Raw genomic sequence first — 144,179 nt, 5'->3', positions numbered from 1 at the left:
TAATGATGCACAAATCACCTTGGTGGACAGTGGAGGCCGAACGACCATTGGCGGCTCTGACCGGCACGGGCTGCAAGTGGACTTAACAGCAAGAAGTGCACACATTGGATAAGCGTATAACCCACACACCTGACACACATCCATAACCCCATAAAACACCCCCAGACATACCCCACAATCCTTTGCAACGAAACCAGGCCAAGAAGACGGAGAGCACCAGAGGCAGACATCGAACGCCAGCATAAAGGAGACGCACACCGACCCACAGAAGAGCACCCTCACCGCGTTCCCAGCCCCGACACCATTCACCACACTCACGATATCACCCCCCAAACATCCACGCTTCACCGAAAGCGAGATAAGGACCATGGTGGACGAGAACCTGAAAGTGGAGCCACAAATATTCAGGGCCGAGGTGCAGCACACACCCATCGCAAGGAAGATGGAGCTATGGCAGACCATTGTGAACAGGGTCAATGCAGTGGGACACCATCCATGCACCAGGGACGACATCCGGAAGAGATGGAACGACCTGCGGGGGAAGGTCAGGGGCATGGCATTAAGGCACCACATCGCAGTGCAGAAGGCTGGGGGAGGACCAACACCTCCAGAATACACAGACTGGGAGCAAAAGGTACTGGCCATCCGGCACCCTGAGGGACTCACTGGACTCACTGGAGGAATGGACTCGGGTAAGTCATCAGCATATACCCCATATACACCATACCTGTAAGGCATGCACCCCCCCACACCCACCAGAACCAAAACCCCACCCAGGCATCAGCCACTAAATCCACCCCCCCCTGCATGACCACAAACCCACTAACAGGCCCACATCCCTCCCCATGTGCACAGTCACCTACCCCTGCAAGTACCCACAATGGAACAACACACCCACCACAATGGAACCCCACAGTCGATGCTAAGTGCAGTGTCAACCTCACAAAGACACCCTGTAAGGCCACAGAAAGTAACCGCAGCACAAAATAGCCCAGTCCTGTTCACCTCAAACATTCATGCAGCTGTAACAGACATGTCTATGTCCCCCAACAGGCACCACTACCCATGCAACCCTAACAGACGGGACAAGGAGTGCCACTGCCCCCCAGGGAGACAGATGCACCTCACAGGACACTGGTGAAGGATACCTGGACACTGATGAGCAGACAGGCCCGACACACAGTCCTGGACTCTCACCATGCAGCAGCCCCACCCAGGAAACCACTGTCACCCCTACCACCCAGTCAAGACCAGCAGCCCAGGGCAAGCATCCCCACACCAGTGCATCAAGGCCACAGACTGGTGGAACACAGGTACAGAGGCCACAGTCTCCCCCTCCCAACATGCAGGAAGGCGAGAGCCCCAGTCCAAGTGGTACTGCCAGACCTTTGCAGGGTACACAGGCACAGGGGGCTAGGGCAAGGGCAAGGGTGGCAGTGGGTCAGGGGGGAGGCCACAGGATGGATGCAGCAGCCCAGGACGTGATATCTGCGGTATTGGGTGCCTACCAGCATACCCATGGCACGTTGGCACAGATTGTGCCCACCCTGGAGCACAGTCAGAGGATGCAGCAGGAACACCACCGCCATGCCATGGAGCAGTGGAAAGAGCACAACGCCACAATGGCCACCATAGCAGGAGCACTGCTGCAGCTGGTCCAAAACCAGTCTGACACACACACAGGACTAGAGGCCCCCACAACAGCACCGGACACCCACCATGAGATTACACCATCAGCAGAAACATCCCAGGAGCTACCCTAACAGGAAACCCAAGGGCCTACCATGTTCTCCCCTGAAGATCAACAGCAGGTGCCCAAGCGAACCCTCAGGCCAAGATATGGCACAGGAACCCCAGCAAAGAACAAGGCCCCCTTCAAGAAGTAACTCAGCAACAATCTGCACAGCAACCATCCCACTCAGTCAGCCACCACACATTGCTAATAGGCAATATGAACTAATGTAAGAAAAGATGGACCCATCATTAGTGCCAACAAGGCTGCCACCATGTTGGTCTTGAGGACACCCACCCCTTACGACTTGCCATCACTGTAAATAGCACTATTAACTCACTTCAACCAATAAAACACATATCACACCTGTAACACTGTCCCCTGTGTTAAATTGTGAACAAAGTGAAGTTTGGATGCAACTGGCTGATAACTACTTTATTGTCAAATCTGTGCATGAAGGGAATCCTGTGTGCCTAAATGTTGGCAATAAGTAAATGCAGAACATGTCAATCTGTACCATGCAGAAGTGGACCATGCTAAGTAAAAAGTAGAGAAGCTGTGAAGCTATAATTAGCCTGTATAACCAAACATCTATTTTCCAAGGGCAAAAAGGATATAATTTTCCTCCATACTTCCAAATGCAAAAAGCATGAGTTTAACTGTTTCAGTTGAGGAAAATAGCTTCTAATAAAAAAATGATCCTAGAATGTGCACGTTATCCACTGGTGTAGGACATTTTCCTAATGTGGCTTGCCACCATTTGCTTGAACAGTACTACACATGAATTTTGAAACATTTGATGTGCCCCCAGCAATTGGTGCCTCCACCTTATCTGAATTAATCTTAAAAAATGTGTGATGCATCTAGGGTACAGGGACCAGGTTCATCCTAGTGGAACGTTAACCTTTGAAAATGTATGGAGAATGAATGGTTGTAGATGAGTCATCGGAGGGGCAATATGCAAGCTGGATCTGACACAGGATTCACTGTGGGTTTCTGTATGTTGGGAAACTGGTGTGGTCATCTACGAAGATGGAAAAACTCAGAGTGGATGAAGTCCAAAGTCTGTGCCTAGAAAGGCCTCAATTTTGTAGTTTCCTTAGCATTTGACATATGGCCAAACATTACCTTACCTTATGGAGCATCTGAATCCACAGGTGTAACTTTGAGATAAATGGATAATTGACTAGATATTTATCCATCAATAACTTCACATGAAAAATAATTTTCCATCTGAAGAAAACCTTTCCCTTATGTCTCTTAAAAATGGGGTACGGTAATGCAATCATTGCACCACCTGTGCTGACTTGAAATAGGTATGTGCATAAAAGTGCCATTAGTGTGCAAAAGCACTCAAATATATGGGAATGTACAGAATGTTAATACTTTGTGGGCATTTACCACATCTGTATGGCAGCTCCCTTTAAAAATGTATGGGGCTATCCATTTTCTTGCCCTCGTCTTGCCATTCTGCCCATCAGTGGAATGTTTGAGTCCAAAGTGCAGCCTATCAATTGAACTATCTGCAATGCAGATTGTTCATCTCAGAAGCTCCTATTTCATTCACAAATGACTCTTTTTGTGCATGCTGGAGTGCATTACATGTGCACGTAGTTTGTGGATGAGATAGTTTAACACACAAGTATCTGTAATGTAAAATAAATAATAACTGAAAAAGGTGCAGGGTGGGTGTAAACTCTGATCTCTGCATAAACTTCACGTCAGACCCTATTAAATAGTGGAGCACTTATGCTAAGCACAAGGGTATTTGTGTTATGGTTAATGCTTGCAATAGAAATTGTGAATTGAGTAAATCAAGATTTAAGTGATTTGGAATGCTGCTTATAGGGTTGGAGGAATGAGCAGCACAGGAAAGAGATGAATCTTTGATGAAAAATGAAGGTGGGATGAACATGAATGTGAAAATGCAAAAAAGGAGTGAGGAGTGAATGTGTAAGAATAGTTTGAAACAGTAATCAGAGACACTAACTATGGTATACAGTAGGAACAAAAAGATGGCAAGAACATAATTAATCAAAGTTTAATATTTTAAAAAAAGGGTAAGCCTAAAGAGAACATATGAAATGTACAAGCCATTCAAAATATAACCAGATTATCAACAATAAAAATGATTTCCACCCAAAAAACTATAATGAGTTGTCTAGAGGAACACATTATTTGTTTGCTTTAAAAAATAAACAAAAAAAGCAGGCTACACTGAGCATCTTTATCCTAACTTACAAAACATAGAATTTACTACTGCTACTACTAATACTATTAATAATAATAATAATAAGAAGAAGAAGAATAAGAAGAATAGTAAGAATAAGTATAATAAGGATAACTTAGGAAAGCTTACAAAGCAAACTGCACACACTGAATTGTCTCTTGGGACTTATGCAGAAGGAGTTATTTAAATGTGGAGTGCTTCATAAAAGACAATCAAGAGGCCTATAAACACTGGCAGTTGACATTACCATTACAATTTCCTAATTCATAGCCACTCCTCTACTTCAAGGTGATGTTTTACAGTCAATCAATCAATAAGGTGTTATTTGTATAGCGATGCTTGTCACCCGAGAGGGTATCCAGGTACTTGCTGCAGGTTTTCAGTCCTTTCCTGAAGTGGGTCAACGAGGGTGCATTCCAGGCTTTGGTGGCGAGGTGGCAGAAGGAGCGTCCTCTGGCATGGCAGTAGTTTATGTGTGATACGAGGGCGATGTGTGCCGAGCGGAGGCTCCTGGTTGGTTGGTGGAGGTGAAGACGATGGTTCAGGTAGGTGGGTCCTTGGTTATGGAAGGCTTTGTAGGCATTGGTCAGGAGCTTAAAGGGGCATCTTTTCTGGATCGGGAGCCAATTGAGATCCTTCAAGTGCTAGGTGATATGGGTTCTCTTGGGCAGGTTGAGGATCAGTCTGCCGAAGGTCAGAACCTCAATTTTGTCGATGTTGGGCTTCAGGCAGTTGTCCTTTTTCCAGGCGGATGTGTTCCTCATACAGTTGTGGAAGTTGGTCTTCATCGTGGTGGGGTCTGTTGAGAGCAAGAGGATGAGCTGCTTGTCATCAGCATAGGAGATGATGTTAATGTTTTGCGATCTCGCAATGTCTGCGAGTGATGTCATGTAGATGTTGAAGAGTGGGGCTGAGGGAGGAGCCTTGGGGGACTCCGCAGATGGTGTGCTTAAACTGTGAGCTGAAGGGAGGAGGTGGACACTCTGGATGCGTCCTGTAAGAAGGATACCATCCATCTGAGTGCATCGTCTGTGATCCCAATCTGGCGTAGTCAGTTGATCAGTGTGTGGCGGGAGACGGTGTCAAAGGGGGCGGAGAGGTTGAGCAGGATCAAGGCAGCTGCCTCTTCTCTGTCGAGCAGGGTGCGGATGATATCTGTTGCGCTGATAAGAGCTGTCTTGGTGCTGTAATTGGCTCTGAAGCCTGATTGGGAGGGGTCTAGCAGGGTGGTTCTCTCCAGCTATTCAGTTAGTTGGAGGTCGATGGCCTTCTCAGGACTTTGGCAAGAATGGTAGCAGAAAGATCAGGCGGTAGTTTTAGAGCTTGCTGGGGTCTGCAGAGAGATTTTTGAGGAGGGGTCTGATCTCTGTGTTTCCAGGCTTCTGGAAATGTGGCCGTGGTTAACGTAGTGTTGAAGACGGTGGTGAGCTGGCGGCTGATCTCTTTTCTTCCACGGTTGAAGATCCTGTGGGGGCAGGAGTTGGTGCATGATCCCGAGTGGAAGGAACTAATGAGTATGATTGTATTTGGTTTTCTGAGCTGTCCCCAGACAGTGAGCAGGTGGTCGGCGTGGAGGTTGATGGGATATTGGAGAGGTCAGAGGGTTATGGATCTATGTTACTATAGATGGTTTTCTATCTTGTTGTGGAAATGTTTGGTGACGCCATCACAGAGTTCTTGTGAGGGGGTGGTAATTCCGATGGCTGATGGGCAGACATCTCTTTGATGATGGTTAAGAGGTCCTTGGTCTGGTTGGCGCTGTTCTCGAACCAGCAGGTCAGGGCTTCTTTTTTGCAGCTTTGATCTGGTGGTGGAAGTCTTTGAGGGCCATCTTCTCTCGACTTGTTTACACCAGTGTTTTGATTTGCTGAGTTTCCAGGTGTATCAGCTGTTTTTCTGTTCGTCTTGGCAGGTGTGGTTGGGCGACCATGTCAATAGCACTGATGATCCAGTTGTTAAAGTTCTGTACTGCCTGATCCAAGTTGGTGGGGACATTGGGCTGTGAGTTGCTGAGGGCATAGGTCCATTACTGCTGAGTGACCTTGGTCCAGCAGCAGGAGGGGGTGCTGTGGCAGATGGGGCGGTGCTGGGGGAATCTGGCGATGGTTGAAGTGTACGATGTAGTGGTCTGACCAGGTGAGTTCCCTGTAGCTGATTCTGTTGCTGGATGCAAACATGTGGTCTAGCGAGTGTCCTGCTTTGTGTGAGGGGCCCGTGACCAGTTGCTTGAGGCAAATATTGTCCAGTCTTTCCAGTAGGTCAGTGGGGTTTGTGAGATTTTGGGGTCGTCCAGGTGGTAGTTGAGGTCTCCCAGGGAGGCATAGTGTTTGGATTCAATGGCAAGCGGGGTGATACATTTCAGTGATGGCATTGCCTAGGGGGGCTTCTTGGTCCTGGTAGTCTGTATGCAAGTGTACTTGAGATGGTGGTGTTGTTGTATGTGTGAGCTGGATTTTCATGTGTTCCATGATGGGTGTGGTTTCGTCATTGGTGATGTGCAGGTGATTGATTCCTTGTGTATGATGGCGATGCTGCCTGCATGCCTCTTGATACTGTCACGGTGTTTCATTTTGTAGCCTGGGGGTGCTGCTATGGCATTGTCTGGGACGAGACAGTGGTGGGCCAGGTCTCTCTGATGAAGGTTAAGTCAGGGGTGATGGTGGAGATGGTATCTCAGACTTCAGTTGCATGTTTGCAGAGCAATCTGGCATTGAACAGGATGCACCTGAGTTGTTCCGAGGCCATCTCGGTCAGTGGGGATGGTGAGGCATTGGTGGCAGTGATGCCGGTCAGTCCTGGGGTGGAGGAGTATTGGCAGTGGGTGCAGATGAATGGTCCTGCTGTGTGGAGATGTAATGCGAGGTAGCAGTTGTTGTTGCATTGGGGTCAAGAGCATGGAGATCCGTAGAGGAGTACCTGTGGGAGTGAATATGTCCAGGGTTCACAGTGCTGGGTGCAGTCTAGGTGCGGACAGGCACAGATGGGCTTGCCTTTGGCACACTTTCAGCACACCAGTGTTGCGGTTGCACAGCGGCCTCCATAAGAAGTACTGGGAGGTCAGAGGGGCTGGTAGGAAGGTGAGAGGGCCTCAGTGGGGGAGGAAAAAACTGCAATAAAAAATGGTGGGAAAAAACAGACAAAGTACAAGTAACAACAGGAAGCAGCAAAGAGGCAAAACAGAACGGGTCCACCAAGGGTAGAGAAAAACAAGACTATAATTACACTTTACAAAGAACACTTCAAAAAAGACAATTATGGTGTCAGCAATTACACAAGGTGAATCAGTCCAGGCGGACTGCAGGATCGAACTGGCTGCCGCTTGTGCTGCAGCTGGACAGATATGAGGAGCAACGCTGAGGCAGCGGAGGAGAACGCTGAGACCGGGGTCAGAGAAGTGGAGTAACAATGATATAGGCTGTCAATAAGCAGAGGAAGGTCTCAGTCGCTTCTTTATTCCTGCAGCTCCTACTCTCACTGCTATGCAGTGATAGCTGCAACCGCAGGAGGAATGAGAGAGAAGTCTCCACAACACCGCCTCTTACCTGGCAAACTACAGAAGCAAAGGCTTTTGCTCTCCATTTGTCCATAGGTACCATTGCATATAATTGTGCATGATGATTTCAAAGGCCCCAACATTAACTGTCAGTTACTGACAGAGATAGCTGTGAAAGAATGAAGGGAGAAGATACCAAGAGTAGCAGGGCAGTACCATAACCCCAGCGTATACTGAGAGGTATTTTTTCAAACTGGATCAGCCTCCATCACATTTGGGTATACTCCAATAACCTTTTAGCCTGAAACATCTATTAATGTCCTAAGCCAATATCAGTGTACCTTGCCTTTGGCTTGGGCCAGTAATTCTGACTGAGGGCTTTATCGGCCACTGTTCTCCACACTTGAGGTTACAGTGCTATATTTAAAAACTGGAACTGTGATGCTCCATTGAAATCAGTGGAGTAGCAGAGGGTGAATAATGGTTGCAATAGGTCTTCTGCACCAACATTTCAATGTTTGTCTATTTGCTACTTGTTGTTTCTTATCTATTAAAGGTTTTGTGAACCAGTTACATAAATATTCCCTTATCAGTACATCTCTCTGGCGTGATGAGAGCATGTGAGTTTGCGAGAGTGCGTCCATGCGTGCGCATGCGCGCCTATGTGTCAGCATGTCTGTGTGTGTCTTTGCTCGTTTGTGTATATAGATGGAAATATGAAAGGTGTTGATAAACAGAGGTATCATGTGGAGGAGAGCATGCTGTTATTTTGTCATTTGCAGAAAGTTGTGTAGTCTGGAATCTTCTGACCTAGTTCCATGATATGCTTTAAACTGTTCATGCAGCAGGGCTGAGGAAGAGGCAACTCCTGGCACCGGCTGTCACTGACTACAGGAAAATGAAAATACAGCATCTCTGCACCTGTTCACCTGATGGTGAAGGAAGGAAAAGCCATTACCGAGTGACAGGAGACGGAAAACCAAAATCCACTGCAGCAACTCATCCCAGCGCCGGTGATTAATCTCACACTCCCACAGCCTGATGCACATTAACCAGATAATTAATAATTTCTTTAGGGACTCCAGCTCGGCAACTGCTTTATCAACCTGCACAGCATTAGGAAGGAAACGCTGCATTTGTGATTAAACTGCTGGAACCAGGAACATTTTCTAAAGGAACACGAAAGCTGTCATGCAATCTCTAAGCTGCTGCATTTACTAAACAAATGCAGAGAAGTCAGAACAATATCAAACTGGTGGCACAAATTTCAGGCCTGTCTTACATGGTCGCACACCCGCTTAATTTACTACAATTCGAAAGTATTTTAAAAAAGATACACATTATGAGCTGCTCATAGCTTAAATTGCCTGCATTCACTGTTGTTAATGCACAAGGGTTGCCATATAAACATAGACATTAAAAGAAAGCAGTAAGGGCCTGATGCACAGTGCTATTCTCCTCTTAAACATATTTTTGTGCCAAAAATGCTTAGATATGCACGTTTCAGAAATTAACAAACAGAACCATGGCAGGTCAAAATGGTCCTACTTCTGTGCATTTTTTCGCCACAAATATAGAGACATCTCTAGTAGTAAAGCACATGTATAGGGTGGGAGATATACATTTGTGAACGTCCACAAACGTACGTGTGTGTGTATTCACACAATCCCCTCTGACGTCTTCCACCGTGGAAGTGGTGGGAGTTTCACTCTTTCAAAGGGATAGAATAACTTCACTTCCCAAAGTGGAAAAGATAAACAGATCACTCCAAACCTGGTGGAGGTGTATGGAAGGGACTGTACTAGGGCCGAAATCATACTGGACTTCTCATTGAGTTAATACTGACAGCAAGCTTGAGGGAAAAATCATTACTTCACTTAAAAAGTCCATACACCTCTCCATCTGCCAACTCCTGCACTTACAATAAATCTAGTACTGTATTCATTGCATGAGATCCAGAGTAACCCATACCGAATGTACTTTCTTGCACTAATGAGCTTAAGGCAATCAGAAGAACATAGGCCCTCATTCCGACCCTGGCGGTCATAGACCGCCAGGGTCGCGAATGACGGAAGCACCGCCAACAGGCTGGCGGTGCTTCATTCGTCATTCTGACCGCGGCGTTAAAGCCGCGGTCGCCCAGCCGGGTCCGGCAGTTTCCCGCCGGATTTCCCCCGGCTGGGAGAATCCTCCAGGGCAGCGCTGCAAGCAGCGCTGCCCTGGGGATTCCGACCCCCTTCCCGCCAGCCTGTTTCTGGCGGTTTACACCGCCAGGAAGAGGCTGGCGGGAACGGGTGTCCTGGGGCCCCTGGGGGCCCCTGCACTGCCCATGCCACTGGCATGGGCAGTGCAGGGGCCCCCTAACAGGGCCCCAGCCTGCTTAAGCGCGACGGGTGCAACTGCACCCGTCACACACCTGCAACACCGCCGGCTCCATTCGGAGCCGGCTTCAGTGTTGCAGGCAGCCTTCCCGCTGGGCCGGCGGGCGCTAACAATGTTAGCGCCCGCCGGCCCGGCGGGAAGGTCGGAATGGCCCCAGCGGTCTTTTGACCGCGGGGCGGCCAAATGGCGGTTCCCGCCAGGCGGGCGGCGACCGCCGCCCGCCGGGGTCAGAATGACCCCCATAATATCTTAGTATCAAGGAGAACAATTTAATAGTAACAACAGTACGTGCCTGTGCAATTAAACAAAACTAAAAAGGCTATACTCTTGATCTTTCTGCAGTTTTTGATACAGTGGAGCACATTTCTACTCTTGTTTGCCTCTCTGTTTCTGGCTCAGGGATTCTTGGCTTTCATCCTATCTCTCTGGTTGCTACAACTCAGTAGCTTGGGGGTGGGCAATACCGTTTAAGGTTTCTCCTTGATCTAACCTGTGGTTCGGTCCTTAAGGCTATTATTTCTCCACTAGAACTATCCTGTCACTTCTATGCAGATGAATCTCATATGCATGTATCCTTCTAATATAAATTATATATCTCTTGCTAAATTTCTTTTATTTATTCAGGGATGTCAACTCACTCCCTAAATGTCAGAACAATTAAAACAGAAACAGTCTTTTTTCCTACACCCCTTCCTATTCTTTCCCCTCTCATCCATCTTCTTTCCCCATATCTCCCTCTATCAGTAATTATTGGAGTGCATTTTGATCCCTCTATTGCTCTAATCACATTTTCCTATGGCTCCTACTGCCACCTTCAACTTTATAGTCTTCAAAAATGTATCATACACTTAATTATCCTGCAACTAGGGATCTGTTTTCTACTCTCATTCTCCCGCCTTGACTTCTATTTTTCTATCCTACTTATCCTGCCCGCTCCAGTATAGTTTGTTTTATTTGTATTCATTTTCTTTTCTTTTCTGCTTGCCTCCTTCCTCTTCCATTGGCTCCTCTCTGATGTGCCTCCACTGGCCATATCCTTTGCGTCACCTGTAAATTTGCCCATATCTTGCCTCTCCTTATCTTGTTTATTGTTAAGTCCTAGTCAAAGCCACTATTCTTCATTCCACTATATTTTTGGTTCCCTTATCTCCATTTCATTTCTGCACTTTCTCACCACTCGCCACCTGGCACTGGCATAATGCTCTTTGTTCATTCAACCATTGGTTGAACAAAGGAGGGAAAGTCCTGAGTGAGTAAAGTCTGTGCCCAGGAAAGTCTCATAGTCGGCAGGTTGCTGCTCTGCATCAGTCCCAATATGCTGGGACTCTGAAAAGTTTCTGGAAGTTACACCTTCTTCAGTGTGACAAACCAGCAAGCTGAGGTCAACTGGTGATTCTGAGCGATAGCTCTGGCTTTGATGGTGATCCTGGTCTCTGTTGGTTTTCCAAGCAGAAAGTTTACAAAAAAATTCAAAATACTAGTGCAATGTAGACATGAGGAGTTCATTCTAACACCAGGCAAAGGTAGAGTACCTGGGAAGCACCACTTAGGGTTAGTTCTCTTCCAATAGAGGCCAGCAAAAGAGTCTAGTGGAGGTCCAATTTGAATTGGTCAGCTGGACAGTTGCTGGAATAAAGACCCCTTGGAAGCTTGTGGTATTCCTGTAGTTCAAACAGTAGGTCAGTCAACTGACCCTTGCAGTCACAGCTGGGGTCCTGGGTTCAAGGCAAAATGCCCAATGTTCCTTCATGTTCTTCGGACTTCAGGGCAATCCTTATTCTGATTCTTCACAGGTCCAGGAGTGTTCTATGGGGAGGCCTGTGGGGTCTACTTTGATGCCCAGTGCCAGTATGTGTGTGGAGGGGAAGTCTTTGTCCACCCCTAAAGCAGTTCCGGTCTGTTCCTCTACCCCTCATTGGGTTTGGTGCCAGCCTGACTAGAGAGACAATGAGGAGGCAGGCCTAGGTGTATGATTCATCTGGAAGGAAAGGCCAGGCCACAGTATCCCGGGTGATTCTGTCAAGGGAGAGTCTCCTTCCCTTCCTCCCAAGGCCCTTTGTCCACTGTCTAGTAGAAATATCCATCTCAGATGAGACCTTTCTAAAAGTGTAACTTCCAAACTAGTAATATAAAATTCAATATGCCCATTAAGTTAGATTTTAGATTACTATAAAAATTAATCCTGCAACCCTACTTCTGGCTCCTTCCAAATTGAATTTAGCACTTACTAAAAGAATTGTGTAAACCAATGTTAACCTATGGGAGGGTCAGCCTTGCACAGTGATAGCGACTCTGTAGGTGTTTCAGGGCCCAGACATGTAAAACTTAAATGATATATGTCCTACTTTTTAAACACCAGACACCCTGCTCTATGGACATTTAAGGTCTGCCATAAGGTAGACCTATTAGTATTAAAAAAGAAGGTTTAGGCTCAGCAAAAAGTTTGTTTAGCCAGGTCAAATTGACACTTTGAAAACTGCACACTCAGGCAACAAGGGCAGGAGTGGAGTTATGTTTACAGTATTACTTTAGTGGGTGGTGCAAAAACAGCTGCAGACCACCAGTAGCATTTATTTTACAGGATGTGGCTACAGGTACTATCATGTACTAAGATCTTATAAACAAATTGAATGTGCCTAGTTAATGTACTTTTTTACAATGTTTATAAGGCACTTTTGCACTGGCTAGTGGCAGGTGAGTGTGCAGAGTTCTAGGACTAGCAAAAATGTGGTCAGCAAAGGCATAAAACAAATCTGGAGTGACTATGCCAGAAGTGCAAATTTCCAACAATATTTATGTAGTTTCTTTATGACACTATCATCAGTACTACTGTTTGAGGCTTAGCCTCTAAGATTGATGTGTTCTAAGGGATGTGTGTGCTGTCGGGACCAGTGGGGTTGAAAGTATGTGCAAAAAAAGGTCTGTTCTAAAGATATAAATTTACAAAATATGAATTCATGCTCACAGATGTATTTCCTTATATTTGTGTAATTTAGTGTGTGAGAAAATAATCAAACAAAGCATGGAGTAGGTCTTCCAGGGCCATTTGACTGTATTTCTGCAAACATTTGTAAGGCACATTATGACCCCGGAAACTGTGGTAGATTTACTGCGGTTTGTATCAATTAAGGAACTTGGGAATGATTATAAACTCAAGGTTTTTATTTGTTGCAAAGGTAGATTAATTCACCAAAGCAAAATTCTACTTACTGTGATCCCTCTGCCTCATGAATTATTTGTGCCAATTTTTCACTTACCCAGGAATCCTTCAAAGGTGCAGGCAACCGACGTCTTGAATATGTCTCTGATCTATACTTCCGAGCCTCGCTCTACCTTCTCCCAGACTGCAGATCATCCAGACTGCAGCTGGCAGACAACCCCTATACAAACACAAACTGAACCACATATCACCAGCCCTCCAATAATTACGAAGGCCGCCTGTGCCAGATGTATCACCTTTAAAGCTATTTTCATCACACATCAAGCCCCTCATACGGTGACACTCTTCCTTTAAATAAATAAATTGCTCACCTACTGCAAATCTAGAACTACAATCTAGTTCGACCCCACCCTTCACAATCACTTCCATCAAAAAGGCTTGCATGAGTGGAAGCTTTTTCACAGTCTTAACAACCCTCTCGGGATGTCTGTTTCTACAAGAATAAACACCTTGAATTTCAGAGAGTTTTAAAAACCTGGCTTTCAACAATCACATATACTGTTAATGAAGATGTCAATTTTTCACCAATCATATATAGTGTTAATGAAGATGTCAAGTACTCACATGTACGACTGTGTCTAACTCTTAATTTCCTGCACCACTTCATGGTTAGATGTACCCCTAGGTTTGCCACACCATGATCTCCAGTTCTCACACACCACACCCAACTCTCCCCTGATAAGCCAAACTAAAACCACACACCCTTTCAGCCACAAACTCCTAATGGACTCCTAGGAACCAACCAAAAATCAGTCCAAATCTTTCTATTTTAGTAGATGTTTACAAGCTTTGCAAGTGTTCCCTTTGCTACAAAGGGTTCACACCATTTATTCGCGTAAAGATTAATCTGGGTATCACATATTGCTCAGGCTGGGCAAGACACTGGCCCAGATTTTCAGACAATGCTCAGAAGGCAGCACAGCAGCCAAAAAGACTGCGCTGCTTTGCGTGACAGGGCGGGAGCAGGAGAGCAACATATCTACAAATATATGGCTCTCTCCTCTCCCTTTTCAGCAGCCGTGCACCACCCACACACCTTTGCACCATTGTGCATGGGGGTGTGTGTGTGTCAAGCCTAGGTTTTGTACTGAAAGGATACGCATACAGTACAAAATACTATGCTTAGACACACTTTAAAACTTTTCCTACTTTGTATGCATGCTGCACAATACAGCATGCATGCAAAGTCAGGAAAGATAGGAGAAATGAAAACATTTCTCCTTTTAACGCCTACTTTAAGATGGTGTTAACTTTTGACGCAAAACCCTGTCTACCATTCTTTTTAGATGCAGTTTTGCATCAAAAGGCATGGGAGGTGCATAGGAATGGTCATGTGTCACCCATGTAATGCCCACTAGGTGGTAAGTAACGCAAAGCAGTGCAAAACAAGCTTTGTGCTAGTAAGTAAATGAGAAAAAAATCATTTTGTGCTGGTTAGCTTCACACGGTAACCCAGTGCAAATTGTTTATAAATCTTCCCCTCTCTCTCTTGTTCGTTGGTATTCATTTGTACCTTCATGATTAACTCATCTCATTTACAGTTTACAGATTCTGTTTTTCAGTTGGGTTCTCGGTATTAGCAAAGAATGTTCTACTATTTAACAATAAAAATAGATATAGTATTACAAACTTCTGGCTGTAAATGCAGCATGCTCTATTTTTTATTCAAAACTGGATTAAAAGGCATTCAATTACTATCGTACTAAAGCAAAATATATTTTCATTAATTTCTCTGCGAACATTGTGATTTGGTAACAAGATTCTGCCTTGTTTGAAGTCACTGTTTTAGTGTCAATTACAATCAAAACTTCAAAACAGTCATTAATAGAAAATATTACTTGTAATAAAATCATTTGATACTTCGGGATCTTGCCTTGTCATTAATGAATCAATACGTGGCATTTTGAAGAATGCCGATTGATGTATTTCGTGCGATCTATATTTCAGGAGGCATAAACTGCAAGGCAAGCATCAGAACGAAAAAAGAACCACAACACACGATGGATGTTCAGAATCATACAGTTGTCCTTTGACGTGTCTTAAACTGTTCATAAGTTATCCAAAACGCCGTTACTAATGAATTTAAGTAACAGCTGTCGAAATACATTACGTGACAATGTCAAATTTCTGCACACTTTGTTCTTCAATGTGACCTTTTTTCTGTCTCTATGGATAGCTGAAGGAATAAAAACATATGGGCCAAAGCTAACTTGCTTTTTACGGCCATGCTCTGAAAGTTATGAGTTTGTAGTTTCAAGTGCCAGATAGAAAAATGTGAGAATGTACAACACAACCTGGGGCTGCATAACGCACCATGTTCAGAATGGATTGCTTTAGCATTCTGGATTTTTCAATGCAATGCAGACCAAAGCTGAAAGGTCTCGGGTGTAAAGGTAAACACATCACACCAACCAGGCTACGTAATATCAAGCAAGTGTGAACCCCTGCTATTATAATTTAGATTAGTACCTCTTCTTTCCCTCTAATGGGTTTCAGTAAGAGATGCATTACCAACTATGTTGGTCCTTTTTCCCACAATGAAATGTGGACCTAGAAAAGGCCAGTTGGCCTGTTATATGAGATCCTTCCGAGGCTGGTGCCTTCATCACACTGGGACATTAAAGTTTCAAGTCTTGTTTGTCATGAACAGTATGATGAACCCACCATAAACCTACCATGTTTATGAGATCCACCAAGTGTAGGTACTCGGTCCGGAGGCGGTAGGGGTGCGAAGGAAGCAGAGTGCTTGTGAAGATGAACAGTTCAAGAAAACGTAGTTGGGTCAAAGCAAGATTGAGATATTCCTGCCTAGTGATGAGACAGGACCCTGCAAGAGTTCAAACTCTGTGTTAGTTTACGCACAAGACACATACCAATGTAATGAACTATAGTTTTATGCTAATAATAGAGTTTTACCATTTACATTGTTTAACTTCACCTCACAGACTACCTTTCCCTTGACAACATCATCTGTCATTGCTATTGACTTGAATGAAACAAGTAAAGGTAGCAGCCAGAGACAGGTTTCGGGATAGGGATGATGATAAACTGCCTGACCTACCTGGAGCAGGAGGGCTCTCTCCTCACGGACCTTAATCCCCTGAGCCTGTTGCAGCGTGCATTCAGAGTGCTCACTGCTTGAAAGTAGAAGGGACTCTCCTGACCTCCTCAGCCTGTTTTACATTCAGAGCACTCACAGCGCTCTGCGACCTCGCTTCCTGCCCACTGCTGATTCCCACCTCCTCAAGGCCTCACCCACCTGCCAGCCCATTTAATTTCGGTTGCAGCGTGATTTGGCAGAAAAGCTGCCTGACCTGCCTGGAGTAGGAGGGCACTCTCCTCACGGACCTTGATCCCGTGAGACTCTTTTGCTTTCAGAGCCCATTCAGAGTGCTCACTGCCTGACCTGCCTGGGAGTAGGAGACCTCTCCTGACCTCCTCTGCCTGTTTTAAATTCAGAGCGCTTGCAGTGATCTCTGGCCTCCCTTCCCACGCGCTGCCGATTCCCGCCTCCTCAAGGGCCCACCCACCCAGCAGCACATTTAGTGCCGGTCACAGCGTGACCAAAGGCAAGCCTGCCTGTGCCCTTCCGTTCCTGGACCGTGCCCAGCATCAGGACCCCTTGCCCCCATTCGATCCACTGCTGCTCCTCCAAAGAACTGCTAGACCTCAACACCAGACTCCACAACTATGTCTGTTTTTCAGCCTCCCCTCACTCTACGAAGGGACCAGTTGCATCCAGTGCTGTTTCTCCTTCATCTCACACCAGACACCGCGTACCAACACCCAAGAGAACCATTACAAAAGACCACAACCAATCCCCTACCTCTCAAATGCTTCTTGCTCAACACACGCGCCCTATGAAAGCATGCCATGGAAATCAGGGACACCATCACAGACATCACATTCAACACTGAAACCTGGATAAACCCCTCCTCGTCCCCCGACAATGCCACTGCCACCCCGGCCGGCTAAAAGATGCACAAGGTGAAGGACCCAACAAGCTCAGCATTGGCATCCCCATCATCTTCAAAGAATCCATCTGATGCTTCATCACGGATGATGACCAACCACCCTCATGTAGCACCTCAATTTCCAAATCCAGACCGACACTAACACCACCCTAGCATACAGACCCCTGGGCCCTTGAGCAGCATTCTGCATTGCCATCGCCAACCTAATCACTTCTCTCACCATCAACCCTCTAACACTATCTCCTTCTTAGCGACCTCAACTTCCACCTCAACAGCATCATTGACAACAACTCCTCCACCTTCCTCTAGGTCCTCAACAATATCGGTCTCACCCAACTGGTCAACAAGCCCACCCACAAAGCATGGCACGTGCTTGCTGCACTCTTCACTTCAAGCAAACAGATCTCTTTCACCCACGTATCGGACCCCATATGGTCAGACCACCACATTGTCCACTTCCTCATCCATGTCACTCATCCCCCCACCGCCAAATATCAACGCACTCCCAGCCACAGCTGGTGCAAGGTTACTGAAGATCTCTTGTCACAGACCCTACCCACTGCAAAGCCCACATCCACGACCAACCTTGACCAAGAACTTCTATACTGGATCACCAGCTGCATGGACAAAATCACCCCTCTAAAAATGGCCAAACCCAACAACGCCCCCAAGCAAGCCGGCAGGTAAACCTCTAAGCTCAAATTAATCAAACACAGCTGCCACCAACTCAAATACAAATGTTGATCAACCAAGGACCCCGCCAACAGCACAGCCTTCAAGATAGCCCTTAGCAACTACCACATTGAAGCCATCAAAAAAGCAGCAATTTCCACCTCCATCAACACCGCAACCAACCACTTCAAGAAACTCTTCAAAATCATCAATGAATTTGCCAACCCCACTGTCACTAATACCATCATCCACCTCTCCCAGGAACTTTGAGACTCCCTATCTAACTACTTTCACAGCACAATTGCCACCATCTACAACAACTAAGACCCCCAACCCAACCCCACCAACTTGGACCACAAAACGCAAGCAACAGCCCTTGTCTACTGACTGATCTCCTGGACACCAGTCACCACGCAAACCACAGCCAAGATCATGGCCTCCAAGCACGGATGGTCACCCATTGACCCTTGCCCCCGCTGACTCTTTAATGCCCACGCCAGCACCATCAGCCTAGTTGTAACCAACATCATTAACACCTCCATAATCTCTGCCTCCTTCATAGACACCTGGAAACATGTAGAGACCACACCACTCCCCAAGAAGCCCTTGCCAGATCCAATGATCTCAGAAACTACAGCAGACCCATCTCCCTACTACCGTACCGTACGTTTATCGAAAAAGTAGTCAACCAACAGCTCACAGAATACCTAGAACAAAACCAAATACTGGACTACTCACAATCAAGGTTCTGAGCCAACCACAGCACAGAAACTTCTCTGGTCGCAGCCATGGGCGACATCAGAACCCTTCTCGACCAGGGAGAAAACAGCAGCGCTTATCTTACTACACCTCTCTGCGACTTTCAACACGGTCTCCCGCCACACTCTCCTCAAAAGACTTCACAACATCAGCATTCAACACAACACCCTCAAATAGATCGCCTCCTTTCTCTTAGGCTGCACACAAAGCATCTGCCTCCCACCCTTCCCCTCTGCATCCAAAACCATCAGCTGTGGCATACCCCAGGGATCCGCCCGCAGCCCCACCCTCGTCAACATCTACATGAGCTGCCTCGCCAACCTCATCAGAACTCACAGCATCACCATACACTCCTACACAGTCTATACCCAACTGATCTTCCCCCTCACCAAGGAGCCTCACAACACCAAAACCACCTTCCACAATACCATGAGGGATGTAGCCGCATGGATGAGTGATAGCTGCCAACAAGCACAACACTGAAAAGACAGAATTCCTGATCTTCGGAAATAATTCCAACATATGGGATCACAGCTGGTGGCCTGCTCAACTTGGACCCACTCCATCAGACCATGCTTGCAATCTCGGTATCATCAGTGACTGCCAACTCTTGATGAAATGCTAAGTCGGCTCAGTGGCTTCTACCTGCTTCTGCATAATCCAGATGCTCCGCAAAACTTTCAAGTGGATCCCCCACTGCGAAACAAAAATAGTCATGTGAGCCCTGATCACCAGCTGTCTCGACTACTGCACCGCTCTCTACACCAGTCTCCCTACCCAGCTGCTTAAGGGACTGCAGTCCATACAGAACACAGCGGCCAGACTCACCCTGGACCTCCCCAGACACACCAGCATCACTCCCCACCTTGGAGCCCTTCATTGGCTCCCTGTCCAGAAGAGGTGCGAGTTCAAGATCCTCACACTGGCCTTCAAGGCACTATACAATCAAGGCCCGACTTACATCAACCACAGACTGAAATTCCACACCCCTGCTAGACACCTTTCCTCTACATCCCTCAACCTCGCTCACGTCCTCCTCACCCACCGCGCCCGCAGGAGCGGCCACTCCTTCTCCTACGTTGCTGCCAAATTCTTGAACAGCCTTCCCCTACACCTCAGGACTGCTCCCTCTCTGGCAGTCTTCAGAAAACAACTCAAGACAAGGCTCTACGATGGACACATGGTCCCCCAGTGCCCAGGGACCCTCAAGGGTGATAGTGCCACACTCTAGAAAAACTGCTATTGATTGATTGATTAATGGTTTGAGCAAGCGTAAGGGTTAGGTAAGTATAAAGGTAAAGGAAAGGATTAGGGTTTGGGTCAGATTAAGGCAAAGGTTTTGTGTAAGAGCCAGAGCCAGCCTCTTAGAAGACACTGGGCATGCAGGGGCTACTGAAAACAACCAAGATGTTTGAGGTTATTTAAGCCTGGTGTTGTCCTGCGATAAATACTGCTGTGGCTTTGCAAACTGAGATCATTACACCTTTTCTGCACTTGACTCTTGGTGCAGCATGCCCCCCCCTTTTTCTCTCTCCCAGCACCTTGAAACCCTCACGGGTTTGTAGTGCGCTTTATAAATATTCTGATTGATTGATTGATTGTAGTGAGGGCAATCAATCAACCGCTTTTCAGGGAGTGTGGCTGGCAGAGATTTAGAATCCAACAGTCAATCAACAGACACAGTAACATACTGTCCAGCCTTGTGCTTGTTTTAGTAAAAAGGAAACAATGTAATATCATAGTAAAACACAATTCTGCACACATTAATGGGGAATTCAGCTACAGGGCTCTACAGCACTATGGGCTCAATCCAGTTCTTATAGTTCTCACACCACCCACACTACGTGCAGTGGCCTAACCTAATGGATACAGATCCTGCCCCATTACCGCATTCAAGAATAGGGGCCGCAGTTCCCACACTATTACAGTGACCAAGCAGTGAAAGAAAAAAACCTTATGAGTGAGATTTGGCACACTTGTGAGTTCACTGCTTGGCTTTTATGAGTAACACTAAACGGGGGTACTCATATGTGATTTCAGTTTGTATCTTGCGAAAGCAATCACATTAGCAATCGCGGCCTCGTATTCGCATCTTCATATAAGACTCAGCATAATGGTTGTTGCAGTGCGACATAGTAAAACACAAGGTTAAGATTAGGGTAACGGCAAAGGCAATGAACAGGTTTAGGTGTAAGGTAAAAATATGGGATTTGACCCACTCACTACATATTCGACCCTCTGCTGAATAATTTTAACCACGTGATCTGACCCAGCAGCAGTTTTGCTTGGAAGCCTGGGTTGTCCCCATACCACAATCAATACTGTTTGACAGGCTGCAACTCTGTGCCTCTTTATTACCGAATCCTGGCCTAGAAATGCATTTGGGAGTTTATCACCATGATAAAACCTCTATTAAGCACTGCCTACGTCACCAGTTCAAGTAGGCCGTAGTCGGCAAGTTCAATCAGCTCCATGCTGAGACCACCTTTTTAATAGGCCAGACAAAATTTCCTTTAAGGTGGTGTCATTCTGCATAATGTCTCTTATTTTGTGTTGTGATTGTTCAGTGTGCCACATCACGTAATTGAGACTTCATTGAGGTAAAAATCTTATTGCATGAGAATGGAAAGAACATGAAAGAACCAGACACTGAATACCAGAGGTTGTTGTTCACCACATGCGCTATTTTGAACTACTGTTTTGTGCAAAATGAGTCCTTGCGCCAAAAATGCAAGGACGTATTTCATTTTAAAACAATTGCGCTGAATACTGCCACTGGCATAACGCACCAGAATGTGTAATTTTGCATACTTTTTTGAGCATTTTGCACAAAGGAAATGAAACATATTTCAGCCAGAGCCACTTTTTACCACACACAGTTCAATAGGTGGAAATCCTTCAACACTGACACTTCACACGACCTATCGCCCTCCATTACTAGATTTGTTTTTAGATATGATGCACTTGTTTGCCAATTCTTGAATCTGTTTGGGATATGTATTTTGATTGCCTTGGTTTTACTCTCTAAGGGGTCCGCCAATTGGCCGCTCCGCGGTCAGAAGACCGCTGGGGCCATTCAGACTTTCCCGCCGGGCTGGCGGGCGCCCGCCAAGGGAGCGCCCGCCGGCCCAGCGGGAAAGGGCCTGCAACACTGAAGCCGGCTCCGAATGGAGCCGGCGGTGTTGCAGGTGTGCGACGGGTGCAGTAGCACCCATCGCGCTTTTCACTGTCTGCTGTGCAGACATTGAAAAGCTTAATGGGGCCCTGTTAGGGGGCCCCAGGACACCCGTTCCCTCCATCCTGTTCCTGGCGGTGAAAACCGGCAAAAACAGGCTGGCGGGAAGGGGGTCGGAATCCCCATGGCGGCGCTGCTTGCAGCGTCGCCATGGAGGATTGGGCCAACCGGGGTTAATCCGGCGGGAAACCGCCGGACCCGGTTTTCTGACCGCGGCTTTACCGCCGCGGTCAGAATGGCCCAGGAAGCACCGCCAGCCTGTTGGCGGTGCTTTCCGTGGTCCGCGGCCCTGGCGGTTTTTACCGCCAGGGTCGGAATGAGGCCCTAAGTGTTCCACATTGTTATCTAGTTTAGAAATGAATGTAACATCAGAGTTCTCAAACCTATGATACCTTTTGGGTATATCTCCCTTGACCTCAAAGAAGCCTCAATCACCTGCATTCTTGTCACCCATATTCCTCTTGGTGAAAGGGATATAGCCTCTTATTTCATTCAGTGCTCCCTCCAAAGCAGAGATCTTGTTTGTAGTGTGTGGGAAGTAATAAATGTTATTCATCACCCGCATAAGCTGTGACTCTCCCTGTGACATGACAGTGCCTACACCTTCAGAATTCTCAGGATCATCATCATCGACCCAGGATCAGAGGTTTGATACTTCGTTGTAAAAATTCCCTTTTATCCCTTATGGAGTACTGTATGCATGTGGTGTTTCCAAAGTGCAAACCTAGTCCAAAGTCACTAAAGGGAAGCACAAAGTAGGGGTGGGTGAAAAATTCCGCGCCTCCAGCGGTGTTCACGTGTTTTGCTTACTTTAAGCTCTGCTTGGAGTGAAGAGTTCTGGCAAAACACACGGCTCACCAACTTTAAGTTGGGAAGCGTGAGTGAGAATTTTCGTCCCCTAGCGCGATTTCCAGGCGCTAGAACACTTCCTGACAAGAGTTCTTAACACAAGCAGTCCCAGCAGGTCTTCACAGTTCGCATAGAGAAAGCTGCCACTCCAGTACAAAACCTACTCAAGTGGTAGAAAGAAGTAGCATTCTTTAGGGCAACACGTGGTTCCATTCATGTGGATTTTACAGCATGGAAGAAGCTCCCAGTGCTATAAATTAGCATGAGTGGTGCGACTTGCATGATTCCGCCCGTTCATTGAACTCCACAGAATCTCGTAGAGTTTTTATGTAACTCAGTGGAATTCCGCTGAGTGAAACTCCGCGAGTTCTGATCACCACTAGCATAAAGTCAATGAGTGATAGGAGAGATACCTGATGTATGAACAGTTAAGACATTGTGATTTAATATCTTTTAAAGAGGTACATCTTCAACCCTTTGCTGAACTAGAGCAGCGCTAGGGTGGTCCTTTTGGATACAGGATTGGTTTTCCACATACGGGAGCATCGATGGAAAAGGCCTATTGAAGTGTCTTTTTCCTTTTTACACTTTTTAGTCTGCATTCTAATGGTATCTTGGATGTGGGTAGTGCTGAGAAACAGCAGAGATGGTGAGCTTGTCTGCAACATAAGAGGGCCTACTGGTCGTGATGGTTTTGTAAATGGTGTGGTTGGTTTGAAGATGGTGCAGTCCGGAGAGGGAAGCCAATGAAATCCATCAGGCTTGGGGTGACGTGATCAAATTTCTTCAAGCCCTGATTGAGACATGCCGCAGCGTATAGGATGTCCTTGACAGGTGCAGCCTTTAAGGTCATTGTTAGACCTGAAAGCCTTAGGGTGGTCACCCCTAACTTTTTGCCTGAATCCCTCCACTTTTTAGATACTGTTTTTGCTGGTTTTAAGACTCTGCGCACTTTACCACTGGTAACCAGTGCTAAAGTGCATATGCTCTCTCCCTTTAAACATGGTAGCGTTGGATCATACCCATTTGGATTATTTAATTTACTTATAAGTCCCTAGTAAAGTGCACTATGTATGCCCAGGGCCTGTAGATTAAATGCTGCTAGTGGACCTGCAACACTGATTGTGACACCCACTTACGTAGCACCTTAACCTTGTCTCAGGCCTGTGTGTGTAGTTTCACTGGCAATTCGACTTGGCATTTAAAAGTATTTGCGAAGCCTAAAACTCCCCTTTTTCTACATACAAGTCACCCCTAAGGTATGCCCTAGGTAACCCATAGGGCAGGGTGCTGTGTAAGCAAAAGGCAGGATATATATGTGTGTAGTTTACATGTCCTGGTAGTGTAAAACCCCTAAATTCGTTTTTACACTGCTGTGAGGCATGCTCCCTTCATAGGCTGATGTTGGGGCTGCCCTCATATATAGTTTGAGTGGAAGCTGCTGGTCTGAAAGGAGTAGGAAGGTTATATTTAGTATGGCCAGAATGGTAATACAAAATCCTGCTGACTGATGAAGTATTACTATTTTTTTAAGGCCACTTTTAGAAAGTGAGCAATTCTCTGCACCTAAATCCTTCTGTGCCTTACAATCCATGTCTGGCTGGGTTTAGTTTGACAGCTCCCTTGTGCATTCACTCAGACACACCCCAAACACAGGATACTCAGCCTCACTTGCATACAGCTGCATTATGAATGGGTCTTCCTGGGCTGGGAGGGTAGAGGGCCTGACACTTGCATGTCAAAGGACAGTAGCCTGTCCTCACACACAGGACTGCCACACCCCATACTGGGACCCTGACAGACAGGATTAAAAGGGGACCTAGTGCACTTCTAAGCCACTCTTTGAAGTCTCCCCCACTGCAAAGGCACATTTAGGTATTTAAACAAGGCCTCTGCTCCTAACCAACTCAGACACTTCCTGGAGAAGAGAACCTTAACCAGAACCTGCACACTGCCAAGAAGACCTGCCTGGCTGCCCAAAGGACTCACCTGACTGCTTTCTGTGAAGGACTGCTGCCTTGCTGTTGCCCTGCTGCGTTGCTGCTCTCTGGCTGTGGTGAGAAGTGCTCTCCAAGGGCTTGGATAGAGCTTGCCTCCTGTTCCCTGAAGTCTCAGGACCAAAAAGACTTCATCTTTACAAGAAGGACACCTTTTGCTGTGAAATTCTACGCACAGCCTGCCAGAAACGATGCACAGCCTGCACCGTGGTGAAAAAGTCACCACACGCCAAACTGGAATGACGCAGCCCGACTTCGCATCGAGAAGATCGATGCAGCGCCAGCGTAGCGACCGGAAATTCGACGCATGGCCCAGTGGACCGACGCATGACCAAGCCGGAACAACGCAGCCCGTCTTCCAGAAAGGAATCGACGCAGCGCCTGCCATGCGGTAGAAATTCCGATGCAACGCCCACCGAATCGACGCAGCTCCTGTGACTTCGTCTTGCCAGCGCAAGAAATCCACGCAACCCGAAGAGGATCCACTACCGAGGACCAGAAATTGACACACAGCCGTCCCTGCATGAAACCTAAATGACGCATCGCTGTGTGCGGCCCGAGAAATTGATACACCCCCTTTGTTTCCACACATCTCCTCCTCTGCGGTTCTTTGCAGAGATTTTGCACGCAAACCAGGTACTTTGTGCTTCAAAGAGACATTTATTGCCTTTAAAAGACTAAAGACACTTTATATCACTTTTACAGTCATATCTCAACATACTTATTGCATTTTAATAGTTTTGACCTGCATCTTTTCAGATAAATATTATATATTTTCCTAAACACTGTCTGTTGTATTTTCGTGGTGCTATACTGTGTTATCGCATGATTTATTGCACAAATACATTACACATTGCCTTCTAAGTTAAGCCTGACTGCTCAGTGCCAAGCTAACAGAGGGTGGGCACAGGATAATTTGGATTGTGTGTGACGTGCCCTGACTAGAGTGAGGGTCCTTGCTTGGACAGGGAGTAACCTGACTGCCAACCAAAGACCCCATTTCTAACAGCCATGAAGCAGGGTATTACCACCATTCAGATGCAAGAGAACAAGGGCTTGAACTGCAATTCTGAAGTAGCTTTTGGGGAGAAATGGTTTCACTTTCTTTAAAGAAAGACAGCTGGTACCAGGCCAGCATAGTTTTTTTTTTTTTTTGCAGTGTGCTCCTCTAGTGTACGGTAGCTGGGTGGGGGGAATCCAAGTGACTTGGCATTTAGTGTAAGTTGGAGTTTGAAGCCAGTAAGGTTCATGTCATTGAGCCAGGATTGCCCTGTTTCTTTGTTTGCTATTTTTGACAAATAACAGGAGTTCACTTTGGGTTGGTTTGAGATTTAGATAGAAGCTGAACACCCAGGTCTGGATTATATGCAGGCAGTGTTTGAGGCATTGACCACTAAAGCAGAGGAGAATTTCAAGTTAAGTTGTGTATCATTGCCATATTGGTGAATAACGAGGGTGTTATCTGTGAGTATAGCACCAAGCAGCTTCATTTAGAGGTTTAAGATGACAGAGAAAAGTATGAAACACTGAGGAACTCTGCAGGTGACACAAATCTTATTTGAGATGGGTGTGCCCATGTGAACAAACCAGTGTCAGTTGAAATAGAAGGAGAACATGTGAAGGACATTGTCAGAGAATCCCATGTGCGACGCAATGGTACATATGAAGGTGGGATGGTGGCTTGTGTCAAAGGCAGTTGAGTTGGTACAGCAGTATCATAAGCAGGGGTCTTCTTCATCAGTAGTCAGGAAGCTTGGTCTACGATGTGTAAGGCAGAGGTCTCTGTGCTGTAGCATGATCTGAAGCTAGACTGGTAGTCATGCAGAAGATGGTTAGAACGAATGGGATCTTGGAGTTGTTACTTTTTCTAAATCTTACTGATGATTGGCAGGCGAGTGATGGTCCAGTAGTTGACACTGCTTGTGGTCTTTAAGCAGGATGCTTACTCTCTCCCTCCCACACTTTCTCCATTTATTGTTCAGAATGACCCAGTGCTCTGCTTTCACTTGGAGCAGTGCAGAAAGCCCAGCTCTCAAGCAATTCTCCTCTTTGCTCCTACCCCTGTGGCTAAGGTCAAGGCTCTGAGGAAAACTGCCTTCCAAAAAGGCAATGCCACTTTAAATTGATCATGGGCTTCCGACATGGACTTTGGCATAGAGAAAAGAAACAGATCTGGTTGGGGCCAACGCTAAGCATATATTTCCACCATTGATGTGCCTCAACTCTTCCAATGAGACATAACAGAACCAAGACGAGGGCTGCACCAAAATATCACTTTATGTTAAAAAAAGACATTACCTGAAAAAAAAGGTTATAGAGATTTTGTACTTAGACATGGTTATATTATCTTACTTTGCATTAAAAACAAGGATTGGGAAAGCCAATATGTTTCCCTTATGTGAGATCTATTAGCTTTGTCAATATTTATTTAAATATGTTGCACAACATCACAGGCTTCTGTGCAACATAGCTTATAATAAAGAAAAAAGCGCCATGCCATGACCAGCATTGACCGTGTTGTGTCACTTTTTTTTCTTTAAGCCCTCTCTGATGATAATATAACTAAAAAAGCGCAGGTGGGTAAGCAAAAGAGCAGAGAAGGGGTGGAGGAGACATCAACAATGTACAGCGGGGAAAAGCAACACAAGGGAGATGCAGGGAGGAGGATGGGAGCAGTAACAACAGGCGACAGGAGAGAAGTAAGCAACAGGAGTAAGTAAGCAGGAGTGTGGGGAACGATGGAGGGAGCAGCAATAACAGACCGGTGAAGGAGAGTGTGGGGGAAGCAACAGAATAGAGGTGCAGGGGAGTCGGGAGGGAGCAGCAGCAATTTAGAGCAGGAGGAGGGCAGGGTGGACAAGTAACATGAGGGAGGATTGAAGAGGGAGGCGGAATGTGGAGTGCATGGCAAACATTTTTTAGAAAGTGCCTACAGAAGCATGCAGCCAGTGGAAGGACAGTAGTCACAAACAGAAAGATGGAATGGGGGAAAATGCTCCGCGGCATGGACAAACGCTGAAGCTCTTGGAGGAAGCAGGAAGCAATGATCACTAAGCAACAGGGAAACAAGAGTGATGTGGAAACCAACCAATGGTAAGAAATGGGTGGGCTCAAAGCCTGTTTTAAGCTTTTTCTTTGTTAGCAAAAAATGTTGCTGACACGACAAACATTCTCCCAGGTGAAATCTAAAATATGAGAAACTCACTGAATAAAAACAAAGGTTGAAGTACTGTTATAATTAGGTGAAAATGTCAGATAAAACATTACATTTTAAACTAAAAAAACACTGAAACTCACCAGTTATAGTTAATTGAAAAAATTACAACTCATACACTCTGCATGCATTACTCCACATATTACATCACTCCTGACATGTTCTATGATATAATTGATAACATCAGAAATTACTTAATAAATTACATCACTATGCATCGCAGGGGTAGCAGTTATAGTTACATGCATTGGAGTGATGTTCAGTGCAATAGCAAAGAGTGGAGAGGCGTAGAGTAGAGTGGCATATAGTGGAATAGCGTAGAATGGAGTGGCCTAGAGCGGAGTGGCATATAGGGGAATAGCACAGAGTGTATTGTCATACAATGGAGTAGCGTAGAGTGGAATAGCGTAGAATGCAGTAGCGTATAGTGGCATACATTAGAGTGGCTTAGACTGGAGTAACATGAATTGGAGTGGGTTAGAGTGAAATGGCATAGAGTGGAGTGTTATGGAGTGGAGTAGCATAGAGTGGAGTGACATACAGTGCAATACCATAGACTGGAGTGGAGTACAATGGAGTAGTGTACAGTGGAATAGCATAGGGTGGAGTAAAATACAGTGGAGTGGGATATAGTAGAGTGGCATACAGTAGAGTGGGGTAGAGTGGAATAGCACAGAGTGAAGTGGTGCAGAGTGAAGTTGCATACAGTAGAATAGCATAAAGTGGATTGGCGTAGAGTGGAGTAGTGTACAGTGGAGTGGTGTACAGTGAGTGGCATACAGTGAAGTGCTCTACAGTGGAATAGGGTAGAATGGATTGGTGTAGAATGGAGGGGTGTACAGTGGAGTGGCATACAGTGAGGTAGCGTGCAGTGGAGTGGCATATAGTGGAAAAGCAAAGAGTGAAGTGTTGTATAGTGGAGTGGCATACAATGGAATAGCATAGAGTGAAGTACTGTATAGTGGAGTGGCATACAATGGAATAGCGTAGAGTGAAGTACTGTATAGTGGAGTGACATACAATGGAAAAGCGTAGAGTGAAGTAGTGTATAGTGGAGTGCTGTTCAGAGGAATAGCATAGAGTGGAGTAGTGTACAGTATAGCTGTGTACAGTGGAGTGGTATAGACTGGAGTGTCAAACAGTGGAATAGGGTAGAATGGAGTTGCATAGAGTGGAGTGACGTAGAGTGGATTGGCGATGAGTGGAGTGTTGTTCAGTGGAACAGCATATAGTGGAGTGGCATACATTAGATTGGCGTACAGTGGAGTGGTGTAGAGTGGAACAGTATAGAGTGAAGTTGAGTACAATGGGACTGGGTACATTAGAATAGCGTAGAGTAGAATTGCATACGGTGGAATGGCGTAGAGTGTATAGTATAATAGGGTACAGTGTGGAGTGGCATAGAGTGGAATAGCATACTGTGGAGTGGTGTACAGTAGATTGGCGTACAGCGGAGTGGTGTGGAGTCAGTGGCATACAGTGGATTAGTGTAGAGTGGGTTATACTATAGTGAGGTAGAGGTAGAGTGGAGTGGTGTAGAGTGTAACAGCAGAGTGGAGTGCAAAAAGTGGAATGACAAAGATTTGAATAGTGTAGAGTGTAGTGTTGCAGAGAGAAGTTGCACAACGTGGACAAGCATGGAGTGGAGGGGTGTCCAGTGTAGTGGTGTATACAGGAATGTTGTAGAATGGAGTGGTGTAGAGAGTAATAGGGTAAAATGGAGTGGTGTAGAGAGGATTGAGGTACAGTGGAGTGGGATGATGTTGAGTGGCATACAGTGGATTAGTGTATACTGTAGTGTGTAGTGTATACTGTAGTGACAGAGTGGATTGGGGTAGAGTGTAACAGCTTAGAGTGGAGTGGTGTAGAGTGAAGTGGTATAGAGTGGAGTGGCATACAGTGGAGTATGGTTCTTGACATAGGTTATGTCAAAGTGGGTGAATGGATGTAGATGTAATGTACCAAGAATATAGATTAAAAAAGGTAAATGCTCATTTTTGATAGTAGATGTAAACAGTGTTAGTAGTGTTAAAGTTATAAGTGATAAAATACTTAGACACGGCTACAGCCCAGACCACTTAACGGAATTACACCAAATTCGTCAGAAAGCTAGATCTTGGTCTAGAAAGAGCCCTTTTCACAATTTGGCATAAATCTCTTCAGTAGTTTAGAAGAAATTAAAGGAAAGAAAATATAGATATCTAGGGATGCAGATCCTTCGTGGGTCCACCCGCAGAGGATCAGTGGATCCAAGCAAAAAGCAAGGCCATGATTGGCTGTCAGCAACCTGGAAGGAAAGTCGTGACCACCATTTTTTTTGTCACTTGGCTTGGAGAAGGGAAAAATAAAGTGGGAAAACAGATACAGAGTCAAAATACAGGCATCCTGATCTCATAGGAAACAGGGAGTGGTCCCTGATGGACCCCGCATGGGCATGGAAGTGGCCAAAAGAATGTTTGAGGGCAATCCAACGGTCTGTGAATCCACCACAAGGCTCAGTGTGGCCTCCAGTGTAAATTCGTAATGGATCCTCAGATCTGAAGCACAATGAAAAAAAATGCACCCATTCACACACCAAACCTACGCCATGGACAGCTAAAGGCTGTGCGCAGCATGGTATTGGGTGCATGTGGGAAAGGTTGGCCACCTGCAGCCAACACCCGTCACCCCCCCAAAGGCTGTGCGTGGTAGTGGTTGTATTAATGTATAGTAATTTTCTATTACTTTACATTAAAAAAATTGAAATTCAATGAAAAAAACAAAGGTTTCTGGGACATTATAGTTAAGTTCATGTTTTACCCACATAAAATCATAGATATTCAGCATGTAGTTATACTTATAATTATACTTATCTGAAGAAACTATAGCTCATGCCATTAAGTAACTTTGTGCCACACATTATAGTTTCTTAACATAAGTATAACTATAACTGGTGAACTTCTATTGTTTTGTGTGAGTAAAATGTGAATCTAATTATAACTTCCCTATAACCTTAGTTTTATCAGTGGATATCTCTCTCTCTATATATATATATGTGTTTGAATTGATTGAAAGAGAGAGAGAGAAAGTGAGAGGGAGAGAGATAGTGAGTTTATTAGGTTTTGATGTATGATATACTTAGAATGAGATATTACTGCACAATTTAACTAAAAAAAATAAATGTATCCGTCATTTTTAAATTTTTTAAATCAGTTGTACGTTAAAAAAAAAAAAGAGGGAAGCAAGTCCGACTGGACTCGAACCCTGAATGCTCAGTGTGAAGATCTGTGATCTATACACTGAGCTGTTGGTTTCCTTTTTTCCTTTTTTTGTTGACTTTTATGGGCTATCTGGGAATCCACAGGGTCCCTATATATTTATTTTTCAAGAAAATACCCTTTATGGGCTATCTGGCACCTTGGTGGAAGCCTTAAGGCTTCCCTTGAAGTGCCATTGCTTCAGCAAGCAGGGAGCTGCTTTAACAGCAGCTCCCTGCTTGCTGAGGCAGTTCATCTCTGCCCCCTGCATGCGTACAAGGAACAGAGATGAAAGATCCACAGTTTGACAGCAGAACTTGCTTAACACGCACCGTTGTCAAACAGTGGACTTTTTGCTCTGGCTTGGCTGCAGCTTCAAAGCTGCAGCAAAGTCAAAGCAAACAGCTATGTCCCGGGAGTGGGCACCCCAGGACATTGCAGGAGCCGGCCCTGGGAGGGTGGTCGTCCCCAGGGCCATCAGTGGCTCCTTGAGGGGCGGGGTCCCCCTCCAACAATCATAGCCCCGGGAGGTGGTGATCCCCAGGGTTAAAGGGGGTCCGAAATTGACTCCCTTTACAGTATTTAGTATGTGCCCCAGGGGGTGCTGATCCCTGGGGCATGGGGTGGGGGGTACATGGCCCGCACTCATAATTCATTGTAGTCCTGGGGATGGTGGTCCCTGGGGCTGTAGGGGAGGCCACCGGCCCTCCCTCACATTTCAAAACCGGTTTTGCACCAGGGGTGGTGGTCTCCGGGGTGTAGAAGGCCACATGGCCCCCTGCTCATAATTAATTGTAGCCCTAGGATGGTGATGGTGCCCGGGGCTGTGGGGGAGACCATGAGGCCTCCCCCACATATCAAAACCATTTTCGCCCCGGGGGTGGTGGTCCCCAGTGTAGCTCGCGGACCCCGCATATTATTCATAAGCCCCGGCGAGGTGGTGGTACCTGGGGCAGTGAGAGGGGGACAGGATCCCCGTATTATTCTAAAAATGCACCCAGGACAGGACTTGGCCCACCCGAGGGCTTTATACTATCGAAGCACGGGAGACCTCACTTCGTTTTTTAAACATTTTACGATGGGTCCACAGATCTACCTTGACTCTAAAAAAATGCTTTTTACCCCTGGGGGGGAGGGGTGGGTCCCTTTTGGACCCCAGCACCAAAGCTAAGGTGTCAGGGTGTTCATACCCTGGCCACTTTTGTATTTTCTCTGAGACTTGGCTCAAGCTGAGTCCCAAGATGGCTGCCAACACTTCTTGTTTGAAGCCAATCAGATCTCAGCATGAGATCCGGAGGGGTCGTGAATACTGTGCGACCCATACACAAATTTGGATTTCCTTAAATTTCTCAAAAACTACTGAACGGATTTACGCCAAATAACAAAAAGGTTGCTTTCTTGACCAAGAGCTACCTTTCTGCCAAATTTGGTGTAATTCCATCCAGTGTTAGAGTGCTATCGCTGTTCAAAATTCCTATGGATAAATGCTTGGGCAAAAAGTGCTTTGGGACCCCCCACCTTTTTCCCGGCTTCCGCTTGACGGATCGCCCTGAAACTTTCCAGACAGCAGTTTATGTGAGCGTTGGATTTTTTGGGAACATTTCGTAAAGATTCGCCAAGGATATAGGCAAGTAAAGAAACACTTTTTCCATCGAAACTAGATCTTAACTATCACTACCTAGTAGTGACCGCCAGTAGGTAACGTGTGCTTATATTCATATATATATATATATATATACTTGTAACAACAAAGTGCAGGGCAAAGAAGAAAGGTTGACATATTTTGGCATTATGCCTTCCACTGGACCATCATATACATATTACCTTCTGGCGGTCGCCACTAAGTACCCGAACGTACTGGAGTGCTTTTCATGAGCATCAGTTACATTACACAAGAACACATTCATTTTGGTTTTAGGCATGGGGAGATTAAGTGATTTTCCCAGAATCACAGGATGTCGATCTGATGCTCAAACTCGAGCCTGGTTCCCCAGTTGCAAAGTCTGCAGCTCTGGCCATAATGCAAAATCCTTTCCCCTAAGTATAAAATATAATCAAGTGATCACCTGGGTAAAAATTAACACTGATAAAGATAGCAAATAATTTACAAGTGCTTTGTCGCTATTTGTGAACTCAGAAAATATGTCTTCGTTTTAGTTTTTTAGAGCACTAACCATAATTTCTATGGGAATAAGATCCTCTCATTTTTATAATTTCTAAAGGAAATGCTTTAGGTATTACAGTTTTGATTATATCAAGATTACTTCAAGCGTACCACACTTTTGCAACAAATATAGAATGTTAGCAATTTAGTTGTTCATTAGAATACTGTGGAGAGACAGATGTCAGGGGTCCGGACTCAGATAATTGAGGGCAGGAAGGAGGATGCAGAGGCAACAAGTTGACCAAGTTGGGGAGGTGGAAAGGACAGTGGTAGCAGAACGGACCATGGAGGGCAGGGCAAAGGGGGGAGGGACACAAACCAACCATCAAGGACAGCCAAGAGAAACTGTGGCAATATAACAGACCATTGAGGCCAGAAGGAAGAGGTAGTAGCAGTAAAACCATGCATGCCAACAGACCTGATTCAAGCAGGAGACTTCCAATATTTTTCAGCCTAAAAATGCTTTATTTTATCAGTCTCCTGCCCAAAATCTCCTCGTTTTCAAAGAAAGTAAGAGCAGAAAATCAATTCCCCAGGCAAGTATGGTACATTGGACCACGGAGGGCATAAGGAATGGGGTAGGGACATGAACTCAGAAAACATAGGGCAGGAGCGAGATGGCAGGGGCACCAAACTGACCTGCATGGCAGGCATTAGGGGTTGCAGTGGCACAATACACCTCACAGGGCAAGAGGAACAGCAGTGCAGGACAACAGACCATGTATAGTAATAGGGAGGGGACAGGGCCGTCCATATAGACAACAGAGAGCACAGGGTAAGAGACAAGGGCGGCAAACTGACCATACCGAACAGACAGAAGGGACAGTTACTGTGTAACGGACGATCAAGGGCAGGAGGGAGGGTGCAGGGGCACGACAACGGACCAGACAAGACAGGTGGAAGGGGATAGGGACTTGCACATGGAAAATAAAGGGCAGGACACAAGGGGGCAAGGCATGAGCAGCAAGCTGACCATGGAAGGCAGACGGGATGTGCACTAGAAGCACAATAAACCATGGAGGGCAACAGTGAGATTATAATGGTGTACACACAGACAACGAAGGGAAGGTTGGTGGGGGCCTTTGGCAGCAAGGTGACCACACAGGGCAGGTGGGAGGGTCGATGACAGCACAGAAGACATTGCATGACAAGTGGGAGGCAGACACAGACAAAAGAACGCAGGGGAAGGGGCTTCAAAACAGACCACACAGAGCAGGCAGGAGGAGCAGTTGCAGTACAACAGAGCATGGAGAGCAGAAGGCAATAGCAGCAAAATGGACCATGGAGGACAGCAGGGAGAGTATAGGGGTATTGAACTCAGACAGGCAGGGTGGAGATGGCAGGGACAAGCAGCAGCCATCTGACCATTCCAGGCAGGTGGGAAGGGCAGTGGCAGCTCAAGGGAATACTCATATTAGATAGGGGGAGCATTGGCAGGTCCATGGAAAATGGTGGTAAAAAAGGAGGGAGTAGGGAATGCACATAGACATTGGGGGGTTAGGGAGAAGGAGGGTATAAGCAGTTACCTAAGCACAAAGGCAAATCAGGAGGGTAAAACTTGGGCATAGAATTGGACAAGGGAAGGCAGAAGAAGTTGGCAGGGATATCATGCTAATTGGGAGTCAATGGCAGCCCATCAGACCATGTAGGGCAGGAGGGAGGGGGCTGGTGCATGGACTTGGACAACTCAGGGTAGGGAGGAGGTGGACGGGGCAGAAAGCTAACTCTTTAGGACTTGCGGGAAGGGCAGCGGCAGAACAATGGCCACCCAAGATTAGAATGAGGGAGCAGGAGCATAGAATTAGACAATGGACGGCACGGAGGAGGGGACAATAGCTGAGATCTTGAGGGGGTAGCGCAATGCCAGGCCAGGCTCTGGGTCCAATCCACCCATCATTGTGCAATACAATGGGCATCTTAATTAACATTAAAAAACCCTAAAAGTTCACTGAAAAGAACCAAAAGTTACAAGGACATTATAATTAGGAAATAGAATTAAGAAAACCTTAGAAATTGACATTATAGTTAGGTTCAGCTTTTACACGCATGAAACCATAGAAATTCAACAAGTTAGAGTTATTTCAAGTAACTATAACTTGTACCCTAAAGTAATTATAACTCACACCATAGCCATGCTCTTCTAATTACCCGAGATATAACACTACTCATTACATTTTCTGTGGTATCATTGATAATATCACTGTAACATTTGCAGTAAAAGAATTAATGAGAAAATTGTGTATGGCGGGGGATGAGCTACCTAGTTATAGTTCCTTGAAATAACTCTAACTATAACAGCAGAATTTCTATGGTTTTGTGTGTGTAAAAGCTGAACCTAACCATAATTTCCCTGTAACCTTTGGTTTTTAAGTATATAGTTAACCCAGATGTGGTTGCCAATGCATTTTTGTGGTGCTTATAACTTTGGGACCGTTTGATCAATCTCCACAAAGCTTTTCATAAAAGTGCTCTTTTTTGTCTAGTTTGTGCCTGGAAAGTTTTGGGTTGATCTGGCATGCAGGGGCCAAGATTAAAGGGGAGGCCACCAAAATCCCCATGTATTTTTAGTAGACCTCTTTAGGCAGGGCTACAGCAAAACTGCTGAACAGAATTACACCAGATTTGACAGGAATCTGGATCTTGGTACACAGATTGGACTTTTTGGTATTTGGTGTAAATCTATTCAGTAGGCTTTGAGAAATTAAGGTTGATAAATATTTGTATATCTGGATGGTTGTTTCCGATGAACTCTCGTGAGAGTCCCTTGAACTCAATTTTAAAAAATAGAACATTCTGATTGATGTAGGGAGTTTTATTTCTTTTGGTCCAATTCGCTCCAGTGGGAGTCAGATTCCCATGGGAGCGAGCACTTGCTGACAGCCATTACAGGACTCGGGGACTTACTCCCCTGTCCTGAAGTAAATAAAAGGTAGGTATACCCTGCCAAGCTATGCTCCATGGTGGGACCCAGAGGGCCCCCTAGGGTCAAAAAATAAATAAAAATCAGCAACCTTTGCTGCAATCCTGCTAGAGTCCTTCAGGATAACAAAAAACAAAAACAAAATGGTAGCCAGGACCACATTCTTCAACTACAGGAAGCCTACCCCTGGGCCTGTATTGGTCATTTAAGAGGAGGGGGCATGTGACCTCTCTCCTGAAGCCACTGAGGCCCTAGGGAGCCTACTCCTGGGGCCGCATTACATAAGGGGTGGGAAGCTAGCGGCCCCCTTACTGAGCCATGATAGACCCCGTGGAGCCCACCCCCAGACTGAAATGCCAAAAAACAGGGAGAGGGGCCCCAAGTGTCTCTCCTCCCTGAGCCTTCAAAGACCCTGGGTATTCCATCCCTCAAGGTTTAATTTACAGGTAGAGGGCCACACTGCCTACCTCACAAGGCCATTGAAGTACCAGGGAGCCCATTCCTGGGGCCGATTAATAAAATAAAACAGGAGAGTGGCTGCACAACCCCGTTCCTGAGCCTTCCATGGCCCCGCGGATCCCATCACGGGTGCCTGGCTCATTAGCTGTGTCCTGGGGGGCAGACACTGGGAACACAGCAGTTTCCCTGCCTATAACAGAACAGGCAAGGAAACCTGTGTTTGGTCTTACCTGGAGGGAGCATTTTTGAATATCCCACCATGCAGAAGCAAATACAAAGTCTCCTCTTTGCGGGCGGAAGCTTTGAAAATGCTCCCGCCAGCATGGAGTAGTCTATTGATCTGTTGCTCTGCCTGCACTGATGCAGGCTGCAAAACGGACCAAGAGATTGCTTCTGTCCGGAGGCAGCAGCATAAGTAGCTGCTCCTTGCAGGCAAGACCAATGCTGTTTCCCACAATGCTGAGTCACAGGGGCCCTGGGGCTCCCCGTGGTCCCCAATGTTGAGCATGGCAGGTGCTCTAGGTGGATACCACGGAATCCACCTTTAATCAATGCAGGGCCCTGAGTATGGGGAACCCTGGGGTGGAAAAACAACTAGGGAAGGGTGCTGAGCAGCCCTCTCCCCTTTAAGATAAGTAGTGACCCTGGGAAATGGGTTCCTGTGGACTTTGGGGGAGTGGGAGCCTCTAGAAATGAAAATGGCCTTGGGGAGTGGGATCCTCAGGGCCTACTAAGTCTCAGAAACAAATACCCTGGGGATGGGGACCCCATGGCCTAAAGAGGGTTGAGGAGGGGGTGCTGATTGACTGTCTCCCCTTTTTTAAAGTTTCGGCCTCAGGGATGGGCTACTCAGGGCTTATAATGGCTCGGGGAGGGGGTTCAATGGCCACCTCCCCTTTAAAAAAAGGCCCTGGAGGATTGGGGCCACAAGGCCTGAAGAGGCTCAGGGAGGGGGTCCCCATGGCTCCCCACTCCTTTAAAATATATATCGAACAGGGGTATTGGGTTCCTAGGGCCATTATAGGCTGAGGGAGGGGGGATGCACAGCCACTTCCCCTTTTAATATACATATATGGCCCTGGGGAATGGGGTCTTCAGGGCCATAATAGGCTCGGTGGAGGCCATTTGAGATGGCATTAATGATGCTTCATATTTTTCTGAACTATTTAGTACTTACTTTCAAGCCTCTAATGCCATACTAGTTTATAGAGCAATGTGAGCAAAAGAAGCTTTTATGGTGTCATCAGTAATGTCATCAAAGATGTAATTCGAGATGTCATCAGTGATATCATAAATGATGTCACAGAACGTCATGAGTGATGTGGTATATGACGTCATAAACAGTGCATGGCAGGGTGCAAGTTATAGTTAGCTCTGCTAATTATAACGTGAATTTTGATGTTTATTTAGTTCAAAAAGTTAATGTTGTCACTGACATATTCACCTAACCACAACATTACTTTAACCTTTGTTTTTTTCAGTGCATATATGTGTGTATGTGCTTGTGTGTGTACTTATGTTTACATTTTTTATCTTTAAGTTTTTTTGTTCATTTTGCAGAATTTGCACAGCACTTTTATAAACATATTGTCGTAGATAACCTAGAACTTAGGGAAGCTTTTGTTTTTGGCACAATGCAAATTCGGCACCAGTCTTATTTAGTACAATGTTTATCTAGAATAAGGCTACAACGAGGATGCATGTAAGAAAGTAAGCAGTTCTAAGCTTTGATTATTACTACTTTATGAGAGTTTACTGGAGGGAGAATCGTGAATACACGTCTTAGAAAAAAATTTATGTATAACTTCGATTGGAACACATACCAGTATCTGCGTGGCTTTTGTCACAGGGTGGTGAGCATACTTTTAGCACATTAATAAATGACCAAACATGACACTAAAGATGAAGTAAGTACCTGAGAGACATAGGGAGAAAACCTTGTCAAAGAAAAATGCGTGTAGACCAAGCTCTGTGGTGTTATTGATACACATCATAGATATTTTATTTAACAAACATGTATATAAATGTATCATTCTAATACAAACTGATTTCTATTATGGATTTATCCAACTAAGAAACACCATTTATATTAATAATAGACATGAAAATCCACGTTGGACACACAAATAGTTCAGCATGTAAGCAAACCTTTTTAAGACAGAGTTTAATAAGTGCAGATCCTTTACATATGGTCATCAATGTCTGGTCTTTGTAAAGAGCCAACAGACAATACTATAGCCAATGCTACTTCAAGGCACAAATCAGATTGCATTCGTATACAGTCCCCCTTAATGTTCCATGTACCAGCTGACAATCTCATGTCACATTACACAGGTTGTGATTATGGCCTATCTACAGTATACAGAGATTTTGCATGCGTCGTGTCACAACCCTGTCCTGTAGTTGCACAAGCTATACGAGTGAAGAGATTAAGAAGTGAGACTGTATTAAAAATCTTTTGGAGGATTATGAGACAATAGCTGAGAGTTTTAATGCCGGGCCTTGTTTTGGATTACAACTTTGGGAAGTGCAAGCGAAGTGTGTAAAAGTTGGGAAATTCGGTTGTGGTGTAGGACATAGTGAAGGTGCAGACGGGGGAGGCATTCAGGGATTTTGAGAATTTTGTAAAATTAAATAAAAACCCTATGTTTTGGAATCATAACATCTTTTGGTATGTGTCGTAAATGTTTCCACACTCAGAAATGTGCACCAACAATCAATTGCTGTACGCTTATTTCCAGGGCAAGGAACAGGAACGTTATCACCCTCAAACTGCGCATGGGTGTGGGGAATGAGGTTTGTCCATAGAAGAAATTATATTTTCTCTAGAGGCACAATGGTTTGAAATATAATTTAAAAGCACGGTTCTGCCTAACCTTAAAAAGACTGTGGTTTATCCTAGCTACTGCCACATAGCACTAAGACTTGTTAGTAGTATATTTATACAATTTATGCATCAATGTCAGACCTTAACTTATTTTCCTATAACTGTTTGGCATTGTGCTCGTTGTTTCCCACATATTCAAATATCTCTTTGAGGATGTAGTCTTCAGCTCGGCCCGGCTATCAAAATGGAACCAAGAGTACAGTGGAGAGGCTGCCAGAGGTCTGGTTTGCAAATAGCTGCATATGGGTGTTGTGGAAGCATGAGTGTAAGACATCATTCTTCCATTATACCAATCACTTTCCCACAGTTACATGCATATTTGCATGAAACAATTACTTGGGTATCATTGTTTTACTTGAAGACTAAAAAATATAAATGTTTTAGTAGATTTCACAACTGATTTAGAGTTTGGTGGACAGAGTACACCACCAAAAGGCAACAGAGTACCCTGCCAGCCAACCCCTTGGTCCGCCCATCTCATTTAGAGATAGGTGGACCTTAAGTATTTCGTCCAAGGAGCCCTATTGGCTTCATATATGGAATATTCCCTCCACCAATCCAATTGAGAAGAGCCATTGAAGGAAGGACATTACACCACACTGTTTAGGGTGGACAGTCTAAAGGCTTTTTTCCCCTGCCTGTCACCACCAGGAAAAACCTGACAATAAGGGACAAGAAAAAAAGACACCCCGACACACTCGGAAAAGACCTCCGATGGTCATTATTTTTTTTTGTTTTTCAGAAAGAAACTCCTGCTTTGGGCATTTCTTTCTAAACAATGAAAAAAAAAGAAAAAATCTAGCTGTCAAAACCGATGGAGGCAGTCCAACAATTGTTTTGTACAATGAAAGGAACAACCATGACGGTGATTCATTTCATTGCACAGAGATGACTGCTGGGCCGGTGGTCATCTCTAAATTTGGTGGACGGTAGTCTGTCAGGGTGGTGGAGATAATGTCCTCAACCACCCTAATGGTCTATACTCTAACCACCAAACCTCAAATCAGGCCCTAAATCTGAATAGAAAGTCTTTGCACATCAAAGACAAAGGGGGTCATTCTGACCCCGGCGGGCGGCGGGAGCCGCCCGCCTGGAGGGAACCGCCAGAATACCGCTGCGCGGTCAAAAGACCGCCGCGGGTATTCTGGGTTTCCCACTGGGCTGGCGGGCGACCGCCAAAAGGCCGCCCGCCAGCCCAGTGGGAAACACCCCTCCATGAGGATGCCGGCTCCGAATGGAGCCGGCGGAGTGGAGGATGTGCAACGGGTGCAGTGGCACCCGTCGCGTATTTCAGTGTCTGCAAAGCAGACACTGAAATACAAAGTGGGGCCCTCTTACGGGGGCCCCTCTTGGCATGGGCACTGCAGGCGCCCCCAGGGGCCCCACGACACCCCTCACCGCCATCCTGTTCCTAGCGGGCGGAACCGCCAGGAACAGGATGGCGGTGAGGGGTTCGGAATCCCCATGGTGGCGCAGCAAGCTGCGCCGCCATGGCGGATTCCCATGGGCAGCGGAAAGTCGGCAGTACACCGCCGACTTTCCGTTTCTGGCCGCGGCTGTACCGCAGCGGTCAGAATGCCCGGCGGAGCACCGCCAGCCTGTTGGCGGTGCTACCGCCGACCCCGGCCCGCCGGGGTCAGAATGACCCCCAAAGTCTTGAGAGTTCACGTGTAGCACAGAAGACTCAGGTTACAATATTTGTATGTCTATATGTAAGCAAATTATATAAAGTAAACTAAGCTACAAAGCAAACAAGAGAAGTACAAAGTGGAAAAACTCAGAGTAAGGTGCTTCTTGCAAGCCTAATTTTGACTTACCTACTTACAAATGAAATTTTATTGGTCTACTTGATTTCCAGATTCTGACTGACAGAATCAGAATTCTGATATTTTTACACCTGCGCACATAATACATGTTCACTGAAAAATGACATATTCATGTACTTTGAGTAACTTCTAAGCATTTACTAAGTGGAAAGCAGTAAATAAGTTTAAGGGAAGGTATGAAAATAAGGATGTATTTAGTGGGATGTAGGGCTAAACAAACATTAGAAAAGTAGTGGAGATGGACAGGTATAATTTTAATGTTTCTAAATGGAATATCACAACAGAGTGTGCACCTAAACTAGGAGTGGGCAGAACTCAGGAAGATTCATTCTGTGGAATTCCGTGGAGTTATATAAAACTCCACGAGATTGCGTGGCGTTCTGCCAACAAGCAGAAATATGCTTGTTGCTCCTTGCACTGCAATTTAGCTCCAGTAGCACGAGCAGTGCTAAAGTATCAGTGTAAATGGCACCGTGTGGTGAGCAAGAGCACATGGCCATTCGAGTTAATTTTGGAGTGGCAGCAAATCTATTCGAGAGGCAACTCTGCTGACAGCGACTGCTGTAATTGCCCATATTAGAAAATGGTGCCAGGGGGCAACAAATCTCGCTCGCATTCACATTTCTGAATGCTCGTGGGAAAAAATCTGCCATGCGCCGATTGGCGGAAATTAGCCAGAACTCTGCATTACAAGCGTAATGAGGAGCCACCACCAATTCTGACCTAAACCTGTATTTTCAGGTGTGTACTGGTACATTAACATAGGAGTGTGGATGCCCAGAAGTTGTTTGTGTTGGGGAAAGGTATGACTTCGGAAGCTAGTTGCATATTTGACAAAATTAGGCAGGTGTAAACCGTGCTAAAGAGCCATAGGCAGCTTTCATGACATGGGGTTGCAGAGCTCTAGAACCAATTACACATGGATTTGTACAGACAGCAAGGCATCTATACTTATACTCACGGTGGAGAAATCGATGCAAGACAATATATTGAACTGTGACTGCTCTACTCGGTTGAGACATGTAGGGATAGTCTTCACAGATGAGGAGTGGAACAGAATAGTGTAAAACATTGTGGGGACTAATTAATAATGTTTGATTCAAATTGGTGCCGTTTAACTATTTGGATCGTACCTATGTGGCCGCAGCCTAGCTACATAGGAGACTTGACTCCCACTCAGACAACTGCCCCAGATGTTGGCCTGAGGGTGATAACTTTTTTCTGTATAATGTGGAATGCCTCAGTGGGGCTCCAACATTTCTCTGCCTAGATGGTAAATATGACCTCGAACCTGAAAAGCAGGAAAAGCCTGGTCTATCTGGAACTCTTTCTGGTAAGACTAATGGTCTGCCCAACAGGAGTGAGACAGGAGGGCGGACTTAAGCACAGGAATTCCTGGATTACCATGATATGGAAATTGGTGGGGACCCCTAGTTTTGCAAATTGGACTACTAACCTCCACGGGTGGGCTGCAGATTATCGTGTGGCTCTCAGAACAGTAGGTACATGCCAACGCACAAGAAACCTGGAAAGCAATACTGATAGAGTTATGCAAACATGCAGATACCTTTGACTACCGGCCTGCTTATAAGACCAGAGAACTGTGGACATTGGGGCCTCCTTAGGATCTTAGGATCTATTATATTGACAGACTAAAGTGCTAGACTACAGTGATTCATACGAGTAACGTGCATGTCTTTTTATTTAATTTGACCATGGTATCAACAATCAATACTGTCACTCATGCTGTCATCCAAGCTTCTAACTGCAAATATCTACATCTCAAGATTGCTGGGCAGCTTTGACCAACTCAATTAGCAGATACATAACTTTTATTTTACCTTTTCGGTAAAATGGATGAGAATGTAGTTCAAAATGCCAGAGAGCCCCTTTATTCTAAAAATACAATGTACTACTAACTATGGGCCTGATTACGACCTTGGCAGAGGGGATTACTCTGTCCCAAAAGTGACGGATATCCCGTCTGCCGTTTTACACGTTCCATAGAATATAATGGAACTCGTAATACGGCTCTGCCAAGGTCATAATGAAGCCCTATGTTTCTGGGCCATGTTTAATAGGTGTTGGTTCTTGTGTTCTTTGGTTTTTGGGCAGCACAATCATTCTATATGGCTCTGTAAATGTTGTGGTCATGAATGTAATATTTTTTTGCAATCTGCTGGAACCTAAATTAAGCTGCTCGTGTACAAACAACATCTATTTTTCCTTTTGTATTTGATAGTATGCAATTTTGCATGGTTCACGTTTTTAGTATCTTTGTATTTTGAAAATCAAAAAAATATTAACAAATATTCGGAAAAAACTTCCTGGTAGAGAACAAAAAAAAACGTAATGTAATGTATTAATACTCATTTCTACCGCAATTTCCCCAGTGAGTTGGCTGCCCTGCTGACAGTCAACTTAAGTATGTGCTGGCCAGATGCGATGTGCACGTCACTTTCGTAAGTTTTTATTAGTACTCTTTGGATGTTTGTGAAAAACTATACAATGCAAAATATACGGACACTTTAAATTTATTTTCAAATGTCATACTTTTGTAAAAATCAGAAAACAATAATAGCAAGCCGCCCCATGACTGAACATCTCTATGGCAAAATACCAGATAAATGTTAGTTCCTCTTTGCAAACGCAGCCGCTGCAGACAGACGATTTAAGGGGCATAAATGAATTGTGGTATGAAACATAGAACAGTGCATGTTGTCTGTTACTGAAGCAAGCCAAAGACAATGTTCCAGAGAAAACAATGTTTGTGAAATCACCTGAAAACAAATCCTTGCTCGCTGCGAATGCATGAGTGACTTGCATAGTTTTGTAGCCAGTTGTGCTGAAAAGCCTGAAGGCTCTAGCAGGGGTGGCTCCTCCGCAGTGGCGGGGGGGTCCCCCCGTGGCTGAGCCATCAGATTAAAAAATAAAAAGCTAGCTTGCTACTGTTTTATTTTTCATAATTTTGCATCCTCTGGCTCAGCCAGGAGAGTGTACAGGGAGGGGTGGGGCGGAGCTGGGCCACAGGAGGTGAGGGTGGAGGAGGGAAGAGTGCACTAAGTGTGCATGTGTGTTTGGCTGGCCATCTGAGGCCGGTCAAACACACATGCGCATTTAGGTTTCTCTAATCCGGTTGTATACACAGCCAGGCACGACAAACAGCACAAACCCCAGGCTTGTGTCTGAGTGGCAGTCTGAGCCACTCAGACCAATCTTGACACTGCTTTCATGCTATGTTTAGCATGTAAGCAGTGCCAGGATTGCTGGGTAGCCTGGGCTGGTGTCACAGCGAATGCTGGGACACCACAAGAGCAGCGAGGTGGCTGGGGGAGGCAGAAGACGGGTGACACAAGAGAAACGGTAAGTTTTTTTTATTTTTTGTTTTTTTATCCCCCTGTTGCCCCTCCATCCCCTTGACATATGCAGTGGCCGCTGCTGAGCTCTGGCTTGCTTTCAGAATGCATCAGAGTAAATCTTGCACACTGTTTCTACTAGGGAGCAGAAAAAATAGCGCAGCCAACAAACTGTCCTGAAGTGAGGAAATGTAAGTTGCAACATGTGAAAACACACACGCAAGGGCTGCACAGATAAGAACCACGCTAAAATAAGCTTCCCTTCAAGGCACAAATGTTTTTTTACTGGCTGATAAATCACAGCAATAAAGCTGTTGAAGAACAACATATTGAAGGGAAGGGACAAGGATGGAAAGATGTCTGTGGGGTGAATTGTATGTTTGCTTATGCTTTGCAACCGAAATATCTTTTTTTTTTTTTATTGAAAGGAACAACGACAGGAAGGGGCACAAATATGGAAGGAAGAAATGGAATGAGACAGAAAACATTGAAAAATTTATGGAAAGCCACAGGTAATTAAAAAAGTATGAGTATATGTATGTATATGGTACGTTTATAGTGTAAGCTTAGCCAAAAGGCAGCACAACATTGTACAGCATCAAAAAGAAGCTTAAAGTCAATGAGTCTGAGGAGAGGCAGCTGAGTTGTGGATGGTTAATGCATTTTGTTGTAGTTTTCTTTAAAGAGAGGAGTCTTCATCTCTTTCATAAATTGAAGGATAGTTGGGGCAGGATGGATATAGGAATGCTGTACCAGATTCAGGGTGCATACATGAGAAAAGACTACTGCCTTGTTTTAATACTTTTGCACTTCTTAGTCTGCACTTTGATGGTGTCATGGCTGCAAGTGTGCTGAGAACCACCAGAAAGACACAATGAAAAAAAGAAAGAATGATATTCATGTTTACATTTGTGGAAACCAAAGAGAATAAGATACAGTGCATGTGAAAACAGAAAAAGAAAATGAGAAAAACAATAAGGATGAAAATATGCAAGAAAGATGGAGAAAGAAAGGACCTGAGAAGAATGAGAAAAGAAACAGATCATGTCAGATCATGTCATGAAAGATAGGCTAGAACAAAGGAGTGTACAAAGACATTGAAGGAAGGAGGACAGAGAAAGAGAAACGAGAAAATGGATGTCTTTGTGCAGTTTTTCTTTGTGCTCAGTAGTAATCTGTATTTTCTGTATTTCTTTGTATCATTTCCATCCACTATGAATCACAGCCATCATAGTTTACCAGACCACCTTGACAGTGATTGCTTTTAATTAAGCGCACTTTAAAAAAAAATCAAACCTGTGATCCTTAAACGAAAACAAGATCTGTTGAAAAACAAACTAAAGTGTAAGTAACATTTTTCAACATTCTTAAATGAGGAGTCGTCTCTGGTGACCCCTTCTCATTTGAGAATGAGGTACCACTACATTTGGGTAGTCAGAAATATATTAATGTTTTGCAACTGGATTTTGGTTGCAAAAGATTAATACATACTATTCTTAATTGGTATGTTGGAAGGGATGCCTTCTAAACGCTCCTTTCAAAATCAGATCCGATATGTAGTTGCAAACACAAACTGCAATTCGGTAACGTTACTAAATTGCAATATGGGTTTTTTATGTACCAAAGTGCCTTTTTGCCCTTGCAAACTCGCAATTCCGAGAATTTGACCTTTTGCGAAGGCAAAAAAGCTTCTTATATCTGGCATCAAGTATTAGGTCTTTTAATTATACCAATAATGGTACTCAATGTAACACCACTGAAGGACGGAAGGAGTTGTTAACTTAATGATACAAACAGCTGGAACATATGTAGGCATATGAGGGCCTGTGTGACAAAGCAAACATGAGTGTTTCTGTGCTTGTGAAAACAACAATTCAATGCAGGGGACTTCAAATTGAAGCAGAAAACAATTTATTGCATTTTTACAAAGATAATATAGTTTGACTTCAATGTTTAAATAATTCCAGACACATTAAACATTGCCATCTTAATAGAATTATTGTGAAAAATTCTGAGGGATGGCCCGATGAGTTTGATTTTTTCACTGGGAGAGGAGGGGGTGCGGCATTAAAAGTTTTTTTAAAAACCTCTGATTCAGCGCAATTCACAGCCACACAAAGAGAACAGCGAAGAGCTCCACTCTGCTAAAGAGGCACAGACCACCACTGGAGGCAGATGTCCCATACATAAGTAATGTCCTGCTGAAATGGATAAAATCATTGATCAGACCTCGTACCACATGCCCAGGAACATGAACCCGCATCATGGCTCCTGCCCTTTCACAAATACACACACAATCACACGTTTTCAAAGAGACTGCTGGGGACTGCAGACTCATTTGTATGCAAGGTGTCAGGCCACATCCAAACTCTCGGCTACCTTTAGAACTGTTTGTCAGGGGAAGGAGGGAGCTCTTTCATATCTTACTTTTAAGGACTTTAAGTCATTTGGGGCCTCTCTCTCACCACCCTCCTCTTCCCGCCTCGATCCAGGCATTAACCTTTGATGTAACAATTTTGCTGCACATCAGACTGTAGATCAAACTTCAGAAAGGCATTTGAATTTTAACAACAGAAACGGTGAGATCACTTCAAAGACACATTTTTCAATTAAAAACAAAATACTATCCACAGCAGTTTTTGCCCCTTGGTGCCTGTGACATATTTTCCATGTGCTTTGTCTGATCAGCGTCATTTGTTGATATTTAATAAACTTCATAAAAGGCCTTTCACGCACTACCATTGTATTTATTGCTATTTATTGACAATTGATATGTTGTCAGCTATTATAATTGTACAGAAAATAAAACAAACTAAATGGCACATTTGTTACACGTATATATATATATATATATATATATATACATATATATATATATATACACAAACACTCGCAGAAACAAATATACAGATTGTAATATGCTATTTATTACGCTTCTCGAGGGCCTCAAGTGGGTCGTGATGCCCGTCCCCCATAGAACATGGTAACAGGTCTATATTTTCTCAAGTCACTTGTGGTCTATTGTGGTAATAACACTTATGCACTTTGTTGATAAATGTGCAGTTAATTTAAATCTAAACACCAAGGGGCATATTTATACTCCGTTTGCACCAAATTTGCGTCGTTTTTTTCGACGCAAATTCGGCACAAAACTAACGCCATATTTATACTTTGGCGTTAGACGCGTCTAGCGCCAAAGTATGAGGAAAGAGCGTCATTTTTTCGCGTGAACGCCTTCCTTGCGTTAATGAGATGCAAGGTAGGCGTTCCCGTCTAAAAAAATGACTGCGACGCAAATGCGTCGTATTTATACTCCCGGGCAAAAATCACGCCCGGGAGTGGCCGGGGCAAAAAACCCCGCATTTGCGCCTCTTTTTAACGCCTGGGTCAGGGCAGGCGTTAAGGGACCTGTGGGCTCAAAATGAGCCCACAGCTGCCCTCCCATGCCCCCAGGGACCCCCCCTGCCACCCTTGCCCACCCCAGGAGGACACCCAAGGATGGAGGGACCCATCCCAGGGACATTCAGGTAAGTTCAGGTAAGTATATATATATTTTTTTTTTATTTTTTTTTTGGCATAGGGGGGCCTGATTTGTGCCCCCCTACATGCCACAATGCCCAATGACCATGCCCAGGGGACAGAAGTCCCCTGGGCATGGCCATTGGGCAAGGGGGCATGACTCCTGTCTTTACTAAGACAGGAGTCATGTAAATGGCGTCTGGGCGTCGTTAAAAATGTCGCAAATCGGGTGGAGGCGATTTTTTTGCCTCAACCTGACTTGCCCCATTTTAAGACGCCCTAACGCCATTTTTCCCTACGCCGGCGCTGCCTGGTGTACGTGTTTTTTTTCCACGCACACCAGGCAGCGCCGGTCTGCTAGCGCCGGCTAACGCCATTCAATAAATACGGCGCCCGCATGGCGCTTCAGAATGGCGTTAGCCGGCGCTAAACTTTTTGACGCTAAACTGCGTTAGCGCAGTTTAGCGTCAAAAAGTATAAATACGGGCCCAAACCTACTAATCCATGTTGCACCCTTTTTTCACTGTCACCCATAAACAGCTGAACGGAAATCATGCTCCCCCTTAATTACCTTGTTTACTTAACAACCTAGATATATCTGGTTGTAATTACCCGTGCAAACCTTTACACAAATGGAAATAGTTGTATATGTTCATGCTATTCCATATTCATCGACTCAGGAGCATAACTTTGTGTGTTTTTTTGGAGTCTGTAGAGATTAACCTAAATCGGAGAGCTGCACATTGATATGGTTATGGGGTTATTAGACGACATACTGTGTTATTTACAAATGTTTGAATGACACAACTACACTACCTCTCACACTCTTAAAATGACTTTGCATTTCACCTATTAACAGTTCTGTCACACACATGAAATGTAAGTAATTTGCTAAGAATCACACAGTTTTGAGCCTAGTGTGAAAGTTAAGATTAGAACCTTGGTCCCCCGGTTCCAAGGAAGTCTAGTAGACAACATATCATAATGCAAAAACAACTTCTAAAACATGTGTTCAAACACATACTTTTTTCCTAGTTGTCTGTACCCATGCTTTATTTGTAGATACTGAAGTTGTAATGTGGATATGTTGATATACTTGACTTAACAGTGTGTCTTTTTCCCAACCACGTCCTCCTGACTGCTTTTCTACGTGTGCCTTGCAAGATGATGTAAAATGCCGTCTTTCATGTTCCCTATACTGTTGTATATGAGTTTGAAGGCCATTACACAATAAATTGTTTTATTAAAGTAATTTTGTACTTTAGAGAAATGTAACTTTGCTTTTTCTTCCATTACATTTGTGAGTATATGCCCCTTTTCGCATGTTCACCCTATTGTAATTGCTGAATTTAATTGCTGGTTTTTAAACTCTGCACACTGGGCCACTGCTGTTCACTGCCCAATGCATGTGCTCTGACTCCTAAAACATGTAGAAGTTGACTAAACTTCGGCTTATTTAATCTTTCTAAAAGGCTGCATTATACGGTGTACAAATACAAGCATGGCATGAAAACATAAATGTCACCTGTGTAGTGTAGCACCTATTGAGCAATCCTCTAGTGTGACAAAAGAAAAACTGGCTTTAGGCCTACCATTGTAGTGTGACTGCGGCAGTGTAAAACCAGAACTGCAACCTGTTAAAAGAACATTTTAACATGTAGAAACCTCCTTTTTAAATATTAGTAGGTTACCTATATGTATGCTTTGTAGCCCATAATGTCAGGGTGCATATAGTTTAAAGGTGGGAAATGTGGAAAGTTAATGTTACTTTGTCCTTTCAGTGATAAAGCGCAAAAGCTATTTTCTCTGTGGCAGGCCTAGCTGTTCTATGTAGAAAACCAGAGGGCTGATTACAATGCTAATATTGCTAACTCTGGAACGGTGTCAGGTAGAACAATAATGAAACCACTAATGGTAATAGTTATTGGTGAAAAGTAGTTTATTAGTAGGTGCAGGTAGGTACCTACAGCAAGTAATAACACCACAATCACAAATAAGGAGCAATCAAAATCTCAATAAATAAAATGTTTCTCAATCCTTGGTAGCTTGGCTGAAGAGTAGTCATGCTTACTGAGGAGACAGGTGTGTAGGGCATTTAATATCAACAAAACAACACACAATAAAAATCCAACACATGTTTATAAAATTAGAGAATATTTTTATCTTTAATATGACACTAAAATGACAAACATCCAATGAAGGAAATGGGGGATATGATTTTTCAAATATTAACCGTAAGAATGTGCTGTCTAGTGCCAAAAAGAGAAAAGCGCCAAGTGTGACCATCTGGTAGCACTGGACTGGGACCAAGTCAAAGTTTCCACGATGGAGCGCAGGTTGGATGCAATGAGTGGCTGGGGCCGGTCAAGTTTTTACCTTCACACTTACTCACTTTTTTGGGGGTTTTTCTCTTGTCGTTGAAGGAGGCTCCTCAGCAGGCTGGGTTGCGAGTTGTCAGCTATGGCTTGGTTCAGCGCGAGGCGTCTGTGAACTCCTGGAGGTCTTGGTTCTGGTCGTTGAAGGGCAGAGCTCTGGAGCTTTCAGCAGGGTGAACCTGAAGTTTGCAGATGGAAAGGCCAGCCTAACTCTCGATTACGGATCAGTGTATTTATGGAGCTTTTTCACAAAAAATCTCCAAATGAATAAAATATTTTGTACATTCTAATATAAAACATGTATGTTTTAAACACAAAAATTCTCCAAATGGTCTAAAACTTCTGGAGCTTCTTCTTCTTGAAAGATTGACAACACCAGCCAAGGTTCCAGAAGCTCTGACTTGCTTTTTACAGAGTTGGGACTGCAATTCCCACAATGCACCTCGTCAAATCCTTAAAAGTTCACTGGACGCTGGTCAGTCAAGCTCTTCTGGCAAAAGCTGATGCAGGTGACTCTTTGTAGCTCCTCTGTACCTGTTGCTTACAGGGAATACACTCCGTTAGAAGCCAGGCAAAGTCCTCTTTTGTGAAGCCCAGAGTGTGCAGCAGGTGCAGTCCTTTAGAGTGCAGTTCTTCTGGGTGCAGACCAGGGGTTCAGCAGGGCAGTCTTCTTCTTCTTCTTGTTTCCAGGCAGGGTTCTGAGTTGCTGGCCAGCTCTCAATTTGTTGTTCAGATCTTTTGGCTGGCAAGCAGGGGGCACCCCTGACCAATGGGATACAGGATGCTACTGTCTGTGATGACAACTTTGTTAGAAGTGTGGCATGTTTTTATCCCAGAAAGCACTATTCTACAAAAATCTAAAATGGAAAACATCTCTCCTGGAGGCTCAGGTCTGGCGGAGCCCACTCACAGTTGTGGCTAAGTTTCCTCTACACTCCCTTTCCAGCCCCTCTCCTAATCTAATTAGCAGAGGCGGCTCCTCCACTATGGCGGAGAAGCGTCACCCCCCCCTCCGCCAGCAGCTGCAAACATTTTACAATAAAACAATAATGAACCATGTTTATCATTGTTTTATTGCAAAAGGGGAGGGGACATGGGGCGTGACAGGGACAGAGGGGCTCAGTGCGCATGTATGTTTGGCCGGCCACTCCCACTTTGTCTCGGAGTACCAAGCCAGGGTGCTCCGGCCAATTCTAACACTGCTTTCATGCTGCCAGTAGCATGAAAGCAACATTAGGATTTGCTGCAGGGCAGCCTGGAAGCATGTGCCAACAAGTGGAGCCAAAGGAGCAGAGCGGAGTCGCACGGCGCAGTGTGGTACATCGCAGTGAGTGTTTTTAAAAAATAATTAAAAAAATATATTGTTAGTCTTTGTGCCCCCCACCCCACTCACCATGTGCCGCCCGCCCCCCCTTTACCACAGAGAGAGACACAACTGCGAATTAGAGAGGCTCCTGCCTGGCTGAGGGTGGAGGAAGTGGGGTGGGCCTGGTTTCTGTCCTGTCTTTCTTTCTTTGAAGACCAGCTTGACTACCCAGCCCCCTTCCTGTCCTGTCGTCTGCTGCTGCAGACCTCTTCCCACCAGATGACTCCTTTGTATCAGCCCGGGTCACTTCACACCTCATCAGAACAGCTTGGCCAGCCTGTCAAAGCTGACCAATCAGAAGAAGCTGCTAAAGGGTTGATTTTAGGTAACTTTAGGAAAGTAGTTCTAAAACTACTTTCCTGTACTAGGTATAATAAATCTAACCTTGGCAAGTGGTTTGATGTATTTAAACTATTAATCTTACACTTTGAATAACTTTTCTAGCTCACTCCTGTCAAACATTAGACTTTATTGAAGTTGAATAAAGGCTTCACATGTATGCCTAGGGAGCTAGCAGAGCTACCATGGGGAAACATTAAATTGACAGGTTTTCTCTCACCAGGGCATATAAAAAATATTTTATAACGTCACTGCTTATTATTGCAATACACCTACCCTTGGAGCATCTAGGGTAGACCTTAGGAGTGACTTATATGTAAAAATAAGGTAGTTTAAGACTTTGGAAGAACTTTGAATTCCAAAGTCGAATTTGGACATAATTTTATTTTAAAAGCAGACTGTAAGGCAGGGCTGTCTTTTAAAATGACAGCAGGCAAAACAGTGATGCACACTTGGGGGGTTATTACAACTTTGGAGGAGGTGTTAATCCGTCCCAAAAGTGACGGATATACCACGAGCCGTATTACGAGTCCATTATATCCTATGGAACTCGTAATACGGCTGGTGGTATATCCGTCACTTTACCGTCACTTTTGGGACGGATTAACACCTCCTCCAAAGTTGTAATAACCCCCTTAATCTACTGGGCTGCTAAACCTACATGACCTGCCCTATACAAGGGACTTACAGATAGGCTAGTAGAGCCAATTGGAATTATGCCTAATTACTATATACCTTTTAAACAGAGCACTGGCCCTGAGCCTGGTTAGCAGAGCCTAGGGCACAATCAGAGTCAGTAACCACCAGTATCAGTTAAAACAATGGGGGTGATCAGGGCAAAAAGGATGACTTTCTCACAGTTAATAAAACTCCAACTCAATGGTGAAATCAGAATTTTAAGACATATTAAAGAAATTTAGCTTTTATAGAGATTGCCTTTACCTGCATGAGATTTCAGGAGGCTAATTTGCATTTAACTCTCCAGCTACTCTGAGCCAGTGCTCAGACTTGAATGAGGTGTGAAATTCATCCTAAGACCACATAATAGGCTGACCTGAATGGGCAGAGATGACTCCACAGAGCTCAACTGAATATGCAAAATGGAGCGTGTGCAAATCCAGTTGACACCCCACTATCACATCGTGCATAACAAGTATGTCTGAAGAATATGTAAAAGCTTTGAGCCCTTCCATGTGAGTAAGCAGAATTCATGGACAATTCTTGTGTATCATTGCCTGGTTACTGAAGGACATTGCTCTTTTCCTACCAGACTTCTGTCTCTGGCTTTGTTGCAGTTGCACTGCTTGCTTCAAACTGCATCTTAGTGCTGGATGTGAGATGATACTAGAAATACCATAGTTCACCACCCACTCACAGCCCCCAGCCTCAGAGTCCAGGTTTAGTGTGGGCAAACACCTATGCAATCTTATTCTTGGATTTGCCAAAACACAATGTATTTTGAACCTAGTTACAGTAGAGCAAACAGTAACTACTTCATAATCATGTAGGTCAGGGCTTGTGAACCCTTACTGTATTGGTCTGAGAGGAACTAGGAGGTGGAGCCTACCAAGCTGAACCCTTGCCAGCCTTTCTCAGAACACTGCTGGACTTGCAAAAGCAAACCAGGCAGATTGCACCTGCAGCACCTGGCATCTGTGACCTGTGAAAAGGACATGAAAAGGATGGACCCCTTCCGCTTGAAATCCAAGTACAGAAAGATCTCCAAAGATAATTAAGATGATCCAGTAAGTGGCTCGAGGAACACAAAGAAGCTGAAGAGGACATTACTATGAAGATTTCCAGTTGACCACTGGCAAATGGATCTGGACTGAACTTTTTTTTGCCCTATGCCTGACACCCTGTGAGTCCCTAAGAGTTCCCTCTGAGGTCCTGTCGGCTTTGGAAGTGAACCTCTGTGGTTGTTTGGGCACCAAATTAAATTTGGGAACTCTAAAAACTTGGGTTATTAGTTGTGCAGGATGTGACGCCTGTGCAAGTAATAGGTCCACAATTGTCTGCTTACTCTGATCAAAGTACCGCATTGTAGCACTTGACCCTCTCAGGGTACCAACGCAGAACAGTCCAAGGTCAACTCAGAGAAGGTTGTGTCGGCTAGTAATTACCATTCACTGACATACAACATTGACACTCAATAAATGATTGCCAAGTCAATGCTTTTTTTTGTTAATTTTTTTAAATTACTGTGTGCCTGAGCCTAGGGGGCACCCAGATGCAGGTCAGCCTAGAGGGCCAGCAGAGGGAAACCACTCCTGGGTTTCCTGCCAGCTCTTCACTAATGCGCGCACCTCTGGTGTGGCACATAAGGCCCAGCATTTCCTTCGTTGCTACCCCGGTGGAAGTAGTGTTTCTCCCACTCCGGCTTGTAAAGGGAGCGGGTACACATCCCTGGGCATGCCTGCACCTTGCCCCCGGGACCGCTGTTACTGCAGCAGTGCTCTTTTTTCCTTGGGCCCTGGGAAATGGAGTTCCCAGGGCAGAAGAGTGTACGAGTGAGGGGGGGGCTCCACACAAACCCCTCTGTCCCATATTTATTGAACTGGTTGCACTACCCAAGGCACTGGTCAACCCCAGGGGTAACTTTAGTTAAGTACAGCAGAGCATCATGCACATGGCAAAAGGTCAAATCCTTTAAATGTGCATAACATGGTCCCCAATGAGCTGATTTCAATAACCATAGACTCACTGTGATCCTGGTGGTGAGCCCTAGTCATGAGGAGCAGTTCCAGCAAGCCTCCTGGCTTCAAGGAGGGCACACTCTGCATGTCGTTTCAATGGCTCCCTGCGCCACCTTCCTCCTTGGCCTGGCTCCTGCTGCTCCCATCCACCTGCTGGGGAACAGAAATCCAGGCTTTCCCTCAACTGGTCCTCAGGGGGTATAAGGAGGCCAACATCACTGGCTCTGGAAAGATCCGCTAGCCATATTGCTAGCTGCACTCAGAGATCTCAGTGCATCAGGGTGCTTGCCTTTTCATCTGTCCATGGTGCTGCAGCTGCTATGGTCAGGTCCAGGATATTTCTCTCCTTCATGTTTTTGGGAGGCTCCCTTTATGCCCAGCCCAGCTTTGTGGGTGAGGACACCCCTTTGTCTAACCCTAAAACTGGTGTAGTCTGTTCTCCCCTCTTTCCTGGGTTTTGCTCCAGCCTGGCTGGTTGTGATGAAGAGCTTTTCTTTAGAAAAGCAACAGTCTAATTTCAGATTGGGACTTAGACACTTTTGCAAATGTCCCTATTTCTAGGTCCTAGCGGAGCTATCCCTCTTTGCGTATATGGTCCTGCTACAGTGCAGTCAGCCTTAAAGTGCGCCTATATCCCGTTCTATTGCGACCAATGACAACACTGGCACTTTCCACTTTTTGGAGCTATCCTCACTTGAATCTTTCAGAATACTCCAATTTTCCTTATTGGATTTTTGCATTTTTTATCTCATTTTGTTTATTTGGGTTAACTCTATTTTTCTAATTCGGAGTGGGATTTTTATTGTGATGTGTTTTTGACTTGTAAACTGTTTTGGTACTTCTAAATGCTTTACAACTTTTCTCTAAGATGAGCCTGTTTGCTCTGTGCTATAGGTACTATGGGTTAAGCTCAGGTTTAAATTACTGACTCTTTTGACAAGATAGTGAGTTTATTACTTGTGGTGGACACTAAGCCACTCCAACAAAAAAAAAAAACACTTTCCCACACACTTTGAAACATTACATTATAAAACAGGGTAACATGCTTACTTCCTGCAGTATACAGTCAGGGTATAAATCCAAAGAGGTGAGTACAGAAGTTGAAACAATATGAACATTTTGGTAACTAATCTTTATGGATAGAATTACATTTCTATAAGATGCTCATTGATTAGTATATGTATAGTATGAAAAACACACTACTCTATGTAATCTAATAAAATAAATTACTAACTGTAAGAAAGTGAGGTATTAGTTGAGGCAGTTAGGCACCCACCTCAGGAAAGACCTACAATCTTTGTCAGGGTGAACCCTCAAAGCCACTAAATTAACCTGAGGGCAACCCCTTATAGGTATGGCACAGAGGAGACAGGTGTTACTTAGAGGCAGTGTGTAAAGTATTCATGTGATACTAAAACGGTAGTCTTCTTATGTGTCCTGGGTCCAAGAGAGAAAGAATAGCATGTCCAGTCTTCTAGGCTTTCCTCAGGTTTTAGACAGCAGGTTCAGTCATCTTCTGATCTTCCACAGATCAAGGATCGCTGTGAAGATGGAGCCTTGAGATGCCACATTTATGTCTTGGACACGCTTGTGGATGGGAATGACTGCTAGGGACACCCTAACCAATTGGTAAAAGGTTCCCAAGGTTAACCCTATTCACTTTGGCCATTTTCAAGATGGCTGAAGTTTTCAGCCACACTAAACCTGGTCTCTGGGGGACTAGAGTGTGTGTTTGGAGTATGCAATGGTACTCCTAGAGTCCTCCCATATCTAATACTAAAATCCAGTTTTAGGCAATCTGTGTAACCCCAACAAACTCAGAGACAGAAATAGGGTAGGGAAAAGCATGAGCTTTCAGTAACTATAGAGTCGATATAGACATACTGACTTAGCATTCCATTTTTCTCCATTCAAGTCCACCCCTAATGTCATATGAAAAACTCCAGCAGACATGTCAAACTGATCTTGACACTCCAGCAGGATCTGACATTGTGATATCAACAGGAGGCTCAGTGTGATGGAAGCTGGTCTTGCTGGAGGAACAAAAGAAGGGTGCAGACCTGGATTGTACCTGTATCTGCTTGTAACATGGTAGGTAGAAAATTATGTCTTTGAGCCCAGCTCACAGGCCACCCAGTCAAGGCCATTACAACACCATCCCACATACAAGGCCTTTGTCCCTGTCCTGTGAGCAAGTTCACACATCATTCCCACCCACTGAAATGCTGATTCCTGGCCGGTAGAAAGAAGAACAAAATGTAGATTTAACTTCCAGGGACTTCAGGCAGGTCAAAGTAAAAAAAAAATAAGTAATCTTTCTAAAATATGTGTTAAATATGTGACTTCACCAGTGATTTGGGTTGTAATAAATATTTAACAAAGTCAAAAAATTTAATTTGAAGCTGCTTCCTAAGCAGAGATTGCAAAACTAAATGTAATGTATTCCAATACTTTCCCATGAAACAGCCAATCCTGCTACATTGTAAATCGCTTTTATTGCATTTCCACTTTAAAGACATGTGTCTTTGCATATCCTACTTTTAAATATCATGGACCTTGCCCTAATGGGTAATAAGGCTTACTTAGGGGGTCACATATAAATATTTAAAAGGAGGATTTTAGGCCTTCCAAAATGGGTTATTTTGAGCGGTTGAATTTGTAGTGGAAACCTGCATAGGCAGGCTACCGATGGCATGCGGGCAGTCATGTTTGCATTGTCACTGCAGTGGATGCGATAATGAGTGATGCAGGTTACTAGTGACATTTAACTTACAGTCCTGGGTACACTGTGGGGACCATATGCTAGGGGCATAAAGGAAAGATGAATATGCCAATCAAGGGTATGCCGATTTCACCATGGTGAAAGGAGGAGCACAAGCACTTTACAATTAGTTGGCATGGTTGAGGTGCACAGAGTTCTCTAGCCAGCAAAAATAGTGTTCAGCAAAAAGGGCCAACAAATTCAGAGTGATCCTGCAGAAAGAAAACTTTCCAACAGTAACCAAACACAAGCTGTCACATACAGTACATCATTGTTAGTAATCAACATAATTGTTCTCTATCATAGCAGAAAAGCTTATAAATCGAATGAAACACACTGAAAGAACTAGTGATTCAAAGTTGACCTGAAGCACAAACCAACAAAAATGCCAAAATTGTGACCAAACACAACCTTTCTAAAAATCAAACTAACAAACATGTAGAAAATAATTTATACAGTTAAGATAGGAAAGCAACTCTAGCCTCCATTCCAACAATACCTAGGATGGTAATAACACTCAGAGCCTGACACAAATTATTTGTATCATGTTACACCCAATATTTGCAGCCGTCTAAAATTCGGCGCAACATAGCTAAAAAAAATATGGCTCACACTACTTTCATGCACTGTTCATAAATTCACATCCCATCTAGTCTGGTGGAATCAGGAGATGATGAACCAAAGTTTGCTTGGTACTACCATAGTCAGTAGCATGCACTCAAGAAGTTGTGGTGTGCATGTTTACAGAGCAGCTTCATGGCTGTCACAAAAAATGTCAATATCGATGTGATGTCTTTGATGATGCTATAGATGATGCAGTTTGTGATGTTCTCCCTGTCGCCATGTGTGAGAGCAGCACATTTGAAGAGTTAAGGTTTTATAGCTACCTTAACTGGTGATTGCGAGTTCCTTTTGTGTTGCAAATTCTTACAGGCTTATCTTGAACCTGACCAATGGTCCAGTGCTCCACTGGTGGGGCAGAAGACATGGCCTCTGCCACCCTGGGAGAGTGCAGTCCTTCAGATTTAGAGATTCCTACATGCTTGGCTCATCCTGTGCTTTTAAGGGAGCCGCTACAGCTCCCTTCCAGTACCAAAGGCTTTTCAAGTGACTGCCATGCTTAAGGCATACACCTGAAAACCGTTTTGTTTATAGAAACAAACTCACAACACAGAAGTTTGTTTTCGCTAATAAAAAAAATTATGCAAGTCACTGAGATAATTCTCTCTGCATTTGGGACCATTCTGCACTATCCCTATCCTGCACTACATGGCAGATACAAGCAGGTAAAAAAATGTCTCTCTGCCCTTAATAGAGCAGGGCAACAATCTCTAAGATACAGCACTTCTTTGGCAGATGGACCAATGATTGGAGGTTCACCATATCCGAGCCAGCGGCAGCTCCATTTATGATAACCCCGTGGTTCCTACTCTTCTAAATAGGATGGAGGAACCCTGAGTTTGTGCAGGTAGGAGTGTCATCGTTCACTTTGTTGCTATCACTCCACCAAACTCCAAATGAGGCTCTAGGTTTGCAAGCAAAAGTGCTTGCCTGATAACGCTGTTTGACTGCAACCTAAGCTTAACCTTATATTTTTGTTCACTGAATTGCACAGGTTTTTAAGTCATAACACCAACATACAATCAACCTGTATCCAAAGTCCACAGGACATGTTTATATTTGTGACTAGAACCTTAGGGGACTGTTGATGCTGGGGGTGTGCTCACTGATCAAGGATGGCATCTGTACTGATGTTAAACTGTTTCAGCATTCCACTCCTGGACTCCATGTGAGAGCAGCTGCAGTCGTGGGAAGACTTCCATGACGGATTGGGTATGCTGCTGCAACCCTATACTTGGGCCAATGAGGCATTGTATGGAGCATCTCTGGAAGCCCCTAATAGATGCATCACTTTTGTACTAGGGTCTGATTTTCACATTTGGTAGTGGAGGAACCCTTTTGGTGCCCAGGTTGTACTTGTGCCATAATTACTAAAGCCAAAGGAGCAATGCTCTGCCTCTGTTAAGGGCATGCTCCAGCAAGCTCAGTATGGTTACTCCGTCAGGGTGACAGACTATTTTACTCCATAACCTTGACAAAGTAATTGCACTGCAAATTTAGAGATGTGTGATTCCTAGCTGATAGCAGATATCTCTTTCATTGGCAGTAACTGCTACCACAGACCTTCCTGTCAATGCAGTCAAAGTGTGCTGTAAAGTTGCGTCAACATAACGGAGCTTTACAGACCACTTTCAGTTTCCTTTTTTTATTGTAAAAAAAATTCCCAAAGTAGGATTTTCATTTTAAAAATAAAAATGCAATGACCCCTTGAGTTTTTGTCATGGAAATGTTTTACTTTCACTTACCACTAAGTTTTGGATAGCAGTAAGCCAAAGAACCAATGCTAACCACATGGCCCATCATAACCCCATAGGAAACCCACACAGTGTGAGAGAGGTGCTCTGGAAAACATAAGACACTCCAAAGTTGCCCACATATCAATGTATCAAAGGGATTCGTGTTTAACATATATTCAATAAATTGTGCACTTAGGTTCAAAAGCTAAGAGAACAAATTGTGGTTAAGATTATATTTTTTCTTTCCTGTAATGCAATGAAGATAAATTGCATTACAGCGAAGAAACAAAGAATATCATAAAATGTCTAAACTTGAATAATGACAAGACTGAAATCATGAACTTTGGGAAGAGAATATCACTGTTGGACACCACATGGTGGCCAAAAGAGCTAGGATAGACCCCTGACCCCAACATCCATGCCAAGAACCCCGGGATCATCATTGATGGCAAACACAACATGGCCATCCAAGTCAATGCCGTCACCATCTCATGCTTCCATACCCTAAAGATGCCGAAGAATATTTTCAAAAGGCTCCAACTCAGCACTGGAAACCATCATACATACCCTAGTCACAAGCAAGATGGGCAATGGGAATGCCCTCTAAGCCAAGATCAACAAACACTCACCACAAGGCTCCATACTATCAAGAATCACCCTCAAAACCCACACCACACTCCTATCACACAGCACCTGAAGGCACTCCACTGACTCCCAGTTCACAAATGAGCACAATTCAAAGTCTTCACACATTCAAAGCACTACATAACACTCACAAAGCATACCTAAACAATTGCATCTGCTTTTACAAACCTTCCTGACACCTCAGCTCATCCATATTCCTACATGCACACATCCCACACAAACGGAAAACCAAATATATTCATCAAGCCTTCTACATTGCTTCTTAAGTGTGTGATGACCCGACTCCACACATAGGAGCCTCCTCCTTGCTTCTTGAATTTTGCAAGAAACTGAGGACCTGGCATTTCAAGTAGTCCCACTAGGCCCTAGGTGTGGCTAGATTCTCACTTGCTTAGTGCCAGGATACTTACCTGGCAGATAGTGCACTCTACAAACCTGCCTACCATACCATACTATTTCATGCCATGCTATGTCATGCCAAAACATAACATAACATAACAAAACAAAATAACATAACATAATGTAAGCAAAAGTAAAAACTTGCTATTTTTTGCACACACTTTAAGTAGGGCAGGAGGACGAGGGACAAAATTTCGAAAAGCTCCACCCAGCCATTGGAGGTGTATGTCAGTGGCGGAGATGGAGTAGTCTCTGCCGCTGACATAATGAAGGTCCGTCTGACTCTAAATGAGGCAGGTAGACCTTCAGTACAGCAGGAAGGGTACTCCATTGCCATTGCGACAGCACTGCTGCACTCTGCACTCTTACTCTGGCCCTTAGTACAACTCAGTTTTAACTTCAGTAATTTGACAACATGTTGTTTTGCTTCCATTAAAGCTCTTCAGATGAACTTAACCTTGTTAGGTCATGCTGGCTTTCAATGAATCATAACAATTCAAATGGTAAACAACCCAAATACCTATTCCAGCAATGGAACTACCGCCAACACAAACCAGTGGCCCTGTCTTTAGCACCAGAAGTAGGTATGGGGGGTGGAAGAGTGAATCTGAATAAAAATAAAAAAAATCAAAACTATATATCATCTGTTTTACAATTCTTTCTCAGGCATGCATGCAGCAGAGCAGTGCGGGTTCTCTAGTGCATTTGGTTTTAGATATCGCTATTATGCATCCATGTCCAATACTGTGATGGCATTTCTAAAAATTGAGTTTCTTGATGCTTTGGACTGTAACACACCTGTGAAGCATCACATACTTCTTAACAAGTTGCCTGAAATGGAGACGGATGAAGTTCTTTAGTAGGAAACCTACCTCGTGTCTAAGAATTCTATAGACTTTACTTTCAAAACATCATAGTTAGATACCACTTGTTGCACTGGTCTCAGTCCAAGGATTTCGCAATCGTGGTTGGGGGAGCAGCACAATTGTGTGTCTCTGAAGCTTATAGATGGCATTAGGGGCAAGATTGGACAAAAGGAACTCAGAATTGTTTTAATATTAGGCAAAATGCTTTCTTCTAGGAAATATTGCCCTGATCTATGAATTTATGACAGGCTTTTGCAGCATATATCTGCTTGGGGCAATGAAAGATATCTCCATCAGCCAGTAATCTGTTTCATCATGCCCCATTGGTTTTTTGCCTTCAGTTTTGACCGCTACATTATGTTTTATTTTGCCCTTACATAATGATAGAAACCTTATAAAGCATGCTGTGACCCTGAAGGGGTGTCTTACTGCTGAGTGGACTAAAGGGCAAAGCCAACATTGGTCTTTTAATTTTGAGGGCAGGAAGACAGATACAATGCTTAACGGCAAGAAGATAGCATGAGTGAACAACAATCCTGTACAGTAGATTTTAGGGCACTGTAATGGATTTGCATTGACTGAGAGGATCAATCTGTAGGACCTCAAAGGAAGAAGCTGCTGCAGGAGATAAGCTAGTATTTGTTGGCATATGAACTAATGGCAAATACAGAGCACTACAGATATAGAGGTTTTCGTGTTTAGAAGCCACGGAAGCATATTTAAATGATGAGAAACAAAAGAGGGAGACAGATGCTTTAGAAATAGTCAGGAAATAGCATTTTGAATCAGCTGAAGACACTAAATAAAGTATATAGGAAGCCCAAAATAGATTCACACTAGTCCAGCAAGAGAAAATAATTGGCAGGACTATAGATTGATGATAGTTCACAATTAAGAAAAGAAGAATCTTTTGCAAGATTAAATGTTAGAAATTGAGCTCCTGGGCGGATGGGGTATGCATCTATGGCAGATAGAACCCACCACTCTAGTCAGGGCAAGTAAGTTACACACCAAAGATAACTTGTACCCACCCCCTGGTAACTTGCACATAGCAGTCAGGCTTATCCCCAGAGGCAATGTTTAAAAAGCTTTTTTGCAACAAACTCACGCTAGTGACCCAATCAATACACCACAAAAGACACTTCACACAGGATTATATTGAAATATGGTTCTTATATTATAAATACATCACAAGAGCATAGGTTATTAATACTGTGCATATTATTCCCATACTGAAGTAGTACTCGTTATCCTGACAATGCAAGGCAAAATGACATAGGCGATAACATCAGAGCATGAAATGTAGCATGAAAATACATACCTCACAGATCACAGTAAAATGCATGAAAATATTCCTATCAGACCATAGGGTGCAGCCCACCTGCACTCATATTAGGTGTTATACATTAATTTGGGGTCTCCTTGGAAGGATTGCGTTTACCAACAAAACATAGGGCAGAGGAAACTCTGAGCATGTACTACACATTATACAGTAATTTCAGTGATTTTACATGGAGGTAATCCCACACCTCCCCCTGGGTGCGCTAGGATCATCTTACCCCGACCAGCAATGCCCCCAGGCACTAACCAATATAGGAGAAGATGGGGGCATGCACACTGTAAGATTTTGTGGGGGGACCCTCTTGGGGCCCCTGCATGCAGAATCAATAAAGGAGCAGCTGCCCATGAATGCGCAGCATAGCTGCTGCAGGCCCAGGCTATCGGGAGACGATCCTGGTGAAGGGGTTCCATCCCTGCTCCAGGAGAGGGTGGCTGTTGGGGAGGTCCTCATTTTTTGGGGACACATGCCCAACAGAGATGTGGCTATGGGGCTCTGGTTCGCTGCCCTGCTCCCCCTGGCTCCACTCACCTTTGCTGCCTTTCGGGGGTGGGGCAGAGTTATGCCAGTCGCAGGATTGCCCTGGAGAGGTGCCGCATGTGTCAGCAGGCCTCTGCAGTGGGCCCACAGCGTCCAAGGACAGGCACTTCTTGGGCGGCAGGACCACTCAGAAGTTGGGGGTCTCTCCTGCAGCATCCATGTACTGCGTGCAAAGGGCGCACAGCAGTCCGGGGTGGCCACATGGCGTCCGTTGTTGCGTCAGCCACATAGAGTCTTTGTTGCTATGGCAGTGTGGGGACTACACCTGGAGATCTTCCCTTGGAGAGTGTGATCTTCACAATCCTGGGGCACACGCTGCTCTGGGTGGCTGACAATAGTCAAAGCCCCCTCATGCTCTGATAACTTTGGGTCAGAGTGAGAGAAATGAAACAGTGCTTACCACAAACTGGAGGAAGATAAAAGTGCTTGAGCACGGGTTGACTCCAAAGGAATGTACAGTGCTCAACATGTGCTAAGAAGTAACAATGCACTCTCGATGTGCGCTAAGAAATTCAGGAGGGCAAATAGCTCTCAGAAGGAATCCTTTAAGGTCCATGAGATTCCTTAGTGAACAGGTGGGGCAAACTAGAAAGGCCCTTGAAAATACTGGGCCCAGGGTAATGAGCTACAGGCAGTCAGGCTAGCACGCAACAAAGCCAATGGTTCAAGAAGGGGTTTCTTCTGGCAGTACCCCAGTGCTTTGAGGGGACCACAGTCAGGGAGCAGCTGGAAGCAGGGCAACAAGCACAAAAGCAATCCAGGGAGTCCTTTGTGCCACCCACCAAGTAGTAGACAGCAGGGCAACAGCAGAAGAGCAATCCAGATGAGTCTTCTGTATAGCGCAGTAGTCCTTCTGACAGAGATTCAGTCCTAGCTCCAGAAGAGCTTTCAAATTATAAGGTCAGAGCTCCTGTATTTATATTCCAAAATGTCTTTGTTAAAGGGTTTACTTTAAAGGAACCCTTTCAAGTATAACACAACCCCTTTCAACCCATCCCTGGTTCCAGACATCAGTCGGGGATAAATCAGCCTTTTGTGTGAGGGCAGGACACAGCCTATTGGCATGTGAGGTGTAAACGACCTCTCCCTCTCCCAGACTAGGAATACTATTAGTATGCAGATGGATGAAGATACCTCTCCTGTCACACCCAGCCCCTCCTGTGTTGTAGCTGGCTGGAAAGTATGCGCAAAGTGTAGCTGTCACTCAGCCCTAGACGTGGATTGGAGTCAGGCTGCAAAACACTTTCTAAAAGTTGCATTTGTACAATAGTAATGTAAAATCCAACTACACCAGTAAGTATGATTTCTCACTGCCATTCCAAACATGCCAGACATGGCCATGCTACTTTTTACAGATCTGAAATTACCATTTAAAATATAAAAGGGAATTTCCAATGCTGACCTATGAGAAAGGAAGCCCTCACAGTAGTGAAAAACGAAATGGGTTGGCACTACTAGGGCATGTAAAACATAAAAGTACATGTCCTACATTTTGCATACACAGCACCCTGAGCATAGGGCTACCGAGGGCCTACCTTAGGGTGACCTAGGTATAGTAAGAGGGAAGTTTAGACCTTGGCAAGTAATTTGAAATGCCAAGTCAATGTGGCCTGAGACATATTTGAAAGGCTAGTTCTGTGGATGGTGCATCCTGCACTGCAGGCCCACTAGTAGCATTTAATGTACAGGCCCTCGGTATATGGTGTACCACTTCACAAGGGCCTTGAAAGTAAATTAAACATGCCAAACAGGTGTAAGGCAAACATGCCATGTTTTAGGGATGAGAGCACATGCACTTTAGCACTGATTAGCAGAAGTAAAGTGTCCAGAGTCCTAAAGCCAACAAAAAGGTCAGAGGTCAGAAAAACTGGCGGAAGGAGGCAAAAACTTTGGGGATGCCCTGCAGAAAGGGCCATTTCCAACAGTAGAGATAGACAAAAGTAACAATCTGATCAACACACGAGAGAGCACAATCAAAGGTGATACCTTGATTTTGGGCTGAGGCCATGTAGAGTCATACCAACAGCCCAATTGCACACTGACAGGAAAACTCAAAAAATTGGTACTTTCCTTTTGTTGATATTCAGGTTCAACAAAGCTTACCACTGCTGTGCAGGGATCAAATCTCATCATTTGGATGTCATCAGCCTATGATATTAGTGGCAACCTAAAAGATTCAACCAGGCTGGCAATTATATGCAGATTGACAAGGTCTGGACTGAGGGAAGACCATTGAGAAACTCCACATAAAAGAGGTCGGTATAACAATCCAAAAAGGGAAGATGAACAGCTTGACACTTATCTGTCAAAATGTACTTTACTATCTCTAATGCTTGTCCGTGTGTCATTGAACACATTATTGAAGGTCGCCCTGGCATCCATTAAGATTAGGGCAGTTTTGCTCCCCTTGTCTACAATATTCTAAAAATTATTCTTAACTTCTAAATGTGTTATCCCATCCATTGTCATGCAGCGGCGAAACCCTGATTTGTGCTGTGTCCAGCAAATTGGCATTTTCAATAATGCAAGAAAGGTGACCACTGACTTTGTTTTCAAGGATTTGTGACAAAAGAAGAAGGAAGAATCAGGAGGAGATTACCAAGAGTGCAAGAATTGGCAGGATGATTTTTGAGAAGAAGAATTATTGTTTTTCCCAGTTGTATAGGACTGAGGCAGCCACTGGAGAAGCATTACAAAGTTCAGAAGTGAGTCAACATAATGTGTCCATGGTTTTAAAGTGTAGATGGGCATTTCAGGGGTTGAGGAAGGAGCTAGATCTGTTGGTCCCAGCTAAAAGCACAGTACATGTGCAAAAGAACAACAAATTCAAGGGGTCTCTTGATGTTCAGGGAGACTCAAGAATTCTTCATAGAAGAAGGGTTAGCAAATTTAAGTTGCAGGTGAATAGAATGCATTTGTTGATGAACAACAATTTGGATAATGAGTTGCATAGTAAAACAGCAGCAGCAAACATAATAGCACAAGCTGCAGCCTCCTAGAACTGTCTAATAATGCTATATTAATAGGTAAGGTAAAGTGATTGAATTGGGCATTATTGATGAACACTTTCCTGGATTTAAGAGTATCAATGTAGATGGTTTTGTATGAAGTATTATGTTAGGAATGGGTTCATAGTTGGCAGGGGTTTACACCCTGTCCAAGTAGGGAGCCTCAACTTTTGTCAGGCTAAGGAAGCCACACGGATAATTTAACCCTTACTTATCCCCTTGGTAGCTTGGCATGAGCAGTCAGGGTTATCTCAGATGCAATGTGTAAAGTATTTATACACATACACAGTAACACAAAAGTACTCTACATCAGTTTAGAAAAATAGCTAATACTTATTTGAGTAAAACAAGACTATAAAAACTAAAATCCAACATGCACAAGTAAATATACACATTTTCAAAGATTAAATCTTAGTACAGTGCTTAGAAACACAATAGATCCAACAGGGGCTATATTGATAGTTGAAAAGTGGATTACTGGTAAGGGCAGGTAAATATCTACACTTAGCAATATGCCACTAACCCCCACTAGGTCCAATTAGGTTTTAATAAATTAATCCCAGCTCAACCCTTGCTAGCTTGGCACCAAGCAGTTAGGCTTATCTTAGAAGGCAGTTGTGTAAAGTTTTAAAAATCACAAAACAGTAAATAAGAGAAACACAAAACACAATAAAAATCCAACACCAATTTACAAAAAATGATTATAGGTTTATCTTTAAAAGAATACTAAAATGACAAAAATCCATAAAAGGGAACCGGAGATATGGATTTTTAAAATATAAATGTTTTTAGCGCATAAAAACTGGACATGTGGTCACACTCGACTGGGGCAAAGTCAAACTTTGAGACCGATCGTGATAGAGCCATGCTCGGCTACTGTGAGCGGGGGGCCTTGGTCAAAGTTTTACTTTCAGACTTAGGCCCTCATTACGAGTGTGGTAGTCTCAAGACTGCGACACTCGCGATGACGGTTGGACCGCTGCAGACAGGGTGGTTCGACTGCCCTATCATGATCGTGGCAGATGGTCCGCGGTCCAACCGATGGCACCACCAGGTTGCCACCTGTCAACAGCCTGGCAGTTAGGCAGTCGCAATCCGCCAGGGCAGCGCTGCAAGCAGCACTTCCCTGGGGATTATGAGTCCCTTTTCCGACAGCTTTTGCTTGGCGGTCTTACTGCCATGCAAAGGCTGGAGGAAAGGGGGCATTGGGGGCCCCCATGGACAGCCCCGTCACGCATTTCACTACCCGAATTACGGGCAGTGAAACGCGCAATGGGTGCTTTCGCACCCGATGCACCACAGCATTGCCACTGGCTCCATTACGAGCAGTCGTCAATGTTGTGGTGAGTTTTCTGCTGGGCCAGCGGGCAGAAATGCTGTTTTCAGCGACTGGCCCAGCGGAAAACTCCTAGTAGGGCGGGCAGCATACTGCCAGCATTAGCAATATGCCGGCTGCATTGGCTTTGGAGGTCTTTTAAAAAGACTGCTGAAGTTGTAATGAGGGCCTTAGTCTTTTTCTTGAAGATTTTCTTCACCGGGACAAAGTCACAAGTCGGATCCGACTTCAATGGAGCCCTCTTCGGATATCAGTCACAGGAGACCTCGGTGAAGGATTCTATGTTCGGACTTTTCATGATGGAAATCTTCATCTGGGATGAATTTGAAATGGAAGATGACCTCTCTGGAGCCCTCTTCCAATATGCTGTGCGGGAAGCCTCAGTCAACATTTTGCATTCTGACTTAGAAACGTTTTGGGAGCTTTTTCCCTCCGATGTCAGACGACTCAGCACAGCAAGCCGATTTCGGTTGTCGGATTGACTTTCCACGAGCCCCCGGGGAAATCCTGGAAGTCTGGGGCTCCGGAGCTTGTCAGCGGGACGAACCTGCAAGTCAGACCGAGTTGCGGTCGACAGAAGCCAGCTTGATTCACAACACTGTGTTGTTTCACTTATGGAGCTTTTTTTCAAAGTTGCTCCAAACTTATGGATCTTCTTCCAGAGGTCTTTGAAGGACCTTCACGAGTCCACAACTCACCCCAAGGTTGCAGAAACTCTGAGTTGCTCTTTGAGGGTTAGGACTACAACTCCCAGAATGCACCTGGCTCAAATCCAAAAATTACCACTGGTCAGCTGGTCAGTTTCTTCAGGGCTTGATGCAGAGGTCTCTGGCCAAGTATTTCCCACCTGTAGCAAACAGTGAGTTCCTTCAGAAGCAGTAGAAGATAGGCAAAGCCATTTTTGTGGTGAAGACCAAGTGTGCAGCTGGTGCAGCCCTTAAGGGTGCAGTGTCCAGGTACAGGTCAGTGGTCGAGCAGGGCAGTTCTTCTTCTTCTTGTCTTGTTCCTTGTAGAGATCTGAAGTGGGTGGAGCTCTGCCAGTTTTATCATTGCTCCTGGGGGTGGAAAGCAAGGGGGGGCTCTGTCCAATCATGTGCAGGCCACCACCCTCTTGAGTGACCACTTCCTTGGAAGTGTGGCAAAAAACAATCCTAGGCAGCAACATTCTCCAAAAATCCAAGATGGCAAAAATTCAATGTCTGCGGTTAGGTCTTGATGAGCCCACCCATTGGTGTGGCTAAGGTTCCCTTGGCACACCCCTTTCCAGCCATCTCTTAATCTAATCAGGGAGACCTGGCTGTCTGGATTTGCAGGAAATGGGGGAGGTACAGTTGCTGTCCCAAATGTCATACCCTCCTTTGAAAACCAGTTTGGCTGCTCTCCCCCCAGTACTGTTTCACAACCTGTTGAGACAGATCTCCTCCCACCAGATGCTTCCTTTGTGTCAGACCAGGCCACTTCACACCTCTTCAAGGAAGCCTGGCTACCAGAGGCTGATCAATCAGAGAAGGGCTCTACAGAGCTGAAACAGATCACCTATAGAAAGAGTTCTAACACTCTTTTTAGGTGCAAGTTATATTAAATTCAACAGTGGCAAGTTGTGGATTTATTATCACTTTTAATTTGATACTACACATACCATATTTAGCTCCTTTCTCTGGAAAATAATAGTTTATTATTTTAAAATAAAGTCTCTCAAGTTAGACTATGGAGCTCATTCACTACATTGAGAGGGAACAAATTTAGCTATTTTACCTCACCAGGGCTTATAAAACATCTTTTATAAAGTCCCTGCTTATAGTTACACTGCACCCAACACTGGGAGCACGTAGGGCACACCTTAGGTGGAAGTACTTTTAATTCCAATGTCGAATTTGGGTTAACTCTAACTTGAAAGCAGCCAGCAAGGCAGGCCTACCTTTAAAATTACACTGGGCCGCACCACAGCAGTGCACCTATGGGTGCACTACCTATGTTGGGGTCCCTAAACCTACATGCCTTACCATATACTAGGGACTTATAGGTAGGTTGATACAGCTAATTATAATAAGCCTAATGTGCTTAATCCATTTTACACAGAGCACAGGCCCTGGGACTGGTTAGAAGTACCTAGGGCACAGTCAAGAGACAGTAACCACCAGTGTCTGCCCAAAACTTTAGGAGTGACCAGGCCTTATAATTGTGTTTCTTTGTCCCCCAGCCCAGAGCTTGACAGGCTATGTTTGAGAAAGTAGATTTGTCTTCCACTTATGTTCCGAACAAGGACAGTTTGTATAAATTATTGTTTAGGTGACATTGGATCCCCTCCAAAGGAAATAGGATTGCTCTAATACCTCCTTTACGTGCTTATTGGGGGCATGTAGCACATATGATAGAATTGCCTGAAGTCCCAAACCATCTCAAAGAACTTCTCACTCAAAAAGGATATCATTAGAATTATTCTCACGTTGGACCACTGGATGGCTCTTTTAGGGACTTTTTTGATGATATAACCTACACTTTATGATCATGTTTGTTAATTACACATGTTTGTTGGCAGATAGATGGAAGTTACAGGACGTTTGCTGTTTGGATTTTTGGTGTACTAAAATCTGGAATGCAACAGTCAAGGAAACAATTAAAGCATGGATTATTCTTTGCCTATTGTGTCTTCTTACACGTACCTGCTTTCTTCTTTGTCTAGACATGTGATTGTGTACAACTAATATTTACATCTGCATCTGAAAGTTGGCTGCATGAACTCTCCATGTATGATGAATCTGGAGATTCAAGTCTTGTGTTTTCACTCATCTAATCAATAAATTCTGGTAGTTATAGTCTTTTGTACTTCATTTAATGCAATAGGTGCAATGAAGTAATTTGTAAAAGAATAGACCTGGGTTAAATACAACTCTTTAAGTCGATATTTATCAATATGCTAACACTAGGATCATGATTCACAAAAGTAACTTAGACAATTGAGAAAGCTTACAGTTTTCAATAAATTCACTACCTTTCAGTATTAACCAGCTCAGAATGTAATTTACTACTAAAAAAGAGTAATAAGTCCTTCACTTCAGATGGCTAACTACTGGTACAGCAACACCTTCCAACACAAACATAATGGAGGTAGGGTCTCAAAATAAAACCCCAAAGAAAAGAAAGTAAAATTAAAATAAACTATTTAACATAGTTACAAGTATAAATAAATATAAATTCATGTTACAAAAATATAAAAATATGCATTTATCATTTTAATAATAAACTGTTTAAATAACCTATTTTGAACTCAATGTAACAATATATTTCATTTAAAAATAATTACAATGATTTTAATTAATTCTAAACATCACATTTAATAATTATCACTGTACATTGAAAAAAAACTATTTTTTCTTTAGGTGAGAATTTATTTTTTAATTTAGACGTCAGATTTAAAAAAAAAAAATATATATATATATATATGTATATATTTCCATTAAATTGAATTTGAATTAATATTTGACACTTTTAAATATTTATTTTTGAGTGAAATATATTTTGTTCATTTTGTCTATACTTTACCATGGGAGACTCCACAGTTGAGACATAGACCTGGACCTGGACCTGGAGCTAGAGGGTGGTTATGGAGAATTCAGTTCTCAATGACCTCATAGAAGTGATTTCTTTAATAAGGGGCCAAGGATTGTTGACACTACACTGCTTTCTTTACTTTGAATGTTCTCCACTGGGGAAGAGGACTAGGGCGACATTTCTTAAAACCTGATGCACAGGCTTTTTTGGGAGCTGGTGTGCTTTTGGCAGCTTGCAGTGAACTTGGCAATATCGATTTCGGATGTGTCGATACCGAAGCACACATCAAAGGACTGAGTAAAATAGTTGCATTGATGAGTCCTTATTAAGCGGGTATTATAAACTCAATGAATTATTATTGAGAATAAAGCAGACAAAGGGTTTTGTTATGAGTACGGTGGTCCATCAACAATCATACCTGTGGTAGAGGTCTGACCATGGCAACCTTGGCAGTCTGACTTCCACATTACGATGCTGGTGGTCGGACTTCCAGCACACCACCACCAGGATCAGTGATTTTGATGGTTTGGCGGAGGTTCAAGTCATGGTCAACTACAGAGGTGCTGAGTTCTACACCGCTGTGCTGATTACGGCTAGCCCTTCTGCTGGCCTTTCCATGACAGGGACCCTGCCATGGAAAGGCCAGTGGAAAGGCAGTGCAGTTGCCCCCTGTCAACACCCTTAGAATGAGCTGTCTGCCACGGCAGACTGTGTGCTTTCTCAGGATGCTGGGGGCACCATTTGTGCGATGGCATTTGCCCCGGCACCCTGAGAGCTAAGGCCAATGTCACCAAACTGTTTCTGCTGGCCAGCCTGGCGAAAACACCACAATATGGTGGTGGGGAGGCTGCCGGCTTGATGGGTGCCTCCCCACTGCCTTATTGGTGTTCTGGCGGTCCGACCGCCAGACTCCTAATCAGGCCCAAAGTCCCACAAGTATTGATTCATAGTTCATGGGTTGCGTTTTTTTAACAGGTCTGCAAATCTTGCTATTCACACAGTTTTTGAGTTGCTGTTGCAGCTGACGTGTTTCGTCTATATGCAACATTTTTCAAAGCTTCATTTTAACCATAAGGGAGAAGATCGACATTGTCTGAGATGCGAACGTCCCTTCTCTTAAAAAGACAAAAACTATACTGAACTGGATATCCATACCAATAAAATGGTGAGCTCTCTCAAGTGTATAGGGTAGCATGTATTATTAGGACTGCAACTTGAATGACGTAGTAACTGCAAATACAGGTAAATGCTACAGTAATCTCCTCTATGGTAGAGGCCATCTATCACTGGCCAGAAGGTTGTTTTGCCAAATAGTTATGCAGAGGCCATGCTAAGCCTTTGAACTGAGACATCTGTTTGCTATCTGTCCACCAGACGGAATCCTGAGCTGTGTTCACAGTTATTACTCTATTTGAGTTAGTAATTTAGTACAATTTGCAATATGTTGGTTGTGTCTCTGCCCTCTATGGGGCACCAAAGGAACATAATATGCAAATTGTCTAAACCTGCGTATGGCTAGCCTTATGGGCATAGATCGGTGCCTACAGCAGTGCACTTTGATGATTTGCAGAAAGAACCAAGCTTTGCTTTTCTTAGTTTTTATTGCACTCTCAACACATTTGTCTCTTTTTAACTGGGCCTGGGTGCTCCTGCTTCTCAATTGAGCAAATGGGTCCTTGGGCCTTGCAGTGAGCCAAGCCTGCGCAGCCTGCTGACTCCATGATGGGCTGACACTGTTCTATGCTGGCACTTTCTCCTGCCACTGGTGTAGAGGAGTGCCCCCTTGACCACTATGGACAAGGGTATGAAAAGATAAACTACATTGATCCCAGAGCAGTAGCCGCCCTGGGAGCAGACTCCTGGGGAGCTCTGCGGCACACCTTCGTTCTCTGGGGAAATGGGTCCACCAGGGATGATATGAGTTGAAGAGTGCAGTGGCACTCATTTACTTTCTCCTGTCACATTGTTTCCCAGGGACAAATAAGAAAGTAAGAGCAGACCTCTCGCTGAAGTTCTGTCCCTCTCTGGATAACATTGGAAGTTTGCAAGGGGGGTTGCTGAGGGTGCTGGAATTGTCTGGTTCCCCAGACAGACAACCCTGCCTAATGGCTCCCCAGGGACACTGACCCACTGGGCATCCTGCACTCAAGAAGGTAGGGCCACAGACCCTTTCCCTGATCTTGCTGGGCTATGTTTCTTAAGGTAAATTACACTTTATACTTGGTTGTGTGCTTCAGTGACCAGCAGTATTTATTTCAAGCCTCATGGCCTCTAAATTCCTTCAATCAGAGCTTGATTTTGTATTGTTCCCCCACGGATGAGGGAGAGCCCAGGGCATGTCATCATCCTTTTGCTCCTCACAGAGGACCTGTCTCCCATAGTCTTCCTCATGAGCACACCAGGACCCTAAGGGAATTTACCCTCTCTGCCTGCACATCCAAGATCCCATGGCCTTCTGTGGCTATTACCATGGCACCTGTGTCAGTGGAAGTCAGGAACTCCCACCTTTTGGAGGTCAGACACCTGCAGGACACTACACAGAAGATCCAGGGAACCCTCCAAGGCCCCCGAGCAGGTCCATCCCTCTACTGTCTCCAAGAGGGCACAGAAGGGCAACCCCACTAGTCTTGGAGAGACAAATCCTAGTACCTGGGTGCCAGTCAAACTCCAAAAGTCCTGGAGTCTATCTCTTTGGGAGTCATGGATATCTTCTCTTTCAAAAGCTCATTCCTCCAGGGTCCCTTCTCGCAAGACCAAATTTTCTTCCTCATTTTCCCCTTGTGTAGTGTTTTTTAAATAGGGACATACATTTCAAGAAGGTAGGCACCTCTGCCTAATCCTAGGGAGATACATCATCACTCCAACCCTGACCAAACCCTCCTGCATAGAATTTAGTGATTTTCCAAAATGACTTCAAGTGGCCTTTTGAAAGACCTACTGTAATGGTCAAAGCCCCATCACTAACTGCTGCAGCTGCCTACTCCCTTCCCTCTGAACCATCAAAGAGTGGGCCTTCTATGACTGGCTCCAAAGGCCTGTGGAGTTGAACTTTCTGTGGGGTTCAGCCTTTCCAGACCAGGTGATGGTGCAGTGTGAAAAATAAAAAACAGATCCAGATATTCTCCTCGCCCAACCCTCTACCAGAGTAACCCAAAAAGCAAAAAGGTCAGAGGGATTAAATTGGTCATAACCTATTTTCACACCCAATCAGAGAAGGGATATGGATATAATACTAAAGCCTTTGGGGGACATTATGAGTTGGGCAGATGGTGGTTTTTACCGTCTGCCTCACCTCCCCACCGGAACAATTAAAAGTTTCCTGCTAGGTCAGCTGGAGGAAATATGAGTTTCCTCCCACTGGCCTAGCGGGAAACAGGCTACAGCATTGTCTCCGGCTCGTAATCGATCCAGCGGCAATGCTGTAGCCTGCAGGGTGCACCAGCACCCTTGCAATGTTCACTGTCTGCAAAGCAGACAGTGATCATTGTGATGGTGCTGGCCAGCGGGCCCCTGCACCTGTTCTCCCCTGCATTTTTATGGCAGTGGTACTGCCATGAAACCGCTGGCGGAGAAGGGGGTCGTAATCCCCAGGGCAGTGCTGCTTGCAGTGCTGTCCTCGCGGATTAGGACCGCTGCCACCTCCAGACCGCCAGGGCTGTAATGTGGTGCTCAGACCGCCGCACTGGCAACGGTCCGACCTCCATCCATGAGTCTGGCAGTTTAGTGACCACCAGACTTGTAATGATCCCCTTTATCTGTAATGAGAACTCAGAAATGTCGCAACCAACGATCAATGAATAGTCGTACAAGAGCACTGTTCGTGGGGATGGAAGGTGACAGAATTTGGGGGACCCCGACAATGGTGACAGACTTGAGGAACCCCCACAACACAAATAGAGTGTGCATTCAAGACCCAGAAGCTGTGCTGAAGTCCTGAGCTTAATTAGTTACAGCAGCAGCTCAAAGGTGGGGGAATTCTACCCTACAAAGTGTACATTTATCTCTGGATGCTAATCTTTACAATTTGTGTCTGCAGACAGATAGTACCATGATTAAGCTCAGTTGTATTTTATTATGGTTATAGAAATCAAAAAGTACAATTCTTGTGTATGGCAAAAGCAACTGTTAGTTGAAGTATTGTATTTAGTGATTAGTCACATGTGACCAGTGGCTTGCCGTGGGACTTGCACAAGGCACCTGGAGGCATTTTTATCTTGGGTCAGAAAACCATATTACTCTGGATTTTGTCCACCAGCATTGTTGCAACCTTTCTAGGGATTTTGCACAAACTCTGCTCCGTAAGTGTACATGTAGGTACAAGATACATTATATATTGTATTGATTATCCATACAAAATTAAAAATGTGACAACAAACAGAAATATCACAATTTAATTTGACAAAGTCATGTGTGTTCATTCGCAAAATATGTGTATGATGTCCTGCTGTTAGATAGGCCGGGTGAAAACAATTCTTGTAGCACAACATAAAGATATGCACCTTCCTATTTGGCATGCAAGTAGTGCGTGTCCATTAATAAAATGCATTATACAAGAAGTTCTTGGCAACAAAATGAGCAGAGAAATAGAGGCCAGAAGCAATGATGCTAAATCTTTCATTACCAGAATATTGGCTTGATGTTTTAATGTGTTCATAGTTTTCTCAGTGCAGTGGCGGAGTTCCAGTCTATAAGTATACCTGTCCTAATACACACTAAAGGAACTCAGGCACCAAGACAATGGCCTGATAAAGTTCACATTGTGTGTCTGCAAAGAAGCTATCTTTAGAATTATTAATATTGGGGAGCAGTATTTATCAAGTAATATGGCATACTATATATCAACGTAATAAATATCTAATTTCATGGGTCATAAATCAGCTAATGACTATCAGTATCTAACTGTGTAGGACATTCTTAGCTCACTGAATTGATCACAATATCCTCTCAGTTTCCATGTATTAAGATCTGTGATGATCTCTGGGAATGTGTGACACAAACTTAACTTCAGTTTCATTCTCTCCTGCTGGTGGCATTACTACCTATAAGTCACTCACTTCCTTTCCACCAGCAACTAGAAGCTATTAAAGATAAGCATAATGTGCATAACAATACCATCAGCAGGCAAACCACCAAATTTATCTGCCCATTACCAGACCAGTTTATGGGAATTTGGGGACAGAGATGTTTCTCCTCATTGTGCCGCCCCTGGGGAGGTATAAGGTTTTAGAGCATCCCCGGGTTCACAAGTTCTTGCAAATCTGGGGATGCATCAAAATCTATGGGTGTTGCGTTGGAACACCCATCGCAATTCCCATTGAACACCTCCCAAGCGCAGAGTAAGGCAAGACAGCGATTTGCACTATCTAGCCTTACTCCATATCTATGAGGCCATTCAAAGCCAAGCAAAGTGGCTTTGTGTGGTCTTGTGAATATGATGTGGTGGTTTGCACCACCGTTGCATCACAAAAAGTGACTCAATGGTGGTGTGAAGAGCTCCTAAATATGCCCCTAAGCGTCTTGAAGGACCTTGTTTATAATTGCCTCAAATATCTATTTTTAAACAGGGATTTCAAAAACATTGATTACTAAGGGTAGTGTTTAACATTTCCAGGCTGGCCAAAATTGGATCAGTAGTGTTGCAGCTCATTCTGCCGCAACTAATTATAAAGTCAGTACATATCTCAGTTTTTTTTAATTCACGAATACTGGATAGAGCTCTTGGGAACCTCTCATCAGTGTTATTTGCATTTGCATGGCAACTATTTTAAATTTATTTTTAAAGAAGGCATACTTTTGTATCTGCATGAAAGGCAAAATTACTTAAAGTGATAGATTAACTAAAATAAACTAACAGAACTTCAAGCAAAACTTAGACTACGTAATCCATATTTTTCATCCCTCATCTTAGAAATCACTTAGTAAGAGGCACATGTATTTTTTAACAAATAATCACATATATTTTTTAACAGTTTGTCATCTAAAGTTGCTATATGATAATTGCTTACCTTGAATTTCTTTTCAGGTTAAAATCAGTTACGAGTTCACTGTCATGGTTTATAAACTCCAAACCTGAAACAAAGAATAATAAAATCTATTTCAATATAGTGTATCGATTAGATGTTGTGAATGGAAGTAAACCGTTGGTGGTTTTCCCATGGGGTGTAAGAGATGGTATACCATATATATATATATATGTCTCATATATATATATATATATATATATATGAGACACTGGCGGTCACCACTGTGTAGTTATAGACAGGCAAGTGCTTGGACAGGGAGAGCATTTTATGTTTCACTAATAACGTTGGAGCTTTTTGACACATATTCATAAAACATTTTTTTTTTAAAGATCAGCTATTTCTGCTCATTCCTAAAAGGTTTTGGGGTTATCCATCAAGTGGGGAGCAAGAACAAAGGAGGTGGCATCCAAAAACATTGACTTTCCATGTTAAGTTCCATAGGAAAATTATTTTGGAGCTAAAAGAAAACAGCCGAACTTTACTCAGAAATGGTGCTTTTTGTATTTTGTGCAAATGCAGTCAGCCTTTTTTTGTACAGCTCTTTTCATTACAAGTGAAACAAACAAAGAAATAGTGACTTAAGCATCATACATAATAGCACCATGACATGGCCCAAAGAGTTGTGAAATCCCGTCAGTTTCATGAAATCTCCCATCCCTTCACCCAGTTCACAGGGCAGGTCTGGTAGTTGGGTGCTCCAAAGTCAAAGCATCAAGTCTGGCACCCAAGATAGGGGCACCGAGTCCCTCCCGATAGCCTTTCCATTTCCACATATTTTGGCCCATTTCTTCGGACAGCCCCTTCCCTCGTAAACTACCCTTTCTCCCAGCATAAACCAATCCATATCACTCTTCCAGTCACTCAAGTGCGGCACCAGTTCAGCCCTCCACATCCGCTCAGTGTTGCGCTTGGCAACCATTAACCCCAAAGTCATCTAGGTCTGATCCATTCTGGTGAGGTCAGTTGTTTCCCAGACATTGGGGAGGCACCACTTTATAGAGGTCTCGATATTGCTTCCACATACAATGTGCTGGCAGATGACCACTGACTCCCAGTATAGCTGATTGGCGGGCATCTTTATATCATGTGGAAAAACTTTCGCACTCGGCCGCAGTTTTGAAGACACAGTGGAGTTGCTGTCTGGCCCATCTTTACCAAGGTAGTGCATGCATTCTAGCATCTATGTAAAATGTTTAACTGCACAAGGTGAAATCTGGACCTGATAGCCACCTCTTGGGGGGAGGGATGGGATGCAAAGGCTTCAAGCCACTCATCAACTTCCAGGCCCATAAGGTCCCGTTCCCATTGCTTCTTCAGTCGAGTGAAGGTATCTGGTGAATTGTTGGTCAGCTTATGATAGGTAAGGGAGATTGCCTTTCTGGGATGTGTTTGTCCAATATTCGGTCCTCGGGTGGTGAGATTTCGAGGAGTTCCTCACCTTTCGTCAATGCCTTTTGCAATGCATGGCATATTTGTAAGTATCAGTAGGCCTCAGGGGGTTCCAGTTGGTACTCGTGTTGAGGTTTGGTGAATGGGGTCACCCCTCCCTGTGTCCACAGGTCTCCTACCCTGGAGAGTTCAATAAGGTCCCATCTGTCAAAGCCATACTTTGTCCCCAGTGTGCCCAGCTGTGCAGTGTCCCACAGGGGAGTGGCCTTTGTAATCCTCCCCGCCAGCACAAGGCATTGAGTATTGTGTGCCAGAGGGTAAATGGAACTGCTGGTGGGGCTGGAAAGGACTTGGAGCGCGCTCCACCATATCTGGTAGCCCCCGGGTGCATGACCTGCCTATTCATAAGGTAGGCATTTTCCCTCTCTGGGAGATGAACCCAGAGGTTGATGGTGATGAGCTGCAGTGCCCAGTAATATTTCTGAATGTCGGGCAGGGCAATACCCAATAATACCAGCTCCTCTTCAGTTTTTTAAGGGCTATCTACACTAGACCTTCATCCCAGAGTAGTGTACGGATTTCAGTTTCAATTGAATGAAAGTAGGATGTTGGGACCAGGTATGGCATGTTCTGAAGCATGTAGAGAAAGAGGGGTAATGCCATCATTTTGAATAGAGCCGCTTTCTCCAATAACGAGAAGGCGGGGTTCTCCAGTGTTGGATATCTCTTTGGAGACACACGAGTGGTGACCCTAGGTTATGGGTGTAGAAGACATTCAGGTCTGTGATGATGTAGATCCCTAGGTAATGAAAGCTCTCATATGCAATGTTAGCTGCGCAATCTCAAGGCAGAGGTGGTGTGTGTCCATGAAGGTGATAGATTATGGATTTGCTCCAGTTGATAGAATAGCCCGAATACTGATGGAACAAAGTGAGGATGTGCATTATTCTGTCAAGGGTATGGATCTGGTCTGAAACATAAAGTGAAATGTCATCAGCATAAAAGGAGATCCTGTGTTCCCAGTCTTCCATCCACCTCAGTCCTCTTATCAGGGGATCATGTCTTATCCAGGCCACCAGCGGCTCCATGTCCAGGGCAAATATTGTGGAGGAAAGTAGGCATCCCTGTCTTGTGTCCCATTAAAGATGGCAAATGCCCTTCTATGAGAAATTTGAATTTAAAAGGGTGCACGGGTGGTCATGCAGGGCTTAACAGATATATATATATATATATAAATTGTTGGTATCCAGATATGCTCTGATTTGTTAGGTCTATTTAATTCTGAATGGCTAGCCACAACCTGAACAATATGTTGTGGCAGCCAGTACAGGACTCGGGGGCATGGTCCGTACATCCTGAAAAGAAGAAAATGATTTACAAAAAATACAATGGCACAAGCTGAGCACACTCTTACCCCAAGCGTCATATGGGGGTATCAAAGAGACCTGACCTTGACTGGCTTGACATGCACAGGCTCTTGGAAAGCTATTACAGGAGTCAGGGACAAGGTCCTTGTTGAAATTTTAGTACTGGAAGCCTGTTTTTGAGGCGTTAGTAAAGGGAGCACATATAAAGGGTGATTACAGATTTTAGTCACAATATAATTTGTTAGTGATTCACAGTATCATCCTCAGCCATTCTTTTGATTCCCCAGTGTTCTACTGCAGAAAACAGAAATCTCTAATTCCTTCATTTACTACAGTATCCTCTTTAAGTCTTACAGCTTTGATTCCAACAATCAGGTATTCAGGTGTGCCACACCTTTGTCATGCAATGAAATTAAAAGAGATTTGTAAAGCACGCTTAACCCGCAGTTATCAAGGCACTGCACCTAAAGAATTCCAAAACCCTATCCAGTATCCCAGAGACAAAAGAACAAGAAGCTGCAAAAAATTAAAAGAAAAAAAATGAAGGAAGCAACAACTAATCTAATACATCTTAAATGAACAAGCCTAGGATGTAAAAAAACAATATATCTGGGGAGGGTGTTCCATAAGTTAGCAGCTGCTACATAGGAGGAGCGAGCACCCCATCTTGCTTTTTGAAGTTAATGAACTCCCACTTTGTTGCCAGAAGCTGATCACAAATGCCTGGATGGCCTGTACCAGTGAAAAGCAGACCTAATTGGCAATTATCCTTTATTGTGAATCACAAGATGCACTATGATCAGGCCCTGATTTAAGAGGGCCTAGCGCCACTTTAGCACCACCTTAGTGTATTTTTTTATTCTAAGGCGGCGATAAGGTGGCCTTTTCCCTGAGCCAGATGTACAAAGTGGTGCAATGCATGCATGCACCACTTTGTGACCCTTTGCGCTACATTATACCTGCGCCAGGCATAATGTATGCCAAGGGGGCGTTCCCCTGTTAGGGGGGGGTGAAAAAATGGTGCAAGGAACTCTAAGAGATTTTTTTTTCGGCACTTTTAACGCCTACTCAGAGCAGGCATTAAAACGGGGCACACCATTCTTTACAATGGGTTCCAATGTACTGTTTAGAGTTAGCGCCGAAATTTTGCAAAGCTCCTCAGGAATAAAACAAAAGATCTTTTTGAGGACATGAATAATAAGAAAACAGGTAGTAGCGGTACAATTCACCTCTAGATTGAAATTAACAGAAGTATCAAGTAATACACAAAGGTTTTTAACCAAATCCACAGAGTAGAGGAGGGACCCACATGACTCCGGTCACCAGAGCTCTGACCATATAGAATGCTGAGCTCCAAAGACCATCACTTCAGTCTCACCTTAAGGAAATGTTCCTTCATCCAGCAGCTCACCCCCATCATACAGTGTTTAAAACTCTGAGCTCTTTCAGATAGATTATCAGTTAAACACACAATGATTTGAGTATCATCAGCATATGACAAAACCTGAAAATTGAAAGATCTCACCAGGGCTGCCAATGGCGTGACACACAAGTTGAAAAGAGTGGGGCTACGCATGGAACCCTGTGGTACTCCACAAGAGAGACTGAAAGCCTTAGCTATGAACTGACCACAGCTAACAATCTGACATCTATCGAACAGAAAGGAGTGAAGCAATTCTAACATCTTATCACTCACCCCTACTTGCTGTACCTGCATGACTATTCCTGAAGGGGAGATAGTATCAAAGGCTGCAGACAAGTCGAATAGGATTAAGACAGAGGTCCCACCCTGTTCAACATGCATTCTCATCGCATCGATGGCAGCAGTCAGAGCTGACTCGGTGCTGTGGCTGTTTCTAAGGACATTTTGAGAAGGCTCCAGGAGATCATGGTCAGTAATGTACTTAACTAACACTTTATTCAGGTGTTTCTCAAGTATTTTCATAGGAGTGGGGGAAGAGAGATTGGGTAGTAGTTCTTCAATTCATCAGTATCTACATTTGGCTTTTTAGGGAGTTAAATAACGATAGGTTCCTTCCATCCCTCAGGGAAAATACCAAGGGGCTGATTTAAGAGCCCCTAGCTCCATCCTAATGACACATTAGTGTCATTTTTTTTACACTAACGTGGTGTTAGATGGCCAAAAATGCAACTCCATATTTACAAAGTGGCGCAATGCATGCATTGCATCACTTTGTAGTCCTTTGCGCTATGTTATGCTTGCACTGGGCATAATGTATGAAAAGGGGGTGTTTCCCCATTAGGGGGGCCAAAAAATGGTGCAAAGAAATCTGAGAGATTTCCTTACACCATTTGTTTCCGCATTTTAAACGCCTGCTCATAGCAGGCATTAAAAGGGGGCATGCCATTGAATACAATGGGCCCCTAAGTACTCTCCAGGAGTAGCATCAAAATGTTGGTGCTACTCCTGCAGAGTGCACCAATAGTGTAAAAAATAATGATGCTATTGCCCCCTACCATGCGCCATGGTGCGCAGTATTTTAAATATGGCGCACACATGGTGGTGATAGGGGGCACTAAGGGGTGCAAGGAAAGTGGCACTGGTGCAGCACCACTTTCCTTAAATCAGCCCCCAAGTCTCAAAACATGATTGAAACATTTTACCAAGAACTCAGCCACAGGGTCAAAAGACAGCTGCAGAACTTTCAGGGTGCATGGGTTATTGGGAGAACCATATTTAATCCCCATAAGAATTCCTTTGACCTGAAACGCTGACATAGAGGAGTTGCAACAGAGTTAAATTCAGCATAAATGTTGAGAATATTATCCCTGAAAAACATAGCCAGAGTGTCACAGAAAGCTTGTGAAACACTGATCTTTTGCTTACTGGGGGAGTTAGATAAGTTCTTAACCACTTTTAAAAAGCTCCCCAGTAGAGTTATATTAGCTGTGTAGTAAGTGGATTTAGCTTTGAAATTTGCAGCCTTATATGTGGAAGAAGTGCCTTGTGTTTGTCCTTTCCTTTGATATCTAGCCTAGTGTGCTACTTACCCGCCTATGGCTGAGCTGCCTCAATTCTCTTAGAGAACTATTTGGCAGACGCTTTCTGGGGACATCTAAGCCTAATAGGAGCTGTCTTATCTAAATCTGCCTCAAGCCACTTAGAGACCATTTCATCCGGGGGTTCTGAGTGAATTTCAACTGCACTTGCAGAAGAGCTGTGGGCTGAGTGAAGGTCACCTGGATGAACTTTATTCCAGTTAAAATGGGCTTGATGTCCTTTCTTGAACTGTTTCAGGCCTGTCTGGCGGAAAGAGAGAGTGAAATAAACCGTATAATGGTCCCTCCAAGTCCGGGGGACAGTATATTTTACAGAGACTTGTGGAATTAATAGAAATGCAGTTTAACTCGTTATCTACATAGTTTCAGAATGTTAGCACTCTAGTTGCTCGCTAAATCTTTGTGGTAAAGCTGCAGTTGATCACTAGGGAGTTCACTGGAAGGCTGCTGCTGGTATTGAAATGTTGAATGTCCACGTTTTAGTGACAAAAATAACCCCTCATTTTGTTCAGTTTTAAAATAAATGCTTTGATTCCACTTACATGACTTCAGGTGTTGCACACATTTGTCAAAAATACATAATGTTTGCTCTCTAATTATTTGTTAGAACACCATGGGAAACTGCAATTGATTACTAGGATGTTAACCAACAGACTGCTGGTGTACAAAAGCATTGTTTCAGTATGCAAGCTGGAATGTTTAACTGATATGGGCACAGAAGATATTTGAGAAGTCACAGAGATATGCAATCAATTTAGCTTTCTAGAACACTACCCATAATTTTAATGTTGAAATCTCTGATTTTGTGCAATTCTAAAGGACATGCTTTAAGCTTTACAGCTTTAATTCATTCCATCAAGATGTTGTTCAGGCGTGCCACACTTTTGTCATAAATACAGAATGCTAGCACTCTAGTTTGTTCATTAGAACACTGTCTTTGGGAGTGGGGGTGCAGGGCAGCACAAGAAAATTGGCTCATCGGTCACGATGCACCAGTTTCTTGTAAATGAGGCCCACAGTCTCTCTCATGTGTGGCTGCTTGGTAGTAATATTCAAAAGCCAACTGCCACTTACACTGTGATCCAGGAACAGGCTGCAGACACCAAATGGTTAGAACACAAAATCAGCAGCTTACAACAAGTGTCATTTTTAGAATTAATGGCTTAAAGTCTGACTTTGCCATTACTGAGGACACCAAACATGACCTTCCCAGCTGCCCTTTTCACAAGTTAGCCCTTAATAAATGTTATAAGGTGAGACAATGTTATCCTATGTAGGAGGTAGGCCTCACTGTAGTGAAAAATAAATGTGTGAGTATTTCACTATAGAACATGTAAAAATTAAATGTACATGTTCAAACTTTTGAGTAAATTGCACCCTGCGCTATGGACTGCTCATGGCCTACCTTAGGAGTGGCTTATATGTATCAAAAAAGGGAGTTTTAGGCTTGGCAAAGGGTTTATTTCGCCAAGTCGAATTGGCAGTTTAAAACTGCTGGCAGACTGCAATGGCAGGCCTGGGACATATTTTAAAGGGCAACATTAGGTGCTGCAGGCCCACTAGTAACATTTAATGTACGGGCTCTAGATTTAGGGTCTACCACTCTGCTAGGAATGTAAAAGTAAATTAAATATGCCAATCAGATATAAGCCAATTTGACAATGTTTTAGGGAGTAAGCACGAGCATTTTAGCACTGGTTAGCAGTGGTAAAGTGCACAGTGTCCTAAGGACAACAAAAACTAAGTCAGAATAAGAGGAGAGGTAAAGGCAAAAAGTTTGGGGGTGAACTTGCAGGGAGGGCTAATTCCAACAATATGTAAGTAAAGATATGATGTCATATTTTATAGAGTTCAGAGGGTATTCATCATGTCACAGTACTTTATCGTTAGGGCCATATCTCATGTATGTATTCAGTTTCTTGTAGGGAGGTGCAAACATACAGTATTGTACAATGGATTGTGCTAAATCTAGGAGAATTACAGCTATTTGGTTATCGACTAGATTGTAATACCTGCCACATCAGTGGATGGCCCCATTTAAAGCCCTCAATGAGATCACTGGAATTTGTATGCGAATTTGGGGTCATCTCTGTGGGTCTGGATTCTGCACTTCTACATTAATCACATACGTGGCAATTCCAATATTCACTACAAAAAGTGAGATCTTTGGATAATTTTGCAGCAAATTTGAAAAAGGGTCCAAGTACAAAGCGTATAGAGAGGGGATGGAAATATCCCTGTCTTGTGTCTTACTGAATCATGAAGATGTGGAATTCAAGCATTCAGTCTCTGCATAGTACAATGTGCTTAATATATTATTCAAGCTCAAAAGATGAAATTTGTATTGACCCAAGACTGCCCATACCTTCCAATATGAACTAAAATAGTATATAAAAAGTGATAGATAGAATGCTTGAATTATCAGCCACTGGAAATCACTTGGGGTGGTGTCCCAGTCCATTTTTCTTTTGCACATCATACCACCTCGGTTTGGACCCAGCCATATGTAAATCAGTCTTGACCCTGTTCTGATGACAACAGTACAGCCTGAAGTGGCAGGCTAGGTCCTCCTAGAACCAGAACACAAGGAACACAGGGCTGGTTCCACCCTGGGTAGGGCTCATCAGCCTTGTATAGCTTGGTTCCAGTGACACTGTGCACAGGACCCACGTCTGGGTATATTTGTCCCACTTAGGGTGACACACAAAAGTATACAAAAAGTGGTGGATAGAATGTTTGATTTAATCTCAGCCACTGGTAATGGGTATAGTCCATTCCGAACTGCCAGACCAGGCATCCCTGAACTAGTCCATAAGTAACCTAGGACTGGTTTTGCCCTAGTTATGGCTAATATAGCTAGGTACCAGTGACACAGTGTGCATGAGACCCATATCTGGGCACGCCCATCCCACTTATCCGCGATACACAAAAGTATACAAAAAGTGATGGAAGGAATCTTTAAATTAATCTCAGCCACTAGTAATTATCTGGCCTGCATTCCAGTTCATTGTTCTTTTGCCAACCGTCACCTCGGTTTGGTGTACCCAGATGTGAATAACGTGCACACAGTGTCACTGGAATCAAGATCTAGCTGACTGATGAGCCCTAACCAGACCTGGGTTGTTTGTATTCTGGTTCAGGGAGGACCTGGCCTAGCAGTTCCCATTGAAGCAGGGTCAAAAATGATTTGCATATGGCTGGGTTCAAATTAAGGTAGCATGCTGTCCAAAATGACACTAGAGTTGTATGAAGCCCGAGTAATTACTTGTGGCTGAAATTAAATCTAGCATTTCATCCATCACTTTTTTGTATTAAAATATAAACTGTCATGAAGCTAGGTCAAGATTTTTTCTTCATCTAGCACTTTCTTTGAACAGTTGCTCTCAGGTATTGTTACCCAGTTGGCTAGACTTAAAATCATGCACACATGGATGATAGTGATTACCAGGAAAACAACCATGTACTCATAAGTTTACTAAGTCCCTAATTTTTTTAGATAATCACTTAGCCAGGAGTTTTAAAAGCCTTTTGGCGTCTATGCTTGTGAGTGAAATAGGCTGGCAACAACTACATTGCAGGGTTGATTAATCTTTCCTTAGAAATATAGACATTCTAGTTCTGCCCAGGATTCAGTTAGACGAACACCAGCCATGACTTCCCTACCATTGTCAATTAAATTAGACCAAAAACATATAATTTTAAGGACTGCAGTAGATAGCTGAACAGATCCCTGTACTTTCTTGTGAGGGTTAGGTGTCATTGATATACGCCATTTAACTAAGGCTATGCAAATGAAAACCATCTCGTATTGAGTTGGGCCAAATCTAGGAGGATCACCTGGGAAGGTATATCCTCCACACCCAATGAGAATAATTCTAAGATATACTCCTAGCAAATGTGAAACAGATCAGCTTGCATTTTGAGGATAATCATGATTATTGTGAAACATACATATCTGTAACTGATCAGCTCAACTCTGCCCATGATAATTCTGATTAAAATAGTTACATTTTGTGTGATGAGCAATTTTTTTTTTTTTTTAGTAACATGGGTCATGGGTTATGCTGATATACTACTTAGTTAGCTCTTATTTATGTTTCCACAGAGCTAGATTGTAATTGGCCTTGTAGAGAGAGAAGAATCCAGTCTCTGAGAAGCAAATTAATTCTGGAAGTAGGTGAAGAGTTTGGTACTATGCCCATCAGGTGTGAGAAATTGCTCTTCAGCTGTTTCAAATTTTCAACAATATTGAAGAGTGATTTGAAGTGAGGTTAGGTCCAAATAGAAGACATTCGCATATCACTTAGGTGGATTATTACACAGGACCAAGAATGTGATCAGTATGGTAATATTGTGTGCAGGACAGGAAAGAAGCTGGGATTTAGGGCTTGCCACACAATAACTAGAACTAGAACTTCCATCAACAGCAAACTACCTCTCCTTAAGTGGCTTATCCAACTCCTGTGTGATAGATTAGTGAACTCACTGAAATATAACAATTGCTGATTGTCCAAATTAGAATGACAGAAAAACAATAAGTAATCAGCAAGCCAATTGTACTAATGTATCTTTCATCTCACTACCAAAAGGTGTACTTTGGCTCTTTATACCGTTTTCCTAGAGTTGAAAATAAAGGTTGATTCCACAACGAAAATTGGATTGAGAGGGAGCATGATATCTAGAAATATGGGGCCAGACATATTAAAGAACTGTTTTGCCTTTCTAAAATAGCAAATTTTAAGAAATCGCTCTTTGAGAAATGCAAAATGGGATGTAAGAAAATAATGTATCCCTAATAGTGAATTCTTAAAATTCGCAATCGCTATTAGGGAACCGCTATTAGGGACATGGGACTGCATAGCCCATAAGTGCGACTGTTTTTGCATTTCTTAATTTGCGAATTCCTGTTAGGAATTTGCAACTTAGGTAATGGAAATATAAGGGTGCTGGGGAACTAAGGCCCCCTTTGATGCACCCCCTTAAAGAAAGTGTGCACATTTAAAGCGCACACATGCACGTACATGGCACTTTTAAAAATTGCACATGGTTACCACCAAATTTGAATCTGTGGTAATTGCATTTCCTAAATGCCCAGTTCTCATTTAGGAAATGCATGATACATGTGCATAGGTAATCGCAAATAGGTATTCCTTATTTGCGATTCCCTATTTTGGGAATCGCTATTTTAGCAATTCCTTAAATTGCACTGCAAATGCCTTTCATAAATCCTGAAAGGCTATTTTGCATTCGCAAATGGTGGAATTTTTGCGATTCGCACCGTTTGCGAATTTCAAAATTGTTTAATACATCTGGCCCTTGATGACTTAAAAACCTTGTCCAAGTCTTTTAGGGTTAAACGTGTCTGTGGCAAGAAGACAAAATAAGGATGATAATGGACAATTTCATGTTGAGTTAAGTCCATTTATCTTTAGCGTTAATACCAAAATATAATTTTCACTTCTGTCACTTGCCCTAGATGCCGTAATGTTAGTTTTATATCTGGGCATCTTATTTTTGTCACTTTCCCTGATCATTTTTCTGACGGACTCCCCTTCTATCCTGCCTAGCATAGAGCTCCAAATATTGCTCATCTCTTCATGCTCACCACATGCTCATCTACTGTGGGTATTTGCTTGATTTCCAGTGGGATGGGCCACTAAGACGAAGAAGACATTTCTTGGGATCATTTTTCTCTGCCCTTATATCACATACACGAATATTATCTTTCCTCTGGCAATCCTCAAAATCTTAATTTTTGTATATTATATGGGCAGTATATAATTCCACAGGTCCTCGAGAAGAAGCTTGTGCCAAAGAAATATTTTCCTTCTAGGCTCTGGTGAATTTTTATGCAAGTTTAATCTTGCATAATTTCGAGCATTTCACATTATACATGTTATAAGAAATACCTGAGATTACACCAAAACACCATGTTGTGCAATTTAGATTGTGTTCGGGTAAAAATCCTGTGCAGGATTATGGGAAAAACTTGAGTGAACAGAACATGGGCATCATGTGTGATTTTCAATTATACCTGCATAATAAACCTTCATTTTGTGGCATTTTTCAAAATTTCTTCAAAGATAATTATGCAAATTTTAGGCCTAGTTCATTTTCCCTATAGAGTACATTCTTCTATTAGCATTTATAAGACACATTGGCATTGGTTCAGATAGCTTTGTGGGTGTGTATTGACACTAGATATCTCTACTATATTAACACAGGTCTCTTCAGGGCATAGGCAAATCATTTGGGTAGTGTATGTTATTCCATGCGCTCCATCATGAAACACTTCTGTGGAATTTACATCCTGTTGACAGTTGAAATGTCTCCACATTGTACCCCCTGAAGGCCTTTGAGCAGAATGAAGTCAGGTATAACTGGTCTCAGATTTTCTAATACAAGAGCACATCTTAGAGAATCTGAGCCGCCCACCTCATTCAGGGACTCCAGGTATGACTGTCTGTCATACCTTGGCTGATTTTCTATCAGTGACCTCTTAAACGACAAAAGTGGATAATTAGTTATTCCATACACCTATGATTTAACCTAGACCCCGTATGTTCATGTAGTGCAGTTTCCAAGGGCTTTGGTATTCCTTCCTTTTGCAAAGCTTGCAGAATTCCCTCAAGGGGAAGACTATTTAATCAACTGAGAATCCAAGCACCATTTTAGTTCATGTTGAACATCTTATTATATCACTTTAGACAGTGAGAACATGCTTAAGCCCCATGTATGCAGACATAGTAATTGAGCGATCATGCTTTAATTCTTTAGATGGGCTACCATTATAGTTGATTTTAGTATGGTTCATTTGTCATATGTGGAGCGATTAGTGTGGTATTCCCTACTTACCTGAATTGGGTATCTTCAATTTCTTTATTGAAAGTGTTGTCCCTCTGTCCATAGGCCTAGGAGAATCAATGTATGTAGTAACGTTGTTAGCAAGCGGAAAACTTGCATCCTCATTTTGCTGAAAGAAATCATTGTTTTGAGAAGGGAATCATATCCCTTCTGCTTGAGTTATTTCTTTCTGGGGATTGATCTAAATATTCCATGCAGATGGGCAAGAGACTGATGTGAATCCCTTAGTACATAATGAATTGTTCGTGCTGCTGGTGCCTGTCGCAAACTACGTACCTGTCTTGGATTGGGCATTCAGATACTCCCCTCATCCTTTCCTCATACGAGATAAGAATCCTTTAAGGTTTGCATTTTTAATATAAAGATATACACTTAGGTGTGCCGTCCAAAGTACTGGTTCTGAACGGGGACTCTATCCTTATTTGCCTGATTAAGGAGGGGGAACTGAAGACTCAATAAAATGAGGCATAGGTAATAAAAACAGGGCAAAGAGCAGCGGGCCATGTTTCTGTGGATGGTTCTTCTAATGTAAACAATGTGGGAGGGGCTATGTTATTGGAGCAACAACATACCACTCAATTTGTAATCCAAAACTTAGCCAATGTTTCCATCCCACAGAAAGGATTGGAAGTGTACTGTGGCTGAAATGTCACAGGCAACTTTTGAAACTGCTCTTTGCATTACATTAGCGCATCCAAAAGAGCGCATCAGATTATGAATATAAATAAGAATATTGTCTACATAAAGTAAGCCTTATGTTGCTTATTCCCGGCTGAATGCCTTCATTCTTCATTCTATTTCATAAAAAGAAGGGCAACTGTGAATGGTGAGAGTGTCTGTGCTCAAGCACCAATGATCTGAGAGCATGGAGCTAGTCTTCTCCATGGCTAAGTGGATTAGCACACAGCAATTTACCTGTCCCAGAAAATTTAGGCCAAAGTTCATCTTCTGTAAGTCTCTCAAAAATTTCCCAGCTGATAGTATTGAAGCGTATCTAAGTGTCCAGGCGCGACTGTATATATTATTTCTCTTCTTGATCTTTTTCATGATTGGTGATTTTCACAGATTTAGCTCAGTGTTCATATCCTGCAAAAAACCCACGCTGGCTTTGAGGTATTAATTCCATAACTACCTTCAGAAAATCTTTGGTCAATAATGTTTGCTAAAAGTGTCAGTGTTCAGCATCAAGAGCATTGTCATGAGTTTGGGAATCACAACCATCCTGGCTTCCTTCGGGAATTCATGTGAATCCTGTTTCAACATGTCCTCTCCTAAGACAAGCAGAAGCCTGTCAGCTAGCCATTTGCCACATACCCTTAAATATTGTGCCATTAATCCATCCTCCCTCATTGTTTTGTCAATGTTTAGTCTTCTTATTCGCACAATATGCATTCCCTAAAAATATGTTTCAAATTCCTTTCTCTCCTTCGCCATAACCTTGGTTGATAAACAGTGATCTAGCCGTCCACTGATTTCACTTGTTAAATATGAATTCATGATTGAGTATTTCCTCAAGTAGCACCACAAAATCAAATGCATTCCTTTTTTTGGGCATGTGTCACAATGCCTCTTGTATCTGTGATGGCCATGATGAGTGCTTGTGAAACCTCTCTTTTTAAAAGTGGGCCAATAATTTGCACCCTTGCTACACAATCACTAGTGAAAGGAAGTCATTTGGAATATCTGCAGCTCATCCATCAACATAAATAATCCTTACTTTTTCGTTGTCAGCTGTGCAGTTGGGGGAAAAAAAGATTGCAAATAGTTTTGGAGGGATACGACCTCCATCTCATAACCTTCATCATGCCTTTCTCTAGGTGTTATCTAATAAAAACTATATGCCCTACTACAAATCCTCTAAACACTGCCTTCGATTTAACCTCTTTAAAAGAAGCAATGCCAACACTGGAAAAAAATGTTGAGTAATCTCTCTACACCCTCCCGAGAGGAGTCATCTAGAAAAGCTTTTGAAAATTGTCTCCAGTCTCCAGGCAACTCCACTATAACATACCAGAAGGGGTGTGAGATTCGAGATTTCACCCTATCCTAATAGCAGACTGCCAATTTCTAGTTTATTATGCAGATATAAAGTTATGTTAGTGATGCAATATTTATAATAAGCTCTACTCATCGCTACTCCTTATGCAAGCACAAATAATCTAAAAGGTCAAGACTCGGAGAGAAACTGAAGACAGCGATTCGTGGTTTCCCCTCACTGCCTCTCAAATGTTGAGTATATTTTAAGCTAATTGCTCTGCAGTCAACATGGAAATCCAAAGGTGCCTTCAATTTGGTCTATGAGAAAGCAAGCCAAAAAAACATGAAAGACTTCAAAAACATAGAGTTGAAACTATACATTGACAAAATGACAGCCTTACCTAAATGGGCCACGTACATTTTTTTAATTTTTACCCATCTCTCAAGAGGGTCTGGTTTAAATAACTATTTTATCTTTAGTCATCATAATTCCGGGCAGGTTTTTGGTAAGGAATTTCGGACCATTTTTGAAATGTTGATTTTTTGCAGCAATATGTGCGTATGCCTATGTTTTACGAGTCAGTGTTTTTTAAACAATCTTTTTGTACTCTCTGACTGTTCGCCCTGTGTTTTGGTACGCTATCCAAAATAATTTTAGCCACCTCTTTCTTAGCACATCTGCTCATAACTATGCTAAAAAAGATTGTTATGAAAAGAAAGAGTGGGTTTGAAAGATCAAAATTTCACAAAAGTTACATTCTGATTGCACTTAGGCCCTCATTACGAGTCTGGCGATCTTCTGACCGCCAGACTCGCGGTGGCGGTCCCACTGCCAATGGGCCGGCGGTGAAGATCACCACATTACAAGTGTGGCGGTTTGGTCTCTGCCAAACCGCCACATCCCTGCTGCTACCGCCAGGGCGGTCGGACCACCGGGCCAGAGATCAGCATCTCCGACCCGGCGGTCTACTGAAGACGGTATAATGAGTTGGTTTTCTGCCAGGGTTGCCGCAGCGGTATCACCTCCATGAAAACCCTGGGGGAAAGGCTGCCGGCAACAGGAAATTCCTTTCCTGTCACCGGTAGACGGCACCCCAACTCCCCCTGCAACTACTACCACCCCCATCCATGTCAGCACCCCCCACCCTCCTTCCATGTCAGCACCCCCCCACCATGTCAGCACCCCCACCCTCCCTGCATACACGCACACACACACCCACACGCACCCCACATACACTCATTCACCAACACTTACATAAATTCACTCACACGCATACATACACTCCTTCACTCACATGCATACATACACTCATTCACTCACACCAACAGACACGCATTCACACAAACATTCCAACACGCACTCAGTTCAAGAACCAGACATGCATTCAAGCACACATTCATACATGCATTCAAACACCCATACACACACTCATTCATACACACATACACACATGCATTCATACACACAAGCATTCATACACGCATACACAAATGCATTCATACATGCATACACACCTGTATTCACACATGCAGACAATAATCACTCACACACACGCACACACAATGCCCCCCACCCTAACACCCCCTCCCCTGTTGGACGATCGACTTACCGTGTCCGGCGAGGAGGTTGTCCACCAGGGAATGAAGACAGGCACCTCCACCACCAGCTGCGCCCCGCCATCAGGAGACCACTACGCCGTATTACTGCTCATAATAGGGCGGGTGGAGTCCTTTTGGTGTGGTAGTGACGGCGGTGGAAGTGCCTCTGCGCCTCCGATCGCCAACATTACTACTGGAGGATTTCTGCCCAAATTGTGGAGGAAATCCTTCAGTACTTGTAATATGGCAGTCGGAAGACCGGCGGCCATCGGTTTTTATCTTCGGACTTGGTAAAATTACAGATTAGGCACGGAAGCCAAATTTGGGATAATGAATGAAGTAAATATGGACGGAGAGACATCTAATGCGTAAAATTACCATTAAAATGTTAAAATGAAAAAATATATTTACATTCTTACAGGAAGGATGTCAGAAGAAATGTGCTATAATTAACACATAAAAAACGGTTTTATTTTCCGAAAACTGTTTTTTAATAGGAACCAGTTAATGTTTTCACTCTGAAACAAAATCACTGAAATGACGAGTCCTATCTGCAAACCTAGTTTCGCTGAGTTTCCTCCCCCAGCTCAAGGTATAAATGCACTGACATTATACTGCCTATATCGAGTTCATCTCTTTTCCTCCTGGTGTGACCAGCTCTGCTCAAAATATAAACTATGTGTGTACTGCACAAATCACTGGCCTTTGAGGCTCCCCAAACATCCTCACCGTTTATTACAGATAACCGATGCTCTGGGCCTCTGTTTCCTCCTGTTTATTGCTGCTTAAACTGGAGCCTCCAGGGAGCAGGAGGGCTCCAACTCCGCGAGGACCCTTTAACCACAGCTAGTTGGCCAAATCAACGCTGACAAATAATCCAAAAAGCAGATAATATTTATGTTGGCAACACCGTCTCCAATTCCTTAAAATCTTCAAAGCATTTTCATTAACCACCCCTGGAAATCCTCAAACCAGATATTGTGGGGTTCCTCAACGACAGGGCCGCTGCACATGAGCAGCTGTTTTCGGCACAGTTGTGCAACACCTCTTTGTGTAAAACCCTAAATTTAGTCACCTTCTGTTTTTTGGGAAGTCTTCCAGCCTCATGTAACACCAGCACATTTCCCATTGGACAAGAAAGGTTTCATTTGTTTAGATGCCTCGGATTAGAGTAAGTAATGCGTGGAACTCGTACCACTGTTGCAGGACTCACAAGTGGACGAATGTGTTTAGGTTTGTAGCGATTCTGTGGTGAACTTGCCTCTTTCTAAGTTTGTTGATCCGATAGCAAGGAGGAGTGATGGATGGAATGAAGCCAAGGTCAGGTTCTTATGAATTCCTTTGTTAGAGCAGGAGGGGGCAAGATATTCAAATTGAGAGTGGCAGATGCAGAATTCAGGGAAGTCTGCACTGTCCATGCTTTTATGAAATGTGCTGCAAAAAAAGCGTTTTGTCTGGAGTAAGGCAACAATCCTACCTTATTTGCATTACTCAAATCATAAAATGGAATCCTGTTTCTGTTGTCCCAGGTACTGAGAGGATGGGGCATTGATCACCTGGCCTTTACTTATTAAAAAGTACCTTGGTACGTCAGCGATGACATAGAAAAATGAAGTACTTCATCACAGGTCTTGCTCTAGGATATGTGATATTGGTTATAATAAAGCATAAGTGGGCCAGGGAGATGAGTGGAGGGGTGAGAAAAAATCCTTCTGGGGTTTGTGAGATCTACTGTTTCAGACAATGAAAATCACTGTACAATTGTCAGCATGTCTTAGAAGGCAAAGTAAAATACCTATGACAATGTTCACTCTAAAGCATGGGTACTCACAAACTTTTTCTCGGGGGCCAAAATTGCAGTATGGTTTGCGGCCGAGGGCCGCACTGAAGTGACAGCGGGGGGGGTGGGGGGTTAGAGGGGGCGGGGCTTAGAGGGGGAACAACCACCCCGCCACCTTTTTCAAAACAATGCTAAACAATGCACACACAGCGCCATCTGCTCTCACCCCTACCCCTGTAACACACACAGCGCCATCTGCACACAGCGCCATCTGCTCCCACCCCTACCCCAGTAACACACACAGCGCCATCTGCTCTCACCCCTACCCCAGTAACACACACTGCGCCATCTGCACACAGCGCCATCTGCTCTCACCCCTACCCCAGTAACACACACTGCGCCATCTGCACACAGCGCCATCTGCTCTCACCCCTACCCCAGTAACAAACACTGAGCCATCTGCACACAGCGCCATCTGCTCTCACCCCTACCCCAGTAACACACACAGCGCCATCTGCACACAGCGCCATCTGCTCTCATCCCTACCCCAGTAACACACACAGCGCCACCTGCACACAGCGCCATCTGCTCCCACCCCTACCCCAGTAACACACACTGCGCCATCTGCACACAGCGCCATCTGCTCTCACCCCTACCCCAGTAACACACACAGCGCCATTTGCTCTCACCCCTACCCCAGTAACACACACTGCGCCATCTGCACACAGCGCCATCTGCTCTCACCCCTACCCGAGTAACACACACAGCGCCATCTGCACACAGCGCCATCTGCTCCCACCCCTACCCCAGTAACACACGCAGCGCCATCTGCTCTCACCCCTACCCCAGTAACACACACTGCGCCATCTGCACACAGCGCCATCTGTTCTCACCCCTACCCCAGTAACACACACAACGCCATCTGCTCTCACCCCTACCCCAGTAACACACACTGCGCCATCTGCACACAGCGCCATCTGCTCTCATCCCTACCCCAGTAACACACACTGCGCCATCTGCACACAGCGCCATCTGCTCTCACCCCTACCCCAGTAACACACACTGCGCCATCTGCACACAGCGCCATCTGCTCCCACCCCTACCCCAGTAACACACACAGCGCCATCTGCTCTCACCCCTACCCCAGTAACACACACAGCGCCATCTGCACACAGCGCCATCTGCTCTCACCCCTACCCCAGTAACACACACTGCGCCATCTGCACACAGCGCCATCTGCTCTCACCCCTACCCCAGTAACACACACTGCGCCATCTGCACACAGCGCCATCTGCTCTCACCCCTACCCCAGTAACACACACAGCGCCATCTGCTCTCACCCCTACCCCAGTAACACACACACACAGCGCGCACACACACAGCGCCATCTGCTCTCACCCCTACCCCAGTAACACACACACACAGCGCGCCCACACACAGCGCCATCTGCTCTCACCCCTACCCCAGTAACACACACACACAGCGCACACACACAGCGCAATCTGCTCTCACGCCTACCCCAGTAACACACACTACATTAAAAACAAATAAATAAATAACCAAAGAGCCTTACCTGACTCAAAGCACTGTAAAGATGCCACAAATGTAGAACAGCAGGCAGGCAGGCGGGCAGCAGACGTGGAGCCGGTGACAGGAAGCAGACGACAAAGCCCCGTAAAAGTTAGCTGCAAGCGCTGACTTTTATGGGGCTTTGGCTTCCAGGATCGTCAGGGTAACGCCATAAACAATGGCCGCCGTACGTAAACATAGAGGAGGGCCGCGGGAGCATGCGCAAGGAAGCCACTGTTGCGCATGCTCCTGCGGCCCTCTTCTATGTTTACATACTGCAGCCATTATGATATGGCGTTTGTTGTGCGTCTCGCAGGCCGCCAAGCTAGGTCCGTGGGGCCGCTGGCGGCCCGCGGGCCGTACTTTGAGTACCGTTGCTCTAAAGGATGCTGTGTTTCCTCTGTAGGATCTTTATCTCTGTAGGTCCTGGGCCAGGCTGCTGTCACAATACCATTTTGGACTACTGGGCTATTAGGATCACTGGGTACAGCCATGCCCAGCAGTCATAACAGGCATAAGTATCGGCTATGTCTGACGTGCAGGAGCATTGAGTCAGAGACTGCTGTTAGCTTAAATAACCAAAACTAGGGCAAATCTATTTTTCATTAGGTTTCATATTGCAACCAAATACCTGCCACCAGCTGCTCCAAAACATATATTTCACCTGAATGACATACTTGCTATTAGCTGCCCAAAATTTTATGATGGTACAATATTTTCAGTAATTCTGGATTTTAAATAAAAGAAGTTTAGAAATTATGGTATACCACAATAATTGTTTACATACCAATAACATATCACTCTTCAGAGACACAAAATGGTAGAGGGTTAACCCCTTAGCTGCTGGGCCTTTTCCCCCCCAGTGCTGAGCCCTTTTTTGGCTATTTGGGGTAGTTCGCGCTTAGGGCTTCATAACTTTTTGTCCACATAAGCTAACCACGCCAAATTTGCGTCCTTTTTTCCCAACATCCTAGGGATTCTAATGGTACCCAGAGTTGGTGGTTTCCCCTGGAGGAGACCAAGAAAATAGCCAAAATACAGTGAAAATTTTGTTTTTTCCAAAAAAATGGGAAAAAAGGGCTGCCGAAGAAGGCTTGTGTTTTTTTCCCTGAAAATGCCATCAACAAAGGGTTTCTGGTGCTGAAATCAGTTTCTTCCCACCTTTCAGGAACGGGCAGACTTGAATCAGAAAACCACATTTTTCAACACAAATTTGGCATTTTACTGGGACATACCCCATTTCTACTATATTTGGTGCTTTCAGCCTCCTTCCAGTTAGTGACAGGAATGGGTGTGAAACCAATGCTGGATCCCAGAATGCTAAACATTTCTGAAAACTAGACGAAATTCTGAATTCAGCAAGGGGTCATTTGTGTAGATCCTACAAGGTTTTCCTACAGAAAATAACAGCTGAAATAAAAAAATATTGAAATTGAGCTGAAAACAACAGCCATTTTTCTTTATGTTTTACTCTGTAACTTTTTCCTGCGATGTCAGATTTCTGAAAGCAATATACCGTTTTGTCTGCTGGACTCTTCTGGTTGCGGGGATATAAAGGGCTTGTAGGTTCATCAAGAACCCTAGGTACCCAGAGCCAATAAATGAGCTGCACCCTGCAGTTGGTTTTCATTCTATACTGGGTATACAGCAATTCATTTGCTGAAATATGAAGAGTGAAAAAGAGGTATCAAGAAAACCTTTGCATTTCCAAAATGGGATCAAGATAAGGTTTTGAGGAGCAGTGGTTATTTGCACATCGCTGAATTCCGAGGTGCCCATACTAGCATGTGAATTGCAGGGCATTTCTCAAATAGACGTCTTTTTTACACACTCTCTTATATTTGGAAGGAAAAAATGTAGAGAAAGATAAGGGGCAATAACACTTGTTTTGCTATTCTGTGTTCCCCCAAGTCTCCCGATAAAAATGATACCTCACTTGTGTGGGTAGGCCTAGTGCCCGCGACAGGAAATGCCCCAAAACACAACATGGACACATCCTATTTTTTTTATAGAAAACACAGCTGTTTTTTCCAAAGTGCCTACCTGTAGATTTTGGCCTCTAGCTCAGCCGGCACATAGGGAAACCTACCAAACCTGTGCATTTCTGAAAACTAGAGACCTAGGGGAATCCAAGGAGGGGTGACTTGCGGGGCTCGGACCAGGTTCTGTTACCCAGAATCCTTTGCAAACCTCAAAAAGTGGCTAAAAAAACAAGTTTTCCTCACATTTCGGTGACAGAAAGTTCTGGAATCTGAGAGGAGCCACAAATTCCCTTCCACCCGGCGTTCCCCGAAGTCTCCCGATAAAAATGATACCTCACTTGTGTGGGTAGGCCTAGCGCCCGCGACAGGAAACGCCCCAAAGCGCAACGTGGACACATCCAAATTTTTGGAAGAAAACAGAGGTGTTTTTTGAGAAGTGCCTACCTGTAGATTTTGGCCTCTAGCTCAGCCGGCACCTAGGGAAACCTACCAAACCTGTGCATTTCTGAAAACTAGAGACCTAGGGGAATCCAAGGAGGGGTGACTCGCGGGGCTCGGACCAGGTTCTGTTACCCAGAATCCTTTGCAAACCTCAAAAAGTGGCTAAAAAAACAAGTTTTCCTCACATTTCGGTGACAGAAAGTTCTGGAATCTGAGAGGAGCCACAAATTTTCTTCCACCCGGCGTTCCCCCAAGTCTCCCGATAAAAATGATACCTCACTTGTGTGGGTAGGCCTAGCGCCCGCGACAGGAAACGCCCCAAAGCGCAACGTGGACACATCCAAATTTTTGGAAGAAAACAGAGGTGTTTTTTGAGAAGTGCCTACCTGTAGATTTTGGCCTCTAGCTCAGCCGGCACCTAGTGAAACCTACCAAACCTGTGCATTTCTGAAAACTAGAGACCTAGGGGAATCCAAGGAGGGGTGACTCGCGGGGCTCGGACCAGGTTCTGTTACCCAGAATCTTTTGCAAACCTCAAAAAGTGGCTAAAAAAACAAGTTTTCCTCACATTTCGGTGACAGAAAGTTCTGGAATCTGAGAGGAGCCACAAATTTTCTTCCACCCGGCGTTTCCCCAAGTCTCCCGATAAAAATGATACCTCACTTGTGTGGGTAGGCCTAGCGCCCGCAACAGGAAACGCCCCAAAGCGCAACGTGGACACATCCAAATTTTTGGAAGAAAACAGAGGTGTTTTTTGAGAAGTGCCTACCTGTAGATTTTGGCCTCTAGCTCAGCCGGCACATAGGGAAACCTACCAAACCTGTGCATTTCTGAAAACTAGAGACCTAGGGGAATCCAAGGAGGGGTGACTTGCGGGGCTCGGACCAGGTTCTGTTACCCAGAATCCTTTGCAAACCTCAAAAAGTGGCTAAAAAAACAAGTTTTCCTCACATTTCAGTGACAGAAAGTTCTGGAATCTAAGAGGAGCCACAAATTTCCTTCCACCCGGCGTTCCCCTAAGTCTCCCGATAAAAATGATACCTCACTTGTGTGGGTAGGCCTAGCGCCCGCGACAGGAAATGCCCCAAAACAGAACGTGGACACATCACATTTTTTCATAGAAAACAGTGCCTACCTGTGGATTTTGGCCTCTAGCTCAGCCGGCACCTGGGGAAACCTAGCAAACCAGCACATTTTTGAAAACTAGAAACCCAGGGGAATCCAAGATGAGGTGACTTGTGGGGCTCGGACCAGGTTCTGTTACCCAGAATCCTTTGCAAACCTCAAAATGTGGCTAAAATACCACGTTTTCCTCACATTTCGGTGACAGAAAGTTCTGGAATCTGAGAGGAGCCACAAATTTCCTTCCACCCAGCGTTCCCCCAAGTCTCCCGATAAATATGATACCTCACTTGTGTGGTTAGGCCTGGTGCCTGCGACAGGAATAGATCACACAACGGTCAATGTTGGTCCTTACATGAGGCAGCTGTTGACCCTGGGGTGATCCATTCCTGACACAGGCACTAGGTGTAGGCACTCAAGTGGGGTAGTGTTTTTATCAGGACAGGTGAGGAGTCACTGGGTGGTAGGAATGTTGTGGATCCCAGCATATTCCTGTAGTTTGTGTGACAGAAATGCGAGAAAAATAGAGTTTTTTTTCAACATTTCAGCTTTGCAGGGTATTCTGGGTAAGAAAACTTTGGGGAATCCACACAAGTCACACCTCTGTGGACTCCCCCGAATGTCTAGTTTCCAGAAATGTTTGGGTTTAGTGTGTTTCTCTATATGGCCGCCGAATCCAGGACCAAAAACACAGGTGCCTGCCTTACAAAACCAGTTTGTTTTGCCATAGACAATTTTGATGTCTCCACAATATGATTTGGGTGGTGGAATTTGGGGCTGAACTAAATTGGTGAGCTCCCAAGAGAGCACTCTCTCTCTGCCTGCCGCCGCATTCACCTACTCTCTGGGTTGGCCTAACCCACTATTACCCAGTTGCACGAACAGCTTGCGAAGGGACAGCAGGACTGTCCTCATCACCTCCCTCATAATGTACTGGAAGAGGAGTTTTCGAATGGGACTCCTCTGACTGAAAAATCACTCCCAGAGTCTGCGCTATTGTCCTATCCCTCAGATGCTGTCTCAGTATCTGATGTCTCAGTCTCTGATCCTATGTCAGAGCGGTCCTCTATAACCCGAGTGCAGGCAGCAGTCATCCATCAAGATGCCATCTCTGCTATTGGCTAAACTGTTGCTCTAAAACACTAGCCTACGTAGACAGTCACAAAATCGATGGTGTGTGTGAGATACGTGCAACAGTAGAGGCCACCTTACCTGCGCTTCTTCCCTCAATCAGCACGTACTTTCAAGACACTCAAAAAACACCTTGTCACATACCATTCGTCACAGTCTTTAGCACCTCCTGCGCCCAGTCCAACAATCATTATTGGTGCTCCCACTCCCTCCTCCTCGGATTCCCTCATTACCACCCAGCAAAAGTGCCCTTCATCTCTCCATAGACTTTACTAATGTACTCAGCTATTTACATAAAATACAGATGTGCTCTTTGCAGTAGGCATATAAACCTTCTGCGCTTCTTTATGGCACTAAAACTGCCACTAGACAAGTCGGACCCTTTTCCCCCCAGGGAAACCACACACATATTGACAAAAGTGATGTATATATGACAGCCAACCACCTGAAACTCAACTCAAGCAAAACCGAAATAACCCATGGTGGCCCACCACGCTAGGCCCTGCACCCACCCCCGCCAACTACGCACGCAACCTCAGCATCATCCTAGACTCCTCCCTCTCTATGACCCAACAAATCAACGATCTTACCTCCTCATGCTTCAACAAACTCCGTATACTGAAAAACATTCAAATGGATCCCCACAGAGACCAGAAAAACTGTCACTCACGCACTCATCAGCAGCAGGCTTGATTACGGAAACGCCCTCTACGCCGGCACCACTCTAAAACTCAAGTGCAAACTACACGCATCCAGAACTCAGCAGCACGACTCATCCTCGACCTCCGCCGACACGAACACATCTCTCCACACCTCAAATCCCTCCACTGGCTCCCCATTGACAAAAGGATCACCTTCAAGATCCTCATCCTCGCACACAAATCACTCCACAACACAGGCCCTGCCTACCTCAACGAGAGTCACCTTCCACACCCCCACACGAAACGTCCGCTCAGCTGACCTCTCTCTCGCCTCTGTCCCCCGCATCAAACACACCACCACCGGGGGCAGATCCTTCTCCTACATTGCACCCAAAACCTGGAACGCACTCACAACCCACATTCGCAAGACCCAAAACCTACTTCTTTTCAGGAAGGGCCTCAAAACCTGGCTTTTTGAACAGTGAACCTCCTAGCCCCTTTCCCTACCCCACGCCTTGAGACCCTCACAGGTGAGTAGCGCGCTTTATAAATCTCTTTGATACAGATCTACCTATATATATATATATAAATATATATATATATATATATAAATCTACATAGATATATCTATAGATATATCCATGTACCTAGATATATCTATCTACATAGATATATATATATAGATATATACATATATTTTTTTTTAGTTGTTGTATGGTTTCCTTGGGGGCCAAAATGGCCCCCAGGGAAACCCTACAACATCTAAAAAAAAAATTGCCCCCACAGGGGGTCACCCTGCCCACGGACGACCCCCTGTCATTTCATTGTTTTTTTATTTTTTTTGAAGAAAAAAAAAATCCCCTGGGTGGGGCGCGATCGCACCCCCCCCGCCCCCCCCAGGGGGCACCTACCTTTTTTTTTATTAAAAAAAATTATGCCGGGGGGGGGGGCGGCCTGTTTTCCGGGGGGGGGCCGCCCCCCAAAAGTGAAATCCCTGGTGTCTAGTGGGGTTTCCTGGCCCCCGATCGCAGCTGTGCTGCGATCGGGGGCCAGGAAACCGTTTCAGAAGGCCTCGTAAGAAAGGGGAGAGTCTCCCCTTTCTTACGAGGCCTTTTCAAAATGTTTCCTGGCCCCTCCGATCGCAGCTGTGCTGCGATCGGGGGAGCCAGGAAACCTGAAAGACTCCCCTTTCAGCTGTGCTGCGATCGGGGGCCAGGAAACACTTTCAGGAAGGCCTCGTAAGAAAGGGGAGACTCTCCCCTTTCTTACGAGGCCTTCCCGAACGTGTAAAAGGCCGTTTTCCCCATGAAAGCAGGAAGCGGCCGCAAGGCTGCTTCCTGCTTTCAATGGGAAAACACCTTTGCAACGTCAGTGCGCCTCGCGGCGCGCTGACGTCACAAAGGGGCGGGTGGGGGGCGGGGGGAGACACGGTAGCTTCCGTGTCTCCCGGGGGGAGTAAAAAAATAAATCCTCGGGTGCGACGCACCCGAGGATTTATTAATGCCCTTCCTGGTGTCGGCCACTGGTCGTGACCCGCACCAGGGAGGGTGTGTGGGCGTCGGCCAGTGGCCGACGCCCGCACCTAAGAGGTTAATGAAGACGTTCTGTAAAGAGAGTAATGTCTTGGCAGTGTACATCAAGGTATGGCTATTCAATGTGAACAGCTGTATGAAATACATATACCCTCATCCAGACAGTATGTCATGCTCACCTTTAACTTCACCCCTGAATGGGAAATGAAGATTGTGATCTGTGTAAGATTTACATGTCACAAAGGAATGTCCCTCATGTAATGTATTCCTAGGAAACAAAAGTCCAGGTGGACAAAGCATTTTTGGGGTCGCAAGTGGCCCACTTTGCAGAATAGGGCTGTTTGCAAATGCAAAAATGCTTTTTCAAATGCACAAAAGCACAAAAGTCAAAATGTGATCTGAAAACTTGCTGCCAAATCGCAATTTGCATTTGGGATTCAATATTTGGAAGAGCCAAGTTTAGGGCATCCCTTTCAAATACTAATCAGTATGGTAGCTATACTGTTTTGCTACCACATCCTGGTCACAAATTAGTAATACCTTACCACCAGTTTAAAAGAGGTTGTAACCCATATGCAAATGGGGAGGGGTCCCCTCGGGCCCCTTCCCTTTTGAGAATGTAAAAAAATGAAACTTAAACTTTTAATTTTCTTTTTTTAAACGCATCCTGGGCAGCGTTTAAAGAAAAAGATTGCTTTATTAAAAAGCAGCAGCAAGAAACAATGTCCTAAATGAATCATTCAAACAAGCAATAAAACATTTAGGGGGTCATTACAACATTGGCGGTAAAAGCCACTTACCGCCGTGCAGAAGACCGCCAATACACCGCCGCGGCCGCGGAATTCTGCCACAGCTATTATGACCCACTGCTCGGAATCTGCCGAAATTCAGACACCCACACAAGTCTGCCACACCAAAGGTCAGTGATAAACCGGCGATAACAAATCCTCCACCGTCACGCCAACAGATACACGCCCATGCTATTACGACCCACGAATCACTGCAGCGGTCTTTCAACCGTGGTATTCCATTGGCGGTACACACCTCCGCGCTCAAAATACACACACATCTCCAAAACACCACCACATTGGACAATTCAAAATACACACACCTGATACACATACAAGCAACACTCCCACACACCCATCACAATATAAAACACACACCCACATCACCCACAAACCCCTACGACCCAAAATCAGAGACGAAGGTGACAGAGAGAGAGCACAGCAATAGAGAACCCCACCACACAGAGGCACAAAACACCATCACCCACACAACATCCATGCACAAAACACCACACACCACTACGCATCACCACACTCATCACCACATACACCACCCCACACATCACCTACACCACCCCATGGCACGCCAAAGACACCCCAGGTTTTCTGAGGAGGAGCTCAGGGTTATGGTGGAGGAAATCGTACAGGTAGAGCCACAGCTATTTGGATCACAGGTGCAGCACACCTCTATAGCCAGGAAGATGGAGCTATGGCGAAGAATCATCGACAGGGTAAACGCAGTGGGACAGCACCCAAGAAATCGGGAGGACATCAGGAAGAGGTGGAACGACCTACGGGGGAAGGTGCGTTCAGTGGTCTCCAGGCACAGCATCGCGATTCAGCGGACTGGCGGCGGATCCCCACCTCCTCCCCCACAACTAACAACATGGGAGGAGCAGGTCTTGACCATCATGCATCCAGAGGGCCTCGGAGGAGTCGGTGGAGGAATGGACACTGGTAAGTCAAATCTCAACTAGCATATCCCCCACCCTACCTGCATACTATCACACACCCCAACCCTCACCCCCTCCCCTATTACTCCAACTCCTCCCTAATGTAATCATAACACAAACCACACATCCCAACACCAAGCCCTGCATGACACAACTAAGCGTGGACACCCAGCACTAAAGCATGCCCACTGCACACACCCATAACACCCCCGAACCATCATCACACAAGCCCCCACACAGGAATGCTTGCACTGGGGTACACGCACACCCACCCATTGCACACCATGACACACACAGATGCAATAATCATGCTTTTATACCCCTGCAGGACCACTACGTAACGACACCAGACAGGAGGTTCCAGACATGCCCACTCCACCCCCAGAAGAGGCCCACAGTGATGACAGCAGCTCTGGCCAACTGGATCCAGATGACCAGCCCGGACCTTCGTGGGCCTCGGGACAGTCGGTTCCCCTCGCACAGGCACAGCCCAACACTGACCTTCCACCCTCTGGTAACACCAGCACAGCACCCACCCAGCGGGCCCATACATCGGTCCCCAGGACACGTCAGTCAGCTGTGTGTCCACCACTACAGGGAACCCAGGATAACCCACCACCCCAACAACAACAGGGACCTGGGGGCAGTGGTAGTGGGCACACAGTCCAGGGGACGGAGGCACAGGAACACAGGGGAACTGGGAGGGCTGCCGTGCGACAGGGGGCGGACAGGCCAAGGGAACCCACTCTCCACGAGGCCCTCTCCTTCATCATGGGAGCATACCACCACTCCCAGGAGACGATGGCAACGGTCCTGGCCAAGTTTCAGGAGACCCAGCGCATGCAGGAAGAACAGTATTTGGCGTTCAGGGAGGAGCTCAGAACCATCAGCTCCGCCCTGGGCACCATCGTAGGGGTGCTGAAGGACATACAAAAGACCATGAGGGACACCGTGACACTCCAAGGGCCCCTGACACTAGCCTGGATGATGACCTGCCCACCACCTCCGCCGGCGCTAGTGGACAGGACACCCCACCACAGGACCACCACAACAGCACCCCACCCTCTGCAGACGGAGAACCACCCCGCAAGCGGTCACTGAGATCCAGGAACAGGACAGAGCAAGATGGCAAGACCCCCGCCAGGAAATGAGACCACCCTGATTGTCCTCCCACTGTCCCACTTTGTTACCCTGTCCAGATTGGAACTGCCCCAGCTCCACTTCCTATGCCCATATGGGCAATGCACCTGTGAGACTAATAGACTGGACTCTGCCACGGACATTCCTCCACCATCACCCATCACCATTTTGCCACCCCCTCCAATAATTAGCACTTCAATAAACACCCTTGAACCACAAAACAATCTGGAGTCAGTCTGTGATTTTGAAAATGTGTATTAGCTATGACAGTGACAAAATCCGTTCTCAATAGTAATGTCAACATACCTATGTCACACATCACAAGTCCATGAAGGATGCAAGCACATGACACATGTTGGTAACCACACCTGTGAAACCGTAATGGAAATGTATCACTCAGTTAGCAGATACTACTTCAAATTGACAGACACAATAGAGGGAGAAGTGTGAAAGTGAATGTAATAGTAAAAAAATTGTTCTCACCTGTGTGTCACTGGAAATATTGCTGTATGACATAGTCCCTGTTGTCAATGTCTTCTTCCTCTGCTTCCTCCTCATCACTGTCCACAGGCTCCACAGCTGCCACAACACCGTCATCTGGACCATCCTCCTGCAGAAAAGGCACCTGGCGTCGCAAAGCAAGATTGTGAAGCATCGAGCAGGCGATGATGATCTGGCATACCTTCCTTGGTGAGTAGAATAGGGAACCACCTGTCATATGGAGGCACCTGAACCTGGCCTTCAGGAGTCCGAAGGTGCGTTCGATAACTCTCCTAGTCCGCCCATGGGCCTCATTGTAGCGTTCCTCTGCCCTGGTCCTGGGATTCCTCACTGGGGTCAATAGCCATGACAGGTTGGGGTAACCAGAGTCCCCTAATAGCCACACACGGTGCCTCTGGAGTTGACCCATCACATACGGGATGCTGCTATTCTGCAGGATGTAGGCGTCATGCACTGAGCCAGGGAACATAGCATTTACCTGCGAGATGTACTGGTCTGCCAAACATACCATCTGTACATTCATCGAATGATAACTCTTCCAGTTCCTATACACCTGTTCACTTCTGTGGGGGGGGACCAAAGCCACATGGGTCCCATCAATGGCACCTATGATGTTAGGGATATGTCCCAGGGCATAGAAGTCACCTTTAACTGTAGCCAAATCCTCCATCTGAGGGAAAACGATGTAGCTCCTCACGTGTTTCAGCAGGGCAGACAACACGTTGGAAAACATAGGCTGGGACATCCCTGATGTCACGGCCACTGTTGTTTGAAATGACACACTTGCTAGGAAATGGAGCACTGATAGCACCGGCACTTGAGGGGGGATTCCTGTGGGATGGCGGATTGGTGACATCAGGTCTGGCTCCAACTGGGTACCCAGTTCCTGGATTGTGGCCATTCAAACCAGTAGGTGATGATTAAATGTCGCTCCACCAGCGGGCGGTACACCAGAGGATTCCGCCATCTCCTCACATGTCCCAGCTGACGGTGCCTAGGAAGGACAACAGCGACCACAGAGTCAACAAATTCTGAGGTATGTACCCACAGCTACACAGAACACGACACTAAATACAAAATCCTTCCTATATGTGTGTTGAGTGTAGGCCTAGGTATGTGTGACGCAGTTGTAAATGAAGCCATGTGGGCCCCTGAAATGGCGGCTGCCTGACCTCTAAAGTGGGACAATGGGATGTGAGGTAACTGCGCTGGCGTTGTACACCATCGCAGTAGGTGGTCAAAGACTGCGGCGCAATGCTGCATTGGTTAACATTGGACCCTATGCGTCCCAGGAGCCAATGACGAAGTGTGCCAGCGGTGATGATACGCACCGTCGCGGACGTCACGGCCGCGGACATCACCGCCATTTTCTATCTGTTGAATCACTCGATACCTGATCTTCGACAGGAGAGGACCTACACTGCAAGTGCTGCTGTGACCTCGGTCTGGAAGAGACAATGGCTGGTGCGTCTGGGGAAAGGGCCCCTGCCTTCACTGCACAGGAGTTGGAGAAGCTCGTGGACGGGGTCCTCCCCCAGTACACGCTACTCTACGGTCCTCCAGACCAACAGGTAAGTACACAGGGAGCACGTTGTATGGGCTATGCCTGGGTGGAGAGGGCTGGATGTCAGTAGGAAGGGGGCAGAGTTCTGCGACCATGAAGAAGTGTGATTGCATGTGCCACATGGCAAGGGCAGGGATGTGGGCCACTCACTTCGACGGTACTGTTGCTAATGACTTCTCTTCTTCCCCTGTACATGTCATGTAGGTCAGCGCCCACCAGAAGAAGGATATTTGGCGTGCCATCGCCAAGGACGTCCGGACCCTGGGGGTCCACCAGAGACGGAGCACCCACTGCCGTAAAAGATGGGAGGACATTCGCCGCTGGAGCAAGAAGATGGCGGAGGCTCAGCTGGGGATGGCCTCCCAACGTGGGAGGGGTGCCCATCGCACCATGACCCCCCGGATGTTCCGGATTCTGGCGGTGGCCTACCCTGAGTTGGATGGGCACTTGAGGGCATCACAGCAGACACAAGGGGGTGAGTACACTCACATTCTCATGACTTTGCGTGCAGTGGAGGGGTCTGGGTGGTGGAGGAGGGCTGTGGGTTTCCCTAGGCCAGGGCGAGTTCCGTAGGCTAGGCCCCTCCGGAATGCAGGCCATTTGCCACTCCACCCCACCTCTGTAGAGTGCCAAGTACAGGTATACATGCCCCTGTGTCATCTATGTGGGTAGATGACACTCATAGCCATGTAGGCCATATCCTAAGAACTGCATCTGTAGAGGCCAAGAGCATGGCGTAGTGCAGTGGGCTGCTGTGTCTGTATTGTCCGCCAACGGTAGTGGTAAGCCATGCACTCAACCTGTCTTACTTCTGTTTCCCCAACCCTTTTTGTGCTCTCCCTGTTCTTTTGTGCATCAGCATCATCAGGCGGAGGTACAGTGGCACCGGAGCACGAGGGGGCTGCATCCCACATGGCCATGGAGGGCCACACCATGGACACAGAATACACTAGTGGGACGGAGGGCGAGGGGAGCTTCACGTCAGTCACCGGATCAGCAAACAGCAATACAGACTCGTCCTCTGATGGGAGCTCCCTTGTGGTGGCGGCACCATCTGTGCCCCCCCTGTTCTACAGGTACAGCCGCCACCCCTCCTACCAGCACCGCCCTCCCAGCAGCCCCTCAGCCTTCGCTCCGTGCCCGCTCATCCAGGAGGGTGGGCACCACCTTCGCCCCAGGCACCTCAGGCCCTGCCCCAGTCACCCCTGCTGCCCTCAGTGAGGAGGCCATTGACCTCCTCAGGTCACTCACTGTTGGGCAGTCTATCATTGTGAATGCCATCTAGGGTGTAGAAAGGGAGTTGCAACGCACTAATGCATTCCTGGAGGGCATTCATTCTGGTCAGGCTGCCCATCATCGAACCCTGCAATCTCTGGCCTCAGCACTGATGGCAGCCATTGTCCCTGTGTCTAGCCTCCCCCCTCCAACTTCCTCCACCCAGACCCAGTCCCCTGTACCCCAGCCTATCCCAAGCACACCATCAGACCAGCCTGCACACACCTCAACACACAAGGGCAGCTCAGGCAAACATAGGCACCACACATCCCACAGGCACTCACACAAGCATCACCCACATACAGACACAGCAACATCCACTGCCTCCACTGTGTCCCTCTCCTCGTCGTCTCCCTCCTCCCTCCCAGTGTCGTCTACACTCTCACCTGCATGCACTACCACTACAGCCACTAGGACTCGCACCAGAACACCCAGCACCACACCCCGCTCACCTGCACTCACCACCCCCACTACCATTTACACGTCCCTTTTGTCCTCTCCCAGTGTGTCTTTGACGCCCCCTCCCAAAGTACACAAACGCGGACACCCACACACCCAACATCCATCCACCTCACGACAGCCTCCAGAACCTGCACCTGCACCCAAATCATCTAAAGTTACACCTCCTACAACCACCTCCTCTTCCTCCACTCCCAGACCCCCTCCAGCTACCCATCCCAGTGTTCGTCAGAAACGTTTCCTGAGCAACCTTGACCTCTGTCCCACCACTCCCACCCCTCCAATTCATAGGTCCCATACTATCACCTCAGCCAAAAAAAGTCCGGTACCAGTGGTGCGTGTTAGAGGTATGTGGAGTGCACCGGCCACCAGGTCAGCCAGTGTGACACGGAGCCAAAGCACTGCCAGTCCACCCCCTGTAAAGCACCAGAAGTTGGACAGTGCCCGACGGGAGAGGGTGAAGACTCCTGCCGGCAAAGCTGCTCACAAGGGTCCCGGGGGGAGTGTCGAGTCAGCTGTGACCCCTCCCAAGGTGGTGAATGGGCAGAAGACGTCTCCAAAGTCTGGTAAGAGCAGCACGGCGGAGAAGGCAGCCATCTTCCCCGCTGGCCAGGACGCCACCGCCAGCCCCATCGTCAGTGCCCTGGAGGGCAGCACTATCGTCACAGGTCCGGAGACCACCGCCAGAGTCAGTGCCCTGGAGGGCAGCACTATCGTCACAGGTCCGGAGACCACAGCCAGAGTCAGTGCCCTGGACGGCAGCACTATCGTCACTGGTCCGGAGACCACCGCCAGAGTCAGTGCCCTGGAGGGCAGCACTATCGTCACTGGTCTGGAGACCACCACCAGAGTCAGTGCCCTGGAGGGCAGCACTAGCACTATCGTCACTGGTCCAGAGACCACCACCAGAGTCAGTGCCCTGGAGGGCAGCACTATTGTCACTGTTCCGGAGACCACCGCCAGAGTCAGTGCCCTGGAGGGCAGCACTATTGTCACTGGTCCGGAGACCACCGCCAGCGTCAGTGCCCTGGAGGGCCCCGGCAGCCACAGCCCCGCTGGGCACTGAGGGACCGTCATGGCACACACCGCTGCACAGGTCACAGACAGCAAAGTCAAGCGCTGAACATGGCAAGCACCGCTGAACAGGGCAACGACCGCCATGGCAAGCACCGCTGAACAGGGCAAGCACCACTGAACAGGGCAAGCACCGCCATGGCAAGCACCGCTGAACAGGGCAAAGACCGCCATGGCAAGCACCGCTGAACAGGGCAAGCATCGCTGAACAGGGCAAAGACCGCCATGGCAAGCACCGCTGAACGGGGCAAAGACCACTGAACAGGGCAAAGACCGCCATGGCAAGCACCGCTGAACAGGGCAAGCACTACTGAACAGGGCAAAGACCACCATGGCAAGCACTGCTGAACGGGGCAAAGACCGCTGAACAGGGCAAAGACCGCCATGGCAAGCACCGCTGAACAGGGCAAGCACCGCTGAATAGGGCAAGCACCGCTGAACAGGGCAAAGACCGCCGTGGCAAGCACCACTGAACAGGGCAAGCACCGCCAACTCAAGCATCGTTAGCCCATGTGCGGCTGGGACAGTGACGGACCTGGGACCATCACGGGGAGCATGATGCACTCTGGGCACCAGTCCCCCTCCAGAACCAGTGGAGAACTGCATCCACTACCTGAATCCTTCACAGGATGAAGCACTCTGGGCACCAGTCCCCCTCCAGAACCAGTGGAGTACTGCATCCACTACCTGAATCCTTCACAGGATGAAGCACTCTGGGCACCAGTGTTCCTCCAGAACCAGTGGAGAACTGCATCCACTACCTGAATCCTTCACAGGATGAAGCACTCTGGGCACCAGTTCCCCTCCAGAACCAGTGGAGACTGTTATCCACTGGAGAGACTGTGGCTTTGCACTCCCCAGGATGGTACAGTGGGCAAACCACCCACTGTAGAGACTTGAGAGATTGTGGCTTTGCACTCCCCAGGATTGATCAGTGGGCAAACCACCCACTATAGAGACTTGAGAGACTGTGGCTTTGCACTCCCCAGGATGGTACAGTGGGCAACCCACCCACTGTAGAGACTTGAGAGACTGTGGCTTTGCACTCCCCAGGATTGATCAGTGGGCAAACCACCCACTGTAGAGACTTGAGAGACTGTGGCTTTGCACTCCCCAGGATGGTACAGTGGGCAACCCACCCACTGTAGAGACTTGAGAGACTGTGGCTTTGCACTCCCCAGCATTGATCAGTGGGCAAACCACCCACTGTAGAGACTTGAGAGACTGTGGCTTTGCACTCCCCAGGATGGTACAGTGGGCAACCCACCCACTGTACAGACTTGAGAGACTGTGGCTTTGCACTACCCAGCATTGATCAGTGGGCAAACCACCCACTGTAGAGACTTGAGAGACTGTGGCTTTGCACTCCCCAGGATGGTACAGTGGCCAACCCACCCACTGTAGAGACTTGAGAGACTGTGGCTTTGCACTCCCCAGGATGGTACAGTGGGCAAACCACACTGCAGAGACTTGAGAGACTGTGGCTTTGCACTCCCCAGGATTGATCAGTGGGCAAACCACCAACTGTAGAGACTTGAGAGACTGTGGCTTTGCACTCCCCAGGATGGTACAGTGGGCAACCCACCCACTGTAGAGACTTGAGAGACTGTGGCTTTGCACTCCCCAGGATTGATCAGTGGGCAAACCACCCACTGTAGAGACTTGAGAGACTGTGGCTTTGCACTCCCCAGGATGGTACAGTGGGCAACCTACCCACTGTAGAGACTTGAGAGACTGTGGCTTTGCACTCCCCAGGATGGTACAGTGGGCAAACCACCCACTGTAGAAACTTGAGAGACTGTGGCTTTGCACTCCCCAGGATACATAAATGGGCATGGAGCCCCGTCGTGGATCTGGCGTGGTGCACTCATCCGGCTGAGGAGCCCGCCCCTTCCATTCCCCCTGAGGTGCCTGTTGTATTTCTATCTGATGCCCCTGCAGTGTTTTCTCTCCGTTTCTGGACAGGTATCGTATGTGGGCCTCGCCCATGCATTTTGGGCCCAGTGGTCCACGGACATTGAATTGTGCATACCTGCACTACTAATCGTGATGTATATATTTGGAATGTGTATATATTTCTGTATATATGAGCTTACTGTAGTTTGATACATTACAATAGTTGTACTGATTCCCTTTTGTCTTTGCATTCTTCCGGGGGGGTTGGGGGTTGCTACTGTGATGTTTGGATATGCATTGGTGTGTGTGTTGTAGTGTGCGAGGGTCGGGTGGTGGTGGGGGTGTTGCGTGTGTGTCCCCCTGACTTTTGCCTCCCCTATGTCATAGGTGCAGTACTCGCCGTTGTCTTCGGCGCCGCCGTTGCTGATGTTCGTAGAGGAGCAGGAAGACAAGCGCAGGGAGTATTTGTAGTTCCGGCTCCATGGTGACCTCCTTCCTCGTGGAGTGTGTTAAGGTGAGCGTTTTCCCATTGCAAAAGCTGTTTCTGTCGTGTTTTTATCCACGGTGAATCCGACCCGGAAAAGGTGGCGGATTGGCCTGTTGTAATATTGTGGGCGGTACATTGTCTTCCGCCTGTCTATTGGCGGTGACCGCCGTGCTGCTTGTCTGTACCGCCTTTGCCAGGGTTGTAATGACCCCCTTAATGCCATTTTAAAGAAAAGATATTAAATTATCAAAAGACAGAAGAAATAGAGAGTATTAAGACTAAGATTTGTCAGAAAAATATATTTCAGTATTTAATGGCTTTTAAGATTGACACAGCACACAAAACGTACATGATAAGTGAAAAATGTTCCAAGTGCAATATGCATAATCGTGCTCAGAGTAGTCCAAATCTTTTCAGCCAGTATAATGTCGACAACTTTTCGAACTTTCATGATTCAACAGGTCTTTTTATAGGTGGCACCTCTTTTTCTCTGTGTATTTTATACTGACTAGTGATTAGCTTTGATTTTTTTCCTTATAGATTCCCAAGTACTGACTTTGCAGGTACTTCTAAATTGGCCCTCTGTTGTGGCTTTTAAATTATTCTTGGCAATTTCTGTGAAAAATAACTCATACATCACTTTTTATTATCATCATTTTCCTCATGTAGCCATTCTTCCTATTTTATATGTTCCCTTATCGTTTTGTCCTGGTGATGACCCGTTGAGTCATGATAGGTCGAAACACCATTGCATGAAAGGTCGAAACGCCATGGCTGAAAAAGATATGGAGTATTACATACCTATAAGAGCAACAATGGAACCATTAAGAATTATCAATTATTCCATGCACAATTCTGAGTGTGTTTATGCACATTACACTTGGGGCAATTTTCCCTTAGCCTGTACTCTTTGATGCTTCTTGAATCTTAAAAGCCATTAAATATTTAAAATAATTTTTCTGACAAACATTGGTCTTCTCTCTTTCTTTTGTCTTTTGAGTAATACGCTTTCTCAATTATGATATTAATTGTATTATTTTTTCCTTGAATGACAACTTTAGGACACACTGATTCTTGTTAGTAGTTATACCACAGTCTTCTTCAGGTTTATGGGTGACTCCTCCTGTTAGATACATCTTTATTAAAAAACAATCACAGACATGGTCGTCTGCTGAACCCAGCAGGCCACCATCCCTGCAATGGTGGTGATTCCTAATAGGTTACAAATTGCGACCTAGCTCATTATTACTCATGAGGTAGGGCGATTTGTGTGCTACTAGGCATCGCTATTTAAGAATACAAAAATTCAAACATTATATGGTATAGCCAGAAACACGTGTCCGAAGATATGGCACTTGCCGCACCAACTTATGGTGAAAAACTTTCAAAACTATATTCAAATTTGTGCTAATGACTGCATTTACCAAGATGCCTTGGGGTCACAAATGCTGGAATGGAAGACAGGGTGCGCCCCATTTTGACTGTTGTAATTAAGGCTCCCTTGAGCCTCTGAGCTGACGAGCTCGGGTGAAGCACCTGTGCGCCTTCTTGAGTGGTACTTAAACCTGTGAATACTTTCAAGGCGGCATTTCAAGCAACCCCACCAGCTACACGTTGCTCTTCGCTGATGACGGCCAAATAGCCAGAAACACGTGTCCGAAGATACGGCACTTGCCACACCAACTTATGGTGAAAAACTTTCAAAACTATATTCAAATTTGTGCTAATGACTGCATTTACCAAGATGCCTTGGGGTCACAAATGCTGGAATGGAAGACAGGGTGCTCCCCGTTTTGACTCTCCTATTTTTTCTGACCTGTTGTTGTTGGCTTTTCACCTCTGGGCACTTTACCACTGCTAACCAGTGCTAAAGTGCATATGCTCTCTGTGTAAATTGTACTATTGATTGGTTTATCCATGATTGGCTATTTAATTTACTTATAAATCCCTAGTAGAGTGCACTATATGTGCCTAGGGCCTGTAGATTAAATGCTACTAGTGGGCCTGCAGCACTGGTTGTGCCACCCACTTCAGTAGCCCCTTAACCTTGTCTCAGGCCTGCCATTGCAAGGCCTGTGTGTGGAGTTTCACTGCCACTTCGACTTGGCATTTAAAAGTACTTGCCAAGCCTAGAACTCCTCTTTTTCTACATATAAATCACCCCTAATGTGTGCTCTAGGTAACCCCTAGAGCAGGGTGTTGTGTGGGTAAAAGGCAGGACATGTACCTGTGTAGTTATATGTCCTGGTAGTGTAAAACTCCTAAATTCGTTTTTACACTACTGTGAGGCCTGCTCCCTTCATAGGCTAACATTGGGGCTGCCCTCATACACTGTTGAAGTGGCAGCTGCTAATCTGAAAGGAGCAGGAAGGTCATATTTAGTATGGCCAGAATGGTAATGCAACATCCTGCTGACTGGTGAAGTCGGATTTAATATTGCTATTCTAGAAATGCCACTTTTAGAAAGTGAGCATTTCTTTGCACTTAAAATCTTTCTGTGCCCTTCAATCCACGTCTGGCTAGGTTTAGTTGACAGCTCCTTGTACATTCACTCAGACACACCCCAAACACAGGGTACTCAGCCTCACTTGCATACATCTGCATTTTGAATGGGTCTTCCTGGGCTGGGAGGGTGGAGGGCCTGCCCTCACACAAAGGACTGCCACACCCCCTACTGGGACCCTTGCAGACAGGATTGAACTGAAAGGGAACCTGGTGCATTTCTTAGACACTCTTTGAAGTCACCCCCACTTCAAAGGCACAACTTAGTGTAAAACAGGGCCTCTGCCCTACCTCATCAGACACTTGCTGGAGAAGAAACCTGAACCAGAAACTACATCCTGCCAAGAAGAACTGCATGGCTGCTCAAAGGACTCACCTGTCTGCTTTTCTACAAAGGACTGCTGCCTTGCTGTTGGCCTGCTGCCTTGCTGAACTGCCTGGCTGCTCAAAGGACTCACCTGTCTGCTTTTCTACGAAGGACTGCTGCCTTGCTGTTGGCCTGCTGCCTAGCTGAACTCTTGTCTGGCTGTAAAAGTGCTCTCCAAGGGCTTGGATAGAGCTTGACTCCTGTTCCCTGAAGTCTCAGGACCAAAAAGACTTCTCTTTTTCACTTGGACGCTTCGTGCACTGCAATTTTCGACGCAGAGCTTGTTCCGCGGCGAGAAAAACGCCGCACACCGACGCTGATCGAAGCGACGCCTTCGGGACGACCGGAACTTCGACGCACGTCCTTGCAAGGACAACGCCGCCCGACTTCCAGAGGAGAAATCGACGCGACGCCTGCCGTGAGATTGAAACTTCGACGGACAGCCCCGCGGAACGACGCGCAGCCGGAAAACAAGCAGGAGAATCCACGCACAGACCCAGGACATCTGGTAATCCCCGCGACCCATAGAAAGAGACTGTCCGCGCGCCGGAAAACGACGCACGACTTCCCCGCGTGAAAAATAACAACGCAAGTCCGTGTGTGCTGGGGAGAAATCGACGCACACACCCTTTTTCCACGTATCTCTTCTACTGCGGCCATTTGCAGAGATTTTCCACCAGAAACCAGGTACTTTGTGCTTGAAAGAGACTTTGTTTGCCTTTTAAAGACTTAAGACACTTTATATCACTTTTCAGTGATATCTTTATAAATTCATATTGCATCTTTGATCGTTTTGACCTGCAAATACCCAGATAAATATTATATATTTTTCTAAACACTATGTGGTGTATTTTTGTGGTGTTATATTATAGTATTGTATGATTTATTGCACAAATGCTTTACACATTGCCTTGTAAGTTAAGCCTGACTGCTCGTGCCAAGCTACCAGAGGGTGGGCACAGGCTAATTTTGGATTTTGTGTGACTTACCCTGACTAGAGTGAGGGTTCTTGCTTGGACAGAAGGTAACCTGACTGCCAACCAAAAACCCCATTTCTAACACTGTTGAATTCATACTCGTGAATATTCCTGACTTACTCATCAATTACAGGTTGTGTACTAGTCATTTTGTATTGACTTGGTTGGTAAATCGTAATTTTAATGCTCCAATTTACATTGTTGACAGTACCATTAGATTAGTGATTTCAATTGTGTCAGTAAACACAAAGTTGAGAGTATATCCATCTGTGTGGGTTGGAGCATTCATTATTTGGCTGAAGCCCAAGACAAACTTACATCCAAGAAGACGTGACACCCTCTTACTAGGTTAGTAGGAGTTTTTCTATAACAGAACATAACAATATAAAGACCTAGGGCCTGTTTTGAAACTTAGCGGATGGAATACTCCTTCACAAACGTGATGGATATCCTGTCTGCTGTATAAACCCCTGAGGACATAATGTGGCTATAATACTGCAGGTGGAATATCTGTCACATTTGTGACTGAGTACTCCCTCTGTGAAGTTCTAAATCAAGCCCTTAGTCTACTTACATAATTGTTAGTTTCTTTCAGCTACCTCACAGTACCATATCCAAACTCCTACTCTGACCAGGGTAATAGATGTAGTTGGTAACCTTGCACATGACACTTTGGTTCCCCAGGAATCCTTGGAAACGGATCTACTCTTTAGTTTAGTTACTCCTGCAGGCCAAACACAAGAAAGATATGAAAATGCATTTTTAAATTTTCAAATATTTATTCAAATAATCGTGTTCGTGTAAAGAGCTGCAATTATTAGAAAGCTGATATGTTACAGTAATCAACATTAGAATGATAAACAATATAAACAATCAACCATGTTAATTGTTACTAATGTTGGCTCACCCCTCTCTGTATCTAATACTATCCTAAAGAGAGCATTGCTGGAATACTCTCTGCCAGCCTGGTTGGGATAGTCTAACCTCTATACCTTGGTCTTAGGAATCAGGAAGCCAGTCTTAGTCTACCGGGTTTCTTTCCATTTCCATTGTAGTGTAGAGGTCGTAGTCAGCAGAGCTGCATCTCAGTCACATTTCACAGCTGTTTAATGATCATTTGGTGGGAAGTGCTCCCCTCAAAGAATGTAGCATGGATGCTGTTCATATAATAAAACTCTCTCACTACCACACTGTGATACCGGTGCAGAACAGCGAAAATGGATTGTCTCCTAACCAGCACAGCAAGGAAAACAAAGCCATGGCATTCTCACAGCATGTCCCTGAATGGAATGTGCAGACTACAGGCAACACTGCCTACCAGGAATAAATGTGTCAACAGCACATTCTTGTGTTGGTAGAAAACTATGTGAAAAGTCACAGTTAGACAAAGATGTCATGCTATGAACATGCATCTGAAATGTAGCCCTAATGCAACATGTAGATGTTGGGCCTTTCATCCCACATTTTGAGGTTTTGTATTATCAAAACGTTTTGTATTATATATTACAGGAATAATTCATCATGAAAAAATGCATTGTTTCCTGTTGGTTGCCATATCACTGCAATGATAAGGGAGCTGTTACATCCCCAGTGCATCAGGTCACAGCTCTTTTGAAGACCGATTAGCGTGCTTTAGATATATGTGTAAAAGTTTGCTCTGTGTTAGTGTTGGCGTAGAAAGGGTCAGTCTGGAAACCAAAAGTAGCCGAAAGGCCTACCAGTTTAGTCACACTGGACACATAATGAGAAGAACACGTGCAGCAAATGAGCTCAGTCACTGCAGGGATGGTTTGGTCTGGCACTCCCCAAAAGGAATCATTTGGAAAAAGCAGGACATGGTGCAGTATACAATACATTTTCTTCTTAAACGTCTGTTTTTCAACCTCCTTTTCTACTGTCTCTGCCTTTCGTTTGCTCTGTCATCTTTTATGTTAATTCTGCCATCTTCTATCCTTGAACCATATTATTTCCACTCACACCTCCTTCCTTCTTACAGTCGAGCTCTCCTTCTCCCTACCCTTGATTGGACTTCTTCACCCCCTCATTGTTCTCTATCTTTTTATCTGCTTTTCCTTCCTCTCCTCATTTTCTACCCTAATTTTCAGCCTTGGAAAGTCAAATAAAAAAAGTGAAAAGGTTTGCATAGCATTCACCATGGAAAAGAACACTTTAAAAGCAATGTGTGATAAGTAAACAGATACCACTAACTAAGAAACGTGTCGACAATGCCCCTAGTTTGCCACCATCCAAATGAAGCATGTCAAGTCAAACCTCATGAATTTACAACGTCGTCCTGAGAATCTCGCCCATATGTATGAAGAAAAGGGCGCTGATTCTGTTAGGTTTAGGTTCTAAATCTGCATCTGCAGTACAGGCGTGGCCTGCTGCTAAAATAAATCAGTGTGCAAAATTTTAGGGGGTTATTACAACTTTGGAGGAGGTGTTAATCTGTCCCAAAAGTGACGGTAAAGTGACGGATATACCACCAGCCGTATTACGAGTCCATTATATCCTATGGAACTCATAATACGGCTGGTGGTATATCCGTCACTTTACCGTCACTTTTGGGACGGATTAACACCTCCTCCAAAGTTGTAATAACCCCCATAATGTAATTTGAAGATAATTCTAGAGTTCCTATTTATATCCAAAAATCACCAATTCTATCACCACGTAGCAAAAGCAGAAAATCTCAGTGTAATACTCTAAATGTACTTTCATTCATTAAATCCTAATAAATTACAGTTACCTTTGATGATTTTCACTACGTAAATGTTACCCTCCATCGTCACCGCAGCTTTCTGAGTTGCATAGGTTTTCATGCTCCGTTGCAGACATGGCAAGTTGCGGTGTGAGCAAAATAAAAATTATAAATGTATGTACTGCCCCCATCCATTATGCCCTTCATGTGTTTAAAAAGAGTGCTTGTGAACGAGATGTGCCATCTCCAAACTCCGTTTAAAAAAAACATCACAGCGAGCTTGACCCTGTCTTTCAGAGTAGGAAGGCCAAATAAAAAAAACAATTTTGAAATACTGAAAAATACTGAAAAGGCTTAATTTTCAAAATGCAAGAGTTATTTCGTAAATTGCACCGCATTGCAGTACATGCAACGTATATAATAAAATCATGCTTGGGAGAAGGGCTGGTGTAATCAAATAAAAGTATCATTGTCACAGTTAGAGGACTTTGGTCCAGATGTTTCAAAGATCTGTTTCGCATTTCTTAAATTGAAGAAATCGCTATTTAAGAAATGCAAAATGGAATGTATGAAATTTGCGATTCGGTAATAGCGATTTCTTAAAATTCACAATTGCTATTACATAATCACAATTAGATAATGCAACTCCATTCATCCCTATGGGCCTGTAGGCCCATAGGTGCTAATGGTTTTGCATTTCCCAATTTGCAAATTCCAGTTAGGAATTCGCAAATTAGGTAATGCAGACCCCAGGGTGCTGGGGGCCTAAGGCCCCCTCTGATTCACCCCAAAAACATATTTGCGGACATGTGAAGCCCTAGGGGCATATGTGCGCTACATGTCATTTTTAAAAATGCATTTACAATGCATTTTTAAAAATTGCACATGCTTACCACCAAATTGGATTTGGTGGTAATTGCATTTCCTAAATGCCCAATTCGCATTTAAGAAATACTTGATACATTTGCTTTGGAAATCGCAAATAGGAATTCCCTATTTGCGATTTCCTATTTAGAGAATCGCAATTTGCTATTCTCTAAATGGGGTAGCAATTTTAAGGAATCGCTATTTTAGCGATTCCTTAAAATTGCAAAGTGAATGCCTTTCATACATCTTGAAAGGCATTTTTGCGTTCTCAAACTGCCAAATTTTGCGATTCGCACTGTTTGCGAATGCAAAATTGCTTTATAGAGCTGGCCCTTTGTGTTTTTTCACTAGTGTGTTAATGTTATGTTCCTCATCACAAAATTGATGTGGGTGCCCAGCTGCATTTGGCCCAAACAATCACAGCAGGAGTACAAGGAAATAAGAAACACAAGCAAGGATGAAGGTGAGGGTGAGGAACTAGGCAAGGATGGTAAGAAAATCGAGGGGGAGAGAGGAGGTACAGCATGTTTTTTAGCTCATCCTCATTCCTCACTCCTTATTATTACTTCTCATCCCTATTCCTCATCCATCTTCCCTACGTCTCATCCCTCATACCTACTTCTCCCCTCTACTTCTCATCCATCATTTTTTCTTCTCATTCATCATCACTGCTTCTCATCGCTACTTCTCATCCATCATCCATACTTCTCATCCCTGCTGCTCATCCATCATTCCTACTTCTCATCTATAATCCCTACTTTGCATCCATCATCCCTGCTTCTCATCCCTAGTGCTCATCAGTCATTCCTACTTCTAATTCACCATCCCTACTGCTCATCAATCATCCCTACTTGTCATCCCTGCTTCTCATCTATAATCATTACTTCTTACAAATCATCCTTACTTTTCATCACTACGTCTCATCCATCATCCCTACTGCTCATCCTTACTTCTTATCCATCATCCCTACTTCTCATCCATTACCCCTACTTCTCATCCCTACTTCTCACTTATCGTCCCTACTTCTCATCCCTCATACCTGCTTCTCATCACTGCTTCTCATCCATCATTCTTACTTCTCATATATCATTCCTGCTTTTCATCCTTACTTCTGATCCATCATCCCCACTTCTCATTTAGAATCCCTACTTCTCATCCATTATCCTACTTGTCTTTCCTTATCCTTACTTCTCATCCCTCATCCCTGCTTCTACCCCTACTTCTCACACATCATCCTTACTTCTCAGACCTACTTCTCATCCATCATCACTACTTCTTATCTTTACTTCTCATCTATCATTCTTACTTATCATCATCTCTACTTCTCATCCAACATCCCTACTACATCTCTACTTCTCATCCTTCACATCTGCTTTCTATCCCTACTTCTTATCTGTCATTCCTACTTCTCATCTATCATCTTTACCTCGCATCCATCATCCTGTTTCTCATCCCTGCTTCTCATCCATCACCCCTACTTCTCATTCAGTATCCCTACTTCTCATTGAACATCCCTACTTGTCTTCCATCATCCCTACTTCTCATCCATCATCCCTACTTCTTATCCATCATTCCTACTTCTCATCCCTCCTTCTGATCCATCATCCCTACTTCACACTCCTCCTTCTTATCCCTACTTCACATCCACCATCACTACTTCTTATCCCTACTTCTTGTCCCATCCCTACTTCTCACCCATCATCCTTACTTCTCATCCCTACCTCCCATCATCACCTCTACTTCTCATTCTTTTTTCTCATCCTTACTTCTCACCTATCATTCCTACTTCGCATCATCATCTCTACTTCTCATCTATCTTCCCTGCTTCTCATTTCTCCTTCTCATCCATCATCCCTACTTCTTATCCATCATCCCTACTTCTCTTCCATCATCCCAACTTCTCGTCTCTGTTTCTCAGTCTTTACAGTCTCTTCTGGGCTGTTAACAGGTCAGGTCCATGAGGGACGATTTGGGATGTTGTTTAACATGGTGTTTTTCTCCAGCATGGAGATGGGGTTAGATGGGTGACAGTGAGTGGGGGGGTGTTTCAGTAGTTCTGGAAGACAATGTTTATGGCCCAATCTGTATAATCGTTGTCAAACTCAGCGATCTGAATCACTTTGTTTATAACCTGTATAAACCTCTTGGCCTCCACATCTGTCTAGGGCGATCTTGGTGTTATTCATAGGTGCTGAATGCCTAGTGAGCTGAGGTAAGCAGCCATGTCTTGTCCTTGAAGGGTAGTCAATTTTTGGATGTTACCTCCTGGGGTATGACATGCGTGCAAACATTTTATCCAGTTTCAGTTCACTTCTTAAGATGGTGTTGAAATCACCAGTCCTACATCAGGATAGTTGCTGAAGTCATTTATGACTACAAGGAGGTGTTGGTTCCCAGGCAGTCTAGCCAAATCAACACTCAGGCATGACCACAGGGATGTGGGGGGAATCCTCTGATAAGACCAGGGCTGGTGGGTCTGGTTGCCCTACAATTTGTCATGCTAGGCACACAGATACTATCTGCTCTATATGGGCATGTAGGTCTGGAAATCACACATTGTGTCTGAGCCATATCTTGATTTTAACAACCACTTGATGGGTATCATGAATGGTTTGCATCAGGCAGGGTATTAACTGTTGTGGGTGTGACATAGGCTCTCATTATCCTAATGAGGCTGCTGTATTTGAGCGGCAGAATCACCTGAATTGAGGGCAACTGAGTCCAATTCCACACCATGTTAAAACTGTTGGCCTAATCTGGTTTTCTGGCTAAGTAGCAGAGCCTCACTTTGCCCAAGAGCAGGGGTGATTGTGGCAACCGGGCGTGTGGTAGGAATGACTTCTCAGGGAAATCGTGGTGGATCAGATCTCATCCTTTTCTTTCAGTTACATTAGTCCCACATGTGCAAAGGCAAACAGAAGAAGAGAATGGTTCAGTAAGGATTATTGAATTAGCTGCATCTTAGATAAAATGGCAAGAATTGTAATAACCAGGATGATAAAACACTGAGAGTGTAATACAGGAAAGTCCCACCATACTGTCACTATGCACAATATATGTGGTTCCTACCTAAGCTATGTTAAAGCACAGCATAATAAACTCTAATCCGCCCTTCATGTTTCCCCCCTGGGAAGACATCATCCCGATAACTGAGCAAGGAAGCCTGTTGTCTAGAAAGACACCTTCCCCATGTAGGCCAGGGGTCTGGTAGTCTAAGCAAATAGCAAGGGCAATCAGCAATCAGCCTGCAGTTGGGGTCATCTGGCTGGAATCTCCCTATTATGTGTGTGGGAAAGAGAAGTGTTTTTATAACAAAACAGCTGATGTTCTGAGACAATGTCCCCACATAAGAATGTGTATGTTTCTGTGAACTTCGGAGATGCAGTGTACCACTTTGCTGGCAACTCTATCTCCCTGCAGCCTTGAGGAAAGCACAAAGTGAAAAGAATGTCTGGCTACAAACGCAATGCTTTCGTAGGTGAAAGAACAACTAGATAAAGAAAATAAAACAGAACCACAAATTTGGCCTATACTAAAATAATAAAATGAAGCTGAATAAAATTTAACTGGCTAAAGTGCACAAGCTGCTGGCCTAGTTGCTAAAATAACGTGCCTAAAAACATGACTTAAATGGCTATACAACATGGGATAGCAAAGCAAGTCTCTTGTAGAAGTAGGTCATTTTCAGCTAGCAACAATTAATTCTGGATGTTATATAGTGCTTTGATCTGTCTCTGGATGCCTGGCCTTCCTTAAGGTGACACCAGGTTTTGGCCTGGAGGGTCACTTTTATTATTTGGAAATAATTGTCCTCTGTGGATGCTTGTCCAAAGTCTTCTTCTGTGAAAGGCTTAGGTCTGGAGGTATCGAGCACCATGTGGACATACATTTTGGTGTTGAGGGCTGTTTCTTTCTTAGTTGCAGCCTTATCATGTTAGGATGGTTAGTCTGCAGGGATAGTAGACTACTTCAAACAAGTAGTCCTGAAGCTATAAAACCCATTTTCAATACCTGGTGGTGGTTTGGCTTTTGAACTCTGGAAAAGCGGCACAAGGGGTTTGTGGTTGATGCATACTCTGAGATGTTCCCATAAAAGTAAAGGTGGGAGTGCTGGCAAGCCCACGGTATCTCAAGGGCATTCCTTTGTATCTAGGAGTACGTCCACTCCGTGGCCTTTACTGCCCAGCTAGCATATGCAGTAGGGACCCAGTTGTTGGTGTGCTGTTTCTGCATCAACACTGTCACTAGCATCTTCAAATTGTTCCATTAATTTTTGGGGATCATTGTACCTCATAGTAGTTTAAGCCAACAGCATGGCCCTAGTGGCTTCAAACACCTGTTACTGTTCCTCTTCCCATACCCACGGAGTGCCTTTCTTAAGTAGATCTCAGAGGGGTTTTGCCTTTGTGTAAGGTTTTCTTTTTACAAACCTTTCACAATAAGTGACCAGCCACAGAAAGCTACATACCTCTGATCAATGTTCCCTCTAATTTTTTTCCACTGTGTGCGGCAGTGTGCGATTTCTGTGCGCTGCAGCCAAGGATACGTGCGCCAAGAAATTGACCATTCACGCGCGCGCAGCGCATAACTAGCCAAGATCTTTGGCATTAGCCTCTCCATACCACTAAAGCAAAAAAGGGATATCATTGCTCCATGCAATAGGGCATCAAGGCAGTTTTGTGACCTGGTTGCACACCCCAAGGACATGACATGTTAAGTGCCACCTACACCCCAGTTAGAGAAAACAGAGGAACATTGCCTGCGGCCTTTAAACGCTGTTTTCATTGACTTCAATCCAGATTCAAATATGAGCATTTTCTGCAATAGGAGAGCACGACTATCGCTCTAAAAGGCTTATTTGATCTGAGAAAGTGATAATGCATATAAACAACTATGAAGTATGACAATGATGGAAAAGTTGATAACAGCACATTTCCTACTGTTCTGAAGCATTTCCTAGCTCATTAACCATTAATTTTCAACATAAATATCACTTGCTCGCTTGTATGCTAAAGTACGCCAAATGATGTTTAAAACACTCCCCTCGGAATTTAAACGCTGTTTTCATTGACTTCAATCCAGATTCAAATATGAGCATTTTCTGCAATAGGAGAGCACGACTATCGCTCTAAAAGGCTTATTTGAGCTGAGAAAGTGATAATACCTTACCTGCGTCTTGAAGATGTCCTTCCTGCTCGTCGGCGGCAAAGAGTGACCCTGTCCTCGCGCTGTGTCTGTTTTGTAGACGCAGCGTGGACGTCCTCTCTGCCGCACGATGCAGGGAGCGACGTTGCAAGAACGTGCGCGCTTGCCAAAGGAGCCTGCACGCTGGGGGAAGGAAAGGTGCGCGCGCACCTTACAGGGAACATTGCCTCTGATACATTAGAAGGACATGCAGTTTGAATGCCTTTCACTTTTGTTGGATCATGGGATATGTTGCTCCCAGAGGACCTGTACCAAAGAATGAAATTAATGTCCTGAAGAACTCACATTTCCCCCAAGACTGCATAAGGTCACTCTTGTCCAGGAGTACTTTCAAGCTAAAATAATGCTGCTTGACTGATTGTTTATAAACCATAATGTTTTCACTGATATTTATTACTCCATGCAATCTCAACAACATTCATTTCTCAGATGCACTTCTGGAACACTTTGGTCGTGCTAAAAATGCCAAAGTTTATCCAGCAGAACTGTCAGAACCCTGTGTGAGCTAAAAATGGTGTTCTCTATCTTGACTCCTTCCAGAGTGATATCTAGTGGTATCCCAATTTTAGGTCTATCTTTGAGAAACATTTAGCCACATTTACTTCTGTTATAATATCCTGGAAGGTGGGAGTAAGGTGCCACTCCATCTTGATATCTTTCCTCGCCATGCGTGTATTTGCACAGAAACAAACAGCACCTGGATGTTTTGGCTTTCTAACTACAATGATAGAGGAGACACATGTGATGTGATTATCAACTCTTGATGTACTTGCTCTAGATTCTAAAATGGGATTTTGCAGAGTCAAAGGGCTCATGGGTGGATTGTGATGTCTGAGTGGAACTTCACAGATTTGTCTTTGAAACAGCCAATCCCTTGAAATGCCCCTGTATATTTGTGAAACGTTTGATGGATTGTTCTTGTATCCCAAATGTGAATGCAGTCTTATGGACTCAGTCACTTGGCAGATGATCCCTTTTTTCTTGGTGACAAAGAACCTAGCCATGATTGCATCTTCTTGGTGTGAGACATTTGTGGTGAATCCAGTTTGCAAGATTTGGATGACATAGCCATGTGCATGGATCTTGGTGGTGGTTGGCTTTAAAGTAGGAGGTGGCTACAGTTTCTTATAATTTGTCATTGACATAACATATACAGTGGCATCTGCATTGATGAGGCGTATTACCAGTTCCCCACTGATGTGCAGCTTGCTGTGTGGCTGCAACTTCTTCAAGGGTATTTTAACTTAATCAATCACCGATATTAAGATTTGAGAAGACTGTTTTGTCAGAGTCTTCTGGAGGGAACCTTCCTTTAATGTTGGTTGCAACTTGCTTTACAGCCGATTTCAAACCCAGGGTTCGATTTGATGTGCTTGTCAAATGGTATATCTTTATGAATTGGTTCACATAAACACATGCAGCATATGTCTTGCCCCTTCCTGGGCAGTAGGGTCTTTTATGGATTTCTTTATGCTGAATATTGCCACAGTAGCTTCACAGTTTACTGTTGATGGCTTCTTTAGAATAGCATGGGCTTCTCCAGTGGCCTCACACGGTTCAGTCTTTCTTGGTTTGGATGTGAGTGATAGCTCCATGTGTAAAGGCTCGCGCGTTTGCTAGTTCATGCTAGCTCGTGGACACAAACTAAGGATACCATTCTGGCTAATGTTATCTTCACTATTATGAGAATTTCTTTCTGCAGCACAGGAGCATGACTTCCACATGTAGAAACTTGCAGGTACTTGCAAATGTCCTTAAACATGAATAGAAGATATCACTGGGTTTATTCGGGCCTTGTTGTGCTTGGTGTATGAAAAATCACTTCTAATTCGCTTATTTGCTGAACTATGCATTTAATGCTATCAAAGCAGCATTGTATTTGTTGTCTGTACTGTTGTCTGGAGTGTCAGGACATTTTAAACACTTCACCTCCTACTAAGTGGAGTGGTATGGCTCATTTGGCTATTGGAGCATCCCCTTTTCTGGTTTTACATACCTCGCCATCCACCTCTTTGACTTTGCCACTATAGACGATGGGGCAGTCAGCATATCGAATGAGTGTATGGCGTTCCCTCCTTGTTGAAGCATGGCAGTCAGTGACAGGGGTCAGGGAACAGTACTGTCTTGTGCTGATGTGTCAGTGAAGTACTGGCTAGCCTTCTCGCACTGTGGTACTGCAAAAGCACTGCTTCTGATGGCTGACATACTTGATGATCTGGTTCAGAATTTGGAGCATTTGGTGTTTTTTGCATCACTGAATGAAATCTTTTATCTGTTCTGGTGCCTTGGTTCCAGTGGCTATTTCTCTTAAGACTGTGGTGCCGCTCAATGGCCACCATGGGGTGCTCCTGCCTGTGAGATTTCAGAAGTTCTCCCTCAAACAAACAAGACAAGTTTGCTGAGGAGCCATTAGGTGATGTGACATCTGGGAAGGTGGCAGGCTCACAGTTCTGAATCCTCATTCCCCAAGTTGGGGGGTTTCCAGAGCCTGTGCAGAAGGAGCGCACTCAGCAATAAATACACTAACTCTGTGCTTATGTTAACAACTGCTGCATGCACGTGCACCATATAGAAAAGCTATCCTTTTTTCCCTGATCGCCCATCAATTCGGGACTGATGTTGGTTGTTACTGACTCTGAAAGTGCTCTGGGTTCTGATAACCAGACACAAGGCCAGTGCTCTATCATCTAAAGGTATATGTTAATTGGTGTACTTCTAATTGACAAAGACAACTTACCTGTAATTCCCCAGTATAAGGTACAACATGTAGGTTTAAATGCTCTAGAGGACTTGATGTACTTAAGTGTGCACTGCTGTGGAATATGATGTCCTTTAAAAGCCAAGCTTGCTTTGCAGGACGGGTTCAGAATAAAACTGTGTCGAAATTTGACTTTGGAATTAAAAGTACTTCCAAAGTCCAAAACTACATTCTTATTACTATGGTCTACCCTAAGTGCCCCAACGGTAGGGTACATAGGTATAAAAAGCAGGGACAGTATAAAAGATGTTTAAATGCCTTGGTAGAGAAAAAAACAGCCAATGTAGATTTTCCCAATTTCAATGCTGCTAGCCCATAGGCTAACATAGGAAGGCTTTATTAAACGTAATAAGACTGACTTTCAAATGGAGCTAGTTGGCCCTACTATTCAAAGTACTGAAATAATGGTTACAAGAAATCCAACAACTTGCCAAATTCAGATTTTTAATATAACTATTACAGAAAGTAGTTTTAGAACTTCCTATCCTGAAAGTACCTAAAGCAGGCCTGTGGCAGCCTCTTCTGAGTGGTCAGCCTTTGATAACCTGAGCCAAGCTGTTGAATTGGTTTGACCACGCCGGTTTGTCCCAATGAAAGCCCTGGAGCTCCTCGCTGTTGAAGTCGAGGATCAAGACTTTCAGAGTCTCGCTGAGGCATTGTACTGCAGCTGCCCCCGTCATTGAATCAGACACTGGATCTGAGGAACCCAAGGACTTGCCACCGAGAGAAAAGCTCCACAAATAAAATGTAATCAGAAGGTAAACTTTTGACAAGGACCAATCCTTCAGCCTGTCCGACCTGCGCTCCATCGCGGCCAGCCTAAAACTTTGACTTTGTCCTGGTCCCGTGTGACCTGATAGCCAGGAGTGGCAGTTTGAGGATTTGAAGCTAGAATGTACAATTTTTTATTTAATCTTTAAAAATTCATATCTATGGTTCCCTGCACTGGATTTTTTCATTTTGGTGTTGTTTTAAAGATGTATTATTTTTATTGTGTTGTGTCTTTTACTTATTTACTGTGGTATTAAATGCTTTACACATACTTGTCACCTAAGTTAACCCTGACCGCTTGTTTGCCAAACTACCAAGGGTTGAACAGGGATTAATTTACTGAGACTTGACTGGACCTACTAGTGACTGTGATATTGCTAGCTAAGAGTGAATACCCCCATCTACTAATAACCCACTTTCCCACATGCCTTCTTTAATTATTACATTTGTGATGACACAATTGATCCCAACCAAGTGTGTCGCTGAACAGGGTTGTATATATTTTCTGACACAACACCTCTCAGATACAGCTCACATAGAATGATGGGGTAGGATAAGATGGAAGCAAAGGGAGTAAGGAGAAGGAAGAGGTGGAGGTTAATAGAGGAGAGAGGGGAAACAGAAGTGGACAGATAAGAAAAATCACAGAGTAGGGATGAGTGGCACTAGAAAGAAAGGCAAAGTGGGGCATGTGTAGAGCCTGAAGGTGAGAGGAGGTGCTCTTATTGAGGCCACAGCACCTGATAAACTGGAGTCTGCTCACACGCTTTCTTCCCCATTGTGTTTGTGCAATGGCAGGAGCTTCTAAGGGCCACACTTGTCTGAAGAAAAGAGGAGGGCAGGACTTCAGTATCTATCCAGAAGAGTCTGTGTTATAAATACTGGGTATCAGAGTCGCCACAGGGTAAAATGCATGCTAAAAGTCACAATTAAACTTTTCATAGCCAGATGAAGGTTTTCTGCATGTCTCTCGCTAACCGTCTCTGAAGCTCATCGACTATCAAGATTTTTTAAATCCAAGACTGGTCTATCTGGCTTGGCGCCACCATCCTTCTCTGCCATTACCTACACATCTGCCTTATCAATGGACCCAATGGACCCTCTTTTAGTGTACACATTCATGTATGCGCAGGCGCCATACAAGCAGGTGTGGTCAAACGCACAGATACACACTTGTAAAATACTGCAGTCCTGCACTATTTACAAATTACTCTGTTTTTGTAGTGATAGGGGGTCTGAAACGGGCCCCCAGAGACCGAAACCAGCAGGTGTTTACCTGGTTGGCAGAATGGCCTGTCCTGAAATCCATGCCAGTGTTAGTGTTGTTGAGGAAGTACTGTAATGTGGCATAACACCATTCAATCCCAAAGATATGGTTAATAAGAACTGTGTTTTTCCACGGTCCATTTTGATGAAACATCTGTTGCAGTCTACAAAGCACATACAAATCTCCTACTGCCATATAAGATAGGCACTCCAGGCTCAAGGCCCTCCACAGAAAACGTGTGCCTTCCTCCACATTTGTCTGCAGGCTCACAAAGTCTACCTGTCCACCGATTCTGTGTCAGAAATATCCGAGTGTCCTCCATGTCTATACGATTGCCCCCTTCCTCTCAGCTTTAGCTACATAACTTTACAACTGTGAGGAAATCCAAACCAAATGTATAAACTAAAAATCAATGAGAAAAACCATAAGCATGCACATGCGACTACATAGGCTCGTGCTAATATCATTCAAAGTGCAGAATCATGGATGTCAAATTTAAAATATAAGCTTTGACAAAAAAAACTCTTGAATATGACGGTGTAAAGTAGGGGTTAAATTGCTATTTTGGTGAAGGATTTTGCAGAGACAGCAGCAGCATGTTGGAGATCAGGAAAACAGACAATGTTACACAGAGGCCAGGGACTGAGCTGAAGCTCTCTGCGGTATAATGTTTTCCCCCAGGGATCTCTAGGTAGACGCGTAGATGACAAAAAAGGCGCGAGGCCTTTGTCACCAAAGACCGCTTTCATCTGCGAATGGCGGGAACAGGGCAGCAGGAAGGAATGCTGAGCTCTGCATGCTCTCGAGGAGCAGAGATTTGAAATAAAGTTGCTGGGGCCCATAGACAATTGCACTATTTTATGGATTATATATCTCGGTGGGAAAGAACATGTAGTGCGATTAGTGTCTAGGGAGTAATACACGAAACAGCGGCCTCTTAACTTCCTGCTCTCAAAGCCGGCTCCCAAGACGTTTATTTTTTTATTCAGCCCCACAGAAATATCCATAAACATTCATGTGGTTTTTAGGTTAGGTAGCTGTTTTCTAAATCCTGTTCGTATATATGTGATCACCTCATGTGGCCAAAAGTGTCCTTAAAGTACCATTGAAACCAATTCCCATTACCAGGTTTTATTTCAAAGAACTAGCACATTTCTTCCAAAGTGTTTCCATAGAAACTAAGTTAACAAATACATACCTTTCTATATGACATTCTTTTATAGGTGATACAATATGTCATAGCAAAGAAGCGCTGATGAACATTAAGAAGAAACTGGTAGCACAAATCAGTATGCCAAAACATAGGTTTTCATTTTTTTAAATTATGAATGGATACACCGAGTCAAGGCTCAATTTCAATGAAAACTTAGGCCCTGATTCAGAGTAGTGGTACTCACCAGTAGTGATACATTTGGGTGGATACTGGTTCAGGCCATTACCAGCAAGGGCGGCTCCTCCGCAATGGTGGAAGAGCATCACCCCCCTGGCTAGGAGCCAGCAGATGAAAAATAAAACAATAGTTTACTATTGTTATATTTTTCATCTGCTGGCTCAGCCAGCAGTGCAGGAAGGGGTGGGGCAGGTCCACTGGATGAGGGGAGAGGGAGTGGAGTGCACTAAGTGCACATGTGTGTTTGGCCGGCCATCTTAGGCACATGCACACTTTGGTTTCTCCAACCCAGCTGTGTTGAACAGCCGAGCTGGAGAAACTTCACAGACCCCAGGCCGTGTCTGAGTGGCAGGCCAAGCTGCTCAGACCAATCCTGATGCTGCTTTCATGCCATGAAAGCAGCGCTAGGATTGCTGGGGAGCCTGTGCTGGTGTTCCAGTTAATGCTGGGACACCATCAGGAGCAGAGGAGTGAGGCAGCAGTAGGCGATGGCGGTGGGAATGGCTGAATGCTAAGGTTTTTTTTTTTGTTTCCCATATCTCCATCGTAGCCCTCTGCCCCCCTCCCTTGACATTTGCGGTAGCCACCACTGATTACCAGTAAGCCTGGTGCCTACAGGCACAGAAATTCCAGGCTGGGAGACACAGGGCATGGTTTTATTAAGAATGCATCCGCCAATGATGCAACTGTTCCAAGTACAAGGGCAGCGACTGTGAGCAGGGCACAGTCATGCCTCCTGCTGGACTCCTGCTGCACTGCAGAGGCAGCAAACAAAGCTCTCCCTTTACTGCCACAACCCTGTCCTGTCCCGCCATCTCCCAAACCTACCCCTTTGAACCTCAACTGGCTCTTCCGCTGACATTTTCTGTCTGTTCAGAGTAAGCAAAGATATCTGTAGTTTCCTTCACTGAATCAAGGATATTATACGGTAAAGGACCTGGTACCTCTGGTCCAATGTGGTTATTCTCTATTTAAGAAAATAACTTGCAATCACAAATTTTTGGTGATGTCATATTAAATAGCCAGAATCAAGGATTCCAGCTTTCCAGTCCCCCTGCACCAAAAACTGACAAACATTTAATCAGGGCCTACGATAATAAAAAACACTGCAGAGTAATTTATGATGCCAAATAAATTTTTTGAAACAAAAAGAAGACTTAGCTGGCAAGGTTACTCAATTTCGCCACTGACATCTACAGCGGCCATAGGCTCAAAACCTGTGAAAGCCAGCCCGTTCTTACTTACACCTGTCCAAGGTCAGAAACTTGCATCCTAGATAAACTGAGGAATAAACCAGTTACATACTGAAGAATTTTTTTGAAAAGTTATTCTTATATCTTAGAAGGTGGAATTAAGGAATGTGACATTTTTAAGTGAATGTGTGAACTCATTAGCCAAAACAATTATATGGCATAGAAGATCAAACATCTCAGTTAAAGGATGTCTACATAGAGCATGATTCCAGGAACAAAAAGTATTGCCATACTGCTGTCATGCTCAGCTTCTAAGAAAGGTTGAACTGGATTTTCCATACCTACCAAGCAGCATTGTTTAAAAGGCATTCTCTCATCTTCTCAGTAGGCTTGGAGTGACATTATAGATGCAGCAGCTGCTGGGTGTATATTTAAAAGTTATACATGACGGTGAGACCTATGATATAACTTTGATCTCCCAAATAGTACAGCACTGGCTAGTGTTACATTAAGGAAAAAAGTCCAAATCCCAGCAGCGGGAATATCTTTTATACAACAAAGAACCTCATTAGGAACCCCCACCTCCAGCCCCTCCCCGTTAAATTACCCAGTAATAGGGCATCAAGCAAATACAGACACTGCCGGCTGCGGTATTTAGTGGAGGTAAAATTACCTCGCAGTTCCAGGCGTATCACACAGTAATATCACGGAATCCCTATTTCTGTCCATCATAACTTAAAATGTGAGGCAATTTGTCTATACCAATGACGTAGGGTTTTATATGGCGAAATCTGGGGGGAAGCACACCAGCTGTAATCTCCATTTTGAGTTCCATCTCCTATTGGTCCTTGGAATGGGATTAGTGCCATACTCTGCGAGGCCAACAATATCTCCCAGTCTCCTTTTGAAACAAACTTGGCTTCTCCCTTGCTTGTAGCCATTTCGTGTTTATCTCGTGTTAAGTGACTCTTTTCTGCAAGTGGCAACATCCTGTAAGACTCTTCCTTACTTCAATACAGCCTGGATACCATGCCGATGTTTAAGCAGAATACCCTATTGTAGTATTTAAAGTTAATCATTACTTGACAATAAAAGTATGAGTGCCTTTATATATGGTTGGAACATTCAGTTGGTAAGCGATCAGATGTAAATGTTTTGAAAACCGGGGAAGATTAAAAGACACTTCTTAGCTGTAATTCTGAAGTCTAAAGACAACAACCCATATGCCATGGCAAGTCAAGATACAATATTCTGACTTTAATCAGGCCGAAACAGATCTGGGCGTATCACACAAAGGCTTATCATGAGTATGCAATATAAAGTTAACACGCATGAGACTTCTCTCACAAAAACACATTCAATACATTACATAAAATCAAACCATGGAAGCTAGACAAAAATAGAAAGAACATCCACTATCATGTTTACTGTAGCACCTGTGGGCTGGAAATGAGAATTCGGCACTATATAGCACAAACAGAAGAGCAGCCTAAACATTTAATTTGAGTGGTACAACCCATGGACAATACAGACATTAACACAATTCACTGTCAATCGAACAAAACAACACTTTCTATGAATGCAAAATCTTTAGTTTGCTCTTCAAGAAGACCTCACAATCATTTCTTAGTCAGCTATGGTTCATGTATGGTGGGGCCTGAGACACATGAGGTGAAAAATCTGAAAGCCACATTCGCAAAACAAGTTGTACATTTATACTCTTACGTACATGGGGTTATTTAATGAGACCTGCTATTTCCCCAGCGCAGAGTTGCATTTAAGATATAACTCCCCATTGGGGAACCATACCCACTGGTTCAAATGCATATGCTTTTTTCTTTGTCTTTCCTTCAGAACAACGTTTTTCCCACGGAGAAACACCTTTCCCTATATCCACACAAAGTATAAGGTGTCCATCCTCCTTCCCACACATGCCGGGGATTACTCTATGCCTTCGCTTGAGTAAATATCAAACTGTGTCTCGTGGGAAAAGGCCAGAGAGGAATTTGTGAATGCTAACAGCCTCACAGATTTGTGGGTGTTCAAAAGTTCTCAGAGCACAACACGCCTTGACCTCTCACTCTAAACGTCTTTTACCAACATGTAAGAAGATGCAGTTGGTGCATACAATTGCACAGGGCTAAAATCAGGTACACATGCCATTTCTCCTTTTGTGGATACCTGAAAGGCATAACATGAACAACTTTCAAACAGGAACCTAGTTTTATGGCCCTACATGCCTTTGGGAATCAGGCTCTGTGTGTAAACATAGATAACCATCACTCACGATGCACTTTCAAATGACACTGTTTCTTCATTATACTGAGAGTTTTGCTTTTGAGGATTGGAGGGATCACATCTGTTCCTTTTTCTTCAGATGCTATTTGCAGCCTCACCAACTAGGCAATGTTGGACTAAACGTTTGCTGTGTTAGGATTTTCTTTGAGATATCTTTGTCTAACCTAGGGTTTGACATGTATATCCCTAAACTTTCCAGTGGGCAACAAGGAAAGCTTTGAGTGATAGTACGGGAATAAACTGACCTTTGGCCATCACAGGCAGTTCTTGTGTAAATCCTAATTAGAAACAAGTTAGGGCAGGACACTGACTGATTGCACTAATATTCTTAGCCCTAGATTATTCTGGTAATGGAATATGTAATGTTGACCAAGGATGCAGAGATAATGATCAGGACAGTTAGAAACATTGTAAGGAACTGGAGTAGTTGAGATGGGTGGAAGCCCCATTCAATTAGTAAACACAATTCTTGTGAGAAAGACTTGCAAAAGACACTAAATAAAACTGTGCCTAACCCTCTGGTAGCTTCCCACAAAAGCAGTCAGTCTTAATTTAGAGGTAATATGTGAAGTATTTATGCAGCACACAAGCAGTAATAAAGTGAAAACAACACCAATAAAATCCCAAACCTATTTAGAAAAATAGAGTACACTTTAATACATAAAATGACACCATGACCACAATCCAAAAAGTAGAACTGGAGTTGTGAATTTTTAGTGTCTAGTGAAAATAGCTCCAAAAAGCACATAACGCTAAGTATGGTTTTCTGGTCACACTGGATTGGGTCAAAGTCACATGTTCTGGCCAACCGCGATGGAGTGCAGGACAGATTCAGGGACCAGGTTCGTTCCACTGAAGATTCTACCTACTCTGAGTTCAAGTATATATGGGGAGCTGCAATTGAGTTTTGCATCGGTGGTCAACGCATGGAGACCGTTGGCATGAGGAGAAGGTTGGGCATTGCGAAGGTCACTGTTTGACGTGAGATTTGATCATCGCTGGCGCTTCGTGGTTGGGGTCAAAGCGTACTATGGCCATTTGAACTTGGGACTGAAGTGAAGAACAATTGAATGCTGGAGAATCACGTTGGCAGGCATTAGGAATGTTTGTTGGGCAACACAAGGTGCCCATTCACAGTCGCAAAAAGCAAAGAGCCCACCTGGATCTTCATTAGGACTTGTGATTTTGAGGCAGGAGGAATGCTCTCCGATGCCTGCCAATGGTTCAGGACCAGGAGGGCAACTCTTGGTGATCAGGACTCACTCCAGCAGAGGGCAGAAGCAGGGCTTAAGCAGGTCAAGGGAGGTCCAGTTTGTGCTGGTCAGCCAGAAGGTTTCAGTGCAGGCCTCTGGAAGCTTGTTGAATTCCTGAAGCTCAAACAGGTCAGCCACCTGACCCTTAGTGTCACTTCAGGGAGACAACTTCTGTTGATGGCAAGCAGGCCCAACTTTCCTACTTCAGACAGCAGGGCAGATTTTCCTCCAAATCTTCCACAGGTCTTGGAGAGTTCTGATGAGAAGATCTGAAGGTGCTACTTTGATCCCCAGTGCCAGCTTCAGGGTGGAGGAATTACCTTCCCCCATCACTCTTTCCCCTTAACTGGGTTAGGCTAACCTTTCCCATTTACTGGGTTAGGCTCCAAACTGTATAGAGTAGCAAAGAACAGGCAGGCCTATGAGTGAGCTACATTTGTCAGTGGCAGACCTTAGAAATCAGAAATGATGTGTTCATAGTCCTTAGGCTACCCTCTGAAGCTCTGGAAGGCTGAGTACAACTCCCCAGGACATCCTTCTCAGAAGAGGAACATCCTGTTGCACACCCAATGCTTTTTTGTCCCCATGTCTGGAAGGAATACACAAAACACCACAGGAGAAAGGCACGTTTGGTTTAGGCAGAAAATGCCAAGTTTATAAAAGTAGCATTTTCAAAATAGTAACTAGAAATCTGACTTCATTCAAATTGATCACAATTAATTTTAGTGGAAGAAGCATCTCCCTACCTGGTCCCAAATTAACTTTATCACTTATTAAGTGTGATAGGGTAACCCAGTATTAATCGATGGGAGAGATAGGTAGCCTTACAATAGTGAAAAATTACTTCACAAGTTTTTCACTACCAGTACATGTAAACATTAAATGCAAATGTAGTCGTTTTTAAATACCATGCACCCTGCCCTAGAAGTGGCTAGGATCTACCTTAGGGATGGCATATAGGTGTTAAAAGGAAGGCTTTTGCCTGGTAAAAGGTTTATTTTAGCAAGTCGAAATGGCAGCTTAAAGCCTCACTACAGACTGCAGTGGCAAGCCTGAGCTCTGTTTTACAGTGCTACTTTAGGAGGTGGCATATTGAGTGCTACAGCCCACTAGTAACGTTTAATTTATAGCCCCTTAGTAGATGTAGTACTATTTATAAGTAAATTTAATGTACCAAATCAGGTCCAATCTTACCATGTTTTCAGGGGAGAGCACAAGAACTTTATCACTGGTTAGTAGAAATAAAGTTCACAGAGTCCTAAAAGCAAAAGAAACAGGTTCAGCAAAGGAAGGGAAAAAGTGACCATGCAGAGAGGCAAAGGCCCAACAGTGAGCTATTGTGCCTCAGAAAGTCACATCACTTATGCTGCCTGCAGAGATTAAAAAATGTCTACTTTTCTGGAAACAGATTAATCCTTTGCATTGGTTCCAGATAAGCGCAAGGACGGATAACAAGCATTCTAATAATAAAACACTGTTAGAGAAACACCAGCCACAGCAGCAACACTTGAAGAAGTAGGCTAGAGAAGTGGCACTACTGTGTGACCAAGAGATAATAGATAGCCTGTGAGGTGGTTGGTTACTGAGCAGCCTACAAGGGTTTGAGTGCACTAAACCTTATTATTGTGTATGCCTGTGTTTTATGTGTATAGAAATCAACCAACTTGAGCTTCACCCTTTGTGGTTTGTTACTCTAATGCTTTTTGAAGTGTTGTTTGAAACAGGTTGATGCCAAGAAGAAATTAGAATAGGGTGGTCTTGCTATGAAATGGGATGTGTCTTGATGTACACTATCAATGTTGAGACCTTCAGATCGAAGTACTGATAAATAAAATTAGTAATTACTTTGACCCTTTTAGTACATCTCTATGAAATATGGAACAGAAGATGATGATTCACCTCTGGTTGTCTATTTAAATTGGTTAATCACTGAGCAAACATTTACAAGTAAGGTAGCATTTTTTAGGTGTGTCAATATAAAAATATCTAACCTGATAGGAGATCAATCCCTATAGATGGCAAACCCATGTTGCAGGTTCAGGAAGTAGCATGAATATAAATAATATTAGTAATGGCTATAAGATGGAAAAGAATACTATACCATCAATATAAGTACAAGTTCATATTCGTGATCCTTAATATTTTAAGATAAAACAATGAGACTTAACAGGATGTATGTAAATTGAGAAGGACGTAAGAATGATGCATAAAGGCTGCAGGAAGTTCATTAATACAACTACCACGGATACCACTGATGCTCTCACACCCAAACTGGAGAAAATGCTACACACACAGATGCCATCTATTTTCAAAACAGACATTTGACTTCCATAGCAGGCACAATAAAACCTCTTCTTAAAAACAAAGCAGTTGGTGAGGCCAACAGCTTTATGAATATCCCAGAGAAGGATCATGAGATAGCAAATGTCCAGGATCAAAATATTGATTTCACAATTAACCAATCATTTGGTAAATACAGAAACACACCACATACCACAACCGTGGTGGTGGCCACATTCGCAGCCTCGTGTGTTTGCAACATACAGGGAAGTATCTGAGCAGCCACAACTAGGCTGCGTTAACCCAGAGTGGGTTGAGTCCTAAGTATGCCTGGCCAATGAATCTATGTACAAGTGGTGAAGAGCAACAGGACTCTTCTTAAAGTGTGGACGGGGTCTTAATACAAGATTGCTAAATTGAGAGGAAGTTCCAAATGCCATTTCCTCATCAATATCTGACTATCATGGAGGTAAAAGGCACTTTGCCAGTGCTTGCAGGGGAAGATGTAACATGAAGATGCAATATGACCTGGTGAAAATGATACGTAGGGAAAATGCACATCACATTAGACATGGCTTCCTGAATGGAGGCAGAGAGTGACAGCTCATTGGACAGCTACCATTACCTTTCAGATGACAGAAGTGCCCCAACCGAAACTCTTCTAATGAAAGCTCAGAGAGGTCAGCCCCTTTTCGCAGAGTGGAGGAATGCACATCCCCTCCTGTGAGGACCTGAGCTTATTCAAGCTCATGAGGAGCTGGACCATCACTGCTATTTAGACCAAACTAGTGAGCTCCCACACCACATGAAGCATAACCTGGGACGTTCCACTAGCTTCTGGGATTTTGCTAACTAAACAGTGGGCAAATGTATTCCATTTATTGCTTTTAGGACATGCTGACATAATGATTGGGACGCTGGATAAGCAAGGGAAGAGGTGTGACATTCCAGACTGAACTACCAAGTATTTATACTCTAACAATTCACATGAGAAGGGGGTCTTCAGCTGTATGCATAGTAAGTTAATGTTACTTTATTGGCCACCAAATCATTTGAGGGGGTTGTCTTTCCACAGACAGTGCAGCTGAATCACATTATGTGTTGCCATCTCTGTATGCACAAACACACACATTTTGAAGGCCAGGTGTGGCACCCAGGTCAATAAAAAGGTAAATCAATCAATCAGTCAGTTTTGGTAAAACAAGGCTACTTACCCGCAAGGGTCTCAAGGCGCTGTGGAGGTGGAGCCTTATCCCAAGAGCCACGTCTTGAGGTTCATACCTGAAGATTGTGAGCGATGGGCTTTGTCTGAAGTATAAGGTCAGGTTGTTCCAGCTCTTTGTTGCGATTTAGGTGAAGGATCGTCCTCTGGTGGTGTTTTTTTAAATGTGAGGGGTAGTGGTCAGAGCCAGTTGAGCAGAGCAGAGGGATCTGGCAGGGATGTGGACGGAGATGCGGTGTTCAGGTAGGCTGGCCGGACGTTGTGTATGGCTTTGTACGTGTGGGTGAGTAGCTTGAAGGTGATTCATTTTTCTTTTGGGAGCCATTGGAGGGTCCTCAGGTGCTGGGAGATATGTTCTTGGTTTGGGAGGTTAAGGACAAGTCTGGCGACAGCGTTCTGGATGAGTACTAGCTTTTTTATGTTTCTCATCATGGTGCCGGCTTAGAGAGCATTGCCGTAGTCAAGCTTGCTTGTGACTAAGGCGTGGGTGACTGTCCTGTGGCAATCTGCTGGGATCCATATGAAAAATTTCCCAAGTTTGAGGAGGGTGTGCCAGCAGGAGGAGGTGACTGAGTTTACCTGTTGGGTTATAGGTAGGGAGGAGTCAAGTATGGTGCCTAGGTTGTGGGCGTGTCCAGTCGGTGAAGGTGGAGTGCTGAGAGATGTGGGCCACCAGGAGTCGTCCAATGCTGAGGTGGCGTTTCCGAAAATGGTGAGCTCTGTCTTGTCAGAGTTGAGCTGTGGTGTGGCCACAGTCTAAAAATTATCAGATGTCGTCGGCGACTGCAAGAAGAGCTGTTTTAATGCTGTGGTTTCTGCAGAACCCGGACTGGGAGCTGTCCAGAGCGTTGTTGACCTCGATGAAATTTCGTAGTTGTGTGTTGATGGCTTTCTCTAGTACTCTGGACAGGTAGGGTAGCAGCGAGTGGGCTTGAAGTTCTTTAGTTCGGTTGGGTTGGCCGAGGGTCTCTTCAGGAGGGGCATACTTCGCAGTGTTTCCAGTCCTGGGGAAGGTGCCAATGTTGATGGAGTGGTTTATCGTGTTCTGGAGCTCAGGTGATGGATGTGCTGCCTCTGACGTAGATGTGGTGCGGGAAAGGGTCAGTGGGGGCTCTGGAGTGAGTGCTGTTCATGATGCTTTCTGTTTCCTCTATGGTGAGCGTTATGGACCAGCTATGGATGGTCTAGGTGGGTTCTGGAGAGGTGGGTCAGTCGTAGGTTCTGGTGCTGGGGTGGTTTTCCTGAAGGGAGCTGTTGTAGATGTCTTGGTCCTTCCCACTCAAGGTTAGAAATCTTATCAGATTCAAAAAGTCTTGCTGCCCCTCTAATATAGTCACTTATCTGTTAACACTACCCATCCAACATAATCAAGTGATATACAAATATGTTTTTGTCAGCAATGGCAGCCGTACATGGAGAGTACATGGGGAAGGATGTGTCACCAGTGTCGTGTTAGCATTCCCTCAACCAACAGGGTGTTACCACGTGTTTTTTCTAGGGGTTTTAGCATGAGCTGAGCCATCCTTGACTTTCAGAAACAGATTACTCAACACTAGTAAAATACATTTTATAGAGTATTTTAGGATCAGAGTGGACGCTTGAATGTCAGAAAAGCAAAAGTATGAGCGCAACAAGCAATACAATCTAGTGGCACAATTCTCAAACACTTTGCATACGTAACTAGAACAAGTCATTAGATTAAAGTCCATATCCAAAATGACAGAATCAGAACTAGTTATACTTTACTGTTATACATTTTACTTATCGATAAAGAATATCCCTCATTCAGTTGAATTTTAAGCATTCATATGTGCAGCAGAAGAAGTGATTTTCCAATGGAGAATAATGTGCACCTGCAAAATAAAGTCAGCAACTATAAACCTAACTTCCCATTCATGTGCATTTTTCAGGAAAATTCCCTTTCTCATAAACGTATCCAAGTTCGTTCCAGTGAAAGGCAGAAATGAGTGCCATTTCTGGGTCGGATAGGTTAGTGGAAGAGGGGAAGGTGTTGCTCCAAAGGACAAGGTTGCCTGGCCAAGTCAAATTTCTACATCGTTTATTTATGCAGAATTTTTCACTAATGGAAACTCCACATGAACAGTTTCGGCAAACTAAAGTACTTCTGGATATATACAACTCTCTTTGACTTGAAAATGTACACATTGGTGCAAAAGTAGTATCACCGGAGAAGAAATGGCCAATTTGTTTAACATGAGGTTTGTCAGTCGTGTCCATAAGTTTTACATAGTGGAAGAGCGTGTGCAAAATTATTACACGTTGGTGAAGGAATACTATGTATAGCATTTTACAATAATATGCCCTGACAAGATTGAACAACACCACGCAGCAATATTACATCCGCTTTTTTTGTCATCTGAAATGTGGGTTAATATATTTTTTCAAGACAAACCAGTGCACTGTAAAGACACTTAAAAGTGGCGCATCATGTCATGATGTGGCACTTTTTTTACAACCCATTGCGTCCCCCTAATTCCACCGTGTGTACACCATATTTATGATATGGCGCACAATGGCACACTTTAGGGACATAGGCCCTCATTCTGACCTTGGCGGTCGGCGGAGAGGCGGCGGTCGGACCGCGAACAGACCGGCGGTATTAAAAATGGCATTCTGACCGCGGCGGTCACCGCCGCGACCGACCGCCACTTCCCCACTCCGACAGCCACGGCGGTCACGACCGACGGGCTGGAGTCTGCGCACTCCGGTCCGGCGGTCGACCCAAGACCGCCAACGGTATCATGACCCTGCTTACCGCCGCGGTTTCTGATGTTCGGGAACCGCCATGCGAACCATGGCGGTAGGCACTATCGGGGCCAGGGAATTCCT

Source organism: Pleurodeles waltl, chromosome 5 (assembly GCF_031143425.1).
Source record: "Pleurodeles waltl isolate 20211129_DDA chromosome 5, aPleWal1.hap1.20221129, whole genome shotgun sequence".
Classification (NCBI taxonomy): domain Eukaryota; kingdom Metazoa; phylum Chordata; class Amphibia; order Caudata; family Salamandridae; genus Pleurodeles; species Pleurodeles waltl.
Note: the sequence above shows the minus strand (reverse complement) of the source record.